This window comes from Acomys russatus, chromosome 6 (assembly GCF_903995435.1).
Source record: "Acomys russatus chromosome 6, mAcoRus1.1, whole genome shotgun sequence".
Lineage (NCBI taxonomy): Eukaryota > Metazoa > Chordata > Mammalia > Rodentia > Muridae > Acomys > Acomys russatus.
The window spans coordinates 33,406,397-33,547,856 of record NC_067142.1 but is presented as its reverse complement, the minus strand read 5'-3'; the positions used below and the strand labels follow the sequence as shown (position 1 = coordinate 33,547,856).

The 141,460-nt window shown below is 49.0% G+C and overlaps 4 protein-coding genes and 1 pseudogene across 8 annotated transcripts in view; 1 reads left to right on the top strand and 4 right to left on the bottom strand.

Moving 5' to 3' along the window:
- Positions 1–33,170, top strand: part of Adora1 (adenosine A1 receptor) — a 33,654-nt gene extending 484 nt beyond the window's left edge. The window contains exons 1-3 of one of the 5 annotated variants that reach the window (XM_051147437.1): positions 1–33; positions 524–984; positions 31,888–33,170. The exon at positions 1–33 is cut by the window's left edge and continues 197 nt beyond it. In XM_051147437.1, coding sequence (XP_051003394.1) covers positions 644–984; positions 31,888–32,527 — 981 coding nt within the window. In that variant the 5' untranslated portion in view covers positions 1–33; positions 524–643 and the 3' untranslated portion in view covers positions 32,528–33,170. The other 4 variants (XM_051147436.1, XM_051147438.1, XM_051147435.1 and 1 more) reach the window with 4 other exon arrangements.
- Positions 33,171–34,271: 1,101 nt separating this feature from the next.
- Positions 34,272–41,837, bottom strand: Mybph (myosin binding protein H). Its single transcript, XM_051147424.1, is given in 12 exon segments — positions 34,272–34,388; positions 34,968–35,020; positions 35,272–35,458; positions 35,577–35,713; positions 36,800–36,959; positions 37,477–37,616; positions 37,791–37,986; positions 38,279–38,367; positions 40,535–40,619; positions 40,622–40,704; positions 41,379–41,513; positions 41,596–41,837. Coding segments are annotated over 11 exon segments (1,458 nt in total). The 5' UTR covers positions 41,825–41,837; the 3' UTR covers positions 34,272–34,388; positions 34,968–35,003.
- A 3,943-nt stretch (positions 41,838–45,780) lies between these two features.
- Chi3l1 (chitinase 3 like 1) lies at positions 45,781–52,658 on the bottom strand. Its single transcript, XM_051147425.1, has 10 exons — positions 52,522–52,658; positions 52,241–52,270; positions 51,242–51,443; positions 50,775–50,831; positions 49,764–49,914; positions 48,604–48,725; positions 47,605–47,728; positions 46,719–46,901; positions 46,146–46,262; positions 45,781–45,995 (listed from the first exon to the last, which is right to left on the bottom strand). Exons 1-10 carry the CDS (start codon positions 52,568–52,570, stop codon positions 45,855–45,857), a joined length of 1,176 nt encoding a protein of 391 aa, XP_051003382.1. The 5' UTR covers positions 52,571–52,658; the 3' UTR covers positions 45,781–45,854.
- A 29,695-nt stretch (positions 52,659–82,353) lies between these two features.
- On the bottom strand, positions 82,354–91,437 carry Chit1 (chitinase 1). Its single transcript, XM_051148206.1, has 10 exons — positions 91,423–91,437; positions 90,512–90,786; positions 89,892–89,948; positions 88,465–88,630; positions 88,161–88,285; positions 87,150–87,273; positions 85,323–85,508; positions 84,235–84,342; positions 83,270–83,396; positions 82,354–82,737 (listed from the first exon to the last, which is right to left on the bottom strand). Exons 1-10 carry the CDS (start codon positions 91,435–91,437, stop codon positions 82,493–82,495), a joined length of 1,428 nt encoding a protein of 475 aa, XP_051004163.1. The 3' UTR covers positions 82,354–82,492.
- A 2-nt stretch (positions 91,438–91,439) lies between these two features.
- Positions 91,440–127,520, bottom strand: LOC127190947 (60S ribosomal protein L7-like; annotated as a pseudogene).
- Between the last annotated feature and the right edge of the window lie 13,940 nt (positions 127,521–141,460).

The following is a 141,460-nucleotide window of genomic DNA, read 5'->3' as shown; positions in this document are numbered from 1 at the left end:
TCCCTCAGATTCACGCCTGCCATCCAGTCCCAGGTATGAAACAGGGGCAGTGCCTCTTTAAAAGCGTCCGGGGCTGAGCCTCTGTCGCACCATGTGATTGCTTGAAAGGCCGGGCTGGGAGCGCAGCGGCGGGAGCCCGGAGAAGATGAGCCGATGCGCGCGCGGTGCCCAGAGCCCAGCCCAGCCCGGCGCGGCTCGGGCTCCGGAAAGCCACCCGGGGAACTTAGGGCAACGCCTTTGGGACCCCCTACTGGTTGGCAGGCAGGATGGTGAGCTCCCGGTTTCCGGGTCGGCGGACACCTGTGGGCATTGTGGATGCATAGGGGATCCTTGTGGAGTGAGTGTACTGGAAGCCACCTCACACCTGATACAAAAACCAGTGGTGGAGTGAGTGCTGCTATTTTAAGTTGCTGAATGGAACCTCTGAGGACAAGGGGGAGGGGACAGAGGTTAAGCAGACAGTGAGCCAGCCTGGCCAGCCTGGGAAGGCACTGCGTCTGCTAACTGGGGCACATCTTCGCAGGGCTGCCTATGTTCCCCTCCTTCCCAGGCTGGCATCCCCGTCGCAGGCTTCCTGACCACACAGGTGCTGGCCTCGTGCCCCAGGGCGCCTGTCTGCTGATGTGCCCAGCTCCTGCCCACCATGCCGCCCTACATCTCAGCCTTCCAGGCTGCCTACATTGGCATCGAGGTGCTCATTGCCTTGGTCTCTGTGCCCGGAAACGTGTTGGTGATTTGGGCTGTGAAGGTGAACCAGGCGCTTCGCGATGCCACCTTCTGTTTCATCGTGTCACTGGCGGTAGCTGATGTGGCGGTTGGCGCCCTGGTCATCCCACTGGCTATCCTTATCAACATTGGGCCACAGACCTACTTCCACACCTGCCTCATGGTGGCCTGTCCTGTCCTCATCCTCACCCAGAGCTCCATCCTAGCTCTGCTTGCTATTGCTGTGGATCGATACCTCCGAGTCAAGATCCCTCTCCGGTAAGTTCATAGCAGCCCAAGACACTCTGTGAAACCCTCTGTTGGGTTGCTTAGGGATAAGATAGAGTAGATAAAAATGCTTGCGGCCAGGCATTCTCTGGCTGTTGGATTCCAGCCCACCCTGCCTTCCTGGGCTCTGTGTGGGGACCCTAAACCCAGCTGCAAGTAGAGAGGTGGGGGAGGGGGCTGGGTACCTGGAGAATTACCATCCTGACAGTACCCCTGACAGTACTGGAGCCTCTGCCATGGGAGAGCCCTGAGGCAGCAGGTGAGGTAGGGCCTGGAGTGGCATGTGAGCATTTGGAGGGGCCAGTAAAGACAAGAGACAGCCAGTATAGGGTTGGGAACGCTCTCGGATCTGCAAGTCCCAGGGAGGAGGGGAGAAGATCTCCGGGGGAGAGTTGAGGACATGTTGAGGGTGGCACACAAGTGCCAGGGGTGCTGCTGCCTCTTGGGCCAGACCAGGCTGGCTTCCGGAAAACACTCTTCAGCTCACTTGTTCTGCAAAGGCTTCTGTACCAGCCAGCTCCACCCTCTAGGCTGTCCTGCTGAGCCCAGAGGGTAGTTGCCTCTGCCCAGCTCCCACTGATGGGATCTCTTTTGCAGGCAGGGAGAATGCTGGTGGCTGCCCTTCCTGTTCTGGCTGCTGCCTTCAGGGGTGCTTTTGCCGTTTCTAGGCACCTCAGCTTGGGAAGCTTAATGGTGGCCATCCTCATCGTGGGGGGTCCATTTACCTTGTGGCTCCCTGCTCTGGCCTACCAAGCCATAATCTTGGCACCAGTCAGTGCCTGGGTCACCAAGTGCCAGCAAGTGCCTGGGCATACTGCCAGGAACCAGCTCTGCTAGGACACTCTTTTGAGTGTGTTTCCCCCGTCTTTGAATTCTTGTCATCAGTAGGGTTTCTAATGGTGAGCTTTAGCCATCTCTATCACCTGCCGTTCTGTGCAGCTTCCTAGCTCCCCTATCTGGGACATGGGGCCTCTGGTCTCACTTGGCAGCTTGCCTGGGCAGGCCCCGGCACCCAGAGTACTCCCTTTGGTCACATTCATGCACGTTTAACTTTTCCCAGCCTCTTTTCATGTCACACGTTCCTTGTGTCCAGTGAGGGAGGTGGAGCAGGAACTGGAAGAGAAGAAGCAGGTTTGGAGCACTTTCCAGAGCCAGGTGTGGTGAGCCTGACTCAGCCATGCCCTCCCTCTGATCCCTGTGACTAGAACCCCCCACTTGTCAGCCTCTTGCTCCCACCCCTAATGAACCCTCCCTTGCAGCCACTAGGGAAGGCTGGGTGCAGGCTGCTGCTGCTCAGAGGAAAAAGAAACACACCCGGAGGCCACATAAGCTCAGCTCCCAGGACCTTCCATGCTGCCATTAAATCCTGGTTGCTGCTGGCCTGCATCAGTCAAGCTAGTCTGAGTCCATTAGATGGGCTGGGCCTCAGTGCTCGACCATTACAACAGTGCGGCCACATTAGGAATGCACGCCGATGGGCAGACAGAGGAAGGCTGCTCAAGAAAGTCTGCCTGCTGAGTGGGTGCCAAGGCAAGTTAAAGGCCCTGTCCTGATGCCACGGAGGTCACAGGTTTCAGAGTGTGCCCTCCTTACCCTGTGGGCCTGGGGAATGAAGGTAGCCATTACAGGTTTATTCCTCCCAGAGGCAGCTGCTGTTGCTTTGAAAGTGGTGGTGGTGGTGAACAGTCCTCAGAGGTGGGAAACAAGCAGAATTTAATGCAGGCCTGGGCTTGAAGGCTTTTACGAATGCCTAGCTGTGTCACCTTGAGAGAGTCACCTATGTAACCGCTTGAAACTTTAATTTCTTCATCTATAAAAGGGGACAGAAATAATAGTATCACTGCCCGGGGGATTCCTGGAAGAATATATAGCAGTTTGTATGCCGGACATATTGCATGCAGGCCGTAAATGAGAAAGTTAGCTTCATGATTAATAGATTGGCTTGAGTTGGGGCTGAACAGACAAGCTGCTTCCCCAACCCAAACATGTGTGCTCTTAAATGGACACACACACACACACACACACACACACACACACACACACACACACACACACACACCCCACAGTCCAAGAAGGTGTCAAAGAACTGTTAAGTTATATCTGTACATGTTTTCCTTCCCCGGCAAACTGCCAGTTCCTCAAAGGCAATCACCTGGGCAGTGACCACATCTTGTCTGTCTCTGGGAATTACCCAGAATGCCCAGTAGCAATGTATAGTTCTTGGCACTCTGTAAATGTTGATAGAAATGACTGGATTTCCATGGGGGGGCGGGTAATGAGGGACATGGAGGAGTCTCATGCAGGCTGTTTGGAGGGCCTAACTTTTAGCCTTCTTGCTGTGGACTAGGCCTAGCTCCCATTCTACTTCAGAGCTCTGCCCACAGCTGCCCCCACCGCTGGCTCAGACGTGTTCTTCCCGGCCCTCTAACCTCGCCCATGAAGAAGGGCCTCAGGTTAAAGCTTAGCTCCTAAACTAGGTTTCTTGGCCAAGCTGTTGATCACTCTAGATCCAGCCCTGTCACTGCCCAGGTTCCTGCAGGAGGGTACAGAATGCTCTGGATCCTTCTGGGCAGCTGGAGTCAGTGAGGTGCCAGGCTTTTGAGCCCTCAGGCACCGGGCTTCCTGCCACGATATGCTAGGCAAAGGTTGATGTGGCTCTTGGCCCTGAGAATAACACCACTAAGTGTTGGTGAGCTGTGTCTGGCCATCTGGACATAGGAGTCAGGCAGACCTTCATAGTCAAGGATTAGGTTGGCCAGTCAACCACAGGCTTTATTTCCTTCCACTTAGCAGAAAGCTGAGAGAGAAAAGGGGTTCACTTTCACATAGTGTGACCCATCTCCATTATTTTGGAAGTTGAGGTAGTTGATGGGCAATAATTTGTAGTCTTAGCTGGGCAGTGGTGGCGCATGCCTTTAATTTCAGCACTCGGGAGGCAGAGGCAGGTGGATCGCTGTGAGTTCAAGGCCAGCCTGGTCTACAAAGTGAGTGAGTCCAGGACAGCTAAAGCCACACAGAGAAACCCTGTCTCCAAAAAAAAAAAAAAAAAAACAACCTAAAAATAAATAAATAAATTGTAGTCTTTTATGTGTTGCACAGCACCCACCCATGCTTGTAATTGAGAAGCTACTCTCCTCACTCCTAGTTTCAGGGACTCTTCATTATTTATCTCCCCACCTCCTCACCCAAGGCTCTCTTGGCACTCTGTAATAATTTGGTGTCTGTGAGAAGGTTGTCCTTGGCCAGGCGGGTTGCAGTGAAGCAAACATTGGCAGGGCTTGGGGCATAGACCTGAGGTCGAACCTTACAGCCTTGGAAGCTACCCCCCACCATCCCAAACGTTTCTCTCTGCCATAAACATGGCTGCATTCAAGGTCAGCGAGGTTCCTTTTGGCTCTAACCCTCTGTGGTTCTTCCTCCTCCTGGTTCCTGAGGGGAACCCCAAGCAGATTTTGTGTTGGTTTTTTTTTTTCCACTCCTGGTGATTGATCATGTGATAGCCATGTTTTGTTTTGTGTGTACTTTATCCCATTGACCATTTGTAGCCTTTCAGTGGTGGAGGTTACTGTGGCATTGTTCTATCGTGTCTTCAGATTAAACCGAGATCAGAGGCCTGAAAGGTTCAATGATTCTCTCAGACAAGCCGCCTGTCAGCAACGGGATCCAGGCCCCACTAACGGATGCTTTAACCTGTAAGGCCACGGCTCATGCTTTGGACCTAAGCAGATGTCTTGTAGGATGTAAGCCCTGGTTTCCCCAAAGCTGTCACCGCATGCTTTGTCCCGAGTCTGTGCGCTGGCTTGGCTCAGACTCAGCACCTCCCCCTCCTCTTCACTGTAGTGGGCAGTGAGTCCCTGGAAGCCCAGCCCCTGCCCACAGCTGGAGGCGTGTCTGGGAGGCAAGGTATGCTGGGTGGAGCTTGGAGAGGAAAGGAAATCTGGTAGATTAAGATGTGTTTGCTTTTGGCCATTGATTTAGCAGCCCCCCCGCCTCCCGCCGCCCCGCCCAACCCCCCCCCCCCTGCAAATCTGGTCTGGGCCTTGTTTATCTATTTACTTGACAACTAAAATGATTCATGTACTATCAACACCCCAGCAGCCATCTGTGACCTCTGTGTCCCAGGACAGTTGCTTTGGGTCTCTCCATCTGCTCCCAAAAGCAGGGTGTCTCCAGCTGCTCTGTCTAAGGATGTGTTAGTCATAGGCTAGAGCTCATGAGGCAAAAAAAAAAAAAAAAAAGCAGCCATAGGAAGCCATGGAGAGGAAACCAAAGGCCAGGGAAGCCAGGCCTTGCTGGGGGTTGGGGGGAATCACTGGACAGGAAACTGTGCTCTTCCCAAATCAGACTCTTTTTCAGTGTGGAAAAGAAGATGTAGCTCCAGTGTGTTGGGTCAATGGATGAGTGGCAGGCTGTGGGACGTGAGGGAAGTGGCTTTGTGTTTGTGCTGGGGCAGCTTGAAGGTGATTATGCCAGATGCAGCTGCACCAAGATACAAGGATTTCCTTGCAGGGCTGTCTGAGTTCATTGCATGGGTGAAAGCATCCCTTCTTCCCCCTACACTGGGATGCCTTCCCAAAAGCCTTTGTGTGCCTGTGGGGCTACTTGTACTGAGGAGCCTTGTGGAGAAGCCTATCCATCCAGGGGCCGCCCCAAATGGAGCCTTAGGGGCTGCACCCAGTTATTCAACATTTATTTGAGAGCATCAAAGCACCCGTATAAGAATAAATGAGACGAAGAAAGACAGACGAATCCCCCAGTTCTTCTTCCACCTACAGAGGACAACTGTTAACATTTTGGTGTTCCAGAAATTTTTTTCCACACACATGTGTATATATTTAGCTGCATTATTTTTGCATATGGCATATAGACACCTATATATGGTTTTAAATCCTATCTTTTTTCACTTAATATCACGTTGCAAACATTTCCACATAGCAACTAAAATTCTTTTGTGAGAGCTTTTATGACAGTATAAAATTGCATTATTACTCATCTTTTAAGTTTCGGCTAAAATAGCCTTTCCTCAGGGACTCCGCTCCCCCTCCACCACCGCCACCCTGCTCTTGCCAGCCAGGTTCACTTTGTTAGACACTTGGAATAGATGTGTGTGTCTCCTTGCATATTACCTCAGGCCCTGGGAGTTTTCTACTTAAAACTTCCCTCTGGGATCTGGGAAAGCCCCAGCGCTCCAGGATGCTCTGCTTACACACTCAGGTATCGTCCATGTCTGGCATGGAGTAGACATGCTGTGACATCTTTGGGATACATTAACATCTGTGTAGCACATCTTATTTATCTGTCTTTAAATAGGTGGCTACTTTGAGTACTATTACTACTACTATTATTATTATGATTGTTGTTACAAAACCACTTCAGGGGCTGGAGAGATGGTTCAGCTGATAAGGGTACTTGCTGACAAGCCTGATAACCTAAATTCAACCCTGAGGTGTACATAGTAGAAGGAAAGAATGGATTCCTGAAAGTTGATTTGTACTCTGACCTCCACACAGGTAACACACACACACACACACACACACACACACACACACACACACACACACAGACACACACACACACACACACACACACACACACACAGACACACACACACACACACACACACACACACACGGTAGAGGAGATAATGAATGAATGAATGACTAATAACTATAAGGAAATAAAAATATTAAACAAACAGACAAAGCTACTTCATCAACTCACATTGTTTCAAGGGACTCACCAAAGTCTAGAACCCTGGACTGGTCCTCCGGGTAATAGCTTGCCTCTGTCTGGAAGTATTTTCCTATGAGGCTAAATATTTCCCAACTCCTTTCATCCTTCCTCCACTTTTGCATTTCACCCACTCTGCAACGTCCCAGGAGACATCTTGTATTCTTCATTCCATTTGCTCTTCTGAGCTAGTGGGGCAGGACTACACGGACTAGTCTTTAGCATCCATTCTTTATTTCCTGAGGCCTGGCCATTTTGTTTCTTTGCCTTTTATCAAGGAGAGCAGTCTCCAGAATGAAGGGCTTGGTGTGTATGTAGTATTTCTTGGTTGGCCCTGTTAGGCAGGAGGGCATAGACACAAGGAACAGAGCTGAGAGGAAAGAGATGCACACAGCTTCTGGACTGGGAATCACTCCTTTAACCTGGGCTTAACTAGAGCCCAGGAGACGTTGCTGCTTGTTATAGAGCAAAGGTGGTGGGAATGGGGGAGAAAGAGGTGGCAGGGGTGAGCGGCTTTTTACCCATCCCCCACTGGAATCACTGGCCTGAAGGTAGACAAGTAGGTGGGACAGCTAGATAAGACCCTCCTTGACCCCCAAAGAATAGATTGGGGTAGCCTTTTTCCTGGTGGGTCTTCACCAAGCAGGATCACAGAGATGGGGTTGGGGGACAGTGCCAGGCACTTGGCTGGGCTGCAGATGCAGAGGGATGTGCAGCCTGGTCCATACTGCCTGGAAACTCTCAGTCACTGTTGAGATTATGGCTTGCTGTGGAGACATTCCCAACCTATGTTGGGAGTAGGGGTGGCAAGAGACTGATGCCCAGCGGATGTCAGAGCTTGAGCGCCATGGCACCTGGTCCCTATGTGCACAGTCAATCTCTTCAGTCCAGGTCAGGTGGAGAGATACTTTTTGGGACTATCTTCCTGTCGTTTGCTCTCAGAACTTCCCTGACTTTTGAGTAAGAAGGGTGACTGGTCATTCTCACTTGTCCCTATCCAGGACCTGAACATAGATAGGTCTAATCTAGTGCTAATGCTGTGCCCCTTTAATTTAGTTCCTCACGTTATAATGACCCTCAACCATAAAATTATTTTCAATGCTATTTCATAACTGTAATCTTGCTAATGTTATGGATCTTAATGTAAATATCTGATATTTCTGATGGTCTTAGGTGACCCCTGTGAAAGGGTCGTTCAACACCCAAAGGGGTCATGACAGGTTGAGAATCACAGATCTAGTCAAATCTAGGTAAAATGTGCTGAAGGAACAAGCAGGGTAAGTAAGCTTGGGGTGGGTAGGCTGAGCCTGGGGAGAAAGGGTTACAAGGTAGACCAGATGGCTTCTTTGAGCAAAGCTCTAGAGGGGAGGGGATATGTCACACAGATATCAGTAAGACACGCCATGCAAGGGAAACAACCAGAACAAAGGCCTGGGGGTAAGAATGTACTTGAAGCATTTAGGCACCTCAGGCAAGCCTGTGTATTGAGATATGGTGATAAAAGGAGAGTGGGGAGGGTAAGGAGTGCATGCTGACCAGTGGCTAGTCCGCTTCTAGACGACTTTTATTCTGAAGGAGCTTGGAGCCACTTTCCACCTGGGAGCAGAGAAGAAGGGGACATCATCTGGTCCCTAAGACTCCTGTGCTTAACTCATGCGTCTGGGCCAGGGTGCAAACTAGAGAGTGGTCAGGAGCTATCACATTGGCTCAGGAGTGCGGAACAAAAGAAGCTTGGTTCTGAGCAGTGAGGGCAGGTGGCTGAGTCTGACTGTGCACTCTTAGATTTACTGAAGTAGGAGTTTCGTCCAGTAAGTGCCTATGTGGCAAGTAGCAGCTCAGCTAACTTTTGTCATACGTACATTCTTAGTCATCGCTCAGGTAGACATTTAGAATGTTCCTGGCACCCTTACAAGGGTCCTTGAACTTCTCCCAGTTAGTACCCTCCCCAAAATAACCACTCCTCTGACTTTTGTCCCTTAGGTGTATTTTGCTTGCTCTTAAGCATCTATAAACAGAAACAAGCAGTGCGTACCTTTTCTGGCTTCTGAAGCCCAGAAAGATGGCTGGCCTTCATCTCTGCTTCAGTGTGAACTTGTCAGTTCCTCCCTTGCTTCCTGTTAGAATTCCACATTATCAATGTACTATGATCTGTTGAGGTTCTGGATAGAGCAAGAAAGAGCCAGTTGATTTGCATATGGATTCCGTGACTCCCTACCTTCCCCACTCTCCCTTTTATCGCCACAATACACAGGCTTCCCTGTGGAAGCCTGAATTCTTTAAGTACATTCCTATCCCCAGGCCTTTGTTCTGGTTGTCTCCCTTGCATGGCGTGTCTTCCTGATATCTGTGTGGAATGTCCCCTCACCTCTAGAGCTTTGTCCAAAGAAGCCATCTAGTCTACCTTGTAACCCTTTCTCACCAGGCCCACCCTAGCCACCCCAACCTTACTCATCCTTGGTTGTTTCTTCAGCACATTTAAATCTTGTGTTTGTGTATTTAGCTAGAGATTTAACATGAGGGGGAGGAGTCAACACAGGCACTCCTCATCCTAAGCAACGGGGACGGTGGAGTTGGCATCATCTGAGATAGACAAAGCTTCGGGAGAGTCAGGTTTTAGAAGCAATGGGAATTGAGTCTTAAGCAAGTGGGATGTGGTGTGTCTGAGCGCTGAGCAGTAAGGAGATCAGGGAGAGGCTTCTATGGAGGAAGAGAACACAGAGCCAAAAGTGTGTGTAGGGGGGCGGGGGTGTCCTGGAAGCCAGGTATAGAAAGCATACCACAGAGAAGCGGGAGATCGGTTGTTCCAAATGCTGCCGAGTGATGTGGGAGGGACGCCCAAGAATCACTACTGGACACGGCTAGCTCAGCATGGGCAACAGGGACAAGAGTGATGCCAGCAGAGGGGGTGGATAGAGAGACTGACTGCAGAAGTCTCCCAGAGAAAAGGAGTGGAGCGGAGGCTTCTGGTACAGACTGCCATCTGAGGGATTTTGTTGCGAAGAAAGCAAAGTCATGGGGACAGCAAGTCAGATGTGACAACGGGGCGCTTTGCTTTGTATTGTTTCTGGAGATGGGGGAGATCAGTGGTGGCTGTACTGGCTGAAGTGGTCCAGCAGTGAGTGATCTACTGAGGGTGGAGCCATGTCCTTGTGTCGCAAGAAGGGCTGGAGCTAAGGCAGTATTGAAGAGACCGACTCGAGCAGGAGGCTGGAGGCCCTTGAGTGGCTCATTGCAGACTTCTTTCTCATGAAGTGGGAAGTCAGGAAATCAGTCAAGAGCAGGGATGCAGGAGGAGGTGTTAGAGAGAGCAGCAAATGTGGAACACTTACTTTTCTAGGAAATGGGAAGTGACTAGAATCCAAAAGTCTATCATCCCTTGGGGGGCAGCATGAAGGACTCCCCTGAAGCTCCTGGGGATGATTTTTGACGTGCTCTCAGTTTTGCTGTCCTGAGTTTAACGTCAGCTATGTTCGTCTACACAAGCACAGGCGAGGAGGAGGCAGAGAGGTCATCCATCAGCAGCTCAGAAGTACCAGATTCATGATAAGATGTGTATGTTATCAGGGTTAGAGGTTGGTTCACGGTCAAGAGCTTGGATTTTATTCTAAGTGCCTAATGAAGCCTCTGGGTGATTTGAGCCGGGAATGACATAATTCAAAATACATTTTCAAAGGGGAGGAAGCCATGAAGTTGGACAGAACTGGAAGGCCATGGGCACAATAGGGTCTGACACTAGTTGTTAGGCACCTAACAACCACCGGAAGACATTTAAAGGAAGCCACCCTTTAGTTTGTGGGTACTGGTGCCAACCCCCTAGAGGGTGGCAGTGCTGTTGCTAGAAATGAGGAGGAAAACGGGGGGGGGGGGTGGTTGATTCTCGAGGGGCTGATTCATTCACTTCCTCACCCCCAGTTGCCTTAGGGATAGGATCCTTCCACTCCCAACCAGTTTCCTGGGCACCTCCAGCCCCTTGAGCTGCTTTCTTTCCACTCCACTTTCGGGAAGCCATTGGCTTCCTTAGGCTAAGACCTGAGGGATGACAATAGTCACACATGGCTTTGGCCTTCCCAAAGAGCCCAGGAGATTGCAGAGTAGGGGGACCTGCCCTTTGGCAGGCTTCACTCAGAATGGTCTCAGTGGCTTCCTGGGTACTATTTCCTGTCCCAAATGTGTCCCTACCCTAGAGGATCCTGTCCTGGACAGGGTATCTGCAGAGACTCACTTCTCTTTCCTGAGTTGCTGGCCTGTACCCTGTGTTTAGGGATGTGTTGTCACCCTAACCACTACAGTCCTCTCACAGCTGCTGTGGGGCACTGAGTGGCCAAGTGGCAGCTAATGTAGCGGAAGATGGCCAGTCAGTAAGCAGAAAACCCTTCACCAGGGGCAAAGAAGGTAGCATGACGGAGTCCTGACTGCCAAGGGCTCACTGTGTCCCAGCCACCGTGGCCTGCTGCAGCGGCTCATCCACACTGAAGGGATCTACCTAACCCCTCCTCCCCCCCCGCCCCCCCCCCCCCCCGAGCTAAGTAGGCTTTGCAGGGTGACTGGCAGCATTGTTTTGGGTCCTGCCTGCTCTCAAACACAGCTGGTTTCCCTTCCCCAGCTTTCTTCTCTCGGTGAGCAAAGCAGAGGCCACAGCAAGGTAGGAGCTGCTTCTCAGCTCCTTCCTTTCTATCCTCACAGAGCCAAGGGCTCTGAGACACACACCCCTCCCCCTTCCCCCCTCCCCACCCCTACAGGCCTGGGACCATGGATACAGAAGAAGGAAAGGCCATGACAGCTCTCTACCCCTGCTTCCCTCCCTCCACCCACCCACCCTTTTAAGAGCCTACATCTCATGTATCCCAGGCTGATCTGAAACTAAGAACGACCTTGAGTGCCCGACCCTCCTGTCTCCACTTCCCAACAGCTGAGATTACAGACATGTTTTCAATGACCCTCTCGGCGGCGTCTTCCTCCCTCGTTTTACGGAGATACACTAGTGGCACCAAGGGTAGAAAGCGGTCTCCTTGGGCAGATAGACCTATGTGAAAAGCCAACTTCAGACACTCAGAGATGGCTAAGGTGGTTAATGCTTCTACCTTCCATTTCCTTTTCTGTAAAACAGGCTCCCGGGGCTTCCTTTCTAGGGCTTCTGTGCGGAGATGACATCGTTAAGGGGCTGGTGCCTAGTACACACCCAGCAACAGGGCTCTTACTATTGTTGACATGCCAGAGGTCGGTTCTTCTCTCACCCTGTCCATCTTTCCTTCTTTCTTTCTTTCCTTTCTTTCTTCTTTCCTTCCTCCCTTCCTTTTCCTTCAATATTTTGAGATAGGGTCTCCTTAATCCTCCTGCCTCAGCCTCCCGTGTGCTGGGATTATATATGTGCACCGCCATGCCAGGCCAGAGCTTGCTTGCTTTTCACTGAGCACTCGATGTTACTACTGTGACCCTTCCTTGGCTTGGGTGAGTGTCAGAAAGAGCTGTCTGCAGGGCAGGGTGTGGTCATCCCACTGCCCTGCTCACTGGAGCATACCTGGCTGGCACTTACTAGGTGATTTTAATTCTTGTCTGCAGAGTGTAGGAGGGAGAGAAAGCTCATCCTCAGGAGACCAGGAAGGAAAAGCTTATTGGGCAGTGAGCAGCCAAGGCAGGAGGAAGCTGGACAGACAGACGGACAATCCATGGTTACCTGCTTAGCTAAGAATGCAGAGGCAGGGTGCAGAGAATCGAGGTCTCCAAGCACCCCCCTCTGCAAACAGGAGCATGAGGACCCTGGCCCTTGGGATCTCAGCTCAATCCACCTGTATATGAAGCCAAGCGTGGTGACACTTTCTGCTTCTAGACTGTGAACAGTCCTTCGGGCAGGCACCACCCTCCCCAGAGCTTTGTCCTCCTGTGGGGAGCTAGCCTTCCAGGGAGTGAAGCAAGGGTTCCCTTGGGGCTTGGCAGCTCTGTGAATTGTGTCTGGGCCGGAAACCATTCACTCTGTTTGGGGACTCACCATGTTCAATAGGCACCTGCCAGCAGTGTTCTGTCTCCAGCAGAGGATACACAAACGGCCACCCCCACGTGATGGGCTGTGATAGAGAGCTTCCTGGTGAGGTCACACAGATGGCTTACAGGGCATCTGTGTGGGCCTCAATGACTGATGACTGTCTGGGATTGAGGGGTGTCGGGACATGGGACCCCTGCATTACCTTCAGCAGTTGTACAAATCAGAGAACAATACCCTAAGCATCCAGATCTTTCTGAAGTCCACTTCTGAGCCCACGCCGCGCTTCAGTTCCTTTTTCTCCAGGGCTTAGATGAGAGAGCATCCAGCCAAGGCGCTCCTTTTGAGCCTGCCAACTCTTTACCCTTCTCCCTATTGTGAGGACGTCGGTTCCTTATCAAGTCGTCAAGTGTTTTCTGACATCATCAGTCCTCAAGGGCACAGACCAGTGGTCTAGCGAGGATGCTGACAAGTGCCAGCTGGCATGCTGCCAGGATGCCAGAGTAGCCTGGGCCACATCAACACAGGCCAGGCCACTTCCAGGGTGTCTCACCTGTGCTCCCAGCTGACTTTCCTTGTCCCTCAGGCAGTCATTTTTAAAATTTTACCATTTAAAGGTTTATATATATATATATATATATATATATATATATATGTATATGTATATGTATATGTATATGTATATGTATATATGTATATATGTATATATGTGTGTGTGTGTTTGCTGCTTGTGTGTGTGTGTGTTTGCTGCTTGTATGTATGGGTACCATGTGTGTGCCTGGTGCCCACCGAGGCCAGAAGAGGGCATTGGATCCCCTGGAACTAGAGAGTTACAGAAGGCTGTGAGCCACTATGTGGATACCAAGGATGGAAACTGGGTCCTCTGCCAGAGGGGTTTAACTGCTGAACCCTCTCTCCATCCCCTCATTTTGTATTGTTTACTGTTTTTACATTGATATAGCTTTTTAGAAATTATTTCTTAAACTGGGCTATGTAAGGCCATCTTCCTGCAAGCGTATAATGTACTTTGAGCATCTTCTCCCATCCCTCACTGCGTTCCCATCCCTGGCTCCTCCTTTCTCCCATTACTTCCCATTGTTCTCCTACACATTTTATTGCTACTTTTATGCCGTCTGTACATATATGATTTTGTGTCCATAAAAATCTAAGAACCACTAATGAGAAAAGACATGTGGCTTGTTTTTCTGAGAGTGACCTAATTCATTTAATGTAATTATCTCCATATGTGCCCATTTTTCTGAAAATGGTGTCATTTTATTTTTCTTTATGGCTGGAAAAAAAATCAACCCATGTGTGTTCACATGTATGTCACATCTTCTTTATCTATCCCTCTGTTAACTCCCGCATTGATTCCATAACTTAGCGATTGTGAACAGGAGGAAAGAAACTGTTAGAGATTACTGGCCATTAAAGCCACACTGAGATCCCATGTCATCCCAGTCTGTATGGCGCTAAGGAGGGGAAAACAAATAGCGACAACTGGGGCCTTATATTCTGTTCCTGCGAATACAAACCAGCCCAGCCACTATGGAAATCAGTGTGGAGGTGCCTTTAAAAACTAAAAATAGCACTACAATATGACCTGGCTATACTACTCCTGGGTCATTTACCCAGAAGACTCCAGTCGAGTGTTGTGAGGATATTTGCATATCCATGTTTATTGCAGAACAACTCACAACAGCGAGCTACTTCTTATCCAAGCTGTGGAGCTGCAGGAGTAAAAACAAGGGATTTGACCTCCAGATCATCTATAACTTATGCATATGCAAGTGTGAACATCTCACACCTACCCCTTCATTGAACCTTATTTATTTATTTATTATATTTGGGGGCAAAGTGGGGGCATGCCACGGCATGGCCGTGGAAACCAGAGGAGAATTTGTGAGATTTGGTTCTCTCCTTCCACTGTGCGGGTTCCAAGGTTGAAGTCAGGTCAGCAGGCATGGCGGCCAGCATCTGTAACCCACCGTGTTATCCCTCTGATTCCTTCCCATCCATCCGTGAACTCTGGGCATTGCTCAGATGACCCCTTCTCCAGGGAGCTTCCCAAGCTCCCCGTGCTCCCTCTTACCACAGGTCCTCTGGGATGCACTGGCCTTAGAGCCACTGGTGGTGTGTGATGAGTGGCAAGCCCCTTCATCTATGCACAGTACACAGCTGAGAGCCCTCTCGTCCTTTGTACACAATGACTCACGAAAACACGGTAACGGTGATTCTTAAGAGCTGGGATTGCCAGGTCTTGTGTCAAACACCTTTCAAGGGTTGTTTTATTTAAGAGCTTTGGTAGAACATTTTATCCAGATTGTATTACACAGCTCATTTTCACACATGGAAATGGAGGCTCAGCACTCTAACAAAGCTAAGGCACAACACAGCAACTACTGAATGACTGACCGGACAAGGGAAGGGCCTTGACTTGAGCCTTGATTTCAACACTTACTGGTGGGTGATCTTGGGTAAATCACCCCTTTTGGGGGAGTCAATGCCCAAGTTTACAGAATGGGCATCATTCCAAGACCTATGGCAAAGAGCTTAGGAACCGGAAGGGAGAATAGTTCTAGCTGATCCCTGGCCTACGTGGCTTGATGGTCCGGTACTGAGGGACTAGGGGAAGCAGATGCCTGGCTGCTGAGCTGTGAGTGGAGCAGAGACCCGCAGGACCAAAGAAGCTGGGCTTGAGGGGAAGGAGAGTCGGGAAGTGCTTGGCAGAGGAGCTGCTGCTGGGAGAAAGCCCCTTCCCTTAGGGAGCTGTGCCTTGCTGTCTGCTTCCTGCTAGAGCTGTGGACAGCTCCAGGCCCTGGCTCCCTCTCAACCAGCAGGCAGGCTGGGAACACCCACTAATTCCACTAAGACCAAACCACAGGTTATAGCCGCTCACTTGGGTGGAAGGCCCACGGAGGCCGCACAGTCAAGCTGGCACTGAGCTCTTCCCCCCTGAAGGACCTCATAGCTCTAGGGCTTTGTACAGGGTGTAAGTGTGAGCATACACTCAGGGAACAGGCTCTGTTACGGCATGAGGGGGGGGGGTCTGTCCTCGATCCACAGTCCTAATGCAAAGAAAAGATGCGAAGTTCAAGGGAAACTCCAGTGACAATCAGGGACGGGGATGCCCTGTGAACTGGGGAGAGACTAGGAGAAGGTGATTTCCCAGATACTCTGGGCACAGGGATTGCTGTGGGTCTGGATGCCAGGAGGCATGAATTCTAGGCCTAGCGCCATCTGCCCGCATAGACCTTTGGACCTGTATCCTCTGCGGCAAGGCAAGTGGGATTCATTGAGCCCGACTCTTCTGGGCTGCTGCTGCGAGGACCAGTGCCTGGGTGAACAAGGTCTGGGAAAGGAAGTAGTGCTCAGCGTACATCTGAGTGTCAGGCAGTCTCCTAGCCTGCCACTACTCGGCCATTTCTCACAGCCTCAGTTTTCATCTCTATCAATCAACCTCAGTTTTCATCTCTATCAACTTATATATACTTTATGGAATTGTGGGGAGGAACGCACATGGAAAAAAAACTGTGATTTGACACCATGCTACTTCCTGCTGCTTGGTGGCAGAGAGTAGGCTGTGTGGATGGGGTGTGAAAGTAAGTGTGTGTGTGTGTGTGTGTGTGTGTGTGTGTGCGCGCGCGCTGTGGTTGGAGTGGACAATGTGGCTGGAGGAGTTCCGTCACAAGCATGCCAACACCTGAAATTGACAAGCTGATCTTGGGGAAGTGGTTGTGGCGGGGCCAGGAGGCACAGCAAGCCCTGAGCACAGATGAAGGCGTGTTCTGCCACGGTCCTGAGAACAGTGCTAGGGGCACTTGCCCTGAAACATCAGCAGACACCTACCTCCCTTTAAGCAACTGTTTCCTTCAAGCCACTGAGGACTACTCCCCCACCCCCACCCCCAGCCTCCCTTCCCCGGGTCTGCCTGGCATGGGAGGAAGACTTAGAGTCGAGTGGGGGAGGGGCACAGATGTGTTGATTGTCTCCTTAATGCTGGGTTCAACTCTGTGATTGTTTGCTGGCATGTTTGATTCTCCTCAGCCCTCCAAACTAATACTGTCATCCCTTTACAAAGAGACCAGTGGAGAACCAGAGATATAAGGCAACTTGAAAATTGTCATCCATCTTGCAAGTAGCAAAACTGAGATTTGGTCATATTTGTGAGAGGCCACTATCCTCAGGGGTTTGCAGACTCTGGGGGAGACATAGCCCATCCTTGAGGGCTTCTAGGCAGAGAAGGAGTTTAAGTACAGGATCTGGCAGGTAGCGAGAGAAATCGGCCTCTCTGGAAAGGCTGGTATTTCTGAGACGGAGGCCGCTGACGCATGGGTGCACATGAGCGTGGCCTGACCACCAGCCTAGTTTTCTTAGGTTCTAGGAGTGGTCCCTCCAGCCCCAAAGCCTGAATGGGCTCATTTGCATAGCTACTTCAGTCACAAGTGCAGGGATGCTAAATCAGGAGGTGTTGCTAGCACCGCGCAGCTGAAGCAGGTCCCACCAGGTCCCTGGGGGTGGGGAAGGGTGAAAGTGAGCTGGTGAGGCAGCCCAGCAGGATCTGGCTGCGGTCTGGGCCAGGACGCTGTGAGGACCCAGGGACATCTTGAGGAGAATCAGGGCTCAGCTTCGGCTCAGGTAAGAGGCAGCTGTGTCTTAACTTTGAGCCTTTCACATCTCCCTGAGCCTCAATTATTCTGCCTGTAAAATTGCAGCATTCCTATGTAGGAGCGCTGAAGCAGGCAGATGTCAAACTCAAAGCCTGCCTGGGCTATAGAGTAAGTTCAAGGCCAGCTTGGGCTACTTAGTGAGCTCTATCCCCAAAGTATATTTTTTTTAAAAAAAAAAGTTGAGAGCATAGCTCAGTGATAGCATCCTTGCCTAGCATGTGAAGGCCCAAATTCAGTCTCTAGTCGGGGGAAAAAACGGTATTAAGAGAACTGTTCTGCCTGTCTTCCAAATGATGTCAGTATCCATGCACTGTGGTATTGAGGTAGCTCTTGTGTGGTACTGAGGTAGCTTTTTGCCTCCTGTCTTCTGATATCCTGGTTCCAGGTCCTTTCTTCCCTGTATTCAGCCATGATTTTCCATCGGGAGAAACAGCCTCCACAGTGTTTTTTTTTTTTTTTTTTTTTTAAATAGAGCCTCACACAGGCTGGCTTGGCCTCAAACATGCTGTGTGGCAGGGGATGGCCTTGAACTCCTTCTGATCCTCCCCGGGGTTGGGAGTATAGGCATGCATCAGCACACCTGGCTCCCTACATCCTACAGGCCTGTGCTCAATACCTATTTCCTGCATGATCGGAAACAGTACCTTTCTCTTCCTGAGCTTCCTCCCTTACCTCCTTCCCAGACTGGGGTGGGGAGAGCTACTTCTGCGTCACATATTGGGCTGAGTGCCATTGGGCCTTGCTGAGCTAAGCCAGGACAGGGACCAGCGGTCTTGGCATTTCCTGGGAGCTTGTTGGAAGCGCAGGACCCTGCCACACCCCAGGCTTGCTGAATCATAATCTGATTTTAAAAGGGCCCCAGGTGATTCATATCCACCATCCAGCTTGGAAAGCTCAGCCGATCTGGACCCTGGGGAACGAGGGAGCAAAGTCCTGAACCTCACGTTTCCCACAGCCTCCTGGGAATGTCACGTGTGAGACACAAAACAGAACCCACTCGAGCAATTCTGAAAGCAGAGATCCACTCGCCACAGAAGGGGTTCGTACACTGGAGCATTGCTGTGTACCCCGTAAACGTGTACGATTATAATTTGTTGATAAAAATAAATAAAATTTAGAATCATCCCAAAACAAAGTTAAACAACAACAATGAAATGTAAGCTTCAGAGGTGCCTGATGAGCTGCAGTTCCAGGTCCAGGCAGTAGGCACGAGACTTGGGTCCCTGCCTCCTGGCGCAGCTTTGGAAAGAGCAGAGAGGCCTTTGTATACTTCAGCGCCAAAGGCAGCTACATCTCCAGGTCGAAGCTTCACTTTGTGGATAGGGGGCTAAGGTTCTGAGAAGTGATGTCATCCACAGAGATGCTGACATAAGCATGCATGACTATACCCCAGGTCCTCTGTTCCTTTTAAAAGCCCATGTTAGAGTCCTGTTGCCTTGGCCTGTTAGAGACAGTGGGTACCAGCTACAGAAGTCTGGCAGGTGAGGTTGGGAGCGAATGGGAGGTAGCCAATCTTGTGTGGGACTTGGGAGCTGGTGCCTTTGGAATAGACACTGGCTGGGAAGCGAAGACACCCCCCCCCCCCCCCCCCCCCCCGCCCCTGCTCCACCACGTGCCTGTTCCCACTCTCAAATACCACTCCCTCCTGAGGCTGCAGGACTGTCCTTCCCGAACCTTGCCTGGTGCATTCCCCAAAGTCTTCTTACTGCTGGCTTTCAGCGTTTTCTTTTTTCCAGCTCTGAGCAAGGCACTTTGGAAGTTTTCGTGAATGGTGGATGGAAAAGAAAGGCTTTGATCTAATAAGCCCCTCCCCCACCCCTCACCCCTCATAATCAAGATTCCCTCACCCGGGGTCATGCAGATGCCTGCCTGTGATTCATGAGGGCTGCGCAGAAGTGGAAGGAACAAGTGAAAGTGGATTTATTGATCAACCCCCAGAGAAGCTGCCTGGCCAGGCTCCTGCTCTGGTTCCCTGCCAGCTGCTACTTGCAGCTCTATTCGCCCCCTGGATGCAAACGATTGGGCAGCCTGAAGGGCAGGACAGAAGGCTGCCCACCATTTCCACTCAGGCCTGGCAGTAAAGAGAGAGGTTTGTGGAAGAAGGAGCTGTGACTACACGGTCCATGGAGCCAGCTAAGTTAGTGGAGTGAGCGAGTTAGGACCTTCAAATGGAAATCTGGAGGGATCTACTGAGGGACCCTCTGTAGGAGAGGTAGGCACCAGGCTCCTCTGTCTGCCAAGAAGGGTGTTGGTCTTGAGAGAGGGGGAGAAGTCTCAGATTGGCTTCTTACTGCCCCCCCACTCCAGTCACACCTAAAGTGCTTATTGATTGTGTTGGCTTACTAGATGCTGTATTTGTGGCTGTTTTTGAAGAAGTTGTTGTTTGTGTTTCCTTTTCTCCTCTTTCTGCCTCTTTACCTTAAAAAAAAAGAATATCTTTTATTTATTGACAATTTTACACATGTATAAATGTATCTTGATCATATCCACCCCAACTTGCCCCTCCCACCCCGCTGGACACTGCCCAACATGTCCTCCCTCACCTTCACGTCATCTTCCGCTCTTGACTTTGTAATCCACTGAGTCCAGTTAGCGCTGCCTGCCGGGATGCTGAGCTACCTTGATGGCTTGGCCTTGTGCGGGCAGCCACAGCTGCGAGGAGCCCAGAAGACAGCTCCCGCCCTCTGGCTCTTACACTCTTTCTGCCCCCTCTTCCCTAATGTTCCCTGAACCCTGGGGTTTGCAATGTTCCATTTGGTGCAGAGATGTCAACAACAGTCACTCATACTCAGCTCTCCAACCAGTTAGGAGTCTGCATCCATTGGTACCTAGTGTGGAGAGCAGATTGACAAGGTTGACAGTCACACTACCCTATGGATAGAGAGATAAATATTTCAGAGGTAGTTTGACAACACGTCTCTGCTTAGCAGAACAGCAATAGTACGGTCTTACAGCGGACCCATGGACCTCCTGAGCTGTGGACTTTGGATCAGGTTAACAGTACCCACTTCTTTTGTTTTAACCATTCCATTTCCCTTTTTGGCTATGATTAAGTACCTACTGCGTGCAGGTTCCACGGTTGCTCTAGGGAGTGGACACTGAACTGGCTTTCTCCTTGTTGTTGAGTAGCTGGTATTTCTGATTGTTCCGTGTCCACCTTCTGAGGCACCTGTGTACCTGGACTCCCTTCACCGGAGCGCAGGCAGGGAGCAGAGCTCAGGGCAGCAGCTCTCGCTGGTGGCTACCGGCTAGGAATGGTGGGTTTCTGCAAGCCTGGCCAGTAAGGCAGTGTGCCTACAAAGAAAGCATCAGGAAAGCACGCGGTAGAGACAGTAGGGAATCTGTAGGTCCTGGGACTCCAGCTGCTGGGAATCCGGGCTCTAACCTCTAGGCTAGGGTGCAAGGGAGGGGAAACCCATTAGCTGGGGACATTGTGACTCTTTCTCCCTGAGAGCCATGGCATCTGACACAGCAGGTGGGACTGAGTGTGAATTTGGAGATCTCAGGGTGCAGGCAGATTCTTTCTTTGGGGGTGTTTTCCAGGGTGGAGAACTTACCCTGTCCTACTCCTCCAGATATCATTATCTTTTCCCAGAGCACAACAGCTAGACGCTGGGAGCTCTAGGGAGTAGCTGCCTCCTCAGAGCAGAGCGTCCCTATGAGGGCCTCAACTCTCATGACTCCAGGCTCATCGGTGCTGCCTTCCTGGTTTTAACCTTGACCTTGGGGCCAATTTAGAGTCTTCAAAGTTATCTCCAGCAGGGGCAAGTTATGGTCCTATGGTGGAAACAGGTCATGAGTGCAGGCAGGCTGAGTGTTAATCTGATGGGAGGTGGGAAAAGGGGCTTGGGTGGCACTCCTACATTGGCCTCCTCACCTTCAGCCTGTACACTGGGTACCGCCTAAGAGAACTTCCCAGGGGGCACAGCTCCGAGGTCCTGGGGTGGTGGTGGTGGTGGGTCTAATGGTGAGCTAAGCAAATTCCCAAGCCCCTCCCATTCTTATCACCACTCAGATAGAACAGGAACAAGCCGGTTCCCCAGCCCTGGGAGAGTGGTTCAGAGAACTGGCTGTGAAACAGAAACGGAAGGCCCGAGCTCGGCCTTCCAAAGCTGAACAGTGTCTTTTTGTTCACTGATGTCCCTGTACCCTGCTCTGTATCTCCCCAGAAGCTGTGTTTCCCACAGATCCGGGAGTGGGGGAGTGGGGCTTCTTCAACATGCTGGGCGCAATAACAAATAGTCACCTGGAGCCGCTGTCTGATAAACTCAGCAAGCCCCATCGCCTGATCTTCCGAAGCCCAAAGAATTGTTTCTCCCCCAAGGCCACGAGCTTTTAATGGGGAGAAAACACAGCTTGGGTTTTATACATGCGTTCATCCACTTCTCCCTTCAGCTGGCACCCATTCTCCCTCCTTCCCTCTTGCTGTCCATCTTCCTCTCTGGGGGACAGTTTGGAGCAGGGAAACTGTCCTCGAGGAGGGACAGCCTTTGGGGAGCCATCAGAAGCTGCAAACTGGGGGAAAGGGTATCTCAGGGCTTTTCCTTCTGTTAGTGATGAACTCGGCTCTCCTGGCAGAGAGGCTGACACATTCTAGAAAGGGAGCCATGACCTGCCAGTACTTGTAGCACGTCTCTTCCATCCCTTGTGCTCCAGATGACTACACAGCTGTCCCAAATGGAAAGATCTCACCCAAGCTTTGTTTACTTGTGCCAGAGCCTGGACCACTGCTGGGGTCTTGGGACCTTGCCCCAGCTATTCTGAGGAGGTCTGCTTGCCTTTAGGGTTCCTGACTTCATCAGTGTGGGTGTCTCTTCTTTCCTAGTCTGAGAACCCTACATCTTGCTAGCATTGTCCTGTTCCACCTGCCTCGTGTGCTAGCTGGGTTGGAGAGCCCCTGATGGCCCTCTATGTGTCCAGTCTGCAAAGCTGGAGAGGCCTATGAGAAGTTCAAGTGCTCCCCCCCCCCAAAAAAAACAAACCCTGACCACAAGTCTCTCCATACTGTTGGAAAAAGAACGGCGCTCCTCTTACCAGTGCAGTCCTGCCAGCAAGGACAGTGCTGCCAGGAAGCTACACACAGGTTAAAATGTCTGTGCATGCATCCCACCCCACTAGATGAGTCAGCCACTCCACAGCAGGTGAGGCTTCTTGGTCTTTTCTTCAGCCTGGCTTTACCCGGAAGGCTGGAGAGACTCAAGTGGAAGCAGAGCATGGCTAGCAGCATTAATCTTTGCACTCTGTTCCCCGAGTTTACCCTCTTTTCAAGGCACACCTCTCAGGTGGTCAATGGATCTGGCCTTCAGAGAGAGGACGAGTTGGCTGCATCTCACAGTCACCCAGGCAGTGTTAAGGACCCACCCACTGGGCCTCCTGTTTTCAAAGGGGTGTTCTGATCCACTTCAGACCAGAGAGAAAGGCAAAGGTGCCACAGGCAACTGTGCCTTGAAATGCTACCTTCCCCAGATGTGAGACCTACCCCCCGCCCCACACCTCATTCCTGTGGTCTCCTGTGGATCAGAGCCAAACCCCTTTTTTGGGGGACAGCAGAACACAGCCAGTGATGTTCACTTCCTCTCAAGGTGCACGAGTTTGTGGCTAACTGGGAAACCAGGTATCTGTGTGACCTCAGAAGCAGGGGGATTCGCTGCACAGTGACTTTGGCCTCGCACTGCAGCACAGGTGGCTCTTCTCAGCTGCTTGGGGCTGGGCCTCCCCCATCAGACCCAGAGCTCCTTTTGTACAGTGACTGTGTTTCTTCCGTCACCCTCAGCACCCTGAGAGAGGCTCTGAACCTGAAGGAGGGAAAGGGCGGTAGCTCAGAATAGAGGTGGTTCCTGAACCACACTTGGGAACTTAATTGTCTTCCCCACTGGGCTGTGGAGTTGTTTGTCCTCAGCAAGTGACCAGGAGCTATTTGCAAGGCCCATTACGCTAATGACCTAATCAGTTTACCCAGCTCTTTTCATTCAGGAAGTTTAGAGACGCGCCCCCACCCCTCCCCTGCCTCTCAGCCTGGCCCTGGGGTTCTAGCTCACCTCTCTTTAGGGGGGTCAGTTGATACTCATGGTTGGAGTGCTGGGTGACATCACAGGGATCAAGCAGCCCCCCCCCCATTTGGCCCTCTCTCTGGGCTCCTGAGCCAGACTCCTCTGGGAAATGTTACTGTTAAATATTTGGCCCCCAGAGTGTGCCGAGCGCCTTTGATTGTATCTGGTTTCCTGTTCTCCTCTGGGAGGAAGAATTTCTCTGCAGGAAGTAGTTTAATATGTCTGAAAGCCTTACTTCCTCGGTTTTGAAATCCAAGTTTCCAGTTACAAGTGGCTGAGATTGTTCTTAAGAAGGGAGGCAGGAAGGAGAGGACCGGAGTTGTGAAATAGGGTTCCATCTCTGCAATGGCTATGCAAGGACACATCATGGAAGACTCGCATGGAGGACATCCCTGACTTGGAGGACTGCATGAGTGCAGACAGGCACAAGCTCCTCCCATCCAACCTTCCTTTTCCTGTCCCAATGCCCAGCACCTGCACAAAGAACAGGAGATAGGAAACAGGTGTCCAGGCCTGAGGACGCTGCCTGACTCTCAACAGCTGATGGACACTCTAGCAAACTACCCTCAACCTTTTCCAGGCCCACCACGCAGCTAGCTTTCCCTCTCTTCTGAGTCAATGCCTGCCTCAGCGTCTGGCCAGCTCACTCACAGTCAGCTCCCATCTCTTGCAGCCATTCTTTGAGATGATAGCTCAATTCTTTCTGCTGCAATCCCCCCCCCCCCCCCCCCCCCCCCGCCCAAGCTCCTGGGGTCGAACCAGACACCATCTCAAGTGTTCCCAACACCAGGGACTGCTTGCAAGGTAATGGAGCAGCTGAGACACCAACTGGATGTTGCAGTAACCCAGGCATTAGCAACATCAGGAGGAGGCCCCTAGGCCGAAGGGAAGGAAGCTGGCCTGTGGTGAGCCTTTGTGGGACCAGGTAGAGCCAAAGGGATGATGCAACCATTGCCTGAGGTCCACAGGCTAAGATGAATGAAGAGCCAGGCTCCCTGCTCCGTCTTGGGCTCTCTAGCATGTCAGTGTTTCTGAGACCCAGCTTGCTCAGGCAGGACCAGGGGTCGGCCACTCTGTACCACAGAGCAAGGCTGAGCCAGGAGGCAAAGCCCAGGACAGCTTCAGGACCAGTGTGCTCCAGTCTTTCTGCAGTGACAGCAAGGACCCTCTCACCTTCCTGGTTGGCCATTCAAAAATACAAAGATTCTTTCCAGCCTGGGCTCTCTCCTTTCCCCACTATCCTTCTCTCTAGCAGCGTCTTTGCCTGCCTAGGTCTCACGCTCGGTTCCTCATCTGATGATGGCCTTGCGAGCTTCTCTTGTCCTTATTGTTCTCGGTATCAGCTTAAAATTTATTCCTAAAGGACTCAGAGGCAGAGCCCGCCTCTGATGCTGTGGCCGGGAGACGCCACCTGCTGCGCCTTCTGCCTCCAAGGGGAAGTGATCTCATCATGAAAGAGGGTATTCATGAGGCAAAGGACCCACGAGGAGCCAGCCACTGCGGGACTCCCAGCTGGGTCTCAGCAGGCCACCGCTGCACTGTACTGCAGATCGGAGGACCGAGGAAGTTGTGGACAAGGACGGTGCTGGACTGCAAGCTGTCAGGATGTGTTGGTGGCTGACTGGTAGCACTTGCTTATCTCTCTTGCCAGAGGTCCTTGTAACTATAGCCTATGTCATAGGGACCAAGTAGGAGATCAGTGACTGTCTGATTGGGCACCAGGTCCCTGGGCTCTCAGTGTGGTGGGCACAAACCAGGGCCTGCTCCTCTGTGGTCCTGCTCTAGGCTGCCTTTCATACTTTTTGTTTGTTTGTTTGCTTGCTTTTTCTAGACAGGGTCTCACTATGCAGCTCCGGCTAGCCTGGGACTCCCTACATAGACCAGGCTAGCCTCAAATTCGCAGCGATCTGCTTTCCCTGCTTCCCAAGTTCTGGGATTAAAGTAGTGCCCCACCACAGCTGGCTTCCCACTGAGGTTCTAAAGGAGCACCTGACACTGTGTCCTCCTTTCTGGCTTCCTAGGATGTGTCACATGGTGGCTTCTCAGCTGGTCATTCTGGATTAAGTGACCGGTGGATTCACAAATCCATTTTCCCATGCTCTTATTTGTTCATTCAACGCATGGTCACTGAGCACTGTTCTAGCTACTGGGGGTACAGTGTGAGCATGCTGGGGTGGGGTGGGGGCGGCACTCTGTCCTAAGGGACCTTTTACACAGCACTAGAGGGAAACACATACACTACCTACCAATAGCCAAATCAAGCCAGGAAGTGGTCCCTCTGTCAGGATAATTAAACATGGTGAGAGCCTCCAGGATAAACCTGAAATCTTTTTTTAGGAGGTAGCATGTGACCTGAGACCCGATGGGGGAGAAAGAGCCTCCCAGGCCTCCCAGAGGAGCAGGAAGTGCAAAGGCCCTGAACTGATAGGGCGCCCCCAGGTACGCGAACGGTGAATGTTCCTGATGGTGGGGTTCAGTTCTCAGATGAGCAGTGTTGGTTCAGTGCAAGATGAGAGAGAGGGTCAGGGACACTTGAAAGATAACGGCCCTATTACCTGCTTTGGTCAGGATAAAATTTAGTCCTCTTGATTCCTTCCTCCACTTATACGTTCGCCCTTAGCCGCAAGTCTTGTTCACCTTTTCCCACAAGTACATTCTGAAGCCACGCCCTCTGAAGCCACACCCTCTGAGGCCACGCCCTTACCGCTGTCGCCCCGCCTCCCCATCACCAGAGGCGCCCTGTGCTTGTCACCTACTTGTGTGGCTGAACTGGTAGCCATGTCGTTTTGTTGTTCTTCTTATTGTTGTTGTTGTTGTTGTTTTGTTTTGCTTTTTCGAGACAGGGCTTCTCTACATAGCCTTGGCTGTCCTAGACTCGCTTTGTAGACCAGGCTGGCCTCGAACTCACAGAGCTCCGCCTGCCTCTGCCTCCTGAGTGCTGGGATTAAAGGCATGTGCTGCCACCGCCCGGCTTGCCATGTTAGTTTTCTTGCTTTTCCTCGGCTCCTGCCACTACGTACTTCCACTCGGCACTGTGTTATCGTTTAAAACCAGAAACAGACCATGTTACTCCTTTGTAGAAAGAGGCTTCTCAGCACTTACAACAAGCCTTAGAGCCTTAACTATGGCCCTAGGAGACAGTCCCTGGCCAGATCTCTGCCGGACTAGCCAGCTCCTCTCTCCTGTGACTGACCTGGTGGCACTCTCTCTGTCCTTTAGGCTGTCCTGGCCTCCATGCTCACAGTACCTTCTGTGTGGGAGGCACTGGCCCCCATCTTTGCCTGGATACCTTGCTGGTGGTCATTTAGCTCTCTGCTCCCGTCTTTGTCTCAGTCAAGGGCTCCACCTGCCCAGCCCTAGTTTTCAGGGCTCCTTTCTGGTCTCCTGGACTCCATGTCATAAACCTATTCAGCTTTTGCCTCCCAGAGTGGCCCAGTTGATGGAGCACAGGCTTTAGATGTAGACACATCTCAGACATAGAGATTTCACCTCTGCTTCTCCCAGCCTGAGGGGCCTTGGGCATGTATGTGTCCTGATCTTGGTGAGTCTCTGTCATCAAACGGGGATAATAAGAGTGCTTGGGGTCCATCAGAGAGGGGTGGAGTCCCATCAGCAAAAGCTCTCCAGCTCTTAGAAGGCAGCTTGGGAGGTTAGCTCCGAGCAGCAACGGAACTGTAGTTATCCACCTGTTATTCCCGGGTGCCCCTTCCCTTAGCGTCCTCTCATGTGGCAGCCCTGCTGGATGTCCAGCGGAGGAGCAAGGCTTCCTCTGCCCTGCCCTATTTGGATGCAGATGTGTGAACCTCTCTGCCTCACACTGAGAGGTCAACAGCAGCCTCTACTTCCTTCCTGAGTCCTCCCCTCTCCATCTCAGGTTTGCCGACACCCCTTTACTCTGAGTATTCGGTATTTTCACGTCTTTGCCATTGACAAGGAGATGCCTCCTAATGCACGCTATGGTGTTCGGAATGTCTTGGCTTTTAAAGGACACCATATTGAGTACTTGTGACAGGGCTCAGAAAGTAAAGATGACTCTTGCTGCCAAGTCCAACGATCTAAGTTTGGTCCCCAGAATGCACATGGTAGGAGGAGGGAGCCATGATGCGAGTTACATTTGGGAGTGACAGCAAAGCAGGATCTCACTACATGATCCTTCTGCCTCTACTTCCAAGGATCAGCTCGAAGCCTTCCATTAAATCTTGTCTTAAAAAGTTTTTTTTTTTTTTTTTTTGAGATGGGGGCTCATGTAGTCCAGGCTTGCTCATGCTTCTTTTAAAAAAATATATTGTTTATTTATCTATTTTCATTTTATGTGTATGATGGCTCTTTCTGCATATACACCTGTGTGCTGAAAGAGGGCATCAGAGCTCATTATAGATGGCTGTGAGCCATCATGTGGTTGCTGGGAATTGAACTCAGGACCTCTGGAGGAGCAGACAGTGCTCTTACCCTCTGAGCCACCTCTCCAGCCCCCTGCTCATGCTTTTTTATGTAGCTGAGAATGACCCTGATCTTTTTGATCCTTCTGCCTCTCCCCTCAAGTGCTGGGATCATTGGTGAGTGCCGCCATAGCTGTCGCTTCTGCTACTAAATCCTTCAGCAGTGGTTGCCTTACTGCTTTTCCATTCCCCCTGTCTGAGACTGAAGACTCCCCAACACAGACCCTGTAGTGGTAGGACTTAGGTCTGGACTTAAGAGAAACATCCTCAAGCATGGGAGACAACTTCCACGGCCCCACCCCAGGCATCAGGCAGAAGGAGAGACAAGTGTCTCCCCTGGCCCCAGTGAGCCTGCCCCACCTCAGCCAAGGTCCTGGGTCTAGTTTTTCCCACCAAGGAGAAAATAGCAAGAAAAACAGATGAGAGCTGATACCCTGTACTGCAGGGTCGACTGGGACCCGGTGCTGGAGGAGCCCCAGGAAAGCTTTAACCCCAGGGGCTTCGGGCAGTCAGGAAGGGTAAGGGGGGAGGGGGAGGAGGCCCCTTTCCAGGCGGTCCTCTCTTCCATCTGGGACACTGTCAATGCCCATCTTCTGTGTCATCAGTGTCCATATGTGGGTCTTGGGATGGACCCTCCCCTCTCCTCTCAGCACTTGAGGTCACCTTCTTCAGCAGGTCTAGTTTTCCCCATGTTTAGAGCAAAGGATATTCTGAATCCACCTCCATCTGTATCTAAATGACCTCGTTATCCTGGGTCTTGAAGGAGGTCTGGGGCTTGGAAATAGGAGCCCCGGGCAGGTAGACATTCTAATCCACGTGACTGCCGTTCTGCTATGTGATGCATGCCCACACAGCCGTGGTTATGGAGGTCTCCGGAGAACCGGCTGTGAAATGGCTTGCTTTTTTTTTTTTTTAATTTTATTTTAAAACTTTATTTTTTTTTAATTTTATTTTATTAATTTAGTCATATTACATCTCAATGGTTATCCCATCCCTTGTATCCTCCCATTCCTCCCTCCCTCCCATTTTCCCCTGAAATGGCTTTACAAACTATAAAAGGGTTATAGAAGAAAGATTTGCTGCACAGTGACTTGAGAGCAGAGCCCTTGACCCCACCCTCCCCATTATGTGTGCAGCCCCTCTGCTCTGGGGAAGGCTCATCTTGTCTAATCACCTTCCACCAGACAAGAGTCAAGACAGGTACCCTATAGGGCGGCGGTCTGCCTTTCTGTGGTCTTTCCTATCAATTCGTGTCGGTAACTTGTGGGGGGAGGGGCTTGAAGATCCCCATGAGCAGCACCTGGGTTAGCTGTTTGACTTAGCACTAGGACTGTGTTTGCTGAGCTCCTAGAAGCACTGGGATGCTGCGGGTACGTGTTTGTCTAGGGGCTCGGTGGGGTAACAGCTCAGGCTGGGGAGTATTAAGAGGGTATTTGCGGAGTATTTGAACACATATTATCTCATTTTTCTCTCATCCTCACCCTCTGAGGCAGGAAGGAGGAATTGAGTTTAGCAAGCTGCAGACTCCGTGCCCACCTTCAGGTCTTCTGACTATAACAGATGCAGCAGCCTGGCTGCTCTGCTGCAGATACGAGGGAGGAGAATGGTTTCCACCGCAGTGGCGGAGTGAGACACCAGGGAACCAGCCAGCTCTACAGCTTCTTGATAGTTTGGGAACACAAGAATCCTGTTATCACAGAGGCCAGGGGTGAGGGTGGGCAGGGCTTTAAAGGTGTTAGAGTTGGCCTGCTGGTGTCCTCACTCTCTTGGCTAGGATGAAGGGACAGATAGAAGGTTCCAAAGGCCCCTCTAATGCTGGCCTTTCAGAGGAGCATCTGCTTCTCTCAGTTACCCCCTCATCTTCCTCACCTGCAGGAGCAGGTGGGTGTCATAAGAACCGGGGCTAAGAAAGAGAAGGCTGCAGATCCTTCCGGCACAGGACAGAAGGAAACAGTTGGAAACCCGCCTCCCCCCCCGCCCCCCCCCCCTGCGCTTTTGCAGCCCAGTGCTCAAGAGGCTGCCCCATCCCTCCCAGGAGCTGCATTGGAAAATAACAATTGGGCAAGCTGCAGCCACTCTGCCGGCTCCTTGGCACAGAGCTGGGCAGGCCCCCGCCTTTGGCACTCTCTTCCGCGCTAGAGTGCAGGCAGAGGACACTATGGCTGGTTGCTGGGTAGCGGTGACTTTAAAAGAAATGGGAAGCCCCCAGGGATATTAGTAAAAAACCCTCAAGTCTCAGTGGCAAGAGAGGCTGTCACAGCTGGCTGATAGGCAGCCTTGTCTCCTGCGAGTCATTCCGAACATGCATGCCCTCTGTGTCTGCAGACCTGGAAAAGGTGGAAAACTCTACCTCTTGGCATCACTTTGCTCTGCAGGGCACATCGTGATGCAGTCCCCTTATTTCCTTGCTTTTGTGCTAGCCTCACTTCGCCCAAAATGTGAACTACGTGGGGCTGCGAGACGGCTCTGGGTTTTAAAAAAAAAAAAAAAAAAAAAAGGCTTTTCTGTCATGCCTGACAATGATCCTTGGGATCCACATGGTGAACAGAGAAAACTGGTTCCCACAAATTGTTCTCCAACCTCCACAGGAGCATTGTGGTATGTGTGTTTGTGCGTGCACACGCATGCGTGTGCACACACATGTGTGCACACACACACACACTAAATGTAATAAAAGATTAAAAATACTTGAACAAGGCCTGGAGAGATAGCTCAGGTTTTAAGAGCCCTGTCTGCACTTGCAGAGGACCTGAGTTCAATTCCCAGCACCCACATCTCAGTTCACACAGCTGTTGGTAACTCCAGATGTAGGGAGTCCAACACCCTCACACAGATATACGTGCAAGGCAAAACGCCAATGTATATAAAAATAAAAATAAATGAATTATGTTTTTAAAAAGACAAAGAAATGTGAACTATGTAGAGGCAGAGGCAGACATTTTTATCTTGTTTGCAGCACGGAGAGCAGTGCCCCACGCAGAAAGCCTTGACAAGCGTCTGCTAAGAACAGCACTCATGCAAGTGTGCCAGTGAGTGAGTGAGAGGAAGTAGGAAGTGCTAGCAGATGCTCGGCAAACACCAGGCTTTCTTCCTTGAGAATTGTCCTAATTAGTTGAGCACTGCTGAGTTGGTCCTTGACATCCACCTGTGTAATGACTAGGCCAATGGGAAGCCAAGGAGGCAAGAGAAGAGATGCTCACAGCAAAACAGAACAGGACCAGAAGAAGTGAGCCTGGCAGGGAAAGGCTGCTTGGGAGGCTATTGGTTTGTTTATCATCTGACTCTTCCGGCAAGTGGAGACAGGACAGAAGCACAGGATGGTTCTGGTAGCTTCTGTGTGGCCTTGGGAAGGCTTCATGACAATTTCCAACCTCTGTCTAGTGGGCTGTCCTTATACTGCCACCTCTAGGGCTGTTACAACCCAACAGTGAGAAACCAGTAAGGTCAAGGTCGGCATAGTGAGCAAGTTGTCCTTGGGCCATTTGCTTAAGACTCTTAAGAGATGTTCTTTGTTACTTTCTTCCTCCCTTCCTTTCTTTATTTTTCTATCTTTTTTCTCTCCTCTCTTTCCTTCTTTCTTTTTTCTTTTTTTGAGACAGGGTTTCTCTATATAAGCCTGTCTGTCCTGAATTCATTCTCTAGACCAGGCTGGCCTTGAACTCGGAGATCCTCTTGCCTCTGCCTCCCAAGTGCTGGGATTACTGGCGTGGGCCGCCATCATCTGGCTTCTGTTATTATATTTATCATTAGTCAGGATTCCCTCCCACTGCTGGAGGAGAAATGAGGCTAGATTTTTACAAACTCTGGGCTAATGTTAGGTTCTAAAGATTAGGCCCCTGGGGGACAGAGACAGACAGACAGACACACACACACACACACACACACACACACACACACACACACACAGAGTAGACTTTCGATGTGGCGAAGCCTCCCCTTAGAACCCCCTAGGGGCAGATCAGCCTCAGGAGAGGGACCCACGTACAATCATGGGGACTACGTCTCACACCTGTTCTCTTTCCTTGTAGGTACAAGACAGTAGTGACCCAGCGGCGGGCAGCAGTGGCCATAGCTGGCTGCTGGATTCTCTCCCTTGTGGTAGGCCTGACACCCATGTTTGGCTGGAACAACCTGAGTGTGGTGGAGCAAGCGTGGGCAGCTAACGGTAGTGTGGGGGAGCCCGTGATTAAGTGTGAGTTCGAGAAAGTTATCAGCATGGAGTACATGGTCTACTTCAACTTCTTCGTCTGGGTGCTGCCCCCGCTGCTCCTCATGGTCCTCATCTACCTGGAAGTCTTCTACCTGATCCGCAAGCAGCTCAACAAAAAAGTGTCAGCGTCCTCTGGCGACCCGCAGAAGTACTACGGGAAGGAGCTGAAGATCGCCAAGTCTCTGGCCCTCATCCTCTTCCTCTTTGCCCTCAGCTGGCTGCCACTGCACATCTTGAACTGCATCACCCTCTTCTGTCCCACCTGCCAGAAACCCAGCATCCTCATCTACATCGCCATCTTCCTCACGCACGGCAACTCGGCCATGAACCCCATCGTCTACGCCTTCCGAATCCACAAGTTCCGGGTCACCTTTCTGAAGATATGGAATGACCATTTCCGGTGCCAGCCCAAGCCTCCCATCGATGACGACCTCCCAGAGGAGAAAGCCGATGACTAGACTCTTCCTTGCTCCCACCTGCCCCCACAGCCAGCGGCTCTCTCTTCGGCCCTTGTGTCCCCACTGTCTCACTGTTCCTCCCCAGCTGGGATGTGGGCTGTGGGCACCAGGGAGGCTCTGAGGAGATGCCATAGAGCAGGGCTTCTTCTTCAAGTGAGCCAGCTGCCCTGTCCTTGGAGACCTGGAGGAGGCTTGGAGGTGGGACAGGCTGTGGCAGGGACCTGGAGTAGGTGAGAGGAATGTTTTTGCGTGCCCCGTTCCTGGTTGTTCTCTGAGCAGTACAGAGATTCGGGGCTAGAATACTCTGACGCCTACAGTCACTAAGTGGAGCCTGTTACTAGGTGTTGGTGGCCCAAGGGACCAACCTCGAGGAGGTGATGAGGCCTTTTTAGAGGTACAGGGATAAATAGAAATGGGTATGCCCTGGCTTTGCTTTCTCTACTGTTGTGTAGGAAAGGATAGCAAACCGCAGGGAAAAGAGACTTCAGCCCCACCTCCAAGGATTTGTACTCCTATCCATGCAGGTGCTGTGATGCCTGCTTTCCTTACACAGAGAAGCCTGGGGTTATACTTGGGAGAGGTAGAAAGGATGGCTGGGTCCTGGGATGGCCTCTCACCTTTGCTTTATTCACAGTCCGGAACTCCCCGCGGGCCTCTGGGAATAAGCATGGTGCGGTAGGTGCTGCCTTCAAATAGCCAGCAGGGGGCAGCACTTTGCCCTGAATTTCCTGGGAGTCTCCGTGTAACTTTCTGTCTGGGCCACCAAACTTCACCAACTCTCAGAGACAGGTTTGCTTGGATTTTCCTGGGTGACACCATCTCTGCTTCTTGGCCCCAGGAGAAGAGCACCCCAGGAAGGATAGCCCTTGGGAACATTCTCCCTGAGGGGAGGAGGGTGAGGAAAGCATCCAAGTACATCCCAGGTGACCATGACTCCTGGTGTGGAGTGTGACAGGCCAGACCAGACAGACCAAAGGAGACCACTCTCTTTAGTGTGAGGGCTTGCCTTGATGGCAGTTAAATATCCAAAACACTCTTGGTGGGTGGATTTATCTCAGTTTTCAGGGACTTAGAGGCTGTGTTACAGAGTGTAGGCATGTGGAGGGTGAGTCTCACTTAGGACCAATCCATAGCCTGCTGAGCCTGGATTTCTTCCCTACATGGACAGACAATAGGCAGGAGAGGGTGACAGGTTCTGAGGGTGAAAATTGACTCCAAGTCTTGATTCTAGGCTCTTCCCTCAGTTGGAGGACAGGAGACTCCAGCTTTCAAAGAGGCCCCTATGCCTAATAAGACTGTGAACCCTCATGGAGAGTACAATGTTGGCACTACCCCAGCACTGTCAGAGGGCAACCAGACCTCAGCAGAGAAGATGATGTAATGGTGGGGTGTGGGAGAAGATGGGAGAGGGGTGCGCAGGCAGATGGAACTAGGACGGTTCTAGCGATGCCACGTCTGTTGCTATAGTTACACATTTAGGGTGGCACATTGTGAATCAGAGAGCGATATCCAGAGCACTCACTTGTCTCCAAAATGTCTGGTGTCGTCATGAGACCCTCCTTGCTGGCACTCTCCTCATTTGTCTCCCGTCACAGTAGCATAAGATCTTCCCATCCGCCATGACATTCACGGCCACAGAAGCCCACGCCATAACACCACACACCTTTATTTGAATGCTTCTCACCCAGTGTACAACTCCACTGGGGGTGCCATTCTCTGAACCTCTGGGGCCGTCTTACACTGAGGCAGCCTGACCCAGGGCCTGCCAGGCTCACTCCTGGGTCTGGACTCCAGTCTCTGGTGGAAGGAAGCCTCCAGGCCTCGCCATTAGCCGTTCCTGTGGTATCTTGTTCTTTGGTATCTGTGGAGGGACATTTTAAGCCTGAAGACCCAATCCTCAGGTCTATAGGACCTAGCAGCCCTGGTCCTTCTGAGCCCTGGTATGTGACCAAGCTGCCAGAAGAGATGCTGGGAAGTCAGATAGAGAGCCCCCTCTTCCTTCCACAGGCTCATTTCCCAGTGTGGAGCTCTGCCTGGTGCGGCTCTGGAGACTTCCTGGTTCACCCAGAGCCTCAGCACCATCAAATGAAGAAGGCAGGGCAAGGGCTGGGTCCCTACTTTTCTGATGAGGAAAATGGGTGTAAAGGGAATATCTGTGTTTGCAGTCACTCAAGGCCAAGACTAGACCCTGTCCTGTGCCCAGTCGATGTAGCCTTCCCATGCGGACCTCACCAGCATGGCCCAGCCCTGTACCACCCTTACCAAACTCAACATGCATGCTAGTTGACTTCAGCTGCAAAACCAGATCTGTCCACCATCTCCTCTCCCTCCCTCGCCCCTCTCCAGTGACATTTTGTGCCTGGGAGGTGAAATCTCCCTTTCGGATCCCTGTGACACGGTGCTCTGACTGGTAGCTGAAGGAGTGGGTCCAGCCACTCACCGGTCTCCTTGTCCCAGTCTCTGCTCATGTTGCCCTTCAGTGTGTGGCAGAGGCTGAAAGAGAGCCACAGGTTAGAGCCTGGGGGGAAGACAGGAGGGAACAGACAGCTTCAAGGTCAATGACCCCAGTTCCCCAACTAGAACATCTTCCCACTTTGAAAGGCACACAAACTGTCCTTGACCTATCCCTACTCCTTGTCTCCTGTTCAAATTTACACTCTAAGATACATCTAGCCCAGCTCCAAAGAGGGACCCGGCCTGTTCTCTATGGCAGGGTACTACGAACAGCCTTCTGACTCCCCCACCTTTGACCTCCAGCCGACAGTCCACAGAGGCCTCCCCTAGCACATTGATGGCCTTGCAAGTGTAGACTCCAGAATCAAAGGGGCTGGGCTTCCGGATCTCCAGGGTGCAGACCCCTTGCTCAGAAACTGCGCGGTACTTGGGGTCGCCCTGGATGTCCATCTTGTTTTTCATCCAGATGATCTTGGGCTAGAGGCAAAGTCGGAGGAGGGATAACGAAATAAGATCACGGGCTGGGACCAGGTCTCAAGAGTAAGTTTCAACCCTGCTGCCTCTTCCGGCCTCACAGCCCAGGGGCCCCGCTCACCTTAGGTGATGCTCGGACGCTGCAGAAAAGTTGAGTGCTGTAGCCAGGAGTGGAGGTATGGTCAGCTAGGGGCTGGGTGAATGAGGGCGCTTCTGAGAAGTCTCGCTCAATAAACCCTTTAGGTTTGGCAGTAATATCTGGGTTCAGGGAAGGAATTCAAGGTTACAGATGTGCAAGGAGCTTCAGAAGACTGGCCTCAACCCCAAGCTCTGGGACTCTCAGCCTGGGCAACATGTGGAGACACCAGAGAAAGCCTAGCTGAGCAGGGCTGACGCTGGATAGAGAGCAGGGGCGGGGAAAACCAGAGCCACAGAGGAGTGTGGCAGAAGGTGACCATCACATTCCATTTCTGTCTTTGTGACCTGGACAGCTTTCCTTTTTAAACACAAAATTCTTATGGCTGTGCTGCACTGGCTGATGTCAAAGAAGAGTGTGGCTTCCAGTGAGAGTAGGATGGCTTAGCGGGTAAGGGTGCTCGCCGCCAAGCTTGACACCCCGAGTTCAATCCCTGGGACCCACATGGTAGGAGAGAACTGACAAGTTGTCCTTAGACTTCCACATGCGTGCCTGCATGTGAACACACACCCACTCACCAATAAACGTAATTAAAATGAATAATAATTAAGAGTGTGACTTCCAGGATCGGTGTATTCCTGCAGTGCGGAGAGGATCTGGGATAGGCAAGGGGTCAAAGTCCTGGAGCTTCACCTTTGACCCCACTGATCAGATGCCTGGTAGGACAGTAAAAATCACAGCCAGTCTTTGTGTGGGGAGGTCTCTGTCTTTACAGACTGCCAGTCTGTCTATCACACACACCTTACCCTTCAGAGTGTATGACTGGGGACACTGTGCAGGAGATCCTGTGGCTGTTGGGATGTTAACAGCCACAGTCATATTTAGAAAAAGTACACAGCCTCCTGAGGGGCGCTGCTCATTTGCATGGCTTTGCTCTGATGTTTACTGAAATCAGTCAGGCATACTGGCTAGATACACTCACTCCCCCCTCAGTGTGTGTACACACTTGGACGTAAGCTCATGCAGAGCTGTTGGGTGAGGGGGTGGGGTGGGGTAGAGGAGGGTTGGGGGGAGGTGACAATTGTTCCAGGGGGCAGTGACTGGGTAGAAGCTGACAGGGATGTGGGGACATGGAAGAAGAAGTGGAGAGAGATGCTGGTACACCGATCCTGATTTCGGTTTCCTGCCCAAGGCTCAAAGCCACTTACCTGCCTTCTGGATGTGAGCCAGCTCCTTGGTGGTGGTGGCTAACTCACTGAGACCACACAGGTTTTCTGAGAAGACCCGAAAGGAGTAGGAGTTGCCGATGATAAGGTCTGAGATGGTACAGGTGTTGGGGTGGTAGCGCTCCAACACTGTGAACCATTGCTGCAGAGACCATGGCTGGGTTACACTCCTCTCTTACCCAGTCCATGCCTTTCCTGCTCACCCTAATCCCCCCTCAGAGGGCATCACCTCATGTCTCAGATTTGGGAGGTTGAACCACCCAGCATTGGGCCTGAGGGGCTTGGAGGTGGGAAAAGGACCCCCTGGGTCACTCATATGAGCCTCACTACTCAAACTGTGGCGGGCAGACACACAGCCTCATTCCGTGGGCACTGTTTAAACACGCAGGCTCCTAGCTCCCAGCCCAACTGCCTGCATCAGAATCTACACTTAGCAGATCCCCAGATGATTTATATGCATAAGGTGGTTCCATAGCAACCTAGTGCAGTGCACCCTGCAGACTGTGGTATAGAGAGGGAAAAGGCTTGCCCAGGACCACAGATGGAGTCAGTCAGCCGTAGTTGGCCTGGGTTTTCCATCCAAAGCCTTTTAGTGAGATGGACCTTTTTGGCTGGACCACTTCTTTCCCTATCCCTGTTGGCCCCCCAGCTAGCCTCACCCCTGTCTTTTTGTCTGCCTTCTGCACTGTGTAGCCCATGAGTTCTGTGTTGCCTGTGTCCTGGGGTGGAGTCCATTCGAGGGCAGCATTGCAACCCCAGACGTCCAGTAGCCGGATGCTGCTCGGAGGCCCAGGCTTCTCTGCAGGAGCAGGTTATGAAAGGAAGTGAGGAGACGCAGGTCCACTGCAACATCGCCACACCCAAGATCTGACACTTGTCACGATACCCCAGCCTTCCCTAACCCACCATCAGCTCAGGGGTGGGAGGGTGGGGCAATGGTTTTGAAACGGCCCTTTCCCTTCTGCCCTTGTACCAATCACCAGGATGTCAATGCTGGCCTTGGCTTCCAAGCCTTCCAGGCGCACCGTGAGCTCATAGCGGCCTGAGTCTTCGCGCTGAGCTGAGCGGATAAAAAGGATGGAGTCCTGGTCCCCTGTGCGTACGTTTGCCCTCTGGCTGTCCAGGGCATGGCCATTGTGGGTCCAGGAAGCCTGTGGCTTGGGCTTGCCCTGACAAAGACAGGCTTGGGGTAAGTATAGATTGGTATAAGCACCCCACTGCCACCCCATTCCAGCTGTGCCTGGCAAATCTACCCTACTGACCCCTACAGTTGCTGCCCAGAGCCATGTCCTCAGTGTGTGGCCTGCCCTGGAGGCTGGCTGTCTATCTGTCTAGCCACAGCTGAGTTATATGCAAAACTGGGAAGAGGCGGCCATCTGTGTGGGTCACAGGCTGACTCCAGTGAGAATCCTTACATCCCTTGGCACATCAGGCACGTGTCACACAGCGAGGCATGCCTACCTGGAAGGGGATCTGCAGGTTGACTTGCTCTCCCACCTTGCGGATGTAGGTCTGGCGAAGGTGTCGGGGAACTCGGATCTTGGGGGCTTCTGAGGCAGGAGAGGGGGGAAAGCAAGCATGGGTTCCTGGCTAGACAGCACAGCTCCTACCTACTAGGTTCCCACTAGCTTGGGCCTTCCTCTTCACTGGGAGGGTAAAGCCATCAATGCCGAAAACGGAGGGACCTAAATCCCTTAAGGCCCTTGGGGAGCTGAGAACTCAGAGGCTCCAGAGAGGTCAGGGAACTCTGCGGTGTGAACTGGTTGGTATCTCCGCCACTCCCTTGGCACCTGAACTCTGCCAGGCTGGGATTTGCCCACGGGGGCCCAGGCATTCTCAAGCTCCAGATGGGCCTGGATGGCTCTCTGTCGCCCCCTGGAGGGAGGCAGGTTCTGCACCTGTTAGCCACCGTGCCTAGAGAAGGAAGCAGTTTGCCTGTGCCCTCCCGGATTCAGAGCCTGCACCCCAGACTGGCTCAAGTCTCTGCTTCCAGGCCTCCTAGGAGGCTCAGTCTCTTTGTACAGAAGATAGAACAGGCACACACATTTCTTCCCCTGTCTCAGTCTTCCAGTGTCATAGTGGCAGGTCCCCTATTCCCATAGGGAGCCCATTCCTGACATAGAGCCACTGAATAAACCAAAGGAACTGTAGTCATTCCTGCTCCTGGGGGACAGTGTGGGGACAGAGCCTGAGCCTCCTAAGCAGCAAACAGGTGGCAGCAGTTGGTCAGTGGCACGTAGGAGGGTATGGTAAGAAGGGACACTGTGTCTCTGAGGATTAGCTGAGCAGGCACTTGGCTCACGGGCATCACGCTTTGGAATGCTCCAGGGACAGCTCCAGGAGGCCAGGGATGCCTGTCAGCTCCAGGTGGCCAACAAGGGGACAGCTGAGCAGCCGAGGACAAGGTCCCCACCCTGCCCTGCCCTGCCCAGCCCATGAGAGGTCCGGCTGTCTTCCCCACTTGTTCAGAGCCTCCCCCCTTTCTCTCCAGGAAATCCCCTTCTCTTCTGCCAGAGGAATTTTAATGGCGAAGTAGGTGAGGAGTCTGGCTTGCTTTTTCAACACTAGGCAGGGCTCAGAGGCATCTCAGAGGCTGAGCTTCTTGGGGCCCTGGGGGAGGGTCTGGGACTCTGCCAATCAGTCCAGAGTCAGCACAGACATCCTACTGCTGACATGGGCAGCGGCGGAGGGGTGGGGTGTGTGGTGGTGGTGGAGTGTGTGTGTGTGTGTGTGGGGGGGGGTGCTATCTCACCCAGATAATGTCCTGGCTTTTGAAAACCACCAGAACAGATGTCCAGCAGCTTGGACATCTATGAGCAGTCCTGTGCGGGCATCAGAATCTAAGGCTACCGAAAGACTGGGTGACTCTGTGGGAGTCCCTGGGTCCCTGGGGAGCTGCCTGGTTTGGGTGAGCTATGACAGTCTGCAGCTCAGGCCTCGGACCTTAAAGCAGTATTTTTCCTTGGAGCCTCTCTCTTCCTAGAGGCCCTGACTAGGAATGTAGGGATTTTTATCACCGACCTCCGACCTCAAGGAACAAGAAGGAAGGTGAAGAAGCCACAGACCACCTGCTTGCCCGTGTCTCTCCTCACCCTGGGGCCCTGCACTGTCCCCAGAGACCTGAGATCAGACCAAATGACTCACTGTCATTAACAGTCTGAAACTCGATCAGCTTTGGAAGGGGAGTCAGGGAAGGACGAAGGCTAATGCGCCCTGCAAATAGAAATATTAGCAACAGGGACAGCAGCTGGCCTCTGGATCCTCCTCACAGAGGCCCTGGCTTTTTGGGGGGGGGGAATGAAGAAGCCTTTATGGACCGTTTGCACAGCCTCCTTTTCTTTCTGTCAGGGTCCGGGTACAACAGGGGGCAAGCAGGTCTCCCGTGTGTTCCAAAACCTCTAGGGAACGTGGAACCCAGGTTTAGGAAGACGCTAGATGGCTTCTAGCATTGGGAGCCTGAGCTTCATCTCTGGGCAGCAAGAAGCTGCTCTCTGATGGTGGGGGGGGGGGTGGGGCTGGACCACTCAGGGAAGTGGCTTCATTGACCTCCTTCTTGTTGCTGAAGGACCTGAACCTTTCACAAGGCAAGGCACGTCAGCATGTGGCTTGTGCATGTGAGTGTGAGATGGGGGAAATGGCTGCCCGGGTCCCATTGCCCACGGCCTCAGTTTCCCCATTACATGCAGTCTGTGAGCAAGAGGCGAGGAGGGTCTTTACCAATGATCTCTTGGATGTGGACAGGCTGGTCCAGCACAGCTGGGGGTCCTGCCCCTGCGGAGCTCACTGCAGCCACGCGCACGAAGAGAACTTGTCTCCCAGGGTTAGGTTTCGCACGGTCTGCTGGGTCACCATCACCGGCCGGGGGTTCACAGGCACCCATTCTGAGGCTGAGCACAATGGAGAATGTCTGTCTTACCGCTGTGGCACGGGCATCCTTCTCACGTGGGGGGCTTTCCTTCTCGAGGGACGGGGGCATAGAGAACTGGCCTCGCTCTTGGGTTATAGCTCCTCTTGCTCCCTTCCCTGACTTAGAAACACCAAACACAGCTGGTGCTAAGCTTTGGCATGGTGGCCAGAGATAGGAATGTAGAAGGTTGGAGAAGGTTGGGCCCATTCACAAAGACACAGACAGCAAGGTAAGGGCTTGGCTGTCAGGGAGGGAGACTATACTTTTCCTAGCTGTCCTCACTGTTTCCTACTTTACAGTCCCCCCACCTTCCCCCCCCCCCCCGCCGTCTCTTTGACACTGTCTGCCTCTTGGGGTTAACTCCCCCCTGCAAAGGGTCCTCTAAGATGATCAGATCAGTGCCCCCCCCCCTCTAATACTCAGAGGCTCCCTGAAGCTGGAGGGTGGGAGGTTTCCTGAGGTCACCGGACATCTCTGTGCCATCAGAGGTCCCACTGGAGCAGGTGGTGATAGCCAGGCAGTAAGGCCACTGCTTCTACCTTCTCTCTTTGTTTCTGTATCTGGGCTTGGCCCATTGCAGGACTGGGCTTGTCCCTACTGCCTAGCACCCCCCCCCCCCAGCTGGGTAGAATCAGGACTCAGCCCCGTGCTCACCTCCCTGTCGACAGAACTCCAACACATAGCCTTGAATCCCCAGCTTCCCCAGGTTCTCGGGGGGCTCCCAGCTCACAGTCAAGGAACTGTGGCTCACATCCTCCAAGGTCAGGTGCAGTGGGGCACTGGGGACATCTGAGGGGTAAGCCGGGGTGAGAAGAAGAGCCCCTCTCTGCATACCTACCCCCCTTCTCCACCTGCCCCCAGCTCTAGTCACCTTCACTTGGAGGTTCGGGCTTAGTGGTGGCAGGTGTGGCAGAAGCTTCAGGGCCTGCAGGGTCCTGTGCCTGAGATCCAGGCTTCTGTGGCTCTGGAGCCTGCTCTTGCCCAGTGGATTCTGAGGCTGCCATCTCTCCAGAAGGCTCTGTGGTGGGTGCTTTGGTAGGCTCAGGCACTGTCTCCTCTGGACTAGAGACAGAAGCCTCAGAGGTGACTTTTCCTGTCATTTCAGAGCTGGTAAAGGGGTCAGGTGGAGTGTTTAAGGGTCAGCAGCAGGATCTGGGCCTCTAGGCTAGGTCCAGGCTTATATAGGCAGGGGCTGCCCCACCCCTTGCAAACCATTCCCAGCTGTGGGGTCAGGTCAGGCAGGGGGACAGGGGGGCAGGGAGCACCCAAGCCAGGAATAGCTCTGGGGGAGGAACTGTAAAGGCCCCTTGAGGAGTGCGCTACCTCCCCACTGCCCCAGCTAGACCTCACAGGCAGGGTGCTAGTGAGTGCCCAGACCAGGGAGGGCATAGATAGGTGAGCTGGGACATCGCTGGGACCTGCAGGGATTGGGTAACAAGACCTGTCATCTGGAAAAGATGATCAAGTCAGTTCTATGAGTCAGTCTGGCCTTCTCAGGGACCCCTCGGGCCTGTGTCTCCTTGGACCAGCCTTCCACGTGAACACTCTCACTCTTGCCTTTTCACTCTAACTTGGACCCCATCGACCCTGGGAATGCTCATTAGTACTGTGAGAAGCTAAGGGCCCCCACAAGGGTGAGAATTGAGATACCCAAGGTGAGGCTTGGCCAGAAGCAGGCCTCCAGTGGGAATCCTAGGAAAGGGGACCATCTTGGTTACTTTTCAGCTGCCGTGTAACATCACACCACAGGCTCTGTGAATTAGAAACAGCAGAGGATGATTTTTCTCAAGGCCCCAGAGGCTGAGAAGTCTGAGACCATAACCCCTGCATCCAGTGAAGAGTTTTGCATGTCAGAATACAGAGAATGGGCAAGCCAGACAGGAAGAGGGACTCAACACTTGCTCTCTATCCAGTTCCCACTCTGTAGATAGCTAACCCACTCCCTTAATCATGATATTACCCAACTCACAAGGCCTAGTCACTTTTTAAAAGGCCCCATGTCTTAATACTGTCAGTGACAATTAGAGGTGTTTTAGAGGGGACATTCAAACCATAGCAGGGGCCAAGCAAGCCCCCAGGCTCCCATTTCTGTGGGAAGGCTGGGAATCCTGTTTTTCCACTAATGCCCAGACCTCAGTTTCCCATATATGACTGAGATAAGTCATCTTATCCTTGCCTTTGAGGATAAGACTTGAATCTCCTAGTGTCTTCCAAAAGGGCCTTAAGCACAGGCTTTCCTAATGTGGGAAGTGAGGCAGGTTCAGGCAAATCCTAGTCACTGATCCATTGATCCAAGCAGAGGTTAAGATTGGTAATAATTTGAAAGCCAGAAAATCCCATGTGTCAGGGATGAGGAACAGTCAGGTTTTTCTCTGTGTGTGTGTGTGGGGGGGTGTGGATCGGAGTAATGGCTTTGAGAAAGATGAGGCGGGGAATTTGTGGCGATGTGCCTAACAGGGGTGTCTCTGGGCACCCACCTTTTGGATCCCCAGGGCACACGGTGAGACTATTTGTGGAGGTGTCACTTGTAACAGTGCAAGTCTCAGGGGGAATGGCTGTCTTTGAGCAGGGGATTGGATAAACACCTGGAGTGTTTATGTAATTCTAAAGAAGATGCCAGATGCTGACGAGATACCACAGCTGATCTCACAGACCGAAGGGTGAATCACAGAAACACGACCATCATTTTGTCCTTGAAATCCAAACCCAGAGCCACACGAATTCTCATCGTCAAAGTGCATCCATAGGTGGTAAGCTAAATAAAAGAAGGACTAGGCCAAGGGTAGCCAAAAATGCCAGCCTCTGGTTGAGGGGACAAAGATGCGGTTCCAATGTATCGTTGACGGTAGCAGTTCCAATGTATGATTCAAGTTTCCCCTTCAGTACATAGAAACTCTTTAGTTAGACGCTCTTAAGCACACTCTTAAGCAGTCACGGTGTATTCCACAATTAAAGAATAAATGAACATGTAGTTTATTTAGGGCTGTCAGCAGCATTCTGCCCTTCCCCCTTCCCGAGGATAGGGGCACAGCAGTATGGCTACCTCTCAACCCAAAGTGCCCTTGTGTGGAGTGTCAGTGAAGGGCCTGAAGAGCCTCTGGGTCCAATATCGGCCTGGGTGTCTATGTCCTCTGTGAGGTGACTCAATGTTGTGCTGGGTAGGGAGAGGTGATCTCCACCCTGGCTTCTGACTCCACAGCTATAAGTGAATGTGACTAACCCTGCAGGGCCCTGAGTCAGCCCTGAGAACCTGTCCCAAAGTAGGAGAAGGGGGAAGGGAGAGGGCTCTGGGGACAGGGGCATTTCCTAGGAGAGCTCACAGTTCTGAGGTTTCAAAGACCTTGTGTGGTAGGGTGGACAGTGGGCAGGCGTTAGAGACTGCTTGGCCCACCAGCCAGCACGAACTGCCAGGGATCCTCGACCCCCTAAGACTCCGGCCAAGCACCCTGCATTTAACAGAGTGGTAACCTTGCAATCGGCTACACGTGCCTGGCTCCAGCTGATTCAGATTTCAGGGTAGCAGACAGGCGTTGGTTTCTCTGCTTCTCAATGCAGAGTTGCCGATGTCAAGCCAACTAATGATTATCCCAAGTCAGGTAATCCAAACACCAAGGAGCTGCAGATAAAATCCCGGTTGGTTTAGAATACACCCTGTGCAGGCTCCCTGAATGAAGTCAGGTCCCGGCTCCTGGGAATTCACAAGACCCTGGTAGGAGTATCTCCTCCACACAAAGGCTGGGACACTGGCTGCTCTCCTGAGCCAAGACCCCCCCCCCCCATCTTCCTCCCGGCTCAGGCCAGCTTTGGTTTCTTCGTGAGCTGAGGGAATAAGGTGAAGTGAAGAGTGAGCCCAACGACAGAGCTGGGCACAAGGACAGCACCGAGCTGTCGCTAGCTCTCAATCCAGCAGTCAAGTTGAAGATGCAGGCTGCCTTTAAGATAATGAACTGTGGGTCACTTAGGAGTATGAGGCTAGAAGGCCAACTCTCGAGGGCCCAGAGCAACCCTAGCAGGAAGGGTGAGTGAAAGGACACTGCCCTCCTTTCTGGCCCCCAAAGTTCTGGGTTCCTAGGCTGGGATCATCTCTCACCACCTTCTAGGACAGTGGTTCTCAATATCTCTAGTGCTGCGACCTTTTAATACAGTTCCTTCATGTTGTGGTTAGCCCCCCTTCACCCCAAAACATAGTTATTTTGTTGCTACTTTATACCTGGAATTTTGCTACTGTTATGAATCATAATGTACATTTCTGATATGAAGGATATCCGATATGTGACCCCCCCCCCAAAGGTTGAGTGAGACCCACTGCTTAAGTAATGTTGTTCTGGAGGCTCAGAGGAAAAGTCTTCTTTCCAGACCCAGCAACAGTCTCTTTCCATAAGTAACTTAGTTTGGAAGTCGGCTAGGCGATGCTTTCAGTAACTGGATTGCTGTCAGCCATGCTTTGGTAAAACCTAGGCTTCCACACAAGCTGAGGATCCCACCTTCCATTGAGGCTCCTTAGGGCCCAGCAGCACAGGGCATCAAGAGCTCACTTCTGTAAGCTCTGATTCCCAAGTCTCGGAGAGAGAGAAATCCAGAAAAGCTAGGGGAGGTGAGCACCACGGTCCAGCGTACCCATAGAGACTGCAGCAAGTACAACGCACTGTTAAGCACCTGCGCTTTATTGAGCAGCTGAGGAATTAGGGAGAGGGAAGTGGGCTAGAGACACGATTATGCTCCTAAGTGAAGGTTTCAAGTTGGGCTTTGCAGAGGGTATAATTAGTGTAGCCACTGCCTCTTGTAAGATGTTGGCCTACTTGACGGTATAACTTGCCAAAATGGTGTCCTTTGCTCCGGAGAGCTTAGGGGGAAAAGGGAGTTGAAGAAATCCCTTTGTGGTGGGCTTAGAGTCTGAGATGTACTGAACCTGCTCCTCACACTGTGCCTGACACAACCTCACAGTCCAACCGACTTCCCTGTTCACCAGCCCTGAGCCCTAATTGCAACGCTGTGGCCCCCTACACAGGTGCCAAGGGAAGGGAAACTGAAGCCCAGCTTCGGGGGGGAGGGGGGGGCAGGGGCGCTTAGCATTGCAAGTGACCAGACTCCTGGTCAGAGGGTGTGGGGTTCCATGTGGGAAAGGAAGAGCTAAGCCGCATTAAGTGCCTCCTTGATGGCGTTGGTGAGCGGGAAGCGTTTCTTCTGCCCACAGAAGGAGCCTCGGAAGTCATCCAAATCCAGTGCCCACACCATGGCTCCCCCCAGCTGCTGGCGTTTCAGGTACTGCACCTGGTGGGGGAGGTCCGGAGCAGGCAGGGTTGGTTGTCTGGGTGAGATGTGGGGTTAACTGTGCTCTGGGGCCCTTCCCCAGGGCATCCCACACACACCTGCTTTGCTTTCTTGGTTGGGGGGGGGGCGCGTTCCTTCGGGGAAACCTACCTTGTTTATGACACTTTCCTGGTCGTCATACCCCACCCACTGGTTGCCCTTGGTAGCGTAGGGAACCTGCTGATCGACAATCCTATGCAGGTCAGCTCCACTGAGGAAGTCACAGATCTGAGAGAACAGGGCAGGATGGTGTGGGAGGCTTGTCAGGCCACTGGAAGTCATCCTTCAGTCTGTAGCCTCCCTCTCCCCGGGGCGGCAGGCTTCATGCAAATTTATGAAAAACAGATGCAAATGTCCCAGAGTTCAGCTGCTATTGCCCGCAGGGCTTTAGGGTTCTGACAACCTTCTCCATCTTACAGGGACTGGGATGGGAGGAAGGTGAGTTGACACCCAGAAGCTCTTGACCATTGTTTTTCCTGAACTGGAATAAAGACCCCAGGTCTGAGGCCAGAGTAATATTCTAGGAGCTTGGTGCCTGCTAGAAGCTTTCAGGAATAAAAAGCCTTGCGCTCTCCTTAGGGAATGCTAGGGCAAATGAGCATGTTTTTAATCCCCAAAGGAGAAAGTGTGTCTGGTGAGGGAGGCCCCTCTTCCCTAGGGTAGCCCATGAAGAAACATCACTACCTCATAATAGGCGAGGATCCCTTTCTCCTTGGTGTACCGGCCTGGTAATCCTGGTCCTGAGGCTGGCGCTCCCACCCTCGTCTCAGAAGATCCCAGAGTGAAACTCTTCCCAAAGGTGGGGATACCCATCATTAGCTTGCTGGCCGGGGCTCCCAGCTTCAGCATGTACCCCACAGCGTAGTCCTGGGATAGGGCAGAGAGAGCAGGAACAGTTAGCTGGGCTGGGTGGTATGCACATAGGGTTGTACAATTAATACTGCTGCCTTGACAGGTACAGTGACAGCTACAAGGTGCAACTGGGAATCCCCATCCCTCTGGGAACTGATAATGCCAGTTAAAAATGATTTTTAAAGGTTTGTTCTTGAAAAGCTCCTTGTAGGCATAAGAAGGGATTATTAATGTGTGACAGACACAGAAATTGCCTGGCTGGCTCGGGTTGCACACAAGTAAGCTGGCCTCCTACTTCTTTTATTATTATTATTATTATTATTATTATTATTATTATTATTATTGTTATTATTATTATTATTATTATTTTAGTTTTTTGAGACAGGGTTTCTCTATGTAGCCTTGGCTGTCCTGGACTCACTTTGTAGACCAGGTTGGCCTCGAACTCATAGCGATCTACCTGCCTCTGCCTCCCGAGTGCTGGGATTAAAGGCATGCGCCACCATGCCTGGCATAAGTCCCCAGCCTCTCTTCATTTTGCCCACTCCTGCCATCACTCAGGCTATGCCGCAAGGCTTTCCTCAGTTTCCCCGTCTGTGAAATGGCTTTCCTAGCCTATCTTGTGAGAAATGTACTGAAAAAGAGCCGGCTGGCTGTGTGTGCACCACCAGGTGGCAGGGCTTTGTGGCTCCCTCCCACAGTTCTTCCAGGGACGCACCACATTGTTGAATCTGTCAGAACTGCTGTCTGCCTGGCCTCGGAAGAGGGGGCTGTGATGTCCTGTGGCTTGGTTCCAGGTTCCGTGGAAATCGTAGGTCATGAGATTAATAAAATCCAGGTGTCTGGGAAAAAGGAATTGGAGGTGAAGTGGGGAATTAGAGATGGTCTTGACTTTACAGCCATGGCCCAGCAGGTTGTGGCAGGGGCATCTAAGAAGCAGGGCATTGACCAAAGCCCAGGAGCTTCAGAGACCGCTGGCCGGCTTCCCTTGAGCCATATCACCTCGGCCTCCTCCACTCCTGGTGTGCTTGTCTTGGCAAAAGCCAGTTAAAAGTGCCGTGGACGACCTAGTGTGGAATTGGCTCAGCCTACAGTCACTCATGGGGAGGGAGCGTTCAATAGGCCTGTGCAGAAGGGGCTGTAAGTGAGGCAGAAGTGTGAGCTTCGGGGATTCAGATGCATGTGCTACCTCTTTCCCACCCACCGTTTAAAGTGCCAGACTAATCATACCCCTTGGGTTCTAAAGGAGATGGAATATCCTTGCTCCCATGGACTTTCCTGTGCCCTTGGGAGAGATGCTACGAGGCTGTTGGCAGTTCCAACTCATGTTTAAGGAGAAGGGGCTGGGTGGCAGGAAAGCAGGCCACCTCCCTCTGCATTCTAGATACACAATATTTTCTCACTGTTGGTTGCCTCTCCCAAATCTAACACTCTGCTGGACTTAGCATAGAGAGAGCACCCTGGAGTGGCTGGTACGCTGTAGAATACTTTCTACTTCTTCTTCCAAATCAAAGTCACTCCAAGTTAAAACGGAAGCATAGGCTCATGGTGGCCCGTTTAACATGGGAAACTGAGTCATGGAGAAGGGGCGGGGGCTTGCCAAAGTTTACAAATCAATGCTTTGGAACTCCTGAGTCTTCATGGGAAGTCAGGCCAGGGTGGGGCAAAAGTGTTGCCTGCAGAGGCTTCTGAGGGGCTGCCAGGGCCAGAGACTCACTGAGATATCTGTGCGATGTCATAGCCGCTGTCAAGGGCCACCTTCCCCGCCGACACAGCTGCGCTGAGCAGGAGTTTCTCCCTCCCAGGCTGTACTTCCTTTATGAATTCTGCCTTCAGCTCCTGGTTGGGAGGAGGAAGGCAGGTAAGCAAAAAAGGGGCCAGGTGCATGCGAGAGGCTTATGTGGGGGAGACAAAGGTCCTAGGTACCTTGCTGACCTTTGCCACCTGCTGTGACCACTAACCTGCATGGAGTTCAGGCAGAGTAAGTGGTCCTCATGTTTTTACTAAGATACGATTTGAGATCTGGGGAAACATCTTAGTCTTTAAAGCACAGGACTTGAGTTTGACACCCCGCCCCCAGAACCTACAGGAAAAGCCAGGCGTAGTGGTGTATGCCTGTCATCCCAGCACTGGGGAAGCGGAGGCAAGGAGACCCCTGGGGCTCACCAGCCAGCCAGTCTAGTCTCTTTGCTAAGTTCCAGGCCAATGAGAACCCTTATCTCAAAAGAACGAAGCAAAGGTGGATAGTGATTGAGGAATGACACCTGAGGGTGACCTCCACATATATTTTGCACATATGTGCATGCACCCCTGCACACACACATTCACACACACACCCATACACACACACACAAACACTCACACATGCATCACATACACAATATGGTTGGGACCAACATCATCCTTAAGCCCCAGGCATGCACATTAGCACTTAGTGACTCCCTGTCCTTCCTGGAGGGACCATCATATGGTGGGTGATGGCCGTGGAAACACGTGCCTCTCAGTCTGCATCTTATTTTACATGAAATTGCAAGGTCAAAGAGATTCACCATGGTGCTGTAGATGATTGGTCTACACCATCTCTCTGCCTCTGAGAGCTAGAGATGCCTGGGCCCTCAGATTGAGCTATGTACACAGTGCATGTTGGGTAGCTGGTAGCATCAGTTTGGGACTGAACAGTGGACAATGGACACCTCACTAAGTGGGCAATAGGTAATGTAGAGCGGGTGCCCTCCTCAGCCATGGGCTTTGGCCTCTGAGGGCTCCGCCCCCCCACAATGGTTATAACAAGTGCTGAAGCCCATTTGCTCATTCCTAGAGAGCTTCACTAGCCCACATGCTGACGCTTTCCTCCCACCCGTGTCCTGTGCCAAGCACCTTAATCAGGGTGGTAAGATGCTGCTTGTCTTTTGGGCCGGGGTAGAGCCAGGAGAGATCCAGTCCATCAAAGCCATGGGCCCGCAGAAACGGAGCTACCGACTTGATGAAAGTACTGCGCCTCTCAGTGCTGGAGGCCATCCTGGAAAATCTGGAACAAAAGTGAGCTTGACACTTAACATGCCAGGGACCCAGGCCCGGGCATTTCCAGGGCTTGGGGACAGGGGACCTGAACTGACGGGTCTAGGAGAGCCTTCTGGGGACAGCACCCAGGCTGAGGACTTAGACCAGTATGCGCTCAGGGAGCAAGGCATTGCTAGTGTCCTGAATTAGCTTGTTTTGAGCAAGCTGCAGCCTGACTCGCGCTTTCCTGTCTGTAAAATGGGATAACCGGAACACCTGGTGCTGTGGTGGAGCCAACAGCAGGGGAGGGTCCTGGTGGTCATCCAAAGCCCAGGGAAAAGGCTGCAGCGCATTGACCATTCAATAATCAATTATAGCCACGCCGGCCCCCTTGCTGGCCTGGTTCTGTTCCAACTACTCCAAGGCCCCTTTAACAGTCTCAACCCTCCCCACCTCCATTGATTCCTTCCCACCCACCCCCAGCCTTTAGGGTAGTAACTCAGAAGATGTTTTTACGCCTGGGATTATAGTAAGAAGAGCTTTGCAAGACCTGGGTGGGTATACTGGCACATGCCTATAATCCCAGCACTAGGTGGGGGCGGGGTGGTAAAGGCAGGAGAATTGCCCAGAGTTTGAGGCTAGCCTGAACTACATAGTAAATTTAAGGCAAACCTGGCAACTTATCAAGACTTTCTTAAAAAAAAAAAAAAAAAAAAAAAAGCAAATATTCACGTTGTGATATTTGGTAAGTCCCTATCTGGCCCTGGTTTTCCAAATATGTGTACGGAACTACCACTGACACTTCTATGCCCTACAACAGTGGAGCAACAGTGACCCTCAACAGCAAGCCTTGACCCTGCTCCATCCTGCTACAGCAATGAGCCCTACCTTTCTGGGCCAGATTTCCATCCTCCAACAGACAGGAGGGTCTTCAGGTTGGAGTTTCTGTGGAACAAGATAGTGGAGAGAGTAGGGGTGGAGCAAAGCTGCCACGACACTGGGGACCCCATGTCTGTAGACTATAGAAGGGCTCTTGTTTGCAGGTGCCTGCCCCCCCCCCCACATCGGTGTTCTAGGCAGACACAGCCTCCATGTGGTGACTTGGAGGTTCCCCATGGGGGGGGGCTAGGAAGGAGAGGTCAAGGGTCTCACAAATGACACCACACTCCACAGAGCTACTGTGGGGGATGAGAGAGGCTCCTTCCCTGGGCCCTTGGTGATGCTTCCTGTTGCCTTGTCACCATCCCAACACAGCCCATCACTCCCAGGAGGGTCCTTGGACTAAGCCGTCCTTCTCTAGGACCAGCTCAGCGACCTGTCCCTCCACCCCTATCCTGGTCAGCTTGTGACCCAACCTGGTTTTAAGTGCATTCAGTGTGCCATAGAGTGTCACGTCATTCCACTCCCATGTGTCGATCTCATTGTTGCTGATGTTGGCAAAGCTGTAGATGATGTGGGTGCACAGGGAACGGTCGATGGCATCTGGGAAGCAACTCCCACCGCCTTCCCGGTACTGGGACCAGTTGGTGTAGTAGCAGACCAGCTTGTATGCAGAGCCTGAAGGAGAAATCTGGGGTGGGACTGAGCACCAGTGTGCTGTGGAGATGTGGGTCGGGGGCGGGGTGGGGACAGGTGTTGAGCAAAATGAGAAGTCTTAATGGAAAGGGACTGGCCAGCTTCCCCTGCCTGAGGCAAGCTGACGAATGAGGATGAAGCGTGACTCTGTCCAAGGACAGAGGACTTCCTGGAGGCAGTGGCTTCCAATAAGGAGAGGGCTTGCTTGTGCCATCTTGGGTCAAAAGATGCCCTGTCTGCAGGCCCTATCCTACAGTCTCTCTCTCTCTCTCTCTCTCTCTCTCTCTCTCTCTCTCTCTCTCTCTCTCTCTCTCTCTCTCTCTGTGTGTGTGTGTGTGTGTGTGTGTGTGTGTGTGTGTGTGTTTGATTAAAGACTGGCTTTGTGGGTCTCTTCTGTCTCTAGGTGGGAATGACCCTACCTGGTAACCCACTCAGAATGGCTGTCCCCAAGCTGGGGCTTGTTATCACAGGGGCTTTGTTCTGATTCTAATTCCTCCTATAGTAAATAGAGTTCCCTTATAGCCACTTGGTCGTGGATCCCTGTTGTCCCCTAGGACAGTTTTTGGAAGTCTTCACTGACTCTGAGCCCTTTTTAAAGTCTGTTGTTTTGAAAAAGTTCAAATAAATTGAAGAGTGGAGACTAAAGCAGTAAATGTGCGTATTACCTGTCACCTTGGCTTAACAAGAATTCCCAAGCCCTGAGAGCCTTAAGAGAAACTGGAAGCATATTCTTTTGTGCTAAGGACCTCCTCCAGGAGGGGGTAGAGGTGGGTACTCACAGCACTGGAGCAGCGTCAGGATCGCAAAGCCTGTGGGGAAAGCCGGGTAAGATCTGGTGACAGGGGAGGGGTGACTGCTCTTCCTCCTGTCCCCTCCCTGGGTAGCCTCTTTTCCTTCTTCCCTTTCAAACCCTGATCTCTCTTCACCTGCCCCCCTCCCCCTCTGGCAGATAGGAGGCTGGGGCCTACTGTACAAATAGATCTTTGGGCAATCTGAACCCTTTAGCCTGAAACTCTACATCCCCACCTCACCCAGCCCTGAGACCTGTCAGCCCAGAGACCTGTCAGTGCCAGCCTCACACCCATCCTGGCTTCAGCAGAGCTGGGCATGATGGCCTCTCTTAGTGCCCAGCTTCTTATTCAGGGCCTCTTCCCCAGGCTCCACACTTCCTTCTTATACCCATCCCTCTCCACTCCCCCACACCCCAAACAATCCTCCTTACAGGAACTGAACTGTGCGTAAAACCCAGTGGCTGGCCAGCGGAGGCGGGAGAGTCACTACAGCAGCATTGCGAAACCCTGGAGTTTTGAAAGCCTTGGGCCAGGTTTTGCAGTACCTGCCCCACTAAAGAGCCATGGGGTTGATGATCGAAGGCCTCCCTGGGTGTCACAGTTACATCTCCAAAAACCTTCCTGCTGTTCCTTCTCTTCCTACCACTTGCTTCTTGCCAGCAGTTCCCAACTTTCCTGGCAGCTCCTGTCTGCAGCTCCAGGCCTCTACCCAGGCCCTCTGCCAGGCTGAAGCAGGCACAATTGGGTTATGTAAGCCACGGCACCCAAACTAACCACCATTATATTGCCTTGGCCTCCCCTCAGACTTTGTCTCTGTCTCCTGGCTGTCTCCATTCCTGGCCAGAGTCTAGGTAAGGACCAGAGAGCCTTGGAGGCTGTGAGGGGTCCCAAATCCCGAATCTCAAATCCTTTCTTTTAGCAGTTGCTGATTATTGAATCTGGGAAGCTGGGACAGGAGAGAGAAATTCCTGAGAAGCTCTGAGCCCTGAGGCTGCCCCCACATCTTTTGAATGCCAGTACACATGAGTGCACAAGGCTCCCCTGTAAGCCTCACACTGAGGTGCATTCTCCTGGGAGCAGCGGCCGCAGGTTCTCAGATCAATATTGCCTCTCTTCTCAAGGATGCTGGCTGACACTGGGCCTTCAGGAGTCAAAGCAATGAACTGAGATCACTGTGCACTTCCATCAAGGAGCCTGAAGAGGACCCAGAATGCCTGGGCTTGCATAAGGGTGGACTACCTTTCTTACCTGTTTCATTATTTGTTTGCTTGCTTGTATAGGATTTTACTGTGTGGCCCTAGCTGTCTCACTATGTAGACCAGGCTAGCCTTGAATTCACAGAGACCCTCCTGCCTTTGCTTCCAGAGGGCTGGGATTAAAGACATGCATCTCCTCCTGGCTGGCTGGCCTTTAGACTGATGGTCTTTCTGCTCTGGGTAGCCGGGACAACAAGGGGAAACCCAACAGCTGCCAATTAGGGAGTCATAATGGCCTTTCCATAATATCTTTGCTTATTTACAGGAGAATTAGCATCAGGAGGAGTCCTTGCAATAAGGATTAATGACTAACACAAGAAAGATGCTCTAACAATGCTTAACATTTGCCCAGCATCCCAGGGAGAGGTAGGCCCCACATCTGTCTTAGTCAGATATTATCCACGGTGGATTCTCAGCCTTCTCTTGAGGGCTCTCTCAGCCACCCCCTCTCTCTAAAACCTTTTCAGCTCCTGCCCTATGCTGTAAGATAACTAGACAAGGAGCGCCGGTCCTGAATTACACTCTGAGTGGCAAAGTTCCCCACAGGTTTCTTTAAGGTGACAGGCTTCTTTTGAGCCAAAGATGACTGACAGCAATGGTAGCCATTGAGATGTGTCTCCTGCTTGAGGCACTGTGAGGGAGACTTCCTCCCATTTCTGATGACGATGGTCCAGAGTAAGCCAACAGGGAGTAGCCCAAGAAAGTGCAGGACATGAGGAAAATGCTGCCCGCTTTCATCATTTCCTTTGTTAGAAGTTGTGGGCTTGGGTTGGCATGAGCCTTCTGGTTCTGCACTCTCTTAAGCTCAGTTTATTAATTCCATATATTCTATATGAAGGTTACATTGTCACAGTGCTCCCCTGGAAGGGCTACATCAGCAGCATTTACTGAGGATCCTATGGCTTGCCACCTCTTATTTCATCTCGCACCACAGTCTATTCAATGTGCTATTTCCAGCATCTTTTTTTCAGGGCTTTGTGCTGGTCTCTCTTCGACCACAGGGCCTTTGCACACACCATGTAGAATAACCATGAGAGGCCGGAGGCTCTATGAGATGCTCTGCAGCCACAGTCTCACAGACTGTATATCAGAAACTGTTCCTGTTTCCTTTTTGCTGCTGTGACAAGCACCATGACTAAAATCAATTTAGAGCAGGGCTTTTATTTCAGCTTTGGTCACTGAGGGAAGAGCAGGGGTTTTATTTTAGCTTCTGTCACTGAAGACCGGACAGGAATTCCAGCAGGAACTTGAAACAAAATAGAAGAGATAAAAGAATGCTGTTTGTTGCCTAATTGGCCTGTGCTTGCTGGCTTTTTTAATATAGCCCCAACCACCTTCCCAGAATTGGTGCTGCCCACAGAGGGCCATGCTCACTCGCCTGTATCAATTAACAATGGAGATAATCCATCGCACTCACACCCACAGGCCAACCTGAACTGTGAAATCTCTCGGCGAGACTCTCTTCTCAGGTATTGGTCAGCTGTGTCGAGTTGACATTTAAAGCTAATTAGGACAAAGATGAAGTGTGCTTTGTGTCGGTCAGAATCAGCAAGTGGCATGAGCTGCATATTTGAGTGAGTTCCACGGGGCTGTAAGCCTGATGTGGGTAGAAGCCCGGGGAATGCTGGGTATGCCATGGGTTGCATCACAGCAGAAGAAAATTTCATTTAAGGGACCTCAGATCTTTTAGAAAGAACAGTGAGCACTTGACCCTGGAGGAAGACATGGTCCTTGTGAAATGAGAAGCAACCAGGCTGTGTTCTGCACCAGCACCAGTGGAAGGAAGTTCTGAAGCCATTAGCCATGCCTCTGTTCAGAACGTGTGTACAGTGCAAAACACACTAGACGTGCTACCGAATACTGCACATCTTTGGCCAATCTCTCCTCCTCATCTTTCTCATTTCTGCAGGCTCCTCATTTCCAGGAAAGGCAGACTCCAGCTGGAGTACTCGGTGTCACCCTCCCTAACTCCTGATCTGGTTATACATGCAGTGTGTGCCTGAGAGATGTATGGATGTCCAAGTCCTTAGCTAGACTGTGACGTTAATAACACAAGGACCTGGCCGCTCATCCTCCTGGGTACCCACCTTAGTGTCTGATGCCCAATAGCTGCTCATCCTCCTGGATACCCACCTTAGTGTCCGATGCCCGATCGTTGTTTGGCAAAGCTTGTGGGAATTGGCCAGAGAATCCAATGCGTGACCCTGAAGGGAGGCACCGCTCCAAACTCTATTTTAAGTTTGGAACCCAGCGTTCTCAAATTTTCATGCCGCTCATCAGTTCTTGTCACCTGTGGATGGCTGACTCAAGAAGTACCACAAAACCATAGAAACAGTGTTTTGACTTCGTTTCTCAGCTCTAGGCTCCCATGCTACACTGATCATTCATCGGCTTATCCAATCAGTGCTTACGAGGAACATGCTGGACACCTGGCATTGTGGTAGGGGGCAGAGAAAGTGAATAGAAACAGTGTGTGTTCTTCAGATGCGTGGAGTCGAGCACAAGTGATGGACGTGAAAAGAATAAAACAAAGTTGTGCCAAGTCGGATGAGGCATCCTCTCCAGGGCTGGGGTGGGGTTTTATTAAAAGGGTGTGGTGATCAGGGGAGGGGTCCTGAATAAATGGTCTGTACACCGAAGAGGGAAGGGACCAGGGAAAAGTATTGCCTTGGCAAGAGGAAAAACCAACTGCCAAGTCCATCAGTGAACACCTGTGACCGCAGCTTCTCAGGAGCTCAAGGCTAGCCTGGGCTACACGGCAAGTTCAAGCCCAACCTGAATAACTTAGAGAGACCCCCAATCTCAAAATAAAAAGCTAAAAGGGAGCACGTGTGTGCACAGAGGCAGGGGTGGGGGGGCGCGATTCACTTAGAGGTAGAACACTTGTCCAGCATGCAGGAGGCCAATTGAGGGGGGGGGGGACGTGTGGTAGAAGAAAAGTCAAGAGCCAAAAACAGGAAGAGGCTGTCAAGAGAGTTTGAGATGTGGAGAATATGGGCAGGGCTGGAAGCCACCTCTCAAAGGATAAATTCCTGGAAACTGTGGGTGGCCACTCAGGCTTGGATCCTTTTTGCTTGGATTCCCCTTTGCCAGGGGAAAGGCTGAGGCAGGGATGGTGGGGGTGAGGGGTGGAGGGTTCTTTTTCTCACAGGCAGGCCTTGTCCTCCAGGTGAGCAGGAGTTGAAACTGATTCCTGGCTGGCAATAGTACACGCAAGTATGGTCAAAGGCTCTGGCAGAAATACTGCACCAAGGAAACAGTTTCTTATGAAAATAGAAAAGGAGTCAAACTTCAGGAAGACTGACTGGCTAACAACAAAGTCAGGTGGTGCTGAGCCAGGATGGGCTCTGCACAGTGAAGTGTGTTTTCCCTCCACAGCCTAGAGGAAACGGGCGGGTGTAAAGCTGGTTTGGCGAGAGACCCACATTTATGGGAACTAGTGACAGCCTAATATTTTGGAGTCTGGAAGCATCAGCCAGTGGGTTATTTAGATTTTTTGTTTTTTTTTTTTTTCCTCAGCTGAGAGTCTCTCCACCCACCCACAGTGGTTCTTACTGAATGAAGTGCTAGGTTTTTCCTTCTTTGGGTCACTTTTCCCCTGAGGTGTGAACTGCAGTCCACACAAATGCACCACTGTTTTCTGATTCAGAATCATTAAGTTGCCATCGTCTGGCATAGGGGAGCAGTGCGTGGGCATGAACTTTAGTTTTGCAGTGCTGGGGAAACTAGACCCTAGTGATGCTCAGGTTTTTCGTTGAACTTTTGCCTGAGGCCCTGCAGAGCCCTAAGCATTGAATTGCTTTTGTGGGCAAAGTAATTACGAGGCGTCTTTATCCAGCACTATTTTCTCTAAGATTCCCCATAGTTGTTAATACTGTTGGCCTGCTGGGAAATGAAATTATTTATTACCTGTAAAGCGGGAATTTCTAAGTCATAAAACCGAAGGAGCATTTTCTAGACAACCTCACGGGAGTCGTTTCCACAGTGAAGTGTAGCCTTCCTTCCTCTTTTCTTTCTTTTCCTCTCTTCTTGCTCTTCTCAGGTGCTGGGGCTTGACCTCAGGCCTGTGAAGCACTGCATCATGGGACTACCCACTGACCCCACACCAGCCTTCAGTGAGCATGTTCTGTGGCCGACCTGCTTTGCTGACCAAACCTGAGCCAGGTTGCTGAGCCTTTCCTGAGGCCCATCTGTGTGTTTCTGTAGATTTCAGTGTAGCATCTAGTTACAGCAAAGGCTAGATCAGTGCGGTTAGAAGAAACTCCGCCCTCCACATCTGAGCACCCTTCATAGCTGATTTCATTTCCTAATCTTTCCAGCGTCACCCAGATGGTGTCTGATCACCCTGTGGGTTTAGAGTTCCCCTCTCTCGATCCCGGTATTTCTTCTTTGTACTTTCCATCCGAGGATCCCATTCCACCCTCAGCTACAGTGGTGGCTCATCCTCGCTGTCTGTTTGACTGGCTTTGAAATCACCTAGGAGACACACCTCTGGGGTGTCTGTGACAGTATTTCCTGAGGACCTTAAGAAGAGAGACGGCTCCCCCGAGCATGCGTAGGAGCATTATGTGGACTGGAGAGCCCAAACTGCATGAAAAGGAGGGAAAGGGCCACACCACCTTGAGCCCTTTCAGGCTCGCTTGATTTCAGAAGCAAAGCACGAATGGATCTGGGAATACTGGGTGCTACTTTTGTTTTGCTTTTGTTTTTTGAGGCAGGGTTTCTCCGTGTAGCTCTGACTGGCCTGTAACTAACAATGTAGACCAAGGTAGCCTTAAACTCATAGAGCTCTGCCTGCCTCTGCTAAGATTAAAGGAGTGTGCTGTTTGTTTGTTTGTTTGTTTGTTTTTCAAGACAGAGTTTCTCTGTGTAGCCTTGGCTGTCCTGGACTCACTTTGCAGACCAGGCTGTCCTTGAACTCATAAAGATCCACCTGCCTCTGCCTCCCAAGTGCTGGGATTACAGGCATGTGCCACCTTAAGCATGCCTGGCTTAAATCTCGTGTGTGTGTGTGTGTGTGTGTGTGTGTGTGTGTGTGTGTGAGCGTGTGTGAGCCCAGTTTAGTGCCAGCACTCCCTGCTCTCTGATTCTTGGTCAGCCAAAATGGGGAGTCCCAACTGCAAACTCCTGCCGTCAGCAATTCTACCATGATGGATCGTGTCCTCCTAAATTGTGCATCAAAATAATTCCTTCTTCTCTTTAGTTGCTTTCCGTCAGGCATTTAGTCAGGCCAATCTACAGACCTGTCACTTCCCACTTGCCAGTATCATATGGTCCCTGTACTTAGAAAAATGGTCCCAAGCAAAGTCTCCTTTGCCATACTTTAACAAATGTCATTAGACTTTTTTTTTTTCTTTTACACACATTTAATTAAATGGATTTTTGGCATAGTCAATATCCAATTACATTCCAGTAACAAATGAGAGACTCTTATTGAACTTTTACAAATAACCTCTATAACCGTATGCCTCAATTCTATTTAGACATCCATGATAATTAATTTGGTTACGTTTCTCACCGCCCCCCCCCCCGGTTTGGATTTATAACAATATTTGGCTATAAAAATAAGTGAATTTCCAAAGGCTTCTTTTTGGCTATTTTTATTGTTTCATGATCAGAGCCAATCAGTAAGTGCCATTTAATTTTCAGAGCTGTTCTTTTTCATTTGTCCTAAAGACATATTATCTTAGACTCTATATTAATAACACTTTAAAAGCTGAGGCAGGAGCACCCTGAGTACAGGGAAGGACTGAGGTTCATGGAGAATTTAAGGTCTATCCAGGAAAAAAGCCAATGTATATTAAGATCTTTTGTGGAATTATCGATTCCTTTTGAAAATGTAAAGTTCAACTGGGACAAAATGATATTTAAGGATTGCTTCAATATGCTGTAAGTATACAAAATAAATACTGCTTTGAAGATAGAACAAAAGGTAAAATATTAATAATTTTTATATTGAAATGTCAGTCTTGTGGATATATTGCATTAAGTAAAATATATTATTAAAAAGCTTTGCTTCATCCCAGTTTGTGTGGGAATAACCTGCAGGTAAGAATGGATCAAACAGGAAGGAATTCACTGTGTCAACTAAAATAAAATATTAAGGTGGGCACGGTGGCGCACATTTTTAACCCCAGCACTTGGGATGTAGAGGTAGGTAGATCCCTGTGGATTTCTGGTCTGTATAGTGCAACTCTATCCCAGCAAACAAATGAACAAATACTAACATAGTGGAGTCACTTCGTTCATTCATTTAGTCCTGGGCAATTCCTTTTTTTCCTCTGACTTTGGGCCAAGTGTCCAGTTTCTATAATGTTGGGTGCTTTTTCATCTGTGTTCTGCTCAATTCTGTCCTTACTGCAGCAAAGCAGCCAGAGATAATAGCAACCCTAGAAACATGGGTGTATTCCCGTCACACTTTGTTGATGGTTAGTCAGGGTTGTCTTGAGACCCTCGTTCTAGAATCTACACCAAAACAACTCTAGAGGTTATGGTTGGTCGCTTGGTTGAGTCTGGCAGGTCCAGGGCCAGTGTTTCCTGAGAAGCCTGTCTCTTTATGCACATGATAGATCCTTCGGGGTCAACAGTCAAGACTTCCAGTTCGATTTGGTTTTTGTTGTTGTTTTGTTTTGTTGACAAAGAACTCATCCTTCTCCTGCCCCAGTCTCCCCAGTGATGGGATTACAAATGCTCACAAACCACCGTGTCCAGCCAAGGTAGGTTCTTTATTGATGCTCTTTTGCTATTTCTTCCTGACCTTAGTTTGCGGCTGGGACCTTTATTGTCTGGACATAGCAGGCTTAGACTGGTCTGGCTAAGCAACATGAGAAGAGGAGAGGAGAGGAGAGGAGAGGAGAGGGGAGTCTTATGGTAAGATTTACTATGCAGCCAATGCATGTCAGAGTGCCGCCAGTAACAACCCTCCTGGCCAGAGAGTCAGACCTCACTGTCTTGTCAGTGTTACTCAAACCTCAAGACAGATTAAAAAAAAAAAATAGCACTTGAGAAAAATTACTTATTTACTGAGTGGGGGCCATGAGGGACACCCCAGAGCACACATGGGGGATAGAGGACAACTTGCAGGAATTTTCACTCTCTTCCATGTAGGCTCTGGGGAATGGAACTCAGGTGGTCAGCAAACCTACCCTCAGAGCGATCGCTCTGGCCCCAGACTGTACAAGAAGTGAATGTACTGACGTGTGTGTGTGTGTGTGTCACTCTCTATATCTGAATGTCAGAATGTTTCATCTCAAAGAAAAATGTATGGCTGTTTTCAGTAAGAACCATTGAATTATTTAAATTAAAACGCAATAAAACCAATGCTTCTTCCTGACATGTAGGAATAACTAAGATTGATCTCATAATTAAGCTGCTCTAACCAATCATTTGAAAAATATTAAGTATAACTACTTTTTAAAGATTTTATTGATCTTTTATTTTATTTTGATTTTTCAAGACAGGGTTTCTCTGTGTAGCCCTGGCTGTCCTGGACTCGCTTTGTAGACTAGGCTGGCCTTGTCACAGAGATCCACCTGCCTTTGTCTCCCATGTTGGAAGAACCCTGCTGTTTGAGGTTGCAGCCCTCCAGGTCACGATAGCCACTCTGAGGTTGGCATTAGGTGCAGGATTCCCTCTCTCCAGCAGGATAACTAGGTACTGTGCTCCCCTTCATAGGATAGGAGCGTGCTGCCAAATGCAAATCAAGCATCCTTAAAGTGCCTGATTTCAACCAATTATGAACACCTATCCTGGAAGCCCCACCCACTCCCCAAGGGCCTTTGTCCTCCCTGAGTGAAGCTGTACTATCTCCTGAAGTGGTTCCCGGAGTGTTCCATCTCCTTTGTGCTTACAGCCTTCCAAGACCCCGCGTCTCATCTTCTGCTCCTCTTGCCTCTGTGGGCTGGTTCCCCTCGCCCCCTAGGGAAGAGAAGAACCACACTCCCAAGTGCTGGAATTATAGGTGTGTGCCCCCACCCAGCCATCTTTTATTTTATGTAGGTAACTTTTCCCTGTGTGTATTATGTGTACTGTATGCATGCCTGGTGTCCACTGAGGCCAGAAGAGGGCACTGGATTCCCTAGAATAGGTTGTGAACCACCACATGGGTACTAGGAACAGAATCTGGGCCCTGAAATGATAAGTTATAATTTGAGGAGCCTTCTCTAATCATCCTTTCTAACTCCCAAATAATGACACAGAGACCTATTAGATTTATTAATAAGCTTTAGGCTCAATAACTGGAAAGATATGGTTGATTCCAACCCATCTAAGCTAGGCTTGCTATTTCCCAGTGTATGCCCTGAGGTACCTGCCACATTGGTCCTGCCTGGGCTGCTTCTGCTCCATCAGACCAGCCACATCGTTTTCTCTCTCTTCTTTCTTTTTTTCTCCCTTGTGGTCCGTACCTGAGACACCAAGACCAGGAAGGGAAGTTCTGCCTACTGTCCTCTCTTGCCAAGCTATTGGCTGTCAGCAACTTTATTAACCAACCAGAGATAATTGGGGATCAAAGTTTACACATTGAACACGACGGTGCCCACATCCAGACTGCAAACAGATCTCGGACCCCGGAATTCACATCTAAATACACAGAGCCCCCAACATGGTCCTCTACAGGAGTGTCAAGTGCTCTTAGCCTCTTAGCCATCTCTCCAGGCCCCAAATAATTATTTTTAAATATTTTCTTTTTTGTGAGGTAAAAGTTAATACATTTGTGCTACTCATGGTGATCTGAAAAATCTACAGCAGCTGGGAGTACAGATAGAGTGCTCCCCTAGCTTGACTGTGTTCTTTCCCCAGCACACCAAAATAAAATCACACACACACACACACACACACACACACACACACACACACACACACACGCATACATAAAAGACATTTTAAGATTTTGCTGTTCTGGATAAGGAGAGTGAAGAAGGGCATGGTTCAAAAAAAAAAAAAAAAACAAATCTGAACTGTCAGAAGATAAAAACAAGATATGATCTATATTATAAATGTTTAAAGACCACGCATAGTTATAAACAAACTTAAGAATATGCATTGGTCTGAGGAGACTGCTCAGTTGGTAAAGTGCCTGCTGTGCAAACACGAGGACCTGAGTTTAGTTCCAAGCACTCTTGTGAAAAAGCTGGATGCTGGGGTCCAGTCTTGTAACCCAGCACTGGGGAGGTAGAGACAGGAGGACCCCTTGGGCTCAGCCTAACAGACAGATGAGACTAAGGCCAATTAGAGACTTTATCTCAAAAAACAAGGGTGGACTGCTAAGATAGCTCAGCCAGGACAGAAATGCTGGCTATTTATATTCAGGGCTTTAATGACTGCTAACCATACAATGCTTTGATAGGATGATAAAAAAAGCCCTACACCCTTATATGACTCTGACATTTGATGTCATAGGGACCAGCACTCAGCCTCTTTGAGCCTCGTTTGCACACAGGATTAATGCAAGGATAAGAGACACCGCCAAGAAGAGTTCATGCACAGTAGATACTTCTGCAAGTTAGTTCTCCTTCTTCCGCTGCCACTTAACCCCTGCTCTTCCATGCTAGTCCCACCATCTGCAGTTCAGAGGCTTCTGTGGCTCCTCCACTAGGTGCCGAATTGGAGGTGTGCACAGAAAGAGATACATGGAGTTCTTTCACTGTAACCAAGAAGCAAGTCAGACAGCAGCAAGGAGGACTTCCGTCAAGGGCCTTCAACGTGTAAACAGACACAAAAGGCATCCATAGATCCTCTGTCCTTGGGGTCTTTAAGGCCAGATCCTCTGACTTCAGATGAGATTAGAATATGCTCTCCAGGACTTGTGGGGTGCATGGGCTTTAGGGGAGGAGTTCTATGTAAGACGATGTAGGCAGGGAGAATGATGGCGGCCCCAAGGAGCCTGCACACAAAGCCCCAGGATCTATGAGTGCTACCTTTCTTGGAAGAAGACTTTGGAGAAGTTGAGCTTCTTAGTTGGTGTGGTGGTTTGAATGAGAATGGTCCCCATAGGCTCGGATAGTCGAATGAGCCTTGGTCCTCAGTTGGTAGAACTGTTTGGGAAGGATTAGGAGGTGTGCCACTTAGAGCAGACTTTAAGGTTTCAGAAGCACAAGACAGTCCCAGTTACCCTCTTTGCCTGCTTATTTATCTATCTATCTATCTATCTGTCTATCTATCTATCTATCTATCTCCATCCATTATCTATCATTTATATCTATCTATCTATCTATCTATCATCTATCAATCTATCATTTATCTCTACCTATTTATCTACCTATCATCTATCTATCTATCTATCTATCTATCTATCTATCTATCTATCTATCATCTCTTTGCCTCCTAGGTGCAGATAAGGATGTGAGCTCTCAGCTCCTGCCCCAGCTCCATGCCTGCCCTGCTCTCTGCCTGCTGACATGCTCCTCACCACGACCTCACCATGGTCTCACCCTCAGAACCAGTAATCCTCCAAGAAACTCTTCCTTCTAGAAGTTGCCTCGGTCCTGGTGCTTTGTCACAGCAGTAGAAAAGTAACTAAGACAAATGGGAAGATTACTTTAGATGGATTACTTACGGAGGGCTGGACATAGAAAAGAAAAAGCAACAATGAGAACGGAGATGGGGTGTTGCATATTTAAAGATGGAGGAAAGAGCCATAAGCTAAGAAATGCAGCAGCTTCTGGGGGTGGGCGTGGGGGGTGGGGACAGGCACAAAAATGGTCTCTCTTCCGAAGCTTCCATGGAGAGTGGAGTCCTGCTTGTACCCTGATGTGATCTCACAAGACCTGGTTTGGACTGCTGAGGCCTGGAGCTTAGGAATTACCATTTGTGTTGTTTTAAACCTTCAAAGTTTGTGACAATTGGTTAGCACAGCCAGAAGAAACTAATACAGATAGCCTTCCACATTGCCAGAGAACAGATGACTGTCTGATGCCTCTCAGCTGCTGGTGGCCTTTGATCCTAGACTCTAGGACTCATTTGGTCAGCAGAGCCTGACGTGACAATAGAGATGGAAGACAGACATAGTGCAGGGAGTAAGGACAAGATGAGAATGACTCTTATCCCAGGGAGCAGAACTCCTTTCAGGGGTGAGGGCAATGCCCTTAACATCTGAGGAAAGTGCTGGCTGTGGCAGGACTGCCCAGGTTGTCCATGAACTAAGAACTTCCCCCAAAAGTAGATGGGCCATGTTGACTCTGCTCTGTCCTTTAAAAGGTAGTTACAAGCCGGGCGTGGTGGCACACGCCTTTAATCCCAGCATTCGGGAGGCAGAGGCAGGCGGAGCGCTGTGAGTTCGAGGCCAGCCTGGTCTACAAAGTGAGTCCAGGATGGCCAAGGCTACACGGAGAAACCCTGTCTCGAAAAACAAAAACAAACAAACAAACAAAAAAAGGTAGTTACTAAGCGGATCTTGGGGAAGCTGGGGTGGGGGGGGTGTCACTCATTCTGTAATGATCAGTCTAGGTCAGGACATTCCAAAGTCTCAAGGGGAGCATGTCAGAGTGACGGTGGTCAGTGGCAGATGGCCAGTTCTCTGAACTGTATTCTCACACAAAGAGCCATCTTTCCCAGGACCCCATGATAGGAGACACACCCTGATCCTGAATTGGAGCCCAAGAGAAAAAGGGGAATTCTCCCATCTGCCTAAGGCCAGTCTTCAGAGCCTGGGTATCGCCTCATGGAGCTGGAGGACGCTGCATATACACATAACCTGACAGTCATAGAACAAGTCAGACCACAGAGCAACATCCTGACGGTCATGTCAACCAAATGACTGTGCTGCTTGTTTAAGTATCACCTCACTGCAGCCCAGGAGAGGGTGTGTGCGTGTGTGTGTGTGTGTGTGCGTGCGCGCACATGTGCATGTACACTTGTGTGCTTCAATTTCTGAAAATAGCTCTATACCATTTATCCACCCCGAGGGGAGAGAAGTGGCTTTTTATGGGTACCAGTGTATTATGCCAGATATGCCCCCTATCAAATCCTGTTGCCATTCTTTCTCTTACAGGTAAGCAAACAGAAGCCTGGGAAAGATAAACAATTTTCCCAAAGCCATGCAGATTTTATGTGGAAGACTAAGGCTCGGGCCAAATCTAGCTCTTCCCACACAGATCTCAGGTGCAGCTGCGCTCCTTGGCAGTGGCGGGGGGGGGGGGGGGGAGTAACAAGGAGCAAGAGAAGAGAGATGGAGTGAGAATAGTGGAAGTCCAGGAGGCACAGCAGACAATAGGATGAAGAGTTGAAACTGGGACTGCCCTAGAAAACCAGAGCAGCCCTCGCCAAGAAAGGAAGTCAGAGACTAACTATAGACCATGGCCGCAGCCAGAGGAACCCATCAGCCTCAAGGCTCCGCCGCAGCTCCCGCTGGTTATTTTCCATTCTCCTTGCTCTTCCCCTGCCGTGTCCTGCATTTAAGTCTGGAGATCGAGAGGGACACCTAGGGAGTGGGTGAGCAGCATGCCCACTCCACATTTAATTTTGGAGGAAAGAAAGATGGTGTTGGCCAGGGCAACTTTGAGAAAATTCACAGATAAAAGGTGGACACGTTTCTGCTGGCCTCAGAGGAGAAAGTGAGGGGCAGGGGTGGCTATGCACATTCATTCTTTCAGGAGAGACTTGCTGAGCCCCTATTAGGTACTCGGTGCTTGGCTAGGCTCAGTCAGCGGATAAGTCTAGATGAGGATTTGTGTGGCTACAACAGTCAGGAAGGGCTCTCCCAGCCGGCTTAAGGTGAAATCTGAGGGGTTTGGGGATTAACCTAGAAGGAAGAAAGAGTGTAGGTACAGAACACCACAGGCTAGGTCCTGGAGAGAAAAGGACTAGCAAGCAAAAGAGCTCATATGGCCAGAGCAGATGGAGCCCAGCGAGGCAAGCGGCAGAGTGGAGACAGAAGCAGGATCTGGGTCACCATGTTCCTATAAACCAGGGAGGGGTCTTGTCCCTCATTTCTGAACACGTAAATGGGTGCTCAGGGTAGGAATCACATCTGCAAAGTCACCCCTGCTGCCCTGTGGAAAATACACAAAGCGATGCAAGTAAGAGGAGGTCAGAGCATGAGGAAGCAATCTGAGGTTTTTGAGCTGGCTTCTTGTTACATTGCCTAAGCTGGTCTTGAACTCTTGGGTTCAAGTGGTCCCCCCAACTTCAGCCTTCTCTGGTAGATGGGACTGCAGGACTACTACACTGACTACAAATAGCAACTAATGATGCCCAGACAGGAGATATAGTAGCCTATTGTCTTAGTCACTATTGTATTGCCGTGAAGAGACACATGACCAAGGCAGCTCTTTATAAAAGAAAACATTTAGTTGGGGCTTGCTTCAAGTTCCAGAGGTTTAGTCCATTATTCTCATGGTGGGAAGCACAGCAGTATGCAGGCAGGTGCTGGAGCAGTAGCTGAGAGTGACATCTTGACCCACAGGCAGAGGGAGAGAGAGAGAGGGAGAGAGAGAGAGAGAGAGAGAGAGAGAGAGAGAGAGAGAGAGAGAGAGAGAGAGAGAGAGAGAGAGGAGTGGGGGGTGGGGAAACTATACCTAGCATAGGCTTTGAAACCTCAAAGCCCACCCTCAGTGACACACCTCCTCCAGCAAGGCCACACCTCCTAATCCTTCTACTCCTTTTAAACAGTGCCACTTCCTGGTGTCCAAGCATTCAAATATACGAGCCTGTGGCCATTCTTATTCAGATCACTACACATATTCTGGCTGGAAGGATGGAGGCAGAAACGCATAGACTAATCATTTACTCAAGGGGAAACCAACAAACGTTTGGATGTAAAGTTGGATGTAAAAAATAACTGAGGAGTGTAGAGGAATGTTAATTCAGAACATGGCTGTTCTGGCAAAAGATAACAGCCAAAGATGTTCTAGGTTTGTGTGATCCGGCTGGAATACAAACACATCTTTAATCCAGGAGATAGGGGCAAACAGGTCTGAGTTGAAGGCCAGCCTTTATAGAGCAAGTATCAGGTAAAGAAAAGCTTAGGTCCAGGCTTGGTGGTACATGCCTTTAATTCCAAACAAAGGTGAAGATAGTTTGTAGGAGGAAGTGCCCATGTTTGGAAGTGATGTCTAATTGAGCAGCAGACATGGTGATGAATCAGGGAAGAGTTGACAGAATAGGATACACCCAACTCTCCGAGAAGAGAGGGGAAAGGGAAGCTACTTCAGAGGCAGTTTTACAAAGAAAGGAGGCAATTTTACCAGGACTCAGACTGAGAGAGAAGCCAGATTAAATAAATCAGCTGGGAGAAGAGTTTGAACCAGAACAGCTGAATTGAACCAGCCAGCCCAGAGCTCACTCAGAATGAACAAGTAAGGGTGAGCTCATTAAGCAGTAAGTCTCAGAGGCTGAGAACGTTCTAGGCCTAGGTTAGATTGTACGGAGGAGGCTAGGAGCTCCCAGGACTAGGCCTAGGTTAGCAGAAGGAGGCAGTAAGCCTCCCAGACAGTTGAGCTAGGAGAATAAAAGTTACTTTTGCAAAAGAGGAGGCAGGAGCACCCCTAGGGTCCTACCTTCTGCAAGGTGGGCAGGTCATGGTAAGTTTCTAGAGTAGGGCACAGGAGGTGGTTTTGGAGTCAGGCCCATCTCAGGCACACCAAGGGCAAATGCTTAGGCAGCTTCCTTGACACCGGACAAAGCAAGTAGGCCAGAGAGTAGCTGCAGACCTGAGTTCATGGGGGGAAAGTGGAGCTGGGTACACACACACACACACACACACACACACACACACACACACACACACACACACACACACACGGGTCACTAGCATAAAGGTGCTTTTTAAAGCCAGCCAAGGGACAGTATCTCCTAGGGATAGGAAGACACCCAGGCCAAGGCTGAGGAGTGCTGCCATTTAGCGACCAGGTAGAAGTGGAGACAGAGCCTCAGCACCTTCATTCAGCTCCAGATGATCCAGATGTTGGGGGTGAGGGAGGGTGGGATCAGAGTAGGTAATATTAAGGGAGCAAGACCAGCCAAGGCAGCTGTTCTCAACCTGAGGGTCGCCACGTCAGAAAACGTGTATTTCCAATGATGTTAGGAACTGAGACATGGCTGCGTAGCAAAAATACAGTTACGAAGTAGCAGTGAAAATAAAGTACGGGTGGCAGATCCTAAGGCTATTGAAAGTAGGGCTTCTGGTGGTCGTGACCCACAGGTTGAGAACCATAGCTTTTGGGGCTTTCAGCCTATGCAGGTGACATTTGTGTGAGCCCAATGTTACAATGCAGCAAGGTAAAGATGTTATAGATGTGGGTTCAGGAAAAGGAACTAGATGAAATGTCCCTTGTTAGCATTCCGCTTCAGTCTGCCTACCTGTGATGTCACTGCTTACCTGCCTCGGGGGCATGGCCCTGCCCAGGGCTATATAAAAGGACAAATCCTCCTGTGGCCTCCCTCTCTCTAGCCCCCTCTCCTCTTCCTCTTATTTTTTCCTCTGTCTCTGTCTCTGTGTCTGTGTCTGTCTGTCTGTCTGTCTGCCTCCCTCCCTCCCCTCCCTCCCTCCCTCCCTCCCTCCCTCTCTCTCTCTCTCTCTCTCTCTGGGGTACCCCTCCCCCTCCCCCTTTCCTTCTCTCCCCATGTTCACTTAATAAACCTCATATACCATAATACCTATTGCCTGGCATCTTATTATCTTATCATCTTATTTTCTTATTTTTCAAATCATAACATCTGTGGTCCCTGGTTCTCCAAGCTGAGTGGCTGGGTAATGTGTGGGAGGAGTCATGGAACTGGGAAAGATGGAAATCGAGGATGCAGAGGCTGGTAAATATTCCGGACCTGGAATCTTCCCTGGAAATTCCTGGGGTCCCCTGGACTGCTCTTTCCCTTCCCCATGTTGTGATCCTCTCTACAGGTAACCTCCAGAAGCCTAGCTACTTCACCATAGCCTTTCAGGGTTCCCCCGCGCCCCCCGCCCCCCCCTCCCCGCCGTTCCCCGCTAGCCCCGCCCCCAGGCATCCTGGGGCCCCGCCTATCTTCTTGTCAATCTCCATCCTGAGGTCCTGATCCCCACCCCTTCCCGGAGGAGCTAGCCCCCTTAGCAGAACTGTTGAGTAAAAACAGGATTACGGTGACAGGCAAACAGACACAGCTTGGAGCTTTGCCCTCACCGAGGCAGGCTGTTTTTTCAAAAACAGTTGCTTCATTTCCTGGTATTGAGAAATCATGCTTGTTGACCCGCTTATATTTCACACTACTGGAAGAAAAAAGAGGAACCCGCCTGGGCTGAACTGTTCACGGAGAGAAGCAGGTTAACTCTGTCCTGCCCGCCACCCTCCTTTCTGAGCTCCTCTACCCCGTGGTTAGCTCAAGGCTCCAGCTAGCTCTCTGCGATCCTGCTACACCCAGCACACCCCCTCCCTTCTTTTAGCCTCCAATTTGAACATTCCTTGGGGATCCTGACTCAGGCCTGAGGCCACAGTTATTGGCTGAAACTCCTTAGAGCCGAGCCTCATTCAGGACTCTAGCTTAACACCAGTACTCTATGTAAAAACCCCACACTGCCTCTCTCCTTCCCTTGAACATGTTTGGTTTGCTCACTCTCACTGTCTATGGCTCGTTTCATCGGGAACTACAATCCTTTGTGGGTGCATGCTCTATAAACTCCAGCAGATCAAATCAGGAGCCTGGGTCACATCTCATTTTACCTCCCTCTACAGCCTCAGCCAAGGTCTTTTCTGTACAAGGATTGAGTTCTGACCAGAGCTTGTGTGGGACATGCAACTGTACAGCTTGATTATTGCTTCTCGGTGAAGATGCCCTTTTGATAGCTAAGAGCCGGCTCCATCCATACCAGGCTACAGAGAAGTCTATTCGTTTATTCGACAAGTACTTTTAAATTTTAATTTAATTAATTAATTTATTTATTTTTGGTTTTTCATGACAGGGTTTCACTGCGTAGCCTTGGCTGTCCTGGAACTAGCTCTGTAGACCAGGCTGGCCTCGAACTCACAGAGATCCACCTGCCCCTGCCTCCCAAATGCTGGGATTAAAGGCCTGCACCACCACTGCCCAGCTGACAAGTACTTTTTAAAGAGATGGTATCTCACTGTATAACATAGGCTGGCCTGGAACTTGTGGTCCTCCAGCCTCTGCCTGCCCCGTGCTTTGATCCCAGCCTTCAACAAACCCGCTTTCAGCATCTACCATGTGCTGGAAGCGAAGCGAGGCGCTAGGGATCTAGTAATTAATGAGGTTGATGGAGTTTTGCTTACGTGGAAACTTCCCTCCACCGAATCGAATGGTCATCAACAAGAGAGAAATCACTGAGGAGTACAGAGTCCCCGGCTGAAAAATAAACCAGAGTGGGGTGTCAGCACTGGCATGCCTCTCTAGTAAGTGCCCCATAGGATGAGCCGCTGGGCCAGAGAAGGTCTGGGAAGGGATAGACCAGAGGAAGGGACAGACCAGACAAACCTTTGAGGTTGGGGATGGTGGGGAGGAGAGATGGGTGACTGAGTAAGTTCAAGAAGAGTGGCTTCATTGTGGTGTACAGTGTGTGTGTGTGTGTGTGTGTGTGTGTGACAGGGAGGGGGCCAACAGGAGGTGGTTCAGAGAAGAGCAAAAGCTCTGCCTTAGATGAGGACTTGCTTTTTAAATCTCTCTCTGTGTGTATATGCATGTGAGTGCAGGTTCCTAAAGAGGCCAGAAGAGGACACCAGAGCCCCAAGAGCTGGAGTTGCAAGCAGTTGTAAGCCACCTGATGTGAGTGCTTGGAATTGAACTCTGACCCTCTGGAATAGCCGCTGAGTCATTTCTCTAGCACTCACACCCTTGTTAATTGTGTGTGGACCTGAGCAAATTCTCTGCGTCTTACTTTACTCATTCGTATACTTAATCTTAGTGGTATGGTAGGCCAGGCCAGGTATCCCAGTATTTGGCAGGCAGAGGCTACATAGGAAAACCCTGTCTCAAAAACCTAAAACCCCAAACCAAATCAAACCAAGCCAAAACAACAAAGCCCCTTAATCTTTAGCATTCATTTGAGGAGTAAGTAGTACTAACTCTTCACCATGCTGGCTTTGTGATTGGTTCCTGGTAATAGTCTGAAAGCTAGACACCGTAGAAGAAGCTGGGCTGAGAGGATCCTCCAGAGCATCAGTTCTCAGCCTCCCTGACGCTGTGACTCCTTAATTCCTCATTGTTGTGGTGACCCCCACCCCAGGTATAAACTTATTTTCATTGCTACTTCATAACTGTAATTTTGCTGCTGTTATGAATAGTGATGTAAATATCCATGTTTTCCAATGGTTTTAGGTGTGACCTAAGGGCTACCCCCCACCCCCATGACTCCCTACAAAGGGGTCAAGACCCACAGGTTGAGAACCACTGTTCTAGAGCATGGTGTCCTGAGCACCCAGTCTTCCAGCCCTCTAATTCTCTCTTGCTCTCATTTAGTCCCTCCCACCCCACTCCCCCTGCTGCCTTTTCTCCCCTCATCACCTTCCTCTTCTCCTCTCCTCCTCCTCCTCCTCCTCCTCCTCCTCCTCCTTCTTCTTCTTCTTCTTCTTCTTCTTCTTCTTCTTCTTCTTCTCTCTCTCTCTCTCTCTCTCTCTCTCTCTCTCTCTCTCTCTCTCTCTCTCTCTCTCACACACACACACACACAATTTTCCACCCTTTCACATGCTTTCAAGCTCTGTCATCTCAGTTGCTCCAAGCCTGGAAGACACTTTAGACACAGCACTGCTCATATTTACTTTTTTTTTTTTGCCTTGCCTTAACAATAAAAAAATTCATGTTTTACACATCTTAATTAAAAGAGCAGCATCCGAACCAAAAAAAAAAAAAAAAAAAAGTGATTTTACACAGCGGTATGGCCTGGGATGATTATATTTTTTCCACTGAAGTCACAGTCCCTTAATAGAAAATGGCTCCCACCACTGGATTAAAGGATTAGAAAGACTTTGTCTCCAGGCATCTGGGGCCTGCTGTGTCGGAGACATCTCTCTATCAGCAGGCTGGGGGGGGGGAACTCAGGATGCTCCCCAAAGGCCAGTGGCCTCTGAGTCATCTCAGAGATGCTCCAGATACAGCCTGGATGTCATATTCCATGGCTGGCTCCCTTTGGCTAGCTCCATGGCAGAAGTGGCACAGGGTGGACTGGCGAGACAGTACAGCTGAGGTCACTGGTGGAAATGGAGGCTCTGAGTAATGGGTAAAGCAGGCCTCCAAGCAAAGAGCAACAAAGAGCAGCATCAGACACCTGTCATCCCATTGTCGTGGGTCCCACACTTGCCCAAGAAAGGAGAATGTTCCTCTGTGTATCCCAGTGTAGTGTGTACGGACAGCAAGGGAGGAGTTGTGGACCAGCTTCATACATCCAGCTCAGTTTATACTTAAAGGAGCCTACTGGCTGGCAGATCAGAGATCTATATTTGGCATCAAGTAGAGGATGGGGCCTTCCCTTTTATTTTTCTTTCCTGAGTGATAGCTGTGGCTGGCTGTGGTAACCAGCCACGGTATAGTAGGACTCCAGTGAGAAGCGACTCGTGCTGGATCACAGAAGAACACGGTAAGAAAAGCTAAAGTGAACTGCCCTGTACAGCAGGTGGTGACACAGTAGGACTAAAAATGGGTGGCATTCTTTCAGTACTCTGACTTTAAGGGTCCGTGGCCCAAATCTTTTCTTTCTCCAGGTCTTCTGTGTGGCAGGCAGTGTGAATGAAGCCTGGGCTGTTTGCAGAAGGCAGCACAGGACGTATGCAGAGGTGTAAACAAGCCGCATGTGATGTACTGGCAGCCATTTTCAAACTATGAGTACCGAAGTAAGGGCATCCACAAAAACCATTGCCAGTGCGAGGGTCTCAAAGTGAACCAGATTGTGAGGATGAGGTGATAAGATAACAGTGAACTGCTCTGGACCCGTTAGGGTGGGCTAGCTCCTCCTTATCCCGGGATGCCGCGCTTTAGAGGATGGTGAAGACCAAGTAAGTGATCGAGGCAAGAGTGATGGACACTGAGTCCTTGAGCCTTTTGTCTCTAGATGTCTCTGCTTCGCCCTCAGGCCCCCTCAGTCCCCCTTAGTCCCCCTCAGGCCCCCTCAGTCCCCCTCAGTCCCCCTCAGGCCCCCTCAGTCCCCCTCAGGCCCCCTCAGGCCCCCACCATGGAGTTTGATTGCCAAGGGATGAAGGGGAGAGAATGGGGTGTGAGGACCAGGAGGATGTCTTCAGTTAAGCCCAGGCTTTGGTTGCCTGGCCTCCTTGGGTTATTATTGGTCTGGGTGACAGCTGGGAATGGACGGAACATGCAAGAGAAGGGAGTGGAGAGGATTTGGGACCACTTTAAGCTCCCCAGATCTCCTGTGCCATCTGGTGGGGGCCAAAGGAGGGCCATCATCATGCCAGGAATGCATGGCCACTCCCTCCCCACTCATACCCCCGGCGAAATGAGGAGCGGCTCAAGAGAAATGTGACAGCGGGTCTTTGGAGTGGAGTTTCTCCCCTTCCGGTGTGTCTGGAAAACATGTGTTGCCCAAATAGCTGAACAAATTGGAAGATGTCTTTTTCTTTTCTTTTTTTTTCTTTTTTTTTTTTTTTTTTTTTTTGTCTGAGGCAGGTTCTGGGTTCAGGGGAGTGGGCTTCCCTCCCGGCCAGAAGGTGAAGCCGAAAGAGCGCCTCTCAGCGGCAAACTACCCTGCACAACACGGCAAAGACTCAAAAGAGGGGATCGGTGGGGCCTTCAGGCCCCGTCCACACCCGAGACACTGTGCTATACAACCCCCATTAGAGACTGTGCCCATCTGAAACACGCTGCCACTCTTTCCATCCTGCTCTCTGTTGGTGAAGCTCTTTCCCCAGAGTCCATTTTGGGTCCCCAAAACTCAATGACAACAAAGCCATAGAGTCAGAAAGACACGCAGGTCTCTCCCACACCAGAGCCTTACAGTATAGGGAAATGGCTTGAGTTTGTGACCTCATGGGTTGGAGTTGGTGGTGTCTAGGCAAAGGAGGCAAGAGGGAGGAACGCAGAGATGGTTTACTGAGCCTGGACTCTCACGAGATCCCTGACGACTCTGCATTCCCTTGGATTTGGGAGTCAGGACAGTGGACCAGATGAGGAACTGCCTGCCCTAAGAGGGCTCGAAGCTGCCTGTGGGAGCTCGAACAGTCTGCATCCACTCCGGTGACATCTGGGAAAATAGCAGATTCACAGCACCTGAGTCGATTCCCCTGGGGGACCCTTGGGAGGGTGAGATGGAAGAGAGAGATGGGCAGCATGCTCCCTGACTGTGTCTTACCCAGGACACAGAGTTCTCAGTAAAACTAGAGCTCTGATGCTGCCTTCTGTCACTCCCAGGTCCCTTGGGGCTGGATAGGGGTGCTTTTCAGAGTGATAAAGTACATCCGTCCTCAGCCTACTCCAGGACAAGTGCAGTGGTCCTGCATCCACTGAAAACATTTAATTTAAAAATGAAATTAAAATGAAGCATTGCTCCAAGATGGCTTTACTGGTGGCTGCTACCAAGTCTTTTTTTTTTTTTTTTTTTTTTTTTTTTTTTTAATTTTGACACAATTCTCAGAAAAGGGAATGAGGCAATCTCCCACCTCATTTTCTGAGGCTATCAGAGCCTTAAAGCTCACATTAGTTCATTATTTCCAGGGACAATGGCTGGGTCAGTAGGTATCCCAGAATGTGAGAAGTGTGCACTTTCATTTTATGTAGTAATTTACACGTGCAAAAATAAAGAAAAAAACATTCCTCTAATCTTGCAATGTACCTAAATGCCTATAATAGAGCATAACCACGTTAGAATAATCCCAGGGCTATAAGAAGAACATAACAGGGAGAATAGTTGATAATTATTTATTTTATTAGAGTAAAACAAAAACAAAAACAAAAATCTGTAAATAAACATTTGACAAAATTCTTGTCCATGCACATGAGAAACCTTAGCAAAGCAGAAACAGCAGGAAGCTTCCTTTTTTCCTTTTCCTTTTCCTTTTCTTTTTTTTCCTTCAAGACAGGGTTTCTCTGTGTAGCCTTGGCTGTCCTGGACTCACTTTGTAGACCAGGTTGGCCTCAAACTCACAGTGACCCAACTGCCTCTGCCTCTGGAGTGCTGGGAGTAAAGGCGTGCACCACCACCTCACCCTGCCTGCTTAAAACCCACCTTAAGCTGAACACAGTAGTGCACTGCTATGATCTCAGCACGTGGGCATCAAGCAGAAGACCACATTTAAGGTCATACTCAGCTATATATTAACTTTGAGGCCAGCCTGGGCTACATGAAATTCTTATCTCAGAAGTAAAAACAAACCCAACAAATTCCACAACGAATAGTGTGTTTAGTGCAGAGACATTGAAAACATCCTCTTTTAGACCCAGAGCAAGACAAAGGGACCTACACGGCAGCTGACATTCACCACCTCCTGGAGAGCGTCCTGTAATCAGTAGGCAAGAAATGGACAAAAGGCTTTGGACTGCAAGAAAGAAAACTCACTTGTGAGTACGATGTGGTTGACGACCTAGAACACTAGGCTGACTCTGCAGCTTAATTAACATTAATAAGAGCCAGCTGGGTGTGGTGGTCTATGCTAAGAGGCTGAGGGGCAGAGGGGCCAGAGTATAGGACCCAGCGAGGTCTGAGACCAGGCCTCAAAATGAAACAAAACAAAACAGGAAATTAATGAGGTGGAAAAGTTGCTAGACACAATGTCATGCACAAAAGTCAGTGAAATTACCACACCAAGCTCCCGCAGTAGCTAAAGAGAAAGGTGAACTTTTTTACAAAGGGAGAAGTTTACAGTGATAAGCCTTAAACCTAGGAATAATGTATGCAATATTTAAGAAGAATGTTACAAAACGTCATTAAAATACCTTGTGAAAAGACAGCAAAACAAAGAAACACATCCTGACCGTAGCCAAGAAGATACAATGTCGTAAAGATGCTGATTTCCCTCAATAGGCCCACAGTTCAAACCAGTTCCAACCAAAGCTGACAAGACTTTAACAGAGTTTAGCAAGATGCTTCTGATATCTCTGTGGAACAGCAAGTAGAGCTGAGGCATGGCTACAATTAAGACTTCATGGAAGGACGTCCTGTCCTGGAATTAAAGCTTCCCAGCAAGCATCACTAATGAGTGAGTTCCTGGGGTAGAGAAAGATCGAGGCTAGGAGAACAAAAGGAGACCCTTGTACCTGTCAAAACATTGTACAGCACAGAAAGGGGACAGACTGGCAACTAAACTGTGCTGGGAAAAATAAAATAAAACAGGATCCTACCTGATAGCATATACAAACACACAAACGTCAATTTCAGAAGGATTAAACCTTAAGAGGAGATCTTTTAAAAGCACACAACACTGTTAGAATACAAAAAACAAAAAAACTCTTTGACTTCAGAGAAAGATTCATTGTTTCCTTTTTTCTCTTTTGGTCTTTTGATGCAGGGTCTTGCTATGTTGCCCTGCCTGGTGTAAATTTCTATGTAGACCGGTGATTCTCCTGTCTCTGCCTCCCAAATGCTGAGATCATAGTCGTGAACAGCCACATCTGGCTTAGAGAAAGATTTCTTAAAGACACAAAATCCAAACCATGAAGGATAAGACTGACAAGCAGAGCATCGTTAAAAAGCCACCTAGAGGGCTGGAGAGATGGCTCAGTGATTAAGAGCACTGACTGCTCTTCCAGAGGTCCTGAGTTCAATTCCCAGCAACCACAAGGTGGCTCACTACCATCTATAATGAGATCTGATGCCCTCTTCTGGCCTGCACAGGTACAAGCAGGCAGAGCAGTGTATACATAATAAATAAATAAATCTTAAAAAAAAAAAAAAAGCCACCTAGCGAAGTATGACGCTCACCTCTAACCCTAAGAGTTCAGAACATGTAGAGAGCTCCTATGCTTCAATAAGATGTGATTGGCCTCCCAACAGAAGAATGGCAGGAGACCCTACGGACAAGAGGACAAACTCATACAGCTCGCAGGCACAGGAAACAAACTTTGAGATACAGGGTTAAGACATAATGAGATATAAGCTGTCCCCTTAGTATGCTTGTAGTGATGGTGAGTCTAAGGTACTGGTGATGCTCTGTGCTTGCTTACAGGGGCGATGGATTTATGACAGTTGATGCACACACGTATTTTGAACATTCTTATATATGTGCGATACAGTTTATAATTAAAACAAAATAAAAACAACTCTGGGTGGGTGGTGATCCATCTGAGCGTGGGAAGGGCATCCTGGAAGGTGTACCCAGCCAGGAAGCAGAGCTGAGATGCTCCTTTGCCATTGGAGAGAAGACAGCAGGGCCTTCTTTAGGACCTGAGCAGGCCAGCACTGTTAGAGAAAGTTCTAGGCGTTCATTGGGTAAGCTACCAAAAGTGAAAATAAATCTATATTCTTTTCATCTTAAATTTTTTTTTTTTTAACTTTTATGTGTATGGGTGTTCTGCCTTGCCTGTGTGTCTGTTCACCATGTGTGTGCAGTGACCATGGGAACCACAAGAGGGGGATCAGAACCCCTTAAACTGGAGTTACAGACTGTTGTGAGCCACCACGTGGGTGCTGGGAATGGAATCCGGGTCCTATCACCTGGAAGGGCAGCCAGTGCTCTTAACCACTGAGGCATCTCTCAGGCCCTTCTTCTCAAACACGACACTCCAAGTCCATCCCTAGCAAGTCAAACCTGGGTACAGAGGCCACTCTGGTGGCACCATCTACTTTTTATGTTAAAATGGCGGCAGCAGTAACAGGCTGTCTGGTGGGTACAGAGAACCAGGCTAGTTTAAGAGTGATGTTTGCTAAACTTCAGAAAGAGAGGAGGGCTGTCTTGGACAGTCGGAGCAGGAAGTCACGCAGGGTACATAAGAGGACACCTTGTGTGTAAAGGACTAAATATTAATTACAATAAGGCCACACTTGGCCTGCCTCTTATCCCCACGAGCTGGCAGCTCTACACAGTGTCTTCCCCCCTGACTCTGGGGCTGACCTTCCTCACTGTTGGAGCTTGTCTGCCCTCTGCAATAGCTGATAGGCAGGACCCACTCCTGCGACCCCACTCACACCCCACCCGCCTAAGCCGGGTGTCGGCACATGGTAAATGCTCAAGAAATGCTTATAGTTTTCAGCTTAATCGATGTCATATGCCCAGACCAACTGTGTCATCAGATGTAATAGAAGAAAGAGCTGTGGGATAAAGACAGGAGAGGGCAGATCTGGGGCAGGCCCGACTCCCTCCCTGTCTTGACTTGGATATGGCCTTACAACCTGTGCCTGCATGTGAAATCCTGTAGAGATGACAGTGGGAAATTAAGACCCAGGGTATAGGTAACCCGGCACGGATGCATGGATAATACAGTGCAGATGCCCAGCGCGCACTGCCTTGGGTCTATCCATGACACGGCGTAGAGGAGACAATCACATCGCACAGGCTTTAACGCAGCAACGTCCACGGTGGTTTGAGCACAAACCTCGGCTGTGGGTCTTATCTAGGCCAGCATCTAAATCCCAGCCTTGCCACACCTTGGCCTTGTAACCAGAGAATGATGAGATGTCACTTTATAGGGACACGGTGAGTGTTCAAGAACCTCGGTTCACTCTGTAAATAGTTGTCATGTCCACACATTGTCAGGCAGGAGATGTTAATTCCTAGTGGCGGAAGGTTAGCATTAAAAGGACAAATGATGCTTCATAGAGAAGCTTGCGAGGGCAGTGCCCTGTTGTGCAGTGCTACTTACTGTAGGATGCAAAATCCTCAGGGAGCAGAACTGATATCTGTGCCTGATGATAAAAGGAGGAGGAAACTAGCTGGGAATACTCAGCTCAGTTTGTCTAGTGTGCACAAAGCATGGTGTACAATGCCCAGAACCACATAAACTGGGTGTGACAGCTCACACTCAGAATCCCAGCACTCACGAGGATGAGATGGGGATCAGAAGTTCAAGGTTATCTTTCATGATAAATGATCTGATTTTTACTGAGCCTCGAGCACATTCAGCGGAAGGAGAGGACCAGTGTCCGTATTCTGAGGAGCTTGAGATCTGGTGGCAGGGTCCGCCATCCACCGAGGACCACAGTGGCAGACGTGAACGCGGCAGCCCATAGTGCAGTGGCAGGAACTGTCGCTGATCTGCCAAGGCCCATGGGAATGCCCTACCAGAAGTAACCCAAGGCTGACTCTGTGAGGGTGACTAGAGCTATCAAGGAAAGGAGATGTTCATGCACAGGGTGGACAGAGCAGGGGCAAGCTTTGCCCTGCAGTGCAGCCCGGAGTGAATAAGAGGGATGCTGAATGGAACCGTATTGTGCAGAGCCCTGAGTGCCTGGGCACTGGCTGAGCCAGCCTGGCCTGAGGCGGGGAAACAAAGCAGTGGCCTAAGATCCCTTACCTCGACTATTATTACCTACGATGCCACCGATCAGGTGAGAACTAGGATGAGGGTCAGCCTAAGATTCAGGGAAATAAGCAAATCTGGGAGATGTGCGTATGAGGCCACAGTCACAACCGCTTAATTGGGGTCCTGGCTAAGGCATCATGCCAGAGGAAGGACCACAGCCAGGGCAAGGTGAGTGGGTGGCATTTAGAAGAGGGGGCCAAGGTTGAGGCTCTGACTTTTGAGCTGAATCCACAAAGCAGCCAGGGAAGGCCTGGCCATCCATAATAACCCCACATCTGAGGACGGTGTGGGCAAGTCTCCCGGGATTTTAACTCATATGTGATATCCACATAGGGACCTTGCAACTACCCTGGAGGGTGGTCCCACCCACACCCAGTTTCAGTCCCCAGCCACATAGCCTTTCCTTTGTAACACTGAAAGGATTTCGTTGGCCCACTGTCTGCTGAATATCAAATGTTGGCCCTGGAAGGCCCAGCCCTGAACGCTTCGCACTACCCCCAACCTGCCCTGCACACTGCCCAACCCCGCTGCATCCACCTGGCACCAGGATTGAAATATTCCAGATGCTTGGCTTGTGCCGAAAGACTCAGCTGCGGGGGTGGGGGTGGTGGGGGTGGTGGTGGAAATAGAGCAGTGTGGGCCCAGACAGAGCCCACAGTGGAGGTAGAAGAGTCACTGTAGGTACCGATGGCTGTTTTTTAAATTAATTAATTAATTAATTACAGATGGCTTCTTGTATACTAAGTGCTTCAGGCTCAGAGCCATTCAGAAAATGGGGTGCACCTGAGTGGGCAAGGTGATGGTGGCCACCTGGAGGCCGCACGCTGGCATCTGGAGGCCTAAGGTTAACACTGATGGCTGGGTACTAGGAGCCAGAGTCCTGTGTCATAACAGGAGGCAAGACCAGGAACAGAGGCCAGGGTCTGACGAGGAGTCTTAGCACTGTTAGTGGATAGGGACTTTATTCTTTAGGTTGGGCAAGCTGATAGTAGTTTCTAAGCAAGGGAAGTGATCAGATTTGATCCTTAATTTATAAGGACTAAGCTGATTAGGTGTGGAGGACAGACTAGGGAAGAGAGGGTCAGGGAGCAGAGAGACCAGGGAAAAGCCATGTCCGAGTGAGAGGTGACTTGGCTTCGGCTGACACAGGGACTGTGGGTGTGGGAAGGAACAGGGCCACGGAGACCAAAGAGAGACTGTGGCTCATGTTCTCCTGTGGATAAAAATAGCACAGACAAAAGGCTTTGGTATCTGGGAGGACTTTGGCCATTTGAACACTCAGAAAAGCACATGGTCCTGACAGGAGTGTGTGCTAGTTTCTGCGCTGATTCCCAAACACTGGATACCCACCCGCAGTCACCCAGACAGCAGGAATGCCTCTCACCTGACAGAGAAATCCTGGCTATTTCCTCACCTGAAGCCATGATAGGCACCTGGTCGGCCTACAGTCATCCCTGCTTTCAGGCACGCTCCGTAGGAAGCTGACCCTGGACCCTGCTCTAAACAGTTAGGGATTTTTTTTTTCAGGTTCAGAGCCCAGGGGTTGTGGGAATATGTGCAAAAGCAGGCAGTTCTGGGCAGCAGAGTAGACTGCGGAAGGCTGGGGGTGCAGGGATGGACAAGGTGTTCTTAGGGTTTTGTGTTTGCAATCAAACAAGAGCCCAGGTACCACCTCTCTCTCCCCATGACAAACCAGTCATCCAGCAAGTGCACAACACAAGGACCTTTAGAAAATGAAGATTTTCTTCAAATGTAATGGTCAAGACACCGGAAGCTGCAAGGATATGTATCACTTATTTGTTCTTCTCTGTTTAACGGTGTCTTACTACATAGCTCAGGCTGGCCTGATGCTCAGCCTCAGCCCCAGGGGTGCTGGGATTGTAGGCATGTGACCCACAGTCAGCTAGCTCACCGTTTGGTGGGTAGATAGGTGACCCTGGGGCACATGCCTATCTTGGCCTATCTTAAGCCTTTGTTCTGTGTCGTCTACTTACTGGGAGCAGTGGCTGAGGCTGAGTACGTGAAAGCACCCGAGAGGCTCCATTTCAAAGCGAGCCCTTAGTATAGGGTTGTCCTTATGGAGCTCCCAAGCCCAGGTAGGTGCAAGGGTGACTCAGTCCTCCCAGGACTGGTGACTTCACCAGCGGCTGCAGGGGGAAAAAAAAAAAAAAAAAAAAAAAGCTCTTCTCTGCTGCCATCATGTGTCCATTTGGGAAATAACAGCCTAGCAGAGATTAAGCACCTCTTTCCCCAAAGGCTCCTGAACCAGTGGCCGGTGGATGTGTGGAGCTGGCCATGCTCTCCTGTATGCTGGCACCTGGGTACTGGTACTGGCAGATGCCTGCTGTCAGGTGGACTCAGTGAAGTGAGAATTTCATGGGGTCTGACCCATCCTAAATGTCCCTTCTGCCTCTGACCCTTGCTGGCTATGTGCCACCCTCTCGTCTTGGTCCTCCAGGATGTTTCTGAGTCAACAATGTGCTTAAGTGAGCTCCTTTGAGTTACATCATCACAGGTGAAAACTAAATATTTATTCTGCAGGTAAAGAGGCAGCCCAGGAGAGACAAAAAGTAAGCCAAGAGGCTGGCCCGAAGCCGGGTCATGAAGAGAACAGAGAAAGGCCAGCAGCCCCTAGGGTAAACAGAGGCAGGCTTTGGGGGATTCAACCCCAGGTACAGCACTTGCAAGAGGCACTAAACACGAGGCCTGGGGGACAGTTTTGCTGATATAGCCGCCCCCCTGCACAGTTGAAGTAACTGGACTTGTCTCCAGGGTTGGGGTACAGCCCATCGGCTTTGCCTTGACAGAAGGTGTCTAGCCCTGGGCTGGATCCCTGCTTTGGCTCAGAAGGCTGGTGTGGCCCAGATTCTTTCTGTTTTGGGCTTCTTGGAGGTACGGATGGAAGGTCTAGAAAGACAAAGAAGGTTCAACCAATATTGGCCCAATGAATTCTAAACCACAGGCCAAGCACACAGCAGCAGCCACCAGAGGCTGCAGCCTGGCACCCCATACCCCACATCCCACATCCAGACCACAGCCACACCTACAGCTGGGCACTGCCTGCAAGACAGCCTGGGAGGCTGCAGCTGGTGACTGCATACCAGCTGCAACCTAGCCATATGCTGGTGAGGGGGGTCCCCTCAGGGGAGTTCTACACAACAGAGTGATAGCCGGTTTTCTTCTTGATAAGAGCAAACAGCTCTCCTAGGCTAAGACTCGAGGAGGGAATCCCTGTTACCACACCCCGGCAGGGTATTGCCAACAAGAAACATGAAAGGGGTGCAAAGGTTCAGAGTTTTCAACAGTTTCCTTAGCTCCTAGGGTGCATGCAATTTGAGAAATCACAGTATTGAGGCACAGTCGTTGCCTCAGAAAGGCTTACGAGAGGGAAGGGTGTGCACCCCACTCTCTGAGTTTAGCCTCTGGTCCCCTTACTCACTCAACTCCTGCTGTAGTGTCCTGATGAGAGGGTACCGGCCCTGGTTGCAGAAAGAACCAGTGAAGTCATCCAAGTCCAGGGTCCAGACCATGGCCCCTCCCAGCCCCTTCTGTTTCAGATAGCTGACCTGGGGGTGTGAGCAAATGTGGGTGATTAAAGCATTGTCTATTGGCTGTTAAAGGCTTTGGTTACCACAGGAAATCAGGGTTTCAGCTTCCCAGAAGTTCTGAGGCAAGCTGTGCCTTCACATCTTCATGTCTTCACGTCCTTGTCACTCTCAAGGTTCCTGAGGGAATATGCTGAGCCTGAGGGTTCCCTCAGAGACACTTAGGGCACTGTGATGTCTGTGGAGAGGGGCTGGGAGCTAGGCTGATCTGGACCTCTTGCAAACCTCACTCTCCTTCATGGGCTCCACCCCTTTCTTCTCCACTCTGACTGGCCACACAGTTTCCTCCATGGATGCCTGTATGCTAGACTTTAGGACTTGCCTCAAACACACTTCCTCTACAATCCTTCCTCCACTCTCCTTGATTCCCACAGAGAACTTCATCTGGGTTTCTGAAAGGCCATGACGCAGGAGGCCTGCTGAAAAACTAGGGTGGCTCTGTTCTCTTCAGGAGCTGAGGATCTCTTCAGGAAGAGAGGACAGGAAACACATGATGGAACCCACATTGAGCAGGATGACACACGAACATGCTCCAAATCTGGCCGACAGACCACATAAAATCACATGTCCCAGCATGGGCCTGCAGAGAAGCACTCTACCACTGAGTGACAACTTCAGCCTTCCATGTGCCTTTTCTTCATCAATAGCTGAGAAATGTTCAAGACGCTGTCACATGAAGAGGGTGACATGTCGGCGCATTTACAAGACCACTCATCCTTGAAGAGGGTTTGAGTGCTGACTTGTTGACAAGCCTTAGATCCGCCTGTGGCCACCCCCTCCCAGCAGGGATGGTCCTCACCTTGGCTCTGAAGCTTTCCATGTCATCAAATCCCACCCATTGGTTGCCCTGGAAGGCATAGGGCACCTTCTGGTCCTTGATTCTGTGTACTCCCTTCCAGGAGCAGACCTGCAGGAACAGAGCCATATTAGGGAGGAAGGTACTGATAAGTAAGGCTGCCTTCATTTTAGGCTTAAAAGCCATCTTACAGCAAAGATAAACTAGGCTCATTCCTTCCTACTTATGCTTAAATCGCTATTTCTCAAGGATTGGGCTCTGCCCCACCTGTGATCTTAACTACATCCAGTTCTGTACTACCTGTTCCAGGAAACAACAACTGTCACTTTGTTTCAAAAAGGTTATTATGATCACCTGCTGTTATGACCATCTGCTGTTATGACCACCTTGTTATGACCACGGGCTGTTATGACCACCTGTTGTTATGACCACAGGCTGTTATAACAACCTGCTGTTATGACCACTTGTTGTTATGAGCACCTTGTTATGAGCACCTTGCAGCCATGTCTTTGTTTCAGGAGGTGGTTATAAACAACTTGGTATGCTTGTGTTCAGCTTATGTACCCCACTATTTTCCTGCCAAATCCCCCATTTGGAACCCCCCTACTCCTAAACTATAAAATCTTCCCCATATCGATGCTGACCTCTTGAACCCCACCTTAGGCAGAGGCATCCCACATACACACAAAGCTTGCTTTAATGAATTGCTTGATTTAATTAATTTGGCCATGGTGTTCGGGTCCGTGGTCTTTCTCCTCCAATCTTTCGGGATTAACAGTACCCATTCCCTCATGCCAAGAGGAGACCAAAGATTGTAAAATTCCCATCAGCGGAAGTCTAGAGACCATAGTACATAAGTCTAGAGACCATAGTACGTTTGGTAGCATCACCTAGAGCTGTGGATTTAAACTCCAGGCACCCAAACATAAGGGGATACACAAGGTGGCCAGGATCGGGTGGAGTTTCCTTCGTCAGAAGTCTCCATGCTTTACCTTTACTCAGAAGCTGCAGGAGAACCCCTTTCACCTCACAGGAGCCTCCCAGGAGCCTCTGGCCCTTTACCATACTCAGGACAGTGAAAGCTTTCTTACCTCAAAGTAAGCGAGAACCCCCTTTTCCTTAATATAAGGGCCTGGGGTACCGGCCTCTGTGGCTGGGGCCCCAACTCTGCTGTCTGATGAGGATGCCAGGGTGAAGGAACGCCCATAGGTGGGCATGCCAAGGATCAGTTTGCTGGCAGGGGTCCCCTTCTGCAGCCAGAGCTGCACGGCGGCATCCTGGTAGAGAAGAAGGGTCTGCTTACTCTCTCTTTACCTTGGTTCTGGTTGGTTGAGAACGGGACTCTATAGATTGGGGGGGGGTGTAGGACCTCCTCCACTGGACCCAAGGCTCTTCATGAGCACCCCACCCATGCCCATCCTCTTTCAATCCCACTTTAGGCTCCTAAACCTGCAGGGCCAAATAGCCAGATTTGGGGCTTTGGAACCAGGCAACCATTTATGAAACAGTCGCCAACAGTTTGCTGTGCTCCGGGCTCTGTCCTAGAGGCTTGGAATGCATCACCAATGAAAGTAGACACAAATTCGTACCATGCTCGGTGATGTGTTTACAAGAAGACTAATACAAATGGCCTTTGAACTCAAGGGCGTACCACGTATGTGAGCCTAGTGGATGTGATGCAGGGAGCTGTGAGCATTTTCTCTGTTAACTAGTGTAAGTTTCACCTGAGAACAAGATCCAGGATTTGGGTTTGCATTAACCACCCATCTCTGAACAAGGCCTTTCCACAATTGTGTGTTAGTAGGAGTGTAATCCTAGGCCTATGGCTGGAAGGGATTTGATCTAGTCAGACTGAATAAGTATTGGAAGATGAAGATGCGTCCTTCAAGCCCAGGTGTGGCTTGTTTTCCTTATGGCAAGTCCAGGCCTCTTAGGGAAAGCATCAATTTCTATTTGTTAGCGTGAATAATATACTCATGATCAAATTCAGCTTTCTGAGAGAAAAACCCAGGTCCCCTTGCCAGCCCAAATGGTACTTTCTATGTATGTTTGGCCAGGGGCCTCCTCTGGTCAAAAACAATTCTCAGATGCACAGTGTGACAAGTAGAAGACCTGTGGTCAAGTGAAAATGCCTCCTTTTCCAGCCCAGAGGGTTGGACATCCGCTCCACAGGACAACGAGCTTTGCGTCTTTGTGTCCTTCACTGGACTGAGCTATTAAGCTTCCTTCAAAACCTATGCTGTTTTCCATATGAGGTGAGCAGTCAGCCCTGATGTGACCCTCCAGCCCACAGTATGAATTTTGTGAAAGAGCCAGAGAGATAAAAATATGCCACTCCTGCCACCACAGAGATATGGGACACCAAAAGCAAAAGGCCTTCTAATTTAGGGAACATTGAGATGATTGTCTTAAAGAACTGATACAGTTATTCTTGACTTGTGAGTGTACGCTGGGCTTATGTAAGGTGTCCAGACTGCTCAGGGAGAAAGAGTCAGGCAGGAAAACCCAACTGCAGTCTAAGACCAGTCTACCCTTTGCTGGGGCTGGGTAGTTCCTCCCTGAGTGACATTCCCTTTGGTGTTGTCAACCTTGGGCAAGAGATGAATGTGAAACACATGGCAGCCATGTGGGTGGAGAGTCAAAGTTCTATTGATCCCTTGTGTGTCTGATGTCATTAAAGTGACTTGCTCTGTTGTCAGCTAAGACACTGCAAAGAGATGAGGCTCTCCCCTCAGAAGTGGTATGGGACAGGGGAAAGCAAACAGGCGAAGATGACAGGAAAACCATGGTTCTTTGGTGTCGGTGTCTCACTTGGTTTTCCTGTTTGCCTTTTCCATGAGGGGTTTGGGGTTTAAATGAGGCCACTGCACAGGTCCTGCTGGACAGGGGATCCCTGCCTCACCCCACTGACCACTTACCACATTGAGCTCACTGGCTGCCCCACTCTCTTCTTGCCTTTTGTAGAGGGGGCTGTTGTGTCCTGTGGTCTTTTCCCAGGAGCCATGGAAGTCATAGGCCATAAGGTAGATGAAATCCAAGCTCCTGCAGGAGATGTGGGAAGAGGTGGGAAAAGGAGGAAAGATGAGGGTACCCTCTCCACCCCTCACCCTCAGGCCATTCCCATCCCTACTGTGGCCCTGGCCATTGGTGTCTTTCCCCTATGTATTGTCCCATCAGCACCCTCAGGTATTTGCTGTTCTGTGCAAGAAAGCTGGTTCAATTTTCACCATTTTGGAAGCAATGATAGCTCAGAGATTCCCAGGGAATCTCACTAAATTGTAGGTTCTTACTCAGCAGGCTGCATTTCTAATAGGCTTTCAAGTGTTCCTCCATCACACCCACACCCACACCCACACACACACACACACACACACACACACAGAGAGAGAGAGAGAGAGAGAGAGAGAGAGAGAGAGAGAGAGAGAGAGAGAGAGAGAGAGAGAGAGAATATCTCTCTATGTAGCTGGCCCAGAACTCACTGTGTAGAGCACACTGGTTTCAAATGCACAGAGACCACCCGCCTCTACCTCCTGAGTGCTGGGAATAAAGGCGTGCGCCACCAGCTCTCAAGTGTCATAGGGGCTGCAGCTCCACATACCACACTGTGATTTTCCCATTTTCTTGGAAATGCTTGGGGATTTGCTCTTCCTCTCCCTGCCCCAAAGGTGTTCTTTCTTTAACAAGTACCCAAGGAAGAGAAAGTACTCAAGGAAGGGAAGAAAAAGACCCCCCCCCCACATACACCCATAAAAAGATCTGGAGGCACAGAGCAGCAGATGCAACACACAGGGACTCCCCGGACACCTGGGTAGCACCTGAAAGCTACATCTTGCAGGCAAAGATCTGCTCCACTTCTGGGAAGCTCAGCCATCCTGGGCTGCTCCAGCCTTGGAGGACATGGGGGACTGAGTCAACCACCTGAGACTCACTGAGCAATCTTGTCCACTTCATAACCAGCATCCACGTAGCCTCGCCAAGTCGGTACAGCTGCACTCAGAAGGAGCCGCTCTTTCCCTGAGGACTGAACTTCTTCCTTGAAGGCCTTGGCCAAGTCCTGTGGGAAGAAGAATGCAGAGGAAAGGCAGGGGCAGGGGCTCCATAGGTGTTCACACGATGGAGTCTGAAGCTGCTGGCCCTGGTGGCCCTGGGGGCAGAGCAGCAATTCAAATGCAGTGGGGCCTCCACCCTGAGTCACTTGGCCGACTGAGTGCCCCTAGTCCCATCCAGCCATACCTGTAACAGGACTGTGAATCGCTCTTTGTCTGCTGCTGGACTTCCACGGCTTCCTGGGTACTCCCAATCAAGGTCAAGGCCGTCAAAGCCATAAGTGCGCAGGAACCTTATGACTGAGTTGACAAAGGTCTGCCGGTTGGAAGCTGTGGCCACCATATCTGTGAACCTGTGGAATGATGGAAGGGGTGTAGCCTGACTGGGGTCAGACTAAAGGTCACTGTCTTCCTTAAGGACAAGGAGGAAAGTACTTGGGGTCCCAATCTTGTGTTTAGACCAGAAAGGGCTCTAGGATGGCTGCCCAGGGGTTGCTGGGATACTTGCTGGCATGTTAGTGGCCTGGTTAAGGAAAGGAAAAATAGAAGGGCTTTCTAAGCCCCAGAGTCAATGTCACCAGGGCTTCTCCAGTCCCCGAACAGTCTCACTGTCAATCAGGACTATCCTGGCCTCCTACTCTCTGTGGAGACTGGGAAAAGAGGTACGGCTTTCTCTAATGCAGTCGGGGTGGTGGGGGGGGGCAGAGGGGGGCAAGTACTAGGACTAGCAGGGAACTTGGGACCCCATGATTGAGCTCCCAGACAGGTAAAGTAGAGTACTGTGTGCTGACACTGACCTCTGTGCTGTCCAGAGCTCTTTCTGAATCTCCACATTAGCCCCAGGACACCTCTCGCCTATCTTCCCTGCTTGGTGGACCCTCCAAGACTTCTTGGACTTCTTAAGGATCTTAAGTTTTTTATAGACTGACTCTATTTTGATTTCCTTTTATTAACTTCTAACTTCATTAAATTAATGGTGTCAATTCTTAAGTCTGTGTCTCTGGGAATACCAAGCTAAAAACAATGTTAATTAAAAACATCTTAACAATGTTAACTTAAACATATAAGTGTTATTCTGGGAAGTTGAGTTGTAACATTCATCACTTTCTCAAAAGGTCTCGTGGCCCCAAAACCATTTTTTAAAATTATTTAAAGCTTTGCGAACTATATATTCTAGATTTTTCCAACAGATTTCTAGCTTCATTATTTCCATAAATAAAAATAAATTACAGAAATGGACAATAATTGGGCAGCCAAGCTCAATCTCACTGACAAGCTATCCCATTCAGAACTGAGAAAGCACACTGCGTGTTGTCTGGGATTTCTGAAGGAGGAGACTGAGGCTGGAGGTCAGGGCTCTCTGTGCTGTTTTAGATTCCGGACTTCAGCTAAGACGACATCTAGGGCAACCTGGAGCCACACCCACACCACTGCTATCCCACCCTGAAGAGGGCCTAGCACCAGAGGGAAAAATCCCCATGGTCCAGGACCACACTCGTTGCCATACCATTGCCCCGCCTACTTCCCCCACCTCCCCGCCAGGAGGGCTCTCTCTGCCAGTGTGCCACATTCCCATCCACGGGTTCTACCACCCACTTTTCCACGTCCACTCACTTCTGGGTACCAAAGCTCCCGCCCCCAACGGCTAAGAGAGTCTTGAGCTTGGGGTTCCTGAAAAGACAAGAGGTGTACAAGGCTGTATTTCACCAGCTTGGAGGATTGACAAAGTAATAGGGTAGGAGGGGCAGTAGGAGCAGGCCTGAGCATGCGCTGGCCCCTGGGAACACAGCCTGTGCTGAGTGCACTGGGAGCTGTAGATCGGGAAAGATTTGTGGGTGACATAGAGGACCGAGTGTCTGAGTAGGGGAGCACCCCACAGGTGCGTGCACACAAGGAACTGAGGCAGCGTAAGTAACCAGAGACCTAAGAGGGGCTTTGTAAGTTACCTGAAGATGGATTCCTTTTAGAGTACGCCCAAGAGGAAGGGAATTTCACCCAGTTTTTTTTTTCCCCCATCCAGTTTTGCAATCCTGATCTTATTTGGATTTAAACCAAAAGGCCCTTTGCAAATCCCTCATCCACCCTCTCTCTTCTAAAGTGAACACAGGTGACCAGAGAGAGGAGCTATGACCTGCCCAGCGCCACACAGCAGGTTGCTAGCAGGGTTGCAGTGATGGACAGTTTTCTGGGTTGGGGGAGGCTCCACCAATCACCGCCTCCCCCCTCTGGCTCACATCTTCTTTAGGCCGTTTAGTTCCTGGTAGAAAAGTTGGTCATTCCACTCTACAGAGCTGAGCTGGTGGTTCTTGATGCCAGCGAATGCATAGATGAGGTGGGTACACAGGGTGGGGTCCACATCCTTGGGTAAATATCGAGCTGTCCCCTGCCGGTACTGGGCCCAGTTGGTGAAGTAGCACATCAGTTTTTCAGCAGAGCCTGACCAGTAAGGAGGAGGGGGTGGGGGAGAAAGTCTGTCAGAAGTGCCCCTTGGGAACTGGTGGCTTCTGCCCTAGGCAGACAGTACCCGTGAGGGTCTTATATATCTAGGCCGAGGGCTGACATCTAGAAATAAATATGGTTTGCTTTTGTTTGGGCAAGCACCTCGAGGTTAGGAAAGCATTTACATAGGTTAGTCATGGGGGCCACGGGCCAGCCGTCAGAGGCGGAGCCCTCATTACCAAACTTATTTCATCATGTGCAAACTGAGGTTCCTGAGACCCTTCTCAAGTCAACAAGACCCCTGAGATCCTAGCAGAACAGGGTGCTAGGATCCTGGTCTCCTGACCGCTTGACCTCCTAGGCTCAGAGTCCAGGTCCCAAGGGCCATGGCCTGCAGACAGCCTTCTCTCTCTGCTTCAGGGCCTGAACCCCCACCCACCCTCCCACCCCCCAGTCCCCTCCCCCCACCCCCGGGAAGCCCTAGGTAGCCCCATCACAAGGCCCAAAGGGAGTTAACAAGACACGCTCTTTTGCCAAAGGAAGAGAGGTGGAACCGTCAAAACAGCTGGGAATACTTCACAATGCCAATTAAAATGCAAATACCTGAAGCAGCAGAGAGAGAGGCTTTCCAGTTACAGGCTCATGTTTCTTTAATCTTCCATTAAAGAGGTTTGCCTTTATTTGCTATTCCTTGTAGAGAGCCTACATTCATCAATGCCATGGCTAGGGCTCTGGAAAAGAGCCAATAGTATGCAGGAAAAGGGTAGCTTGCGTATGACGGTGTCCTTGTAACTTGTGAAAAGCTGCACAGGAGGCCCTACGCCCAGTGCAGGCTAATGCCCTTGGAAGGCAGCCCAAGGCCAGGACTCCGGCATCAGAGAGCAGGAATTATTGTCTTCACTCCTGCCTCAGCGAAAACAAACCCTTAGTCCATCTCCGTTCTGTCCTAGTCTATCTTGACTCTCTGAGGCCACTTCCTGTATAACTCTGTGATGTACGAGGCAGTATTTTATGCCAGGGACTTCGTGGAGTGGTGAACCTGATGTCTAGGCCCCCAGAACTTCCTTTTGTTCCAATAGGATCTCTCTATGACTTCCCAACCGTGCCCCTCTGTGTGACCAGTGAGAAGATGGAGGAGGCGACAGCGTTGTAAAGTGGACCCTTCATGGAGACCCAACCCTGAGCAAATGGTCAGCTCTAAGAGAGAAGCACAATTGGGTAGTCAATGGCCCTGATAGAAAAAAAAAACAAAAAAAAAAAAAAAAAAAAAAAAACCAAGAATGGAGCTTATTAGAAGGAAGGGTGTGTGACCAAGGATTGGTGAGCCCCTCTTAGCAAAAAAAAAGGAAGAGGGGAGCGAGCCAGAGACAACGTCCCCAGGGCCACACAATCAGGAGACTCCTATGGAGCCTCATCCCACCACTGCACATCAAATGCTGTGAATACATTTTAAACACCAGAGGCAGTACAGTGGGTAGGCAAAAGCTAGTCTTGTAGAATGGCAACCTACTGCTCATAACCTCCTCCTCTTGAAGTGGGGAAATCCGCCCACACAATGTACCTCATAGGACAACGCTGTGGCTGTTAGTTGGCCTGTAGACAAGTGTGCTGACGCAGTGTGAGCTCTGTTCAAGTTGTTTACAGACATTAAATTTCCTGGTCCACACAAAGTTTTCTTACTGTGCTGCAGTGATGTAGCCTCCCCACACTTGTTACTTCTGTGGGGCTCCTGCCTGATCACTACTGTGAGATCAAGAGGGGAAATGAGCATCTGGTGCTAAGCCTCGCATCCTCTCACCCTCAGAATAAGAGCCTGAGGGGTCAGCGTCTCTAGACCACTGATGCCCGCAAGTCAGTGGCATGGGAAAGGAACCTGGGAGTCTGAGTTGCTGCAATGCCTGGGACATCTCTTAGATCTTTGTTTGACATGGGGGGCCCCTTTCTGCCTCTCTTCAGCACCACATCCACCAGCAAATACAAGCACGAATGTCCTCGCAGGGCTACAAGGGCTGAGATCACAGGTCTGGACTTGGGTTCCCTTACCTCTGGGTTCAGAGTTTGTGGGGGAAGAAGTTCAAGGCAAGAGCTACAGGGACTGTGATACTTACTAGAAGGTGTGCCGATGCCGTGAGTACACAGATGTGGGAGCAAGGGACCTCGGGGAAGACTTGAGAGAGGAAGTCACAGCTGGTACTATGGCCTGGAAGGGAGTGTGTGTGTGTGTGTGTGTGTGTGTGTGTGTGTGTGTGTGTGCGCGCGCGCGCGTGCACATGCGTGTGTAGTGGTTGGATGGAGGAGTATAACAGAAGCAGGGTTGGCCCGAGGGAGCAAGTATTGGCCTCACAAAGAGTTGCCACTCACCCCACTGGATCAGCAGCAGCGTCATCATCACACCTGAAGTAAGCCAAGAGAAGATGATAGAGTTACAATGCCATTCTTGTTGCCCTAGGTCCAAGCCTCACAGACTGGTAGAGGCAGGGTGGGCGCAGGTTGCCAAGGAAAGTGGATTTCACACACATCAAGCTTTCTCCTTCCACAGGAGACTCGGGAGGAAGCTATTCGTCTCTTCCTGCAGGCTTGACAGCCGGGGGCCTGTTCCTGTCCAGACTTCATCCCAGAAGCCCGTGGGAGTTTTCATGACTCTGAGGCTGCTCTAGAGCCCCGATGGAGGGTAGAGTGGGTTTAGGAAGATTATGGGAAACCAGCAGACATGTGGGGCATGCAGAGAAAAAGCATCTCCGTGGAACAAGAGGAAAAACCCACCCCCAGGGCTAGGAAGAGCCCACCTGGAAGGATTGGGCAGGAATCTCCTTCCCAGTTCCCAGACAGGGTTTCTCTGTGTAGCCCTGGCCACCCTGGGACTCACTCTGTAGACCAGGCTGGCCTTGAACTCAGAGAGATCCTCCTGTTTCTGCTTACCAAGTGCTGGGATTAAAGACGTGCACCACCACCACCTGGCTAAGACCCCATCTTCTGATGGGTTTAGCACCTGGTGTCTCTGGTCCCAGCGATCCATTTTCCTGCCAGAAGGGGCTAAGACTGTTCTCAGCCACCTAGGAGACCTAGGGCTGGCAGACTCCTTCAGAGAATTTGTTTTCACTTTTTTGATGACCTTGGATTTTTTTTTTTAAATCTAAGTTTGCCTGAAATTTGCAAGTAGAGTCTGGGGAGGTGACTTGGTGCTTGAGAGCACTCACTGTTCTTGCAGAGGACCTGGGTTCAACTCCCAGCACTCACAGTGGGTAGCTCACAACTGCCCATAACTCCATTCAAAGGGATCTGATGTCCATCTTCTGGCCACTGTGGGCACCTGGATGCATGTGGTACACATAAACTTACCCAGGCACACATACATACATGTATACATACATAACAAAATAAATTGTAAATATATATAATGTAACTATGCAAAACAATACTTTTTGTAAGAACACCTGGTGTTCTTGGCCTGCAGGCTGCCTTCCCGGAAGACAAGCAACACAAGGTTAGGGAAGGTGACCCTTGGCAGTGCTTTTTGGACAAAGAGGGGGAAAAAAATCACCCAGTGTAGGGCCTTACCGACTGTATTTCAGACAGGACCTATGGAAGAACCCCCCCCCCCCTTTTTTTAAACCCAATGGCTCTTGGGTTGATGACAATAGTCAAGCCAGGAGGCAGGGGCAGGTGGAATAAACCTGATCTCCTGAGCCCCTTTGCTTCCTTGCCTACATCATGAGGGAGCCATAAGCCTCACGGCTCGTGAGGTCTAGCCCACACTCCCTGCTCAAACCTACGCACCTGCCCAGGCCATGGACCCCATCATGATGCTGGCTCTGGCAGCTCTCGGCTCCATGCGCACCAACTCCACAGGTCCTGCTCTGCTCTCATCTGACTGGCATGCAACAGAGCCAGGAGTGTTGAAATAGATGCCTGAGGGAGGAGAGAGAGCGAGAGAGAAGGGCTTTGAGTGGCAAATGGGGAGCTAGAATGTTCAGTGACGTGGGTTGAGCAAATCTGACACAAAGGTCTTTGGCAATTCTTGCTTTTCTGGAACAATCAAAGGGTGGAGAATGGGTTTTTGCTGTTGCCACGCTAGGAGGAAAGTAGAAGGAAGTGGGAAGGGTGCGTGGCCTTCCTGCTGGCCAAGCATACCTCTGCTCTTTGTATGGGTTGGCAGGACCACGTGCATGCCCAAGCCTCATGAGGCTCAGCAGAAGACAAGGGACTCACAGACCAGGGCAGCTGTGCTCTAGATCGGCTCTCCCACTTTTCTAAAACCTACTCTTGAAATTAGTTCCTCCTCCTGTGAGACAATCGGCTCACAAAGACGTGCCGTTTTCACGGAATTATTTTTTCACTCTCTGTGGGACACTGACTTGTTACACCCATGACCAAAAAAAAAAAAAAAATCAGTAATGATAAATATCAAGTAAGAATGCAGCGATAGTCAAGACCTAGACCGTGCTAGCTTCCTACAACTGCTGCAATAAACTTGCGTCTCTTAAAACAGCAGGGACTTATTTTCTCCTGGCTCTGGAGGAGGCAGTCTGAAATGAGCGTACGGCGGGGGCTGTGGCTTCTCCAGAGGTTCTAGAAGACCAGCTCTCCTTTCATCTTTCAGGTCTGATGACTTGAAGCATCCATGGCCTGTGGCAACACATGGCCTCTCTGCCTGCCTCCGTCACACACAACCTTTCCCTACATCCTTGTATGTTTTTTCTTGCTACCTCTAAGGACACTGGTCCCAGCGCGGTCCCATCTTGGGAATCCTTTCCCTTTTTGCCTCTATAAAGGCCTTTATTTCAAACAAGGTCACAGCCTGAGGTTCAGGTAGAGTTATCTTTTTTTTTTTTTTAATTAGAAATGTTATTAAGTATCTTCTTTGACAATTTCATACACGTATATGGTGCATTCTGGATACCCTTACTCCTCTTCCCCTTTTCCATCTATTTTATTAATTCTATGAGAATTACATACACTGTATTTTGATTGTACTCACCCCTCCCACCTCATCTCAGACCCATCCCCCTTTCCCTACCTAACCAGTTTAGTGTTTAGCTGCTGCCGCCTCTTCCTCCCGCTCCTCCCCATCAGGACTGCTTTGTGCTGCCCATACAGTCATGGATACGTGGCCTTCCGCTGGAACATGGACCACCTACCAGGGACCACACCCTTAAAGAAAACCGACTCTCCCTCTCCCACCACCTACTAATTGCCCACAGCTCCTCAGTTACGACTGGGACTTTGTGCTCCCTCCCCTCTCCACGCTGGGATTTCGTCTGGCTCGCGCTCGCACGCACGGGTCGTGGGAGGTCCTATGTGCATCTGGCCTGCTGTGTCTAGAAAACACTGTTTTCCTATAGTCACCCATTGACTCTTACTCTTACACTCCTCACCGGCTTCTGGAATGTTCCCCGCACCTCTGGAGTGATGTAGACGCCCCGCGTAGAGCTGAATAGCCCACCGTCTTCTAGTCTTTACACCTTGACCAGTCATGGGTCTCTGTGCTAATCGACAACTACCAAAGGGAGAAACTTCTCTGATGCGTGTTGAGAGATGCACGAATCTATGGACATAACTATAAGTTGGCTACCACTATATCCATTTAGTAGAGTAATAGCAATGGGAGTTCAGGGGCTACAACATGTCTATTCACAGGTTCTTGGCTGGTATGGGTTTCCTCTTGAGGAGCAGGTCTTAAATCCAAACCAAAAGTGGTTGCTTACCGCAGTGCTATCCAGGCCTCTTTTGCCTAAGTGGGCATGCCTTTTTAGGCATTTTATCGTAGCCGTGAGTTACAGCCTGGCACGACTGATGATTGCCTTTCTCCTCAGGCAGCACAGGTAGCACTTTCCAACACTGTGGAAGCTAGCCCGTAGGGATGAGGCCTCAGGGCGGGGGCTAGAGCAGCTTGGTTTTTCCATGCTCTATTACTCAGGTATATGGTGTCTTCAGCAACAGGGCCTGACCATCGAATTCTAGAGGGTTATCAAGAGCATTGGCTGTAATGCTTGGAGGTCTACGGGACCCCACTGCCCAAACATCTCTAAAATAGGTAACCCATTCCTGGTACAGGGCTTTCTATTCACTTGCCTGTGATGTGTAATGGGGACATTGTCACCCTGATATTACATTACATTATATTATATTATATTTAGAATATTATAATATTATATAGAGAATATTATTTTCCATATATATATATATAAACACATATGGAAGCTTCTATAGTAATGTTTCCATTTGACCTTTTCAAAAGGTCTTTAGTATTAGTTTTCCTTCCCTGTAGTCCCTCCTCTCCTCTGCTCTCCCCTCCCTCGATTTAACTCTTCCTGTTCTGCTATCCCCCTTTAATGCTTTATGCCACCATGTTCTATCTCTCCTTCCTTGAAATAACCCCCAACGTAGGTTTTTACTAATGTCCTGACCTCCATGGGTACTTTAAACAAAACACACATATCTGAAGATTTATTCACAAATGAGAGAAAACATGCTCTGTTAGCCTTTCTAGGTCTGGGGCTTTTAGCTTTATCCATTTTCCTGATTTTATAATTTCATTTTTCTTCTGAGTAATATTACATTATATAAATGTACCACATTTTCACGATCTGTTCATCAGTGATGGACACCCAAGTTGTTTCTGTTTCTTGGCTACTGTGAGTATGCTAGCTTATGCATGGGTGAACAGGCACGTCTGTAAAGGGTACAGAGTCCTTTGGGTATGTGCCTGACAGTGGTGTTGATGGACCATGTGGTAACTCTGTTTCTGGATTGTTGAGGAAACTCCACACTGTTTTCCATAGTAGCAGCACCAGTTTGCACCCCCACCATCAGTGAATAACTGCCCCCTTTCTCCATATCCATGCCAGAATTGGTCATCATTTTTTAAAAATAATCTCAGCCATTTTGATTGTAGTAAGAAGAAATCTCAAAGTAGTTTTAATTTGCATTTACATGACAGCTAAGGATGTTGAGAGTTAAAAAAAATATATCTAAGCTATTTGTATTTTAGCTTCTGAGAACTCTCTACTTACTTTTATGTCCCATTTAAAAAATTTAAATTTTTTTTTTTATCTTTTGAGTTCTTTGTATAGTCTAGTCACTCACCCTCAGATGTGTAGCTGGTAAAGATTTTTTCCCACATTTTTTAGGCTGCCTCTTTGTTCAAATGCTGGTGTCCTTTAATGTGCAGGAGGTTTCTGGTTTCATGAGGTTCCATTTATTAATTGTTGGCCATAATGCCTGCATGAGCAGGATCCTGTTTGTCAAGTCCTGTCCTGTGCCAGTGTGAAGATGAGGTGTGTTTCTTGGCAGCAATAAGAAGATGGATTCTGTTTTCTAATCCAGTCTGTTAGTTTGTGTCTTTTTGTGGAGGAACTGAGACAACTAGTACTCAGAATTATTGTTAAAAGATGTATATTAATTCCTGTTTTTTTTTTTTTTGCTTTTGTGTTTTTTTTCATATCTATAAAGAGAATTATATACACACTCCAAAGGTCACAAGGAACAAATAAACAAGGCCAGACAAGCAATCAGAAGATACCTGAGTCCCTTTTCCTCATCTCTGTCCAAGCCCTGACATCCTCCCTCCCCTACCAAGTCTCTTTCCCACATTCATGTCTTTTCGTCTTGTTTTTGTGACCCACTTAGTTGAACGAGGCCATTTGGGTAACCACTGCTTTGGAACCGTCCACTGGAGCCCTGGTAGGCTCACCTGTGGATCTACAACTGACAACAATGACTACTGCCCTTCCCTGAGAATCCACCAGTAGCCCATAATAATCCAACAGCCTTCTGAGCGCCTCTCTGTCCTTGTTTGACTGATGGCAGGCCCAGTAAGGGCAACTGCAGCTGCTGTGACATCACGATGCAGGCCTGTGCCCTGACCAGAAAGCAGCACTCCATGGGGGTCTCCCTATTTTCCAGCACCCTGGTACTGCTCCCTGAGCCTCAGAGAAGTTGGAATGAGTGTTCTGGTTAGGGAAGGGCATTCAACCTTCACTATTGCCAGCATCTGGAGCAGCCACAAGTCTCTGTACTGACTGCTGTCTGTTGGAAAGAGATGCTTTTCTGACTAGGGCTGAGATTAGCTTTTATCTATGAGTCTAAAGGCAAATATTCCGGAAGCAGTTTCAAGCCACGTCAGCTCAGCTACACAACAGCACTGAGTTGCTCCCTAGGGTCCAAGACTTCCTTTAGCCATGGGGTTCTAACTGGATTTATGGTAACAATACTTCAGACCCAAACAAAAAGCAGTTTAGTTAAATGATGACATTTATCTCACTACAGGGCATTGGTGGGTGCAGATTACCAATGCTGTGTGCAATGCCTGGTGTGTGCACTGACTCCAGAGTCCCCAGGGAAGTTACAACCTCAACAGGACTTAGTATTTGGGTTAATATGAGTGGTCTGACGGCTAAGAGGTCAGATTTGATCACAACTGCCATTGCCTCGGGTGCTTGCCTAGTTTTTATGTCAAATGTGACACAAGATAGAGTCAGTTTAGACGAGGAAACCTCATTGGGGGAATCATCCCCAGCCAACTGGCCTGTGGGAGGGCCTCTAGTTTTCTTGGTTGATGATTGGTATGGGAGGGCCCAGCCTACTGTGGGCAGTGCCCTCCCTGGTCTGGACACTATGAGAAAGACTGAGCAAGTCACATTGAGCAAGGCAGTAAGCAACACCCCTTCATGGCCTCTGCCTCAGCTCCTGCCTCCAGGTTCCTGCCCTGTTTGAGTTCCTGCCCTGACTTCCTTCAGTGATGGACTGTGATGTGGAAGCCTAAGCTGAGATAAATCCTTTCTCCCTCAAGTTGCTTTTGGTCATGATGTTCCATTATAGCAATAGAAACACCAACTAAGCAAGTCCCTTAGTCCTCCCCCAGAGCTCTGCTTCCTTTGCTGATCAAGAGAATTCTACAGAGGAGAGCTGTGGAGCTGGAATGCTTCTTGTTGTTGCTTTGCTTTTTGGAGGCAGGGTCTCACTATGTAGCCAAGGCTAGCCTGGAACTCACTATCCTGTTTCAGCCTCTTGCAGGCTTTTCTATTGATTGTTCTTGCTTTCTTCTTCCCCTTTTCCCCCTCTCTATCACTTCTTCAAAGGATCGTGTATAAAACCTAGTTTAGATAAGCAAACAGGTTCCTCTAAGGGCCACTGTTAAGACTCTGCTGTGATCTGGGGGCTCCGAATCATGCCTCTTCAATATTAAGATTAATGTCTCCTCGGGACTCCTAAGGCACGATCTCCAGATAGGCATCTCGAGAAGTGCAAACATGTCTTGACTCCTCCAACTCACACAGGCCAGGTGCAGTGGCTCATATCTGCAATCTCAGCACTCTGAAGACTGGGCCAACCTCAGCTTCATAATGAGTTCAAGGCTAGCTTGAATTACATAGTGAGGCGCTATCTCAAATAAAATAAACAAACAATAATCCCACATGGAACTTCTTTTCCATTAAAACAGGACTAGAGCCAGGTCAAAGGCTATTACTGTTATTGTTCAAAACTGAATTTTTGATTGTTGCACAAGTAATACATATACGTATGAGTGTTAACACAACACACACAACACACACACACACACACACACACATCAGGAAACAGCCCATTTTTCCTGCAGAGCCAGAATGTCACGGAAAATCCTGCATTGCACTGACTGAACAGTAGGTATGCTGGTGTGCTTGTGGGAAGCGCTGGGTAGAAGGGTACTGCATAGGAGTCAGCAGAGTGACACAGCAACTGAGCCGACTGTGCAGCTGTGTCTGGGCTTCGTCACAGCTCTAGAGTGATCTGATGGCCAGACCTGATTCCAACAGACATCAGGGCATAACAGTCCCCGGTGGAGGCCGAGTGCAGGAGGCAGAAGGTGAGATTGTATCTGATTAAGCAGTGGAGAGAGGGTCCCCAGGGATAAACCAGAACGCCACCCAAGTTAAAGGGTCTTAGTCCTCAAACAAGGTCACCTTCTGTAGAAGAGAGATCTTTAGTACCTCTGATATAATTCACACAGTTCCAACTCCCATGCCTTTGTTTCTGGGTTCTTTTCCAGGGAAGCCTTCCTTAGCCCTTAAATCTGACAGACATCTGTCTCTCTGGGTCCTGCTTTCTTCTTCCCCAGTCGGTTCCTCACACAACCTCCCCCAACAGCTACATAACTCCTTTTGTTTAGAACAGCAAGAAAAGTACCAGTGTTTAGTCGGGCAGAATGAGGTGTCCCATGGGCTCCCCAAGAAATTACTTTGGGGGCTTTAAATCTTTCCTTCCAACCCACCTGGGTCTCTCTCGTTCCTCTCCCAGGTGTTCCTCTCCAAACAAGTGCAAGCACATCCAGTGTGGAATAAAAAAAAAACCATCACGGCCAGTCCCTAGTCCCCACTGCAGAGCAGTCTCCTCTGTGGCTAGCATCCACCCTAACTGGTAGAGCCGGCGAATCTAACCACCTCTGGCCCGCTCTCTTCTATATATAATGGAGGCAAGGCTGTCTTTTTAGTTGTGCCATAGACCAAATGGACACCCTGTGAAAGGGCGTGTGGCTGGCCAGGGACCCAGCCAGGTCTCTTTGGGATGCTGCCGTTTTGATCCCACTCTCCTCCACATGGCTTCACTAATGGGGATGGCCACGCCCAGGGCTGGGCTTTGTCTTCAGGGCTCAGCATGGGTTGAGCTCTCAGTAGATGTCCCTTACGTTTTTTCTTCCCACGTTGTCAGCTCTTACCTATGGCAATAAAGGGCATCACTGAAGGCCCAGTGATCCAGTCACCTAGAAACGTCCTCCTTTCTCCACTTAGGTGGCCAGGTGTTACTACCTGTCCTCCCTCCTATCCATTGGCTCCGCCTCCACACTGGTGTCAGCTGGCACCTGGCTCAGGGACAGAACCTCTTAGCCTCTTTCCCTTCTTCCTTTCTGCCCTCTGCCAGGCACTCCCTGAGCAGCCGGGGTGTCCATTGAGAGACTTTAACTGTACCCAGCCTGACTCAGCTTCTTGTCAAGCCCCCCTCAGTGGCCTCCCGTGAGACTTAGAGGATGACCAACTCTTTATCTCTGGAAAGTTCCAAATATGTTCTTCAAGGGGATCCTCACACCTGCTATGGCCACTACCTGGAATATCATTCTCCGCAATCCTCACACACTTCTCCCTATTCAGGCATTCCTTGATCATTCATTCATTCACCCCTTCACTGCTTCCTCCCACCATAATGTAAGCTTTCTCTTACTTGGCCTCTAGTGCCTAGAGTATTTCTCAATGGGTATTTAATTCATATTTACCGAAGGAATGAATAAATGGTCTACGGTGACACAGCGGCATAACAAGAAGGCGTGTTTGAACCCTGCCCCTAGTTTCCGGCACAGAGCTCCTAATCCTTTGATATTGCCCAAGAGACACAGGGTGAGGTACAATTTGGGTGCTGATGTTTGGCTTTTGTCCCCCAGATACTTGGAATTTCCTGAGTGACAGGAATGTCATTTGCTCCTGTATGGGAACTGGTCACCAGAAAAACCAGCCATAACTGGAAGCCTGCAGCATTCAAGTCCGTGCTTTTTTTCAGCATGGGGAAACTCAAGTCTAATTTCCATTAAGAAGCAATGAGGGATGGCAAGATGGCTCAGCAGGAAAGGCCCTTGCTTCCAAGCCTGATGACCCGAGTTCAGTCTCTGGGGCTCACACAGTGGAAGGAGAGAGGGCCGAATCCTGCAAGTTGTCCTCTGACCTCCAGATGAGCATTGTGGCACATGTGCTCCCCTCCCCTGGTGCAACAAGTAAATAAATAGAAATGATACCTCAATATAATGTTATGGGGGAGGAAAGGTGTTTTCATTGTACACGAGGATTGAACAGGTCTCCTCTATGCTATCATATATAATATATAATAAAGATGCAATGCAACAGATCTGGTACAAAGAGGTTTATTAGAGGGAAGGGAAGAGGAGAGGAGTTAGGGCCTTAGTGAGCCATGAAGGAGAAGAGAGAAAAAATAGAGAGGCAAAGGGAGAAATAGACCATGGGAGAAAATAGGAGGAAAGAGAGAGAGGGAGAGAGGGAGAGGGAGAGAGGGAGAGGGAGAGAGGGAGGGAAGGAGGGAGAGAGAGAGAGAGAAAGAGAGAGAGAGAGAGAGACAGAGAAGGGAGGGGTAAGAGTGTGTGGGATGGCTGGTGGATGTCCCTGGTGGTGGTAGTGGTAGGTGATGATGTCAGAGGTTGCTAGGCAACCTAGAAGCAGGCTGGTGGGAAGGCATAACATTCTGGGAAGGCATAACATTCCTACATTTCTCCCTTTTCATTTAATTTAAAAAGAAATGAGGGACTAGGAAAGGAGGGGTGGAGAAGTGGGAATGAGGACTGTGTGCTTGAAAATGGTTGCTTCTTGCTGATTGGGGCAGGGACATGGTTGAGGATCCCAAGAGAGTGGGGGTGGGGTGGCGAAGTCCTGGGAGGTCTGGCTGTTTTGCTGTTGTCCAGGGTCTGCTAGAATTTTCCGCGGCTGGGAAGGACAGTGCAGGTCCAGCTGACTGCAAGTCTGCAAGGTTAGACTGGAGCACCTGTGGGTAGCTGCTTTCGTGCTGTCCTGGATGTAGGACAGACCTGGACCTGACAGGATCCTGGAACATATATACGGGCAGAAGACAACACAGGGAGAAAAGAAAATTTGGGTGCCCATTTGAAACTTTGGACCCTTGGTTTTGGTAGCTGGGAGAGGGGAGTCCCAAAACCAGGGAAAGGGGGAGGAATCCCACCCTCTGAAATAGGCCATAGGTGGGAATTTTCGGCTGTACTTATCTGGAGTCCATTTGACCTGAGAGCTGGATTCGGGTGGATTTCCTGTAGCGTACAGTAATTTTTTTTTTTAAGTTTTCAAAGAAGATAAACTTTAGATATGTTAGCATCGCCATTGTTTGCAGTCTGCAGTGGAGCACATTGTCAAAAAAGTCAGTAGACACACATCACTTGATCTCCATTTTAAGTATGATTACACATCATGAAAGAGAAGCTTCTTCCCTCTGCCCAGAAGACTGGATGGGTATAAGTCAAGCACAATGGGAAATGTTTTGAAGTCTATACTTAAAAGACAAACCAAAAGAAAATTAAAATCTTGAGCTTGGAACTATGATAGTGGATTGTATAGTGGAATTTTTAAAAACCAGAATTAGGTTAATAAATCAGAGCTTCACTGATGAATGCCGAAGCTCTGAACAGTCTCAGCACATCAGCAGCACAGTGACAGGAATCAATCTGAAGCATCACCTTCTTAGACCCTAAAATACTTCCTTAGGTACTCACGACTTAAGCTTTTGTATCCTTAGGCCTTTTTTTCTATTTACCATGAGACACAGGTGAGACTGTACTTTAGCTAAAGGGATGGCAAAGAGGTTACATCTGAGACCTGCTTTTTGAGTCTGGTAACAAGGTGCACTGCTTCTAGACCTAGTGGTAGCATCTTTAGGACAATGAGGCTTAGAGCCTGATGTTTAGAACTGAAAAGAACTGAGAAGGCATCCAAGCCTGCTCATCTTTAACATGAGGTCTGTGAATAAAGCGAGCCTGTTTGCCTTTGAAATAAGAGATCTAGTAGTTAGTCGTTTTAACTAGCTAATGAATTGACTAGCAGACTAACATGGTGGATTACCTTGGGATAAGGAGTTACTTGCCTGTTCTCTAGGTATCAAGCTACCATTAGTTTAACCATCGACATGATCAGAGACTTGAGAAGGAAAAACAGTAATCTAAATGAATCTATGTATCACTTAAAATGATAAAGGTGAGTGGTCAGTCCATAGTCCACTACCAAGACAGTTGTCCCAGGCTCCTGTGGTTTTCATGGCAATGCAGGAAGAAACAGTCTGGCCCTCAGGCACAGAAGGAGAGAAGGTTTTTCTATGAATGAAGAATATGAGAGAGACTACCCTCACCTCATTTTCAGCAATGTTAGACAATGACTCTCTGGGTGTCCAGTTTGTTCACAGTTCAGGCTGGTCACTAGCAGTGGTCTAGGCATTGGGGGCAGGCTTGCCCAGTGGTTAGAGTACCGCAATCCAGAGTTGAAGTCATCTGTTATGCCCAGATCTCAGAGACCTTGGGGAATCACTGTTAGGATTTGGGCATCTCTGTCATAATAATGTTAAATGAGAAATTCAGTAGCTCTCTGACAGGCTTGGGGGTTAGCATATTTGAATTAAGCAATCTTTGTCTGTCTTTAGTCATTTGCTCTAAACTACACCTTGTAAACACAAAACAGAATGTTATGACCTATAATTATGCCATATTCTACAGATAAGTGTTTGAGGACCACATCTATCTCAAGTAGATCTAAATTAGCAAACGTTGCTTGTTTCTAGTTTTGTTCAACTTTGAAAACATGTACAAGATGGCAAATAAAGCTTAATCCTGCAGTCAATCACACTGGTTCTTAGCATGACTACAAATATATTTCTGAAGACATTAAAGAGTTTTATCATTTTAAGATGACTAACTATTTAGCATTTCTTAATTATTAAAGACTAGGACTTTAAGTTTCATCCCTGTTAAGTTGAAGCCTTAAAACTCATAAACACAGTCCACAAAGAGAGCATAACAGATTCCTGTATGATTTAGTTTATACAAAGTCTCTGGCTTATAAAAATCTGAAGCCATATTATAGATTAGTAGCATTAACAAAAATGAAGATAAACATTTTAAGGCAGTTATTTTTAACCTTTTGAGGGTGAAAGTAAAGCAATCTAACCAAGCTCTTACATTGTAAACAAATGACTGTCTCTAGAATTAATATAAAAGATTCTTTGGAATCACCCAATGGTCACTGCATGACCATTCAGTGTCAGCAATACAGTAGAACATTATAAAACAACTTTAATATTACATTTGAGCTTATTATATCAAATCCATTGGCCAGGAAGCCTGGGGGTAAACTCCAAGCACAGGTAGCTGACGACAGGAGAAACAACACTCACCCATCCATGCAACCAAAAACTAGTAAAGTCGTTGGGCATTTTAAATTTGAACAGGCCTTTATGTTGGCACACTTTGGAACACTATTTTTATTTTGAGTTCTTTAAATCTCGTTCTCCCTACTCCACCTCAGTCTCTTCCAACACCCCAACACCAGGTAGGAGAGAAAGAAGTTTAGTGGGGAGAGGGGGTATAGTTTTCCTTAGCTGCTTCCTGGTGTTTGGGATTGGTGGGTTTCTTGGAGCAAGTCCAATCTTTGTTTCAGGATATTTCTGACTTCTTGTCACATGCATCACCAGCAACCAGGAGCAGCAAGGGGGAAGCATCAAAAACCGTCTTTCTTGGAGCCCCCAGTCTCTCTTTGGGTTGGGCTTTTATCCCCACTGACAAAGATCACACCTCCACGCAAGGCTGTTCACAGCGACAACATCATGTGCTCTCTCAGGAGGCAATTATCAGCTCTGGACAAACTGGAGCAGCCCCCATACCCAACACCTGGGATTAATACAAAAACATGTTTACATATAAACCAAAACTTCCACAAGACCTTTATGACTTTGAAAGTTCACCATCAAATAAAGAACATTTTGAACCAGGGTTGAATCATATATAGTGTCTGTTGTAAAAATATAACTTTGAATTTCTACAAAAAAATCCACACCAGCTGGGCATGGTAGCGCACGCCTTTAATCCCAACACTTGGGAAGCAGAGGCAGGTGGATCTCTGTGAGTTGGAGGCCAGCCTGGTTTACTAAGCGAGACCAGCACAGTCAAGGATGTTACACAGAAAAACCCTGTCTCAGAAAAAAAATCCATACCAATTTAAAATGAGACTTGTTGCTTTCTTAGTCTAAAAAGAAGATAATAAACAGAGAGCTAATTAGGACTAAAAGGCTTTATAAATGTTGCTTCCTACCACATGATCATCTTAAGGTGGTGGAGACACAGGGCAGGTTGCAAGCCATGTGGTCAACATGGCTGCTATTTAAAACTATCTGTGTTTCTACAGATGTTACAAATATATATGCACATGCGCACACACACACATGTATATATTTCCTAATTCTGAGTTGAACTTAGGTTTTTATTTTTTTATTAGTTGACTGCTACAGTGTCTGCTAGCCACATTTTATATATATATTTTTTTTTGTTTGTTTGTTTTGTTTTGTTTTGTTTTGTTTTTTGAGACAGGCTTTCTCTGTGTAGCCTTAGCTGTCCTGGATTCACTTTGTAGATCAGGCTGGCCTTGAACTCACAGTGATTCACCTGCCTCTGCCTCCCGAGTGCTGGGATTAAAGGCATGCGCCACCACGCCCTGTGAATTTAGGTTTTAATCATCATATCCAATGAGCAAATACAATGAGTAAATTAAAGAGATCCTTAGATAAGAGTTTATAGTATAATCTTTTTTAAAAATTTTTAAAATTTTATGTGCATTGGTGTTTTGCCTGTTTGTATGTCTGTATGAGGGTCTCAGATCTTGGAGTTGTAGACAGCTGTGAGCTGCCATGTGGGTGCTGGGAATTGAACCCGAGTCCTTTGGAAGAGCAGTCAGTGTTCTCAACCACTGAGCCATCTCTCCAAACCATATAATATAATCTTAAGATATTATTTTTTGAGAGTAGAAGAGTAGAGTGTAAAGAAATCAGAGAGAAAATATTTTTTTTTTCAATTTGCCAAGCTGTGATTGTTTATTAACTGACCAGATTACAAAAATACCATGGGCAACACCGTAGTTCATCCATCTGATAAGCCTGCTTATCTGGTCTTCCCTGTTGCCAGCATCTCCACCTTCCACAAAGTGAGTTGTCTGTTTCTTCATTCTACCTCATGGAGAAGATAGTTTGAAGGGCTGTAGGAAGTTATTTGCTTCCTTGAAGTGTTTTCCAAGTGTATAGATCTCATGAACTAGATCCTCCACGCAGATGATGCCAAATTTACCAAGAGATTGAGCAACCGAGGAATTATCTGTCAAGGCAATTCGCTTATTGATTTTGCCATAGCCTCGCTTGTAGATGAGCTCATTTACAGACTTCAGGTTGGGGTACCCCCATGCAGTGTGCGGTTCCACAATCCTTAGCATGTTAATGCAAGCCTCGTTGAGCTTAACAAAGGTGCGATTGAAGATCTGTCAAAGATGAAGAAGCTGCAATACTTTGCAGACCTTTGGGCTTACACGATTGGTACCCCAGATTCTGATGACAAATGCCAATTTTGGTTTTGTAGGCATGTAGAAGTTTTCAGCTTTCCTTGTCATCCTAGCCATGTGAATCTGCCGGTTTTCCATGAACCATCTCAGTTGGGTATAGGTCCTTGGGAATGGGAGTTCTCAAAGGGTTGGTGGGCAAAGAGTCGGCAAAGTGACGAACAGACAAACCCAGGGGAGAGTTTGAATCTGAGTGTATTTTGCAGGCAAGCAGTCTAGATTTTTATACACATTTTTTGAAACAGGGAGTGTTTTGTGGTTACATTTCCCATGGAGTAGATTCAAGTGAACAATCAGGCATACACAATACAAAGTACAGAATGCAAAGTAATAGTGTTATCATTTTTTTAATTACTGACCTGAAATGAAACAATACAGGCTACAGAATGCAAAGATGTCATCATTCTTAAGTTATTGGCTTGGTATCAGTACGCATGTGCCCTCTTTGTCAAGGGTCAGTGTCCTTTCATTAACGGAAATTATGCCCGACACCTGTGTGCCAAGACAGTTTTTTGGGTTTTTTTTTTTTTTGTTATTTATTTATTTATTTTTTTTAGTTCTCCTTTCTAATATCTGAGTGCCACTATCTGGAGCTTTCTGAAACACTTTATTTCTTTGTAAGCCATGATATAAATTATTAACTAATGATTAATTCTTAGCCATGTTTCTTTCAATAAATGGAGCAGAACTTGGTGGTAATCTCTGGGCCTGAATGGTCCCTGGCTGCAGTCCCATGTTAGGGCATTTCATGGAAATGTAGTCATGTTTGAAAAGTCCTGGTATAGGAGTAAAGTTAGGAGAAAGAGTAGAGACAGAATATGCCAACACAATCGGAAAAAATAAGGTTGCAATCAGCTACTCCTGGCAGGAACATCAGATCTATTCCAAGAGGCTCTCCCTGGGCAGGGGTCATCGCCTCGGGTTCTGCAGCAGCATTTGTCACACAGACTCTACTGGAGGAGTTGTGACACCTGTACTCCTTGTGATAGTGCTTGGCCTTCTCATAGATGAGCTTCCTCCTTGCCTTTCGCAGCGTCTTCAGGGCAAACTTCTTCGGCAGGCACTTCATCTTCAACTCTGAGAAATTCCTTCACTTCTTCTTAAGGGGTTCTGGCACAGCAGGAACCTTCTTCTTCTTTGGTACAGCCTCTATGGTTCCAGCTGGAAAAAGAGAGGAGAGAAAAGATTTTTAAGAGTTGAGAAGTAGAGCCTTAGAGATCAGAGACTTTGGGAGCATAAGGCAGAGTTTAGATATCTGGGGATAATTTGTCTGTAAGAATTTGGAAATTTGGTATGCCAATTTTTGGCTTTGAATGAGGCCGGGGTTTCTATAATAGAGTCCATTGAAGGGAAGAGGGGGAGAGAAGCGTGTGCTTTTGGAATTCCTGCAGACAGGCTGCAGGAGTGGGGAGAGGCGAGTGGCCACGAGCACGTCCACGTGGAAAGACTGGACTCTAAAGTAGGAATTTGGGATCAAATTCATGGACAAGTGGAACCAAGTTAACAGACAAGTGACCCGCACATACCTCTGGAGTAGCCTTGAGAAAGCTGGTTGCTGGCAGGAGCAGGTGCTCATTGGTGGCTCTGTTCCCATCTGGCTTTGACCTGCTGCAGAATTCAGCTACACAGCATGGAGAGCAACCAGGGAGAAAGAGGCGGGCCTTTGAGAAAAGAGAAGTGGGGAATAGGGAATCACTTTCCATTTATCCGGTTGCTGGCAATAATTTAGAAGGTCCCATTGTAATCCATTATCGAAGGGATACTGAGGCTGAGTTTGGTTGCAGAAGTGTGTGAGCTTAGAAGCCCTTAAAGTAGGAGCTAGGTGTAAGGATCTGAAATTCTCCAGAAGGCATTGCAGAGGGGAACCTGGAGGGATGGTCGAATGGACTGTTCCCAAGAGGAGAGTAGGAGTCAATGACCTGTCAAGGCATCCCAAGAGCAAAGTTTGACTCAAGGAAAGTGATGCAATCTGTCCCAGCAGTTCATCAGCCAATGGTCAGAGACCAAGGACAGGATTGCCTGGAAAGACACAGTTCATCTAGTACTAGGGTTTTCAGGGGTGTGCGAGAAGGGGGGGGGGCGAGGAAGATGAAATCGTGCTGGTAGAGGGAAAATTCCACCCAAGGGAGAAGGTTTTAGATGAAGGGTTTGGATATAGCTTGGTGAGAACAGCAGAAAGTGTTTACGCCAATTAGAAGGGAAGACTCACCAATCAGCCGGTGTTGGGTGCAGGAAAGTAGCAATTGGATAGTTGAAAAGCAAGCCTGCGAGTGGGCAGACTAGAAATAGGGTCCAAGCAGTGTGATTTCAACCCAAGGGGGTGAGGATGAGGGTGGAGGAGGGGGAGGGAAACACAAGCTCTAGGAGAGTCTATCTGAGTCCTGGTACCAAATGTTGTAATATATAAAAAGAGATATGACATGCAACAAATCTGGCACAGAGAGGTTTATTTGAGGGAAAGGAAGAGGAGAGGAATTAGGGCCTGAGTGAGCCATGAGGGTGGAGAGAGAAATAGACCATGGGAGAGCATAGGAGGAGAGAGAGACTGAAAGAGTACAAAGATAGACAGACAGACAGACAGACAGACAGAATCAGGCAGGCAGGCAGGCAGACAGACAGATAAATAGAAAGAGCTGTAAGAGAGAGAGAGAAGAGAGTGTGCAGGATGCCTGGTGGGTCTTTTATCCTGTGCCCCCTGGTGGTGGTGGCAGGTGATGATGCCAGAGGTTGCTAGGCAACCTAGAAGCAGGCTGGTGGGAAGGCATAGCATTCCTACACTCTCCCCACTCCTGAGTAAACAATGCTATATAAATACCAGAACAAAGCAAATAAAAGATGGGGCAGAAATGTACGAGAGATATCAACAAGTGTTTGCAAGAGGGAAGTGGGAGGAGCAGGTGTGTGGCTTAGCACATCTAAAAAGGCTGAGTCCTCAGGTTCCAAGGAGAGGTCACAGGCAGCAGGGGTGCTCCTGCCAAAGCACCTGGAAAGTACAGGAGTCAGCAGAGCTTCAAAGTAGGCTAAAGGTCATGTGTGTGAACTGTCAGATCCTGAGATCTTCTCTACCCACAGTAAACACATGCACAGAACGGTTTCTGAAGATTTGAGAGCACCTGGCCTAGCACATGGTGGAGAGCTACGGGGAGCTGTGGCAGATGCTGGACCCCAAAATAGAGTCAAAGAACAGGGAAACTAAATGAACATTGACACACTAACAACCTCCTCCCCTTCACCCCCCCACCCCCCAAGGGATGCTGGAGGATGTTCTGTGCACTGTGTACTCAAATGCTGACTTCTGTGCCCAGAGATCTGCTTACAGTCCAGACTTTGGCACTGTCATTATTATGAAGCATCTCCTGTCTTAGTGTGTTGTACACTTTGTTCTCCATCACCTTCTGATTGGTTAAATAAAGAGCAGAATAGCCAATAGCTGGGCAGGAGAGGATAAGGTAAGACTTCCAAGCCAGGGGGAGAGTCTCAGGTGGGGATAAGAGAGAGAGGTGGGAGGGGGGACAGAGAGAGAGAGAGAGAGAGAGAGAGAGAGAGAGAGAGAGAGAGAGAGAGAGAGAGAGAGAGGAGTCACCATTGAGATATGGATAAAGAAGGAGGTGCCAGAGAAAGACTAAGACAGCGGGTAACAGGGTCGTACGGCTGGGAAGTAGGCCAGTCCAACATTGCCGGGTTAGAATACCTGAGTATCTTCCCAGCTATAGTGCCGGAAGCTACTGAAATGCAAATGACATTTGCCAGACCCTAATGGAATGGTTCCTGCAAGCATCAGGGCCAGCAGCGAAACAATCCACAAAGAGGCAAGAAGAAAAAGTCAATTCAGCCAGACTTGGTCAGCCAGGCTGGATTAAACTTCTGGAGTCTGATGGCAGGAGGTTTATCGTAAGCATATTTCAATGCAGTAAAATGTGGGGGAAAGTTTCCTGGTATAATATAATCACCAGGGCACAAGGAGGCATAATCACATCAAAACTCAACTCAAGGTACATGCCACTTCTTCCAAGAAGATGGGTTCTGGGGCTAGGCTAACCTAAGGAAGCAGGGAAGATCTGGTGTTGGTCTCAGTCAAACAGAGAGTACAGAGGTTATTTGAGTTATTAGGTACCTCCCGCCTTGGTTGAGGGACCTTGGAGAGTCGCTGGATACATATATAACGTAAGGGTCATCTAGACGATTACAAATATCCAGTCCTGGTTGTGGGAGCCTGATGTGGCCTGGACCTTCAGATAATGCAAAGGTCACCTAGACTATTCCCCACCTCTGACCCTGGTTGTGGGAGCTTGGCATCGCCCTTCAGATAACACAAACCTCTAGGCTGTTAACCACCTCCAAATCCCAGCCTACTGGGTAGAAAACCAGGGTATACATATTTTCCTTTGAAAGACAACCCTGCCTGCCTAACCTTCTTGGTTTCCCTGGTGATCTGTGGGTACAAGGACCTCTGTGCTCCCAACATTGCTCACTGACAATAAGAATATGTGACTTCAATCTTTAAAAGCACTTTATACTGTCAGGCAGGGTGGTGCATACCCTCAATCCCAGCACTTAGGAGGCAGAAACAGGTAGATCTCTGTAAGGTCAAAGACAGCCTGGTCTACAGAGCAAGTTCCAGGCCAGCCAGACTACATAGTAAGACCCTGTCTCAAAACAAAACACTCAAAACCAAAACACCTTTATACTAATTAGTGTGCATAAAATTTGGGTCAAGCAAGTTAAATGAAGTTTAGAAATCTGCTATACAACATTCTCATAATTAGCTATTGTGTATTATACACTTAGTAAAAAGACTGATCTCACATTAAGTTGTTTTTATTGCAAACAAACAAAAAACAACACTGCTTATTTGCCAAACGTTTTCTAGGTAAGAGATTATAGCAGTTTGAATTAGAATAACCCCTATAGGCCTATATGTTTGAATATTTCATCCCCAATTGGTGGAACTCTCTGTCTCTTGCTTGCCATTGTGTGTTCCTAGCTGTTCCTGCCACCATCATCTTCCACCATCACAGGCTATAACCCTTGGAGATGATGAGCCTTATCAAATGATTTCTTTCATAAGTTGTCTTGGTCATAGGGCATCATCTTAGCAATAGAAAGGTAACTAAAGGGCTGGAGAGATGGCTCAGAGGTTAAGAGCACTGACTGCTCTTCCAGAGGTCCTGAGTTCAATTCCCAGCAACCACATGGTGGCTCATAACCATCTGATGCCCTCTTCTGGCCTGCAGGTGTACATGCAGGCAGAGCACTGTGTACATAATAATAAATAAAATCTAAAATAAGAATAAGAATAATAATAAGAAAGGTAACTAATAAAGAATTTGGTACCAGGGAGTAGAGTGTTGCTATGACAGACATGAGCCTGCTATTTTTTTTGGGGGGGGGGGAGGAATGTGAAAGACTTTGAACTAAAAAAACAGTTGCACACTGTAATCATAGCTTAACGGGCCATCCCAGTAGGCACCTGAAGACAGAAATGCTGAGAGCAATGTGACTGTGGGCCTAGTTCAAGAGGTTTCCTAGCAATTGGGCTAGAGAGCACTTATGTGATATTTTGGTAAAAAATGTAGCTGTCTTCTGCTCTTGTCCTAAGAATTTTTCCTGAGGCTCAAATTTAAAGATAATGGACTGATTTCTTTGGTAGAGAAGATTTCAAGACAGTCTAACATTGACTCTGTTGCATGGTTATTAGTAATCACTCTTATGAAGGTCTATGGTGAAAAAGAGCATGTAGGGGGAAAGGAAATACAAAATGTACAGTGTGAGGAGGAAAAAAAGAGCACTAGGAAATTTAATGTTCACCCCAAGGTGTAGTGGTTTGAATGAGTATAGCCCCATAGGCTCATGTATTTGAGTACTTGGTCTCTAGTTGGTGGACTTTATTGGGAAGGATTGGGAGGTGTGGCCTTGGAGGAGGTGTGTCACTAGGGGTGGACTTGGAAGGTTTGAAAGTTCATGCCAAGACAGTTATCCTCCTCTCTCTCTCTCTCTCTCTCTCTCTCTCTCTCTCTCTCTCTCTCTCTCTCTCTCTCTCTCTCTCCCCTAATGAGTTGGTCTGAGGAGTTGGAATAGAGACAGAGATGCCCCCAGGATAAAAATCCCACCCAGCTAAGCTTCCAACTTGTGACAACAAAAGGCCTAAGGAATTCTCTGCACCTAAAAAGCAACAACACATGAATGCTGCTGCAAGTATTATTCAAGAGGGATGGCCAAGCTGGGCGGCGGCAGCCCGGTGATTGTTCTGGCTGTAGAATCATGAACGACACACAAGTAAATGGCCATAGAATCTTCCTCTGAGGTTAAGAAATACCACTGAGGCTGGGCAATATGTGCCAGGGCAAGCCCTGTGTGAAAGTCCTAAAAGGGCAAGAGGCATGAGAAGTGGTTGTACCAAGCTTTAAAGTGGGCCTGGCTGTGGTGGCGCACGCCTTTAATCCCAGCACTTGGGAGGCAGAGACAGACAGATCTCTGTGAGTTCGAGGCCAGCCTGGTCTACAAAGCGAGTCCAGGACAGTCAAGGCTACACAGAGAGACCCTGTCCTTGAAAAACCAAACAAACAAAGCTTTAAAGTGAAGTCTGTATTGTGTTGGGGACCCCCAAGATGTTAGAGGTGACAGAGCCATGAGATATCTGCCAAGCAGAGCTGTGCACACTGAGTGAGACCAGCCCCAAAGAGGCACATATCTTGCAGGCAGCAAAGCTGGCGAGGCAGAACCACTAAAGCCCTTTGACACTGGACATAGAGTTACAGAATTTAGAGTTTGCCGGGCTGGGTTTCGGTCTTGCTTTGGTCCAGGATTTCCTCACCACGGCCTGATTCCTCCCTTTTGCTGTGGTAATGTATATGCTATGCCGCTGTCCACAATTTGCTTTTCATTGGGCTTAGAGTTAAGAGATTGCCTGGGTCTCAGAAAAGGTTGGACTTTGAAAGGTGTTGGAACTGGAAGACTAGGGGGACCCCTGAAGTTGGACTAATTGCATTTTGCATTATGATATGGTCATGAGCCTGTGGGGGGGGGCAGGGAGTGGAATGTGGCAGTCTGAGTAAATAAAGGCAGCCTTTGTAGGCTCTTGTATTTGAATACTTGGTCTCTAGTTGGTAGAACTATTTGGGAAGGATTAGGAGGCGTGGCCTTGTTGGAAGCTGGGGAGTTGCCTGAGGCCTTTCTTGGTGTGTCCTCCGCCTCCTGCTTGCAGTTTGAGATGTGAGCTCCCAGCCACTCCTGCCACTACTGCACCATCATGGACATCTGGAACCAGAGGCCCTACCAAACACATCCTTCTCTAAGTTGCCTTGGTCGTGGTGTTTTAGCAAAGCAACAGAAAAGTAGCTGCGGCACACGTGCTTGGCAGGCCTGCGAGGCTGTTAGCGCACTCTCTAGTACTTTCACAGAATGCTTGGGATAAAGCAACCGAGAGCAAAGGTGTATTTTGGATCCTGGCTTGGGAGGTTTTGGTCAGCTGGCCCTGCTTTTAGGGTCTGTGGTGAGGTCACACATGGACGTTAAAAATGTATGGTAGGGTCACTTCATGACTAGGAAGCAAAACAGGCAAAGGAAAAGACCAGAGTCCTACAATCCCTCCCCCCAGGGCATGCTGGGCCCTTCAGATGGATTCTCTCTCCCCTCTGCAGAGCCACGAAGTGAGGGGTACATAAAGAAAAGCCCTTGTGAGGCATCCTGGCTTCAGGCTCCCTCCGTTCCCTCTCAGGAGTGGTGCCCAGGTTTCTATTTCTGGACCTGTGACCCACATCCTGTCTGCTGACTCACTCTAAAGTACTCAGCTTCCCCTCCAGGGCTCGCCAGAGCATCATGGGATACCATACGCTATGCCCAGCAGCCTTGTTGAGAGCTCTTACTCCTAATGCCAGATATTTGACTTTTATTTATTTTTTTAAAGCTAGCATTGCTAAAGGGTTGTCTGCTTCACTCACTCTTTAAAGAAGAATAACTCATGCATTTCCTAATATATTCTGCAATTTTTAATTTAGTTTTAGGTTTTGGTTGTTTGAGGCATAGCTTGCCTGGTCTAGAGCTTGTTTGTTGTAATCCTCCTGCGTTCGCTTCCTGAGTGCTGGGATCGTAGGTGTGCACTACCATGCCCGGCTAGATAATGCAGTTTTTAACAAACTGGCAGAAATGCTTAAATGGTTAGTGACAAAGTGCTGGAGGTTGAGTGTGGGACTTCCTTGACAGTTAAAACGTGCTGCAGTGGACACATTCTTTATGCTTTTTATCTCAGAAGTCCCAGCAGCTCTCATGGTGAAAGCTGGAGAAAAGATTCAACCTGCTATCCATGAGAGTAGAGGTGGGTGGGGATGGGAGGGTGGAGTCGGGGTGGTGGGAGGTACGGGTGGCAGGGAATTGTAATCGGCTTAAAATCTACTCAGAGCACCTTCAGTATAAACATTTGTCCTGTGAGGGACGTTACAAGAGCCTTATCTTGTCTGGGGAAGCAACTCCCCACCCATCCACTCCCACCCATCCACGTACACACTTTCTTGTCTCATGAAAGAAAACACAAAAACTAAGACATTTCTTTGAATAAATGCAGATCAGAAACTCGGGTTCATGAAAAGCTGAGGTTTCACCATAAGCTTATTAATCCAATGACCCTCCCATGAAACAGGGAATTGTAACAAAGAGAGCTGTAAGAATTGTGTCTTCATTCAGAAGGAGTGGTACCCCAGGCATGGTTACTTGGTGCCTGTAATCCTAGCACGTGGGAGGCAGACGCAGGAAAATCAGGAGTTCAAGGCCAGTCTTGTCTATATAAAACTTTGTCTCAAAATGAAAACAAAAACAAAACTAAAGAAGGAGTTGTAAGAAAAACTCAGACCGTTATAAATATAGCAAACATTAAACGGTGCCCAGAAAATCGTCAAGTTAATATAAAATATCCCAGTAAAATAATTGTCTCCGTTTCTTTTCTTTGAAAACATGAAGTCAAAAGCAGGCAACAGAGTCCATGTCATAGACAGCACCCCGCTCATCTTACTACGGGACACACATGGGGATCAAACTGCCCATCGGTTACATCTGTGTAGGGGGCCTAGGTCCAGTGCACGCATGCTCTTTGGTTGGTGGTTCAGTCTCTGTAAACCCCCACGGGCCTAGGTTAGCTGACTCTGCTGGTCTTCTTGCAGTGTTCTTGTCCCCTCTGCGTCCTTCTATCCTTCCCTCCTGCTCTTCCCTGAGCTCTGCCTAATGCTTGGCTTCGGTCAGCTGCTGGGTGGGGCTTCTCAGAGAACAGTTAAGTTAGGCTCCAGTGTGTAAACACAGCAGAGTATCTATCATTAATGGTGTCAGAGGTTGGCTCTTTCCAATGAGGAGGGTCTCAGGTTGGGCCAGGCATTGGTTGGGCCATTTCCCTCAGTCTCTATCTTTATCACCGCACATCTGGTAGGTAGAGTTTGAAGGTTTTGTAGGTGGATTGGAGCTCCCCTCCCACCACTAAAGGTTCTACCTAGCTAGAAGGTGGTCTCCTCAGTCTCATGTCCCCGCTGCTAGGAGGCTCAGCTAGAGACATCCCCATATCCTCCCTGCAGCCTACCCTGTGGCAGGTCTCCAGCTTGTCTCAGTGATGCTGCAGCCTTTGGATTCCCTTTTCCTTCTGGGCCCTCCAACCTTCGCCCTAATGGGGCTGCCTTGCCTGGCCTCAGTGGACAAGGAGGAGCTTAGTCATAACGCAACTTGGTGTGCTGGGGTGGGTTAGTAGGGAGCTCCCCTTTTCTGAGGACAAGGGGAAAGGGGGGAGGGGGAGAGGGAGGGAGGGAGGGACCAAGAGGGGAGGATAGAGGGGGCTAGGATCAGAATGTAAAGTGAATATATAAATTAAAAATAAATTTAAGAAAAGAAAACATGATGTCTGGCTGTCAACAACAACGAATTACAAGGGATTTAAAAAAAAAAAAAAAAAAAAGGAAAAAACCCCCACAGTTTAAGAAGAAGCAGTTATGGATTGTAGTTTAGAAATCATATACTATCCCAATTCTTAGAAAATGTAATATTAATAGTACAACTAACTAGTGCCTGTATATTTTTCTTAGTAATTCCTAGGTAACAATTAACTCCTTAGCCCTTCTGCAAACCAGTGAATTTAATTTTCTCTATACTTTATGTCTTAAAATGGTTTTTTAAAAAGTATGTATACAATATTTATTATTTATGTATATGGGTGCTTTGCTTGCACATATGTATGTGCATTGCTTGGGTGAAGCACCCTCAAAGGCAAGAAGAGGGCGTGGGATCCCCTGAAACTGGAGCCCCCGGTGTGGGTGCTGGGACGTGAGCCCAGGTCCTCTGGAAGAGCAGTTAGCGTGCTTACCCTCTGAGCCATCTCGCCAGCCTCTGGTTGATGGATTTTGATCTCTGTTGCTTTGAAATCTTTCTCTCTGGCTTTCCGTCTGGTGTTGTCTGAAGAGTGTCCTATAATGCTTTCTTTAGTTTAAGTAAAACAATCCCAATTCTTGTTCATATGAAAATGTCCTGCTACATGTTCATTTTAAAGCATGTTTGTGCTGAGGATAGAATGTCTTTCCCTTGGAAAGCTAAGTTATGCCACCTCGCTGTTCCAGCAGCGGTGCTCCTGTGGAAACACTGACTGTCAGTCTACAACCTGCTCCTTTTAACAATGTCGAGGTTGTGTATCTCTTTGTATCTATTTAGCTCTGCTCTACATAACAGGGCATCTTATCTCATTTTGTTTCCTTTTTGGGAATTGAACCCCGGACCTCACACCTGCTAGGCAAGTGCTGCCACTGAGCTACTCCCTAGCCTTCAGCTACCCTTTTAGCAATGCTTCAAGTTCACCGATGGATGAATTCATGTCTTTCAGCCACTTTTGCAGATTTCTCACTCATCCTTTCCTCATACATTCTGTTTTGAGACAGTATCTTACTCTGTATCTTGTGATGAATTGAACTCATAGCAATCCTCCTGCCTCAGCCTCCCAAGTACTGTGACCCGCCACGCCTAGCTATTTGTGCGTTGTTGTCTTCACATTCCTTTTTCTCTTCTTTTAGTCTCACTTATGCTTCTTGCTCCTCATCATTTCTTTTCTAAGTTTTTCTTATCTGTGCTTTAGTCTGAGCATTGTTTTTTCTGATCTATCTTCCAGTTGACTAATTCTCTCAACTTCATCTACTCTTCTGCCAAATTCTTTTTTCTGGGTGATATATATATTATAACTTATTTTATTTTTAAGTAGCTAGACCTGCACATACATCCTTGTTCTAATTTTTTTTCTTGCCTTTTTAGAGTAAACACACACACATACACACAAACCTGTGGTGTTTTGAATGATAATGGCCCCCATAAGATCACATATTTGAGTACTTGGTCCCCAGTTGGGAAGGAGAGAGATGTGATTGGATCCTGCTGGAGGAGGTGTGTCACGGAGGCTTTGAAGATTCAAAAGCCCACACCATTCCCAGTCAGTCCTCTCTGCTTCATGCCTTGGCTCAAGATGGAAGCTCTCTGCTCCTGCTCCAGTGCGGTGCCTGCCTGCCTGCTGCCATGGTCCCTGCTCTGATGGTCAGGGCTTCGCCTCTGAAACTGTAAGTCACCAACATACTTTCTTCTATAAATTGCTTTGCCCTTGGAGTCTGCACAAGAGTAGAATAGTAACTAAGACAGGTGTATATGTCAATATACACTTTGTAGGAAATCCACAGCTTGGAAAGAATTATTGGCAACATTAGTTCTTGCTATCAGGTTAATATTTTTCTAATCAAGAGGGAAAAAAAAAGAGTCTAATCATTTTCACCCACTGTGGGTTCTGATTTCATATTTGGGGGTTACTAGTTATTTAGAATCACAAGTGTTTTTATTGTTATGACATGGAAAGTTGCCAGAGGTAATCAGAATTTTAAAATGCCAATTCATGGCTTATTTTCAAAATATCTAGTAACACAAGCACCATTTTGCTCTGCAGTCCTTGCCTTAATGTTTGGAGCAGAAAATTCTTACTGTTTTTGCGGCAAACATTTATTTTAATGAACTAGATTTCTTCTAAGAGTCCATCACACTAGCTCCATGCCCTACACTGTATCAATGCCTATAATTACACAACTGTTACATTCGAGGGCCTTTTCCAAGTCAACAACTTAAAGCCCATCCCATCTCCTGCCCCTAAGTACTAGAGTTTCACAGCCACAGAAACTAGTTACTGCTGAATACCACCGGGCACGCCACTTTTCTGGCCTGGCATCAATTCATAACCACTCAAAACTCAAAGGCTGTTTTTCTTTCTGTCATCCATCAGGATATCTCCATCCTAGAGTACATTGTAAACATTGCTAGGTAAGTCCCAGCAACTGTGAAGTCAATAGAAAGTAGAATGAATTATGCCCATCCTTTAAACCCAAAGTATCCTCAGTGTGTTCTCAGAAAGACATCCTCTATCATAAAACAAACAAAAACTAAAACTAAACAGAATATAGAACTTTTCCCCTGGAGGACACAATATAATAGAAATAATCGAAAAGCAACATTGAGGCTCTGCCTTGCCCCAGTGTGAAAGATAACTCCTGCGTGCCTTAAATGTACTCCACTCTGGTTTGTAAATTTGGGAAGGTGCGGCCAAGCGCCTTTCTCCAAGTTCTTAAACTCATTTGCTTTCTCCTTTTTCCGTTTCACAATTTATTGGGGTCTTTTTAAAGTTGGCTCGTTTTTTTCTTTCATAGATTACAGTTTTCTGAAAAATTGCTCTACCCTGTCTTCTGTTTTCTTGAATATAGTTTAAGTGCAGTTATTTCTAAGATGTGTTTTGTATAACTCCTGTATCTGAAGTCTGTTTGCTTCTGTGTCTATTTTTGTGGTTTCTCCTGCTTTACATTCCTGTGTTCTTTTTTTTTCTTTTTTTTTTTTATTAATTTATTCTTGTTACACATTCCTGTGCTTTTGTTTACTCTAGTTTCCAGGTTCAACTTTGTATCTGCCTTATTATTGTTGTTGTTGTTATTACTACTTTTCCTTAGCTGAAGTAAACTTACATATAGTAAAATGCAGCATCTCGCTTCCCTCTGCAGTACTGGGAAGGGAACCCAGAGCCTTGTGCACGGTAGGCAAGCCTTCTGTAACTAGGCCTCACCCCAGCCCTTAATCTCTTTGTTATTGTTTTTTGTTCGTTTGTTTTTGAGATAGGGTCTCATGATGTAGCCTGGCTGTCCTGGGAGTCACTATCTAGAGGAGGCTGTTGGTCTGGAGCTCACAGATACCCACTGCCTCTGCCTCTCAAGTGCTGGGATTAAAGGCACACACCACGCTTTAATTAGTGTTCGTTTTAAGTGTACAATCACATGAATTTCAATGAGCGTATACTCTGAGATAGTCCACACTCCTAACAAATCATAGAATTTCCCCCTTTTTATTTTAAAAAGATATATTTTTGTTTACATTTATGTGTGTGTGCCTGCATGTGGGGAAGTGCACAAGCAAGAAGTGCCCACGGAGACCAGGAGAGGGCATCAGGCCCCTTAAAGCTGGAGTTACAGGCAGTTGCTGCAGCCTCATGCAGGTGCTAAGAACTGAACCCATGTCCTCTGCAAGGGCAGCAAGTGTTTTGAACTGTCGGGCGGTCTCTCCAGCCCCTAGAAAGGGTTTATTAGCCCATAGCTCTGTCTTATGCTTGTCTTTAACCTCAGTCCCCAGATCACTGCTCCTAGGCTCTGTCTATGGCTACATGGCCTGTTTTAAGACAGAATCCTTCTGGAACTATTAATTATGTGCCATCTGTGTCAACTTCTTTTCATCAGCACAAAGGTTTTGTGATTCATCTGCTTTGCCGCGCACCTCACCAGGTTGCTTCCTTTAATTACAATAAGAATTCAGTTTAATGACTATAACACTTTAGTGTGTTTCTCCCTTTTCCTGTTTGTGGATATGGGTTATTTTAGGGGGTTGGCGGCTATGAATGTGAGCTTCTGTGACTATTCCTGGGTGAGTCTCCTTGAAGACATGTTTTCATCTTTGAATGAGTGGACAAGTGGGAAATTAGAATCACTGGTTAGATGCAAGTTTAATTTTATTTTTAAAATCTGCTTTCTTTCTCTCTTTCTTTCTTTCTCTCTTTCTTTCTTTCTTTCTTTCTTTCTTGTTTTTCAAGAGCAGGTTTCTCTGTGTAGCCTTGGCTGTCCTGGAACTCAGTCTGTAGACCAGGCTGGCCTCGAACTCACAGAGCTCCGCCTGCTTCTGCTTCCTGAGTTTTGGGATTAAAGGTGTACACCACCACTGGCTGGCTTAAAAATCGACTTTCTAAAGTAGTTATCTACACCAGTTCCCATGCTGAGGACCAATGTGTGAAGCTTCAGTCATGTCACGTAACGCCATGGCCACCAGAGGTTCAGGCGTTTGTTGACTCCCTGGCCTGTGAGCTGTAGTGAGCTGTAGCTGTGGTTTTCACTCCTTTGCTGGTGAATGATGTGAGGATTTTTTTTTTTTTTTATGGGTCTAGTATCCACTCATCTGTCTTCATTTTCCTTCTTCAACACTTTGAAGTGTGCAGTTTCGTATGTCTGTGTGTGTCCTCTATGTTGTATGATGGCTGTGTGTATTCACACTGTTGTGTGATGGGGCTCCAGAACCTTTTCATGTAATAAATTTTATTCCTCTCTTCCCACCTCCTCTTTCTTTGGGATTGAAATAGGTTTTAATTTCAGTCCAGGTTGGTCTTGGAGCTCACCATGCAGCCTAGTAGTATATGCTGGAACTTGTGATAATCCTCCTGTCTCAATCTCCTGGATACTGGAAATATAGCTGGGTGTCCCCACAGCTAGCTGCTTTCTTCATTATTGAGACAGACATGTATTCCTCTATGGACTGTGGCGGGATGGTTTTATACACACATACAATGTTAAATGATTATGTTGGGGGTGATAAACACGTCTGTCTTATTTTAGCCTTCAGGTTATTTTGAAACTTACCATAGAATGTCACACAGTTACCTATAGTTACCAGTTGTGCTACAGAAAGCCAGCACTAATTCCTTCTCTCTAAAAATGTCCTGATGCCCCTTAACTTCTCTCTAGTCTACTCTCTTCATTCCTAGTCTCTGGAGACCATTTTTCTTTTACATTTTAAACTTTGTGTTTAGTGTAGTATATGTTTATTATGCATGTTTGTGTGTACATACTTAGGCACACAAATGCTTATGTGTGTGTATCTGTGTGAAGGCCAGAAGTTGACATCTGTGCATTAATATCTCTCTCTCTCTCTCTCTCTCTCTCTCTGTGTGTGTGTGTGTGTGTGTGTGTCTTCTCTTTCTCTCTCTCTCTCCCTCCCTCCCTCCCCCCTCCTCTCTCTCCACTGAACCCCAGGGCTCACCATCTGGCTAGCATGGCTGGCCAGTAAGCCCTGGAGATCCTCCTGACGCTGCCCTCACAGCACTGGGGTTTGGGATTCGCGCTGCCATGCCTGGGATCTGAACTCAGGGCCCCATGTTTGTGCCTCAGGTACTTTGTCAACGGAGCCACCTTCCAACCTACCCCTGATATCTTTCTATGAAATTATCTTTTTTAGTCCCTACAAACAAGTAAGAAGGTGTGTGTGTGTGTGTGACTTTCTGTGCCTGGCTTATTTCGTGTAGCGCGGTGACCTCCAGCTCCATCCATGTGGCTGCAAATGATGTGCTTCAACTCCTTTCTGGTTGGGTAACATTTTGTTGTGTGTAACTTTTCCTTGAGACGTGGAGACTCTATTCAAGCTAAACATAATTCCCTCTCAGAGTTCCTTCTAGCCTTTTCAGTTTATGCTTTTATGAGTGACTTATTTATTTTAGTGTTTTTTTAGATTAAAATATACATAAAAATGTCCTCCCTCCAAATTCTTGCATGCACCCAGTCCTCCCCACCTTAAATTCATGGCCTCTTGTGACTAATTTGGACACTTAAGACAGGTAATATTGTCCAGGCAGACCCATGAGGAATTACTAGATTATACTGGGAAGACTCTCCCTAAGACTGAACTCCACTGTTCCCTGAGCTTTGGTCCTGAACATAAAAAAAAGAGAGTGCCAGCAGAGCACACACATTCGTCTCTCTGCTTTCTGGGTGTGGACAGGATGTGACCAGCTGCCTGAGATCCCTGTCGCCGTGACTTATAGTGCTCTTCACCTTCCAACCCTGAGCCAAAATAAGCCCTTTCTCCCATAAGCAGATCAAACAATCCCCCACATTGTTGGAATCATAGTGGTTTTTGGTGTCTGACCAACTTCACACTGTCTTCCAGGCTCCTGCTTGTAGCATATGATGAGATTTCTTTTCCTCTTTGAGGGTCATAAAAACTTCGTTCTCTGTAGATGCCACATTTTCGTTATAGTTCGCTTGTTTATATAATTCACATTGTTCCCTGTCTCGGCTATGGTGAAGGTGATGCAATAAGGTGTATGGGGCAACCGATCTTTGGTATCTGCCTTCAACCCTGTGTGCTGTCACCAGAAGTGTGGTTGCTGGATCATGTAACGGCCTTTTAAAGAAATCTCTGTATCTTTTGCACAGTTGTACTATTTTGCCTGCCATAAACACTGCATAAGGGTTTCGACTCTTCCACATCCTCATTATTTTCTGTTCCTTCAAAAATATTTTTTTTGGGAAATTCATTATGACATCACTGTTTCCTGTTTTAACTGTGGCCACCCTGAGGACGTCTGTGAGGTGGCGTTACCTGGTGGCTTTGATTTGCTTTTCTCTGCTAACCAGTGATACTGAGCATCCTTTTCTCCTCCAGAAACATGTACTCAAATCCTTTGCTGAGGGGGCTGCAGGAGAGGACAGGGAAACGGAATCAGAACTACAATTAGTGACTGCCTCATTTCAGCAATAATATCTATTAACAAGAAGACATAAAATAGCAAGGAGTGGTGAAGGAAAAACTGCCCCCTACCGGTATAAAAGTAGACTGCACCAGCCATTATGGAAAGGATGGAAGGCCTTAAAATTAAAATAGTTATTGTGTGATCTGAATAGGGCCCGAATTTACAAAAACATCTACTCCCATGCTTATGGCGGCTCTGTTCATAATAGCCAGCCTCAACATGGCTCTGTAGCAGAAAATGGCCTTGAGGTTGTAACCTTCCTGTCTTCCAAGTTCTGGGGCTCCAGGTGTGGGCATCACTCCCAGCTTTTCTATTCTCGTTTTAAAAATGAGTCATTTGTTGTCACTGTTGAGTTGTAGAAGCTGGTTTTTTACATTCTGAATTTTGACCCTTTATCTAATATAATTTATGACCATTTGCTCCCACTTGCCCCACCCAACCCAGCTACCAAGCCTCTTGTGGGGATATGACCTCTCTGGGCTTGGGCATTTACTATGATTGAGAGCGTTGGCAGGTTTCTGTTTAGGAATTACCTACCTCAGTTATACTGTGGCAGCGCCAGTGCAGCGGTAAACTGATGCTGGAGCGCCACCTAGTGTGCACCTCTTGTAATCCACACTGAAGCGTGCCACGTCTGTTCTGGAGAAAGCCCATCTCTCAGCAGTCAGGTCTCCTCTTCATGAGAACATTAGCCATTTATTCTCTTTTCCCTCAGCCTGGAGGAAGTGAGAGTTTGGACTTCCTGCCAGCTGCTCTGACATGGTGGGAGTTGAGTACAAGTAAAACAGAGTGAACTATAAATTTTTCTACCAGGTTTCAATATGGCTAGCTTCACAATGTCCAGGGAGCACAAGAAGCCCTCAGTTGGTTTCTAGATTTTTCTAGGGCCAGTTTGGTCTCTTGTTATTAAATTTATGTCTCACTGGGCGGTAGCAGCGCACGCCTCTAATCCCAGCACTCGGGAGGCAGAGGCAGGCGGATCGCTGTGAGTTCGAGGCTAGCCTGGTCTACAAAGTGAGTCTAGGACAGCCAGGACTACACAGAGAAACCCTACTTTGGAAAAACAAAAACAAGCAAACAAACAAAAAACCAGCTGCTAGATTTTGGATCTTTGGGGAGGGCTCTTTGCTCGGCAGTGTTTGGACCCCAACCTTTAGGAGCTGTCTCCACTCAGACTCCTTGCCCCTGGCTGTGGATGGCTGAAGGCGTGTCAGCAGTGGATGGTCATGCTGCAGTGAGTTCTCATCCCAGCACCCGCAGGCGCCCTGCAGAGTCTGTGTCCCTCGCCCCCACCGTGCCCTCCACCCCCGCTTGTGCCTTCCTGACCTTTAACCTTTGCCCCTCAGCCTTCACGCTGGCGAGAAAGCTTCAGTGAGCATGCGCAGATTCTCTGTGTGACTCCCTGAGAGTTTATTCCAGGACTTGCCCAACTAGCGTCTTCCTCCCCCTATTAACAGAGCTCCCTTTCCCTAGGGGCAAGCCACTGCAGGGACCATCTTTTGGAGGCTACTTATTGCTTCCCAAAATGTTATTTTTTTTTTTTCATTTGTTTGTTTTGGTCTGCCTGCATCGTTACTTCTGCTTCCTGAAGCAATTTTCAAAACTGCAATTGTTGCAGGTGTTCCAGGCAGCACACGACGACGTTATAGCGGAAGCAATGTTCTCTTAGGATGTTCTGCCTCCTGAGTGGGAGCAGACGCCCCCAGTTGTTGGTTTGTGTTTTTTCCCCCCATTATGTTAAGGTTTGCACTTGCGGATCTGTTTGTAGGAATAATTGTTGCCTGAAATGATGTCATTTTCTTCCAGAGAAAACAGTTATTTGCTTATTTGGAGCCCAGCAAACCTAATGCCGGCAGTCTGGTATAATTTGAACAATCCACTTTCAGAAGCTGAGTCTTTAATGGCTCGAACTGGGTCCCGCTGGGCACAAGGAGATCTTGAGCTTGAACACAGTATGTCTGTACCTGTGAGAGCTGTCACATCTTTCACGCACTGGTCCTGTGGGGCCATCCAAACCTCCCACCTCTAGGCTGCCTCTGTATTGGTACCCACGGGCAGTGCCGCGTTTGTTTTCTTCCAGATCTTGGCCCATTGTCTTACATGACGTTGGTAGTAAGCCTATGCTCCCAAACAGGTCCCAATCTCTTGTCTGGGCCACCTAGCTGTCCCTAGCGGAGAAGAGGTCTAGATGCCCAAACGTTACACCAGCAACTGCCACCTCTCATTTATTCTTTGTACATACACCTGTAAGAGTGGTATTTTATTATTTGTCTTCCTTATTGCATTTTCAGTCATGTACGAGCTCAGCAACTTCTAAGACTTTAATGTTTTTCACAGTACTTTGTTTTTTTAATGTCTGAGTTCTCTGTCTGCATGTATGCCTCCATGGCAGAAGAGGGCATCGGATCCCTTTAGAGATGTTCATGAGCCACCATGTGGTTGCTGGGACTTGAACTCAGGACCTCTGGAAGAGCAGTCAGTGCTCTTAACTGCTGAGCCACCTCTCCAGCCCTTCACAATACAATTTTAAAGACAGAATCTCATGCAGCCCACGCTGGCCTCAAATGCCTCCCCCCCATCTCCCTGCGTCAGTACTGGGATTATAGTTACATGCCACTCCACTTGACTCTCATGTGACATGTCTTGATGCAATGGTATATTAAGCCTTACTTATCAAATGTGACTATTATATACAATGGTGCCTAAGTTTTTAATTATATTTTATTTATTTGTGTTGGGCACGTGCATGTGCAACGACTGCACGTGGATGTCGGAGAACAGCCAGAGAAAGCCGACATCGTGGGCTGTAGCTTGGCAACGGGCACCTTTACCGCACTGGCCCACAGTGGAGCGGGCCATGCCTTCTATTTACTGTGCCTTCCGTTTTGCAGCCATTGGTTTTCGCCTTGTACGCTACCTTATTTTCTGCCTGTATTTTCATCGACCTTTCGTGTCTTTGTTTATCTCCTCTCTTAACTACGCGAAAACATCTTACTGACAGGCCGCAATGTCTTCATCTATGGTCCCAGTTCACTAGGGTCAGGAAGATGCCCTGAGCCTGGGAGCTCACAGCTATTAAGGTCTCTGAAACCGTGTGAAGCCAGAGAGCATTCTTTTGGTGCAATCTTTATCAAAGCGACCTTCAGTGCTACCAAAAGAAAAAAAAAATCACAATTTTGGATTTTTAGGGCTTTGGTGGTGAAAACTTACATAAAAATTTAATCTGATAGTGAAAGTATAAAATCCAGCGTGAAGCTCCGTCACTTGGGAATCGTTCCAGCTGAACAGAAATCCATCAAGATGTCTATATAGACTTTGGGGGCCTAGTTCATTCTGGTGTGTGATTTCTTTTTATTTGCAAAGGTTTTTTCTAGTAAAGTTTAAAAATAAATATACAAATCACAGTTATTTCATTTGCATAGTTTTGGTTTAATTATTACTTGCTCTGGCAGGCAGGAGAGTGTAGAGACTTCCTTATCTCAAACTCACTACACAGCCAAGGCTGGCCTTGGAGCCCCATCCTCCTGTCCCCACCACCTAAGCCCTGTGGTTCCAATCACAGGTGTGCTTCACCACGCCCCTGATCTTTGGCCTTTTCCTTCTTTCTTTCTTTCTTTTTCTTTTCTCTCCTTCTTCTCCGCCTCGTCCTCCCTCCTCCTTCTTTCCTTATTTTCTTTCATTTCTCAGCTGGCAGGAAAAGTCCCTCTCTTAAATTTTTCAGAGAGTTTTAAAGGAAGGGCTTCCTGGTCTCCCAGTGGGTTTTAGCAACATCCGGCATCAGCTATTAACCCTTTCAGTTAAAAAAAAAATCCACCCTCTACAGACAGATGCTGGAGACAGTTCTCTTCCTCAGCAGCTGGCACAATGTCAAAATCTGTCAGCAGAGGGCGCCAGGGGGCCAAGTATTGGTGAGGCATTCCTTCCTATTGGCTCCTGAGTGGGAGGGACCAAGCTTTGGGGCCACTCCCCAGACATCTTTCTTAGCTGGTCATGTGAGTCTCCCACTTGGTTTCCCAGAGGCAAAGCCTACTACAGGTGCTTGGGTGGGGCACCCTGGCAAGTTCAAGGATGATTCCATTTGTTTCCCAGGCGGCAGTGCTGGGAGGAGGCAGAGCGAGAGGCCCAGGTGGCATGGTCCCAGGTTCAGCGACATCTTCCAAAAGCAATTTCCTGGACAAGTGTAGGCAGCCCAGCAGGGGCTGTGGCCTCTGCTAGCCCCAGTGGGTGACTTTGTCCACTAGTCTCAGCTACTGAGCGTGGACTAGTTATGTACAGGAACGACTCGGAGACCTTAGCCATCAGTGGGCTGCAACTTTGTCTCCGGCATGGACTGAGGCTCTTAGGCGCACTCTCTTCCACGCTCATTCCTTTTTACTTCCCCGAGACCCTGTAACAGTCCAGTCTAGTGCCCTTGCATCGTTAATTCCCATCCTGACAGATACATAACCCCCAGTTCAAGGGCAAGCCTGAGGTGAGGGACACTCCCGTCTTCCACCTTATACGCCGGCCTATTGCTCTGCACTTCTTAGCTAGTCACGTGTCCCTCTGTGATGTCCTTCATAGACTCTTTTGGCCAGTGTGCGGCTACTGCCTTGCCCGGACCGGGCCCTGAGCCCCTAAGCTAGGCTGATAGCTTCCTCCGAAAGTTATACTCTTCCTTCCTCGTCCTTGGAAGCTTTCCTTTCCCACGTAACCCGGGGGTTTTCTCCACTCTGCCCGCCGCTGTTGTCTGTGCCCACCTTGACGGGTTTTCCTCGGTCTGCTCAATCATCACCTGCCTGATTAACTCCCGCAGCTTGGTAAGCTCCTGATTAGAGCCGCAGGGAAAATACATTTGCATGTATGTGGAGCCCTCTGCTGGTGCAGGAGGGGACAGCTCCTGGCTGAAACAAGAAGAATTAAAGCGCCCTTTCTGTTCGCCTCTGACGAAGCTGCCGGATTCTCACTTCGTTTCTTTTTTTCTTTCTTTTGTTTTGTTTTGTTTTGTTTGTTTGTCTTCTTTTTCGAGACAGGGTATCTCTGGACTTGCTTTGTAGAAACCAGGCTGGCCTCGAATTCACAAAGATCTGCCTGCCTTTGCCTCTGTGCTGGGATTAAAGGCGTGCGCCACCACACCCAGCCAGATCCCCACTTCTTACAGTCACAGACTGAAGGCTCCTGAGACCCCAGTCTTGTGAAGAACCATTATCTGTGATGTTGAGTTCTTATCACAAGCCAGGCCCTGAGTGAGTCTTTACATCTGTATTATATCCCATAGGCTGGCAAACCCTCGGTTACGTTCTCATTGTATTTGAATTCACGCGTGTGCACCCACACAAACACATATACAGAGAGAGACAGAGACAGAGACAGAGACAGAGACAGAGACAGAGACAGAGACAGAGACAGGGACAGAGACAGAGTTCCAGAGTTCCTCATAGTCCCAAACCTCTGGCTCACGAGTCTTTATCACACTATTTGAGATTTACTCATTAAAAACAAACAAACAAACAAAAACCAGGCAGACACGATGGCCAGTTAGTGGGGAATTCCATTGACCTCTCTCAGTCCTTTCTCATGTCTTTGTTTCCTGTTCTCTCTCTTAAGATTTATCACTTTTGTTTGTGCGCATGTGTGTGGGAATGTGCATACGTGTGTAGGTGCCGGTGGAGACCAGACAAGGGCACTGGATCCGCTGGAGCTGGAGTTGCATGCGGCTGTGGACTGCTGAGATCTGAACTCTGATGCACTACATGATCAGCAACCGTGACACCTTTATCTGCGAGGCCATCTCCAGCTCCAAGATTAAAAAAACAAAAACAAAAAACAAAAAAAAAACCCCTAGCATATTAATGGTTAAAATGCCCTTTTTGGGGCAAATGGAGTCTCTTTCTCTGCATGCCTGGGCGTTGGTTACTGGGATGATTAGGAGTCAACGCTGCCTTCTGGGTCCTTACAGCCTCACTGTGACACAGATGGCAGGAAGGAAGCCCCAGGGGATGGCCTTTTTGCCAAGGCTCCTGTGCACCCATGGCCTCTTTCCATGGTGTGGTGCCCTGGCTCACCCAGTACAGCGGAGGTCTAGATTCCAGCACCCTGACACAAAGGCTAAACTCAAAGTCTGAATCTCTCTGATGACAGGCTGTCTGTCTGTGGTCAACCAGAGCTCCGGCAGGCACACAAATCTGTCTGTAGTCAACCAGAGCTCCGGCAGGCACACAAATCTGTCTGTGGTCAACCAGAGCTCTGGCAGGCACACAAATGCAAGCTCTGGTCACAGCACTCACAACGTATTTTAATTGTCATTTTAGAGCACACTTCTACTGTTTTGTTTGTTTACTTGTTTGCTTTTGTTTTTTGTTTTGTTTTGTTTGAGACAGGGTTTCTCTGTGTACCCTTGGTTGTCCTCAAACTCGCTCTGGAGACCTTGAACTCACAGAGATCCACCTGCCTCTGCCTCCGAGTGCTGGGATTAAAGATGTGTGCCACCACCACCCAGATTTGTTTTTCAGCTTTATTTATTTTTATTCCATGTGCATGGGCTTCTTGTCTGCCTGCATGTCTATCTGCGTGAGGATGTCAGATCCCCAGGAACTGGAGTTACAGAGGATTGTGAGCTCCATGTGGGTGCTGGGACTTGAACCCAGGTTCTCTGGAGGAGCAACCAGTGCTCTTAACTGCTGAGCCACCTCTCCAGCCCCTAACTTATACTGTTTTCTAAAGCTCACTTTAAACAGTGTGTAGTTACCTCCTCAGCAGCCCCATCCAGTTCATGGTTACCACGTCTCTGGACCATAGCAAGAGGCCAGGCAGGGTGGCTGACCTGGTACTGACCTGTACTATCAAGGTGTGTGTGGGTACACGCTACTGTTTGCCCAACAAGGAAGAGCACCTGATGGCACGATTGTTGCTCTCCTTAAGCAGAGATAGCTTGATGTTTCTTACCTAATAGCTACTGAAGATACAGAGAGACACAGAGGGGATCAAAACCACAGACTATGACAGTAGAGAGTGAGCTTAAGGACCTTTATACTCAAAGCCCCGACCCCTCGCCCTCAGGGAAGAACAGATAGAAACAAGAAAACACACACACACACACACACACACACACACACACACACACACACACACACCAGAAACAAAACAAAACCCACAACTGTTTTAGATTGGTCCTTGACCTCATAGCTCACAGGGCCAACCTGTCTCAAAACAATACAAAACAAAACAACAAAGTCCTACTGGCTTCAAAACAACAAAACTAACTAACAAACTAAACTAAACCAAAATAAAGAGCAAGAAACTGCAGTGACACATTCATTTGCTGCTAAATGGAAGAACTCAGCCACATGACCATCTGAGAGGATGGGAGTCTGGGAAATGTAGTCCTTAGTATTTCGGAGCAGGGGGTGGTGGGCTTTGGAGACAGGTGTATCTTACTGTAAGCAGGGGGTATTAACTGGAGCCTTAGAAACACAGTATGTATCTGAATCTAGAGCATACATACACAACTCCCCAGTCTCCTCCCAACCCCAGGTAGTCTGGAAAGTATGGTAGTAGCTCTCATGCCACAATTCCATAGTTACCCTCTGTTAACCTCAACAGACTCCCAGAATCAGCCAGAAACATCTTATCAGGCCTTGTAAACAGCAAAGTAAACAAGCTCCCTACGTGGCACTGGGAATCTAGAGAACAGATTCCCTCCACCCTTTCCAGGGCCTGCAGCTAAGGCAGATTCCCTGCTGACTCCAGAGCGCCAAGACTCACACAGAAGGGTCTCCACCATCTGAAAGCCAGCTGCAGAAGCTGAGAGCGATGTGCATCCAAACCGGCTCTCTGCAGCACCAGAGTTTCAGTGCTTCCATCAAGGACTACCAGAGGCAGACAGTGACCTTTAGCCAGACAATTCTTGTCCACAGGGTTAGAGTAAAGCCCAAAGCACGAGCATCAATCAGAAATCTTTCTTAGGTCACATCTTCCTCAAAATTTATTTGAAGTCTACATTTTTCTGGTTTACTTCAAAAGACAGTCGTCACTCCCCACCCCGCCCCCGCCCCCCAAAACACACTTTTTTTTCTGATAAAATTGAGACTCCAGCAAAATATCCTGTGTTTATCCTTTACTGACTCTGGTTTTTGACACACTACTTACATTCATCCTTGTCACTCAGTTTCTATACAACTCTAGGTGACAAGGACTGTTGTCCTGACTGACATGTTGGGAAACAGAGGTTCAGAGAGGTTGAGTGGGCTGCCCAAAATAACACCGACTTCCTGAACTATGGCTGTGGTCCCAGTCGATGGTGCCAAACCCTTGTCCTGGAATCACTGTCCTGCATCTCCTGGGTGCCTTGGATGCCAGGTTGACCTCTATCCCAGGGTGCTGTTGACTATACAAGAGAACCAAGGAGCGACAATGGGAAACCCTCCCCGGGATGAGGACAAGAGTTGTGAGGAGTACACATCACTGCCTCTAGCAGTCACATAGTCTACAAAGGTGCCTAGAGGCTGGAGAGATTATGTGACCTCTCACCCTCTTCCCCTACTTGGGGACCATGTTGCAGGTAGCCAGGACCCGACTGGAGTCGGGAGAGCCAGTCCCTAGCTCTATCAGTCTTACTGATGATTAGTGTCCAGGGAGCAGAAACCAACAGAAAACAGGATATGTATTCTGTCTTGACTATGTGGCCTCATGGCCCTAGGGGTGCTAAGTACAGGGATGGCTGTGAGTCTCCTCATGAGATCAGGCCTGGCCCAGCCAAGCTCTCTGAAGAGATTCCACACATGGCCTCCAGCCATCTCCTGGGGTGTGTTACATCTACGTCAACACTCCCTGCTCATCATCTGGGGTGCCCCCACTGCAACTGGTGGCATGGGAGCTCCCCACAGGAGAGCTGATACAGCCTCTTATCCAAGGCTTAAGTACCTCAAACAGGCCCCTTGGTTGGCTAGATGCTTTTTCTGCGGATGCCTGCCTTCACCCACCTCATGAGTAGTCAGCAATGATAAGTGTGCACTCAGTTCTCTCCAGCCATGCCTCCAGTCAGTGTGCTCACTTGCAGAGTGGGATTGGAATAGAGAAACGATTCAGAGCTGGCCTGGATGGTGGATGGGCGTGGGATTAGGAAAGATGTTGGGAGCTGGGCACGGTGACACCCACCTGTGATCCCAGCACTCAGGGAGGCAGAGGCATGCAGATCTCTGTGAGTTGAAGGCCATCTTGGTGTACAAATTGAGTGCAGGACAGCCATGTCTACATGGAGAAACCCTGTCTTAAAAAAAAAAAAAGAAGGTATTGGAGCAGGTGAGATGGTTTGGTAAATTGAAATGCCTGAGGTCAAGCCTGATGCCAGATTTGAACTTGCGACCCACAGGGCGGAAGAAGAGAGCCAAATTGGTTTCTGCCCTTCACCCTTGCACCGTGTTATGTCTATGTGAGTATACACACATACAAACATGTACACCCTAGATAAACTACATTGAAAAGTGTTGCGGTGGGGGGGGGGGGTTAGTGCAATGGTTCGGTGTGTACCCTGAACTTGAAGGCACTTGCTTGCCAAGCCTGACAACTTGAGACGGGTCCTGAGGACCCACGGTGCTTGTCTTCTGACCCCCACGTGTATGTGCGTGCACACACAAATGAATAAACGCAACAACAACAACAACAATAAAGCGAAGAGGGCAGTGGTAACTGATAAGGCAAAATGTGGAAGGCGAGCAACCCTTGTACTGCTGTCACCTCGCTGTGAGTCCAAGACTCACGAGGACCATCATTGCTCTCACACAGCAAAGAGATGAAGCTTGCCTTTGGAAGGACAGACAGAATTCACTGAAATAAAAAAAAAATAAAAAATAAAAGAGGAGAGCATTAGCTGCCTACATCCTTCATTTTCATTCCTGAGATGGTGCGCCAGCTTTTAATTGCCCATTCGGAGGTGTTTCTCAAAATTGCCAGCAGGAGGAGCTAGGCCTCCATTTTGGTCCCAGGCTGCAGATGATGTGGGGAGGGACCTATCCCAACAGGTTTGCTCCAGGCCAGGTGTGACTCAGCCCAGAAAAGGCACCAGCAGTTTCAAGAATTAACTGAGCCTGGGTGTTTGTTTATAAAGCCAGACACCATTTCCTACTCTGACTTCCTCTGGGAATGTTTGCGTGCGTGCATGCATGCATGCGTGTGTGAGTAGCACATGTGTAACCCTGTCTGTGTGCAAGGGAGTCAGCTCCTGTCCAGGGCTGTGGGTAATGGCCAGGCAGGATGATCCCAAATCGTGAAGAAGAGGTCTGCTGGTGCTGAGGTGGGGCCAGAACCGCTTCTTCTGAGACAGAGAAGGTGCACGAGGACATCTTCTGCGGGGTGGGGGTGGGGGGTCTATGAATGATTTCCATGGGGGAACATTCACCCGAAATGGGCACAATCTGAGAGGCAAGCTAGGCCGAGCAAGGCCCTCTCAGCTGCTCGTTTTGCCCCTAACTGCCTGACCCTCATTCCATGGACACTGACTGAAGGCCGTGGTCTGGGCTTCCTCTTCGAGGTGCGGCACAGGCAGGAGTCTATGGAGCGAGAGGTCACTGAAGAGTGACCACAGAGGGACAGCCCTGGAGAAGGACCCGACCAGGGGCAGGTGTTGGAGAAGGTCAGCCGCGGTGGCCTCCAGAGCCTGGAGGAGGTGATGTAACCAGAGGACGTATCCAGGCAGGTGACAGGAGAAGGCTACACCATGACTCCTGTCCTTGAGCGACTAGTGGCTCCAATAAATAATTCAGGGCTTTGTTTGCCACCATTTTGAACATTTAGCAAGACCAGAATGAAGCTCAAAGAAATTAGGTAAATAACCACAGAATGACCAGCCAGCACCTGTGACTAAATCCCCAGGTCAAGCCTGAACTGCCTCCTTAAGTGGCCTCTGCTCCTCCCCCAGCCTCAGCTTCCTGAGGCAGAAGATAATGGTATGAACAGGTATGTTCATGTATGTCTACAACCCCAGCACTTGAGAGGCAGAGAGACAGGAGGAGCAGACATTCGAGGTCATCTTCAACATACAAAGCGAGTTCAAGGCCAGCCTGGGACACATGAGACCCTGTATCGCAACAAAACTTAAAACAAAACTCTCCAGGAATAGCCACGCTTAATGTCAGGAGCCAGCCACAGCCTTGATGACTGCCGGGTGACCTCCAAGTATTACAGTTCCTCCAACAGCCTGTTCGTGCTCCTCAGACTTTCTCCCATCCCCAGTACTGTATGGGTATTAAGGCTCTAACTCCACCACTGGAAACAAGAGACTATAAGGTGTCACAAATCCATCCATATTGTCACTAAGTGCTAGGCCCCGCAGACTGACTGTATCAGGCCCTGGGGATTACTCCTTAACTTCTATGTCCTAGTGACTCACTAGTGTCTAGGGAGAAGGGGACATTCTGTTCCTGTGGTAGGCAGGGGAAAGGAAGCCAGGCTTGAGGGAGCGGGGTGTCGGAGGGGGGCGGTGTGTGTGTGCATGAACAGGACATGAGCAGGAACTGGGGAGAGACAGAGACAGATGGCCAGACCAGTTTTGGCTGAAAGAGTCTTAGTGGTATGTTTTTCCTCCCATGGCTCCTTCGGTGTACCTAGGAACAAAAGGGGGAAACTGTCTGCTAAAAGCCTGTTATCCTAGGAACCTCAGGAATGTGGCCTCCCACACCTCCACTTCATGGGCCTTCTGCAATGGCAGTAAGAAGGTGTGACCACAAGTGCTGGAAACTCAGTAGGGAACACATGGACTTGGGGGGCAGCAGTAGATCTGAAGCTGGATTTATTGCCCCTTTGCAAACAGGACAAGACCCCCTTGTAAAGCCCCTCTCCTCCTTCCTGGGGGCCCAGAACAGACCTGCTTCATCCCCAGACAGAAAACAAGAGGAGAGGCCCTAGGGCTGGTGAAGGGAGCCCAGGTGTTGTATGGCCAGGCCTTCCTGGGGCCTGAGTGTCTGGGCCAAGCAGCTGTGACAGCAGTGGCAAAGAGTGGAGAAAGGGCTACACCAGGAGGAGCTGAAGAAGGGATGCTGCGGGTCGCCTCTCCCCCTCTGCCACCCGACTCTGGGCCAAGGTGTCTCTTTAACTGCCCCCACAGGCTCAGATCCAGGAAAGGCCAGGCACCTGATCCATGTGGGTCAGAGGAAGGAGCCCAGAGACAGGGAGAGATGGCTGGACTTGGCAGTCTCCTCCCTGCACCTCAGTCGGCTTATCTGTAAGGAGAGAGCTAGAAGAGCTGTCCCTGCTCAGCCTTAATCTGCCATCTGTGGCCCACAATGACCATGCCTGGGCCCCAGCAGAATATGAGATCCCCAGCCACAGAGACAGAAATCTTCCTGTCAGGACAGATCTTCTGGAGGCCACTTCCTGAGCTGATCTCTTATGTCCACTTCAAGGCTCCATCTTTGCAGCCATCGGCTGAGGATGGGATGCTGTGGGAAGCCATCCCCTCTGCACTTCCCTCGGTCAAAGACCCTAACTCACCCGACTGTCTTTCCTGCTTGAATGCCTTCACGGGCTCCTCTATGGGTCAATGTTTAGTTTTCAGTTTTGCCGTTAAGGCCTTTATAGGCTGGCCCAGGGTTTGTTTTCAATCACCCTTTGCAGTTTGATAACACCATACGCTCAATCACATGCTTCATCCTGTCAGTAAAGGTAGGGAAAGGTAGAGATTTCTTCTTACCACCTTCCCATCCCCTCCACTAAGTGTCAGATTGTTAGCTGGTAGCACATGTCTTTAATCCCAGCACCTAGGAGGCAGAGGCAGAGAGCCTGAGTTCCAGACAGCCAGGGTTACACAGAGAAACTCTGTCTCACCCTCTCCCTGCCCTCAATAATTTTTAAAAAAGAATCCGGTTGTTGTTGACAGTGTGTCTCTAGTTGGAATAGGCGTCTAGACTGCTGGCTCCGTCTGGCTTGATACTCACGGACCCTGATGGACTACACTGTAGCTTGTGAGGTGGACTTGTGCCGTTTACTCCATCGTGGGCACTAGTGCATGTGCTGCGGAGCCACCTGCCAGGTCCAAGTGCTAGCTCTGGGTTCTCAAGCAAGCTATCAAGGCTTGTAGTGTGCTTATCTGTTAAATGAGGCCAATAACTGCTGCTCTTACTTCAGCGCGGTCAGAGGAAATGAGTTTACAGTTCCTAGAATACTGTCTACCCCATTGTAATCAGTGCATCCTATTAGAATATTTAAACTGTTCTTAAAGAATTGTATTTCTTTATTTTATGTGTTAGGGCATTTGGCCTGCATGCTTTCTTGAGCCACCATTACCTCTTTTTGTTGTTTGTTGCTTATCGGTAAGAAAAGGTTAGGACATGCAATCATATTAATACTTTAATTAATTAATTAATTAATTAATTAATTCAGACAGACAGACAGACAGGGGTTCAAGCTTTTCACTTAAGTGAAGATGAGCTTGTCTTTCTGATCCTCCTGCCTTACCTCTTGAGTACTGCAATTACAAGCCTTTGCCACCACGACCAATTTGTGCAGTGCTAGGGTTGAAAGCCAGGGCTTGTGAAGGCGAGGCAAGCACTCTACCAACACATATATTTCATGTATTGAGGAATGGTCTCACCTTGTATCCCCATCTGGTCTTGAACTCAACACAAAGAGCCCCTCCTCCTGAACCTGCCTGCCAGCCTAGGGTATGGGCTAGGAGTGGGATGTCGACCTTAGAAGGCTGCTGGCTGATGGATTCCACTGGCGCTGTCTCTTTCTAGAAGCTTCTGTTCCACAGTTCTGAGAGTAAAGGTGGAAGCCAGCACCCCTCAGCTTTGGTTTATCCTTTACTGTGTCTAAGAAGACTCTGGAGCACCTTAAAGTACCGAATCACATGGAAACAAGAAACAATTACATGCACATGCTTACATTAAATGCTAGAAATTAATAATGATGAAGGGAGAGAGGAAGTAGGTGTTTGCTGATTGTGTTTAAACCCCTCAGCTTCCAGGAAGCCAAGGCAAAGGAGAAATGTATGAGAAGGAGAAATAGCTTTATTGCGAACCGTAAGAAAGCATTCAAGTTAGCGTGTTAAAATACCCAGGCCGGGGCTGAAGCATTGTCTCAGCAGTTAAAAATGCTGGCTGTTTTTCCAGAGGACCAGAGTTCAATTCACAGTACCAATGTTGGGCAGTTTGCAGCCTACCTATAACTCCAGCTCCAGGGGATGCCTCACCTGGGCATGAGCACACAAGTGGCGCGCGCGCGCGCGCACACACACACACACACACACACACACGCATGCGCACACACATGCACATGCGCGCGCACGCTAAAACTAAAAACAATATCTTTAAAAATACTTGAATCAGTGATATGGTTCGGTGAGGTAAAGGTGCTTGCCAGCAAGCATGAGAAACTGAGTTCGATACCTGGGACCCACATGGTAGAAGGAGAGAACTCACTCCTGCAGGGTTTCCTCAGACCTTCACACATGTGCCATGACTTGCATGTATCCCACCACCACCACACGCACAAGTAAATTAAAAACAAATGTAATTTAAAAAAAAAAAAAAAGGAATTTGTGTGCAACCCTCTTTCCCCATTGGAATATGGGAGCCACGGGATCTAAAACAACCCCACAGTTGGCTTTTAATACCATCCTTAACTAGGCTTCAACCATCAGTGATGTCAGAAGCAGCAGCCAGAGTAAGGAGACTGACTGGGAAAATAAAGACACTTCAGTTTGGAGAATTTTTCTAGCCAGAGTTTCCTTCCCTCCTTCTTAGGTCAGGAACTCCTCAGAGTCAGGGATGAGGCCTGTTGAGGCAGAAACAGCCCAGAGCCCCAGGTGTTCACTTGTTTTCTCCCAGCAAAGGAACTGGGCAGAACAAGGGAAGACTCATAGCCCAGTTGGATGAACAGAGGAGGCATTTGATTGGCGTCTAGAGCATTTCCACTGAGCCTCCAAATTTGAAGTGCTGTGATGACCATAGTGGAGACAGGCAAGCTCCTAGAACGAGAGTCACTTTTGCCTACCTTCTGAATCCAAGGTGACATGTACTGTCAGCAAGTGTGCCAGCTAGTTTTATGTCAACTTGACACAAGCTAGAGTCATCTGGAAGGAGGGAACCTCAATTGAGAAAAATGTCTCTGTAAGATCTGGCTGTAGGGCATTTTCTTAATTAGTGATTGATGTGGGAGGGCCCAGCCCATTGTGGGTGGTGCCATTCCTAGGCTTGTGGTCCTGGGTTCTATAAGAAAGCAAGCTGGCCGGGTGTGGTGGTGCACACCTTTAATCTCAGTACTTGGGAGGCAGAGATAGGCAGATTACTGTGAGTTTGAGGCCAAGCTGGTCTACACAGCAAGTCCAGGACAGCCAAGGCTAAACAGAGAAATCCTGTTTAGAAAAAAAAAAAAATTAAGTTGAAGCCAGGAGTAGTGGTGCACACCTTTAATCCCAGCACTTGGGAGGCAGAGGCAGGCAGATCACTGTAAGTTTGAGGCCAGCCTGGTCTACAAAGAGTCCAGGACAGCTAATGCTGTAACACAGAGAAACCCTGTCTTGAAGAAAGAAAGAAAGAAAGAAAGAAAGAAAGAAAGAAAGAAAGAAAGAAAGAAAAGCAAGTTGAGCAAGCTGTGGTGAGCAAGTCAGTAAGCAGCACCCCTCCATGGTCTCTGAATCAACTCCTGTTTCCAGGTTCCTGCCATTTGAGTTCCTATCCTGACTTCCTTCAGTGGCAGACTATGATGTGGAAGTGTGAGCCAAATAAACCCCTTCCTGCCCAAATTGCTTTGGTCATGGATTTTCATCATAGCGACAGAAACCCTAACTAAGCCAGCACGCAACCTCAGTCTGAGGAAGCTCAACCCATCCCTAGCCCACACCCCAGCCTGGCAGCCCTGCGGAGGAAGAGGGCTCTTTGCCAAGGAACTCGACCCTTGCAACACTGCACGGTCTCAACGAACGCTTAGGGAGGCTTGGGGTTGGGTGTGAGAGTCTCAGACAGAATTACCAGGCAGATGCAAACGAGAGGAGTCTGTAGTTTTCTCAGCCTGGGTACCAAAGAGGGAGAAGGAAGTTTACAAGGAAAATATATGCAACCGCCGCAGCTCCGTTTCCTAGCTGCTTGCCCCCTTGCTGAATCAGCCCCTCTGCTGATCCACACCTCAGCAAAGCAGCTGTGTTCTGTGATGTGCTTCACATCAAGAGACAAGCGGACAGTCAGGAGGGCGGTGCGCTTCTATGGTCACAGCAGGCAGGAAGCTGAGGCAGGAAGATCAAGAGTCTGAGGGGAGGCTAGCGGGACCCGTCTCTAAGGGGCAAGGGCTTCTATGTTCATACGCAGAAATAGGGAACAAGGCTGAGCAACACCCTCATCACAGTGTGAAGCTTCCTGGGAGAGCAGCAGCAGGACTCCCGACCTGGGCTGACAACTGAGGCAAACAGGAGCTCCACCAGAGGCAATAGGTCTTGCCCTCTCCCTCACTCTCAGGGGGAGCTCCGACTCTGCCCCTATCCAGTTTAGAAAGAGACATTAAGCCGACCTCACCCAGTGTTTAGGGAGCAGCTGACCTGACACATAGTTCACCCTTTGAGCACATATGACTTAGGTGTCAACCTCAAGGGCCTTTCTTTCAATGAGGACAGCCACCTCCAAAGGGAGGTGCCCGTCTGTCCACTGTACCATCTTTGTCTTGGCCACCCAACAGGTCCTTTGTGTCAGGAGACTGTGTGGGGAGGAGAGTGGAGCTCTGCCTGGTCTCTCTGGCCCTGTGACTCACTGCCATCAACTTAGGTCATAAATCAATCACTTTTCGAGTGATTCGAGCACCTTTGTCCTCCTGTTCTAGACTAAAGAGATCAAGGG

Coding starts and splice junctions, on each gene's coding strand:
- Chi3l1 (XM_051147425.1), bottom strand. CDS start 52,570: ATGCCCAGCTCTGCTGAAGCCAGGATGGGTGTGAGGCTGGCACTGACA. Junction 51,444..52,240: donor CCTGACGCTGCTCCAGTGCT/GTGAGTACCCAC, acceptor TTTCTCCTTCAG/GCTCTGCATACAAGCTGGTC. Junction 50,832..51,241: donor CTGAATGCACTTAAAACCAG/GTTGGGTCACAA, acceptor CTTGTTCCACAG/AAACTCCAACCTGAAGACCC.
- Chit1 (XM_051148206.1), bottom strand. Junction 88,631..89,891: donor GGGAGCTTTGGTACCCAGAA/GTGAGTGGACGT, acceptor ATCATTCCACAG/GTTCACAGATATGGTGGCCA. Junction 85,509..87,149: donor CAGCCAGTGAGCTCAATGTG/GTAAGTGGTCAG, acceptor CTTCTCTACCAG/GATGCCGCCGTGCAGCTCTG.